This window comes from Bos indicus, chromosome 23 (assembly GCF_029378745.1).
Source record: "Bos indicus isolate NIAB-ARS_2022 breed Sahiwal x Tharparkar chromosome 23, NIAB-ARS_B.indTharparkar_mat_pri_1.0, whole genome shotgun sequence".
Taxonomy (NCBI): Eukaryota; Metazoa; Chordata; class Mammalia; order Artiodactyla; family Bovidae; genus Bos; species Bos indicus.
The window spans coordinates 52,899,162-53,039,965 of NC_091782.1; the positions used below are offsets into that span (position 1 = coordinate 52,899,162).

At 51.5% G+C, this 140,804-nt stretch overlaps 2 protein-coding genes and 3 long non-coding RNA genes across 11 annotated transcripts in view; 2 read left to right on the forward strand and 3 right to left on the reverse strand.

The window, feature by feature from the left end:
• Positions 1 to 1,313, reverse strand: part of WRNIP1 (WRN helicase interacting protein 1) — an 11,502-nt gene extending 10,189 nt beyond the window's left edge. Inside the window, exon 1 of the mRNA XM_070778492.1 lies at positions 447 to 1,313. Within this exon, the coding sequence (XP_070634593.1) occupies positions 447 to 1,187 (741 nt within the window). The 5' untranslated portion in view covers positions 1,188 to 1,313. The remainder of the gene's footprint in view (positions 1 to 446) is intronic.
• A 16,948-nt stretch (positions 1,314 to 18,261) lies between these two features.
• MYLK4 (myosin light chain kinase family member 4) lies at positions 18,262 to 92,282 on the forward strand. 4 transcript variants are annotated; one of them, XM_019986219.2, is made up of 13 exons: positions 18,262 to 18,906; positions 20,238 to 20,492; positions 65,787 to 65,871; positions 69,767 to 69,872; positions 73,708 to 73,801; positions 73,873 to 73,982; positions 75,064 to 75,205; positions 78,054 to 78,124; positions 78,947 to 79,075; positions 79,836 to 79,988; positions 81,809 to 81,887; positions 85,034 to 85,106; positions 88,160 to 92,282. In XM_019986219.2, the coding sequence occupies exons 2-12, from the start codon at positions 20,340 to 20,342 to the stop codon at positions 85,079 to 85,081; spliced, it is 1,170 nt and encodes a 389-aa protein (XP_019841778.2). In that variant the 5' UTR covers positions 18,262 to 18,906; positions 20,238 to 20,339; the 3' UTR covers positions 85,082 to 85,106; positions 88,160 to 92,282. The 4 variants fall into 4 exon arrangements, with proteins under 4 accessions (XP_019841778.2, XP_019841777.2, XP_019841779.1 ...); XM_019986218.2 differs by having other exon boundaries at positions 18,263 to 18,906; positions 20,282 to 20,492; XM_019986220.2 differs by lacking the exons at positions 18,262 to 18,906; positions 20,238 to 20,492 and adding an exon at positions 24,431 to 24,571.
• On the reverse strand, positions 21,840 to 24,372 carry LOC139179134 (uncharacterized). Its single transcript, XR_011563557.1, has 3 exons — positions 24,246 to 24,372; positions 23,733 to 23,855; positions 21,840 to 23,086 (listed from the first exon to the last, which is right to left on the reverse strand). It is a non-coding gene; the product is annotated as an uncharacterized lncRNA (long non-coding RNA).
• On the reverse strand, positions 28,201 to 32,617 carry LOC139179135 (uncharacterized). The gene is made up of 2 exons (XR_011563558.1): positions 32,500 to 32,617; positions 28,201 to 31,607 (listed from the first exon to the last, which is right to left on the reverse strand). It is a non-coding gene; the product is annotated as an uncharacterized lncRNA (long non-coding RNA).
• Positions 92,283 to 100,506: 8,224 nt separating the features above from the next.
• Positions 100,507 to 111,586, forward strand: LOC139179136 (uncharacterized). Of its 4 annotated transcripts, XR_011563562.1 has the most exons (5): positions 100,507 to 101,342; positions 101,837 to 101,914; positions 102,954 to 104,984; positions 108,655 to 108,838; positions 109,739 to 111,586. It is a non-coding gene; the product is annotated as an uncharacterized lncRNA (long non-coding RNA). The 4 variants fall into 4 exon arrangements; XR_011563561.1 differs by lacking the exon at positions 109,739 to 111,586 and having other exon boundaries at positions 100,516 to 101,342; positions 108,655 to 109,573; XR_011563563.1 differs by lacking the exons at positions 108,655 to 108,838; positions 109,739 to 111,586 and having other exon boundaries at positions 100,513 to 101,342; positions 101,840 to 101,914; positions 102,954 to 107,670.
• Positions 111,587 to 140,804: the final 29,218 nt, after the last annotated feature.

Here is a 140,804-nt window from a genome sequence, read left to right on the forward strand (position 1 = left end):
CACCTCTAGGCTTGTGCTAATTCCCAAGAAAGCACTGGACACCAAGACGCACCCAGTTTCTTCTTTAAAGGGCAAGGCATCATAAGAAGTTATGGAAAACAGTGGATGAAAGCGACTTGAAAAGGGAAGGAGTTCTCAGGTCAGCCCTGTTAAATAAGTACAGTTTCAAGGTTTGATGAAGAACTGTCTGCAAGAACAAAGCGAATGAACAAGAAACCCGATAGCTAAACAGAAGGAAGCACAACAGAAATTTAAAATTTTTTGCATTTTTTTTTCCCCAAAACTGAATGGACACACTCCTGAATGGGAAACTGCTCCAGGCCACCTGTCTTTTCCCAGAGAATCAGGCTACGAACAGCCAGCGGGTGAGGGCGGGGCGGGACGCCTCGGGGCCCTGATCGGAACCCCCCATCTCCCCCCGCAGAGGGCCGGGACGGCGCGCTGACCTTGCCGCAGCCCGGTGGCCCCCACAGGATGAGCGAAGGCACCTCGCTGGCCTCGAGCAGCGAGCGCAGCAGTGTCTCGGGCCCCACGGCGCGGCCCTGTCCCACGAAGTCCTGCAGCGCGTCGGGGCGCATGGTGTCGGCCAGCGGCTTCCCCTCCAGCAGCTGCCGCACCTCCTCGGCCGCAGGCGCGCGCGGGCGGCCCCCGGGGGCCCCGAATGCGGCGGCGCCCGCGTCCGCGTCCCAGCGGCCCGCGTCGTCCTCGCCGTCTGCGTCGCCCGCCGCCTCCTCCTCCTCCGGCGCCTCGGCCTCGCCCCAGCTCCGCGGGGACGCGCCGCCCGCCGCCGCCGCCGCCGCCGGCCGCGGCCCCGCGCCCTTGCCGCCCGGGCTGCCGGGCCGCGCGCCCGGGAAGTCGGGCAGCAGGCGCGCGCCGCTGGGCGTGGGCGGCGCGTCGTCGCTCTCGCGGTCCTCGCTCTCGCCGCCGTCGTCCGGCTCCTCCGCCTCGCCCTCGCTGCTCTCGGCCGCCGTCGGCGTGGCCGGCTGCTTGAGCGCCGAGCTCTCGGACGGCCGGCGCCGCTTGGCGCGGGGCTGCGCCGGCTCCGCCAGGCCCGCCGGGTGCAGCAGCAGGCAGCGGTCCAGGTGCGCGTTGATGTGCGCGGCGGGCATGGCCTGCTGGCACACGGGGCACTGCACCCGGTGCAGCTGCGCCAGCAGCGGGTCGTCCTCCGGCCCGCTCACCTCCATGGCGGCCGCCGCGCTAGGCCCCGCGCCGCGCGCCCCCGGCTCCGGGAGGCGGCAGGACGCGCGCGGCCCGGCGCAGAGCGCCGCTCAGGCCTCACGTCCGGGCCGCCCGCGTCGACCCGCCCTCTGCCCGCCGCCCCTCCGCCTCGCGCGGCGCGCCGGGAAGCGGAGTCCGCGGTAGCCCGCCCGGCCGCCGCCGCCGCCGGCTCGCACGGCCCGACGGGAAATGTAGTCCGCGACCGCTCGGCGGGCTGAGGAGCGCTCCTTTCCGGCCGGCGCGGGCAGCGGCTCGCACGGCCTGCCGGGAAACGTAGTCCGCGGCCTCTCGGCGGGTTTGCGGCGCGTCCCATTCCGGTGGGCGCCGCGGGAGGTCGGCAGGTTGCGCATGCGCAAACCCACCTGCGGGCCGGAGCGGTGGGGCACGCGCCGCGGCGGCGCAAGGGGCGTGGCTTTGCGCGCGGTAGGGGGCGGGGCGGGGGCGGAGTCGGAGGGCGGGGAAATGCGGGTTACGGTGGACGCGGGCGGGACGCTGGGCAGGGACTGTCTCAGGGAGTCCGAAGGGCCACACACAGCGGCGGCCGGAGACACACGTCTAGCACCGTTCTCCCCAGACTGTTGGCCTTTTACCCCAAACGCGTGGTGTCTCACGGCCGCTTCGTGGTTAAACGTTAGGAACGCGCGAGCATCTCCTGGCGCCGGCGGACGAGCGACGTCGGGTTGGAACCCGCTCGTCTCTGGCCTGCGGGCGAGGGGATGGCCTTCTCTGAGCCGCGTTCCTGCTCTTCTGAAACTAATTAAAAAACGTGTCACAAACCTGACTTTTTGGTATTTAGAGAAAGGAAACACAGGTGGCATGAAAACAAATTAAACATTTTTAGGGGAGAATTGACTTTCCTAAAAGCTGACAAGACTGGAATTTCTAATTCATCTGCATAAGAACTGCTTCAAACTTAACCGAAAGGCAACCACCTAAGGAACGTATGAGCCCCTTCTTGTGCAATGATTTTACGAAAAGGAATGGATCACAGAGAACTTGCTCTATCGCCCAGCCGTGTCCAGTGAGTCAGTTCTTTGCATCAGTTGGGCAAAGCGTTGGAGCTTCAGCATCAGTCCTTCCAATGAGTATTCAGGACAGATTTCCTTTTAGACTGATTAGTTGGATCTCCTTGCAGTCCAAGGAACTCTCAGGAGTCTTCTCCAGCACCACAGAGAACTAGCATTATATAAAAGATGGTATAAAAAAGAACAGCAAAGGAAATATTTTTTCAGTTGATACTGGATTTAAAGTATGTGTTGCAACCTCCCTGCAATTGTAAAGAGGACCGAAATCCGATTTTCTGATTAGAAGAGGTAAGCAAAAATGAGAAAGAATCTTTACCCTTTGGCCGTCATACAGTTTGAAATGTAGGATCGTGAACTTTTATATAACCTTTTAATTATTACCCAGAGCAAATAGCCCCTGAACTTCACAAAAGCAGGTGGTTTGAGAAGAGGTTTTCAGAGCCTAGAGAGAAATTTCCTCATTCCACCTTAGGTTTTATTAGCTGGGCCCTTCGAATTTAACCAACAGAAGGCAGATCAAAAAGAGAAAAACGGGCCTGTGAGCATGCACAGGTCTCATACACAGGGAGTACCTAGTGGTGACCGGGGGCTTGGGTGGGAGCTTAGCAGCAAACGCAGCACACCTGAAGGAAAGAGAGGACAAGGGAGAGGGCCTTGCGTTTCTAGGGAGCAGACAGCTAAGGCACATGTATGGGGACCCACGGGAGACACACTTAGTGTATTGAAAAGCAGGGACATCACTTTGCCAACACAGGTCCGTCTAGTCAAAGCTGTGGTTTTTCCAGTAGTCATATACGATTATGAAAATTGGACTATAAAGAAGGCTGAGCACTGGAGAATCGATCCTTTCTTCTGTGGTGTTGGAGAAGACTCTTCAGAGTCCCTTGGACTGCAAGGAGATCAAACCAGCCCATCCTAAAGTTAATCAACCCTGAATATTAACTGGAAGGACTGATGCTGAAACTGAAGCTCCAGTACTTTGGCCATCTAATATGAGTGGCCAGCCAAATCATTGGAAAAGACTCTGATGCTGGGAAGGATTGAGGGCAGGAAGAGAAGAGGGCAGTAGCGGATGAGATGGTTGGAGGGCATCACCGACTTAATGGACATGAGTCTGAGCAAACTCCGGGGATAGTGAAGGACAGGGAAGCCTGGCGTGCTGCAGTCCATGGGGTCATAGAGAGTCAGACACGACTGAGCACCTGAACAACAACAGATGGGAGACAAGAACCAGTTACGTACGTTATATAGCTTTCTCTGGTGCCGCCTCTGGGCCCATGAGGGCCCAGGGTTCCCTCCAGCGATTGTCCTGGTAGATGGGATGGGGGACACCTTTGCAAATTTATGTCCTGCTCTTAGGAAGTAAGGGGAGAGCGGAGAGCTTTTCTTGTATCAGCTTAATTACCTTCAGCTCAGTATAATCTGTGGACTTCCTGGTGGCCTGGTGGTAAAGAATATGCCTGATGATACAAAAGACTCGGGTTCAATCATTGGGTCAGGAAGATCCCCTGGAGAAGGAAACTGCAAACCACTCCAGTGTTCTTGCCTAGGAAATCCCATGGGCACAGGAGCCTGGTGGGCTGCAGTCCGTGGGGTCCCAGAAAGAGTCAGACAGGACTGAATGACTGAACAGTAACAGTGCAGTCCTCAGGCCAGAGTGACAGTTGGGTGTGGCATGTTCTGCTCCTGGTCAGGTTCTGGGGCTGCCCTCAAAATGAGTTTTGAAGGAACGTATTTCTAAATATGGAAACATAGTACACTACGATGATTTTAAACATTTGTAGAAATAAATGGACACATGGTCACCTTTAACACAAAATATTTTGAAATAGTAACAACAAACCAGGCAACATCTGTGAAGCTTCTTGAATCTTTTAATAAATGTAAAGCTTAAAACTTAATTTTTTTAAAACTAATACACACTTATTGTGAAAAATCTACTCATTCTCACTGTTAATATTTTAACACCCTCTTCCAGTCTTTTAAAATGCATTTGAAGACTCTGCTGTGTATATACATATAAATGTAATTCTGTATCTGCCTTTCTTGTTACCTAATATATATTTTCAAAAGTTTTTACTGTAATGGAAAGCATTTATTGTGTAATACTGAATAAAAGTTAGAAGATACAAAGCTATATAGTATAGTCCTATCTTATTACTATACAAGCGCTTTGTTCACATATTTGTATATATAAATATTTAAAAGAAAAAGAAAAAGAAAAAGTAGAGAAGACAAAACTCTCCGTATCTCCACGTGTACATGTAGTTTACTCCTGTGGTCTCATCCATGAATAAAATCGAGCCACTTGGATGGAATGCGAGGTGAAAATGCACGGACTTGCCCTTGAATCTGGGCTTGAGTGGGGCGTGGTGTGACCTTGGGCAAGCTGCTGCCCTTCGCAGGCTCAGCTTCCAGACCTGAGGGCGTTCGGCAACGCCTCGCAGGCCGTTGTGAGCGGTCAGCCATCCTAGGAATGTAAAGGTGTTTAGTACCTCGCTGGTCACCCGCTAAGCCCTCTGTGACTCTGTTTTCCTGAACCCTAGCTCATTCTGTCTGAAGTTCAAAGTTTTCTCCACTAGATGGTGGTACCAGAAAAATAAAATGAATAAACCATACCAGCTTCCCTATCCAGATTTAAACTTTCTTTTTTTTTTTTTTTTTGATCACTGATATTGTATAGAAGACATAATGTAAGAAGACATAATGTAGTTAATCAAAGCTGACTTCTTTATAGTAGAACTGGAAGAGACCTTATCCATGAAATTTCAATTTTAAAAATTATTATTTCAAGCCTGAGATAATAATTTTGAATAGTTTTTAAAGATGTAATACCTTAAGAGTAAGACTCAGATAACCCTAGTTATGCAAATGATAAACCATTGGTAGAAGAAAGACTCAAAGAGGAAGAAAAAAGACTTTTTGAGCTAGAACAAAGGGCCATTTAAGAATTCCATCTCATGGCCAACTGGCACATGAAAAGATGCTCAACATTGCTAATTAATAGAGAATGCAAATCAAAACCACAATAAGGCACGATCTCACACCATCAGAATGGCCGTACTACAGAAGTCTACAAACGACAAATGCTATAGAGGGTATAAAGAAAAAGGAACCCTCCTACACTGTTGGTGGTCATGCAAGTTGGTGCAGCAACTATGAAAAACAGTTAAGGAGGTTTCTCAAAAGCTAAAAATAGAGTTCCCATGTGATCCAGAAATCCTATTCCTAGGCATATATCCAGGCAAAACTATAATTCAAAAAGATACACATACCCCTATGTTCACAGCACGATTCACAATAGCCAAGACATGAAAACAATCTAAATGGTCAATGACAGGTGAATAAAGATATGGTGCACATATACAATGGAATATTACTCAGCCATAAAAAAGAATGAGATAATGTTATACAGCACCACAGATGGACCTGGAGATGATCATAGTAAGTAAGACAAAAGAGAAAGATAAATATCATGTGGTATCACTTATATGTGGAATCTAAAATATGACACAAGCGAATTTATACAAAATAGACTCACAGACATAAAGAACAGACTTGTGATTGACAAGGGGGAGGAGACCTGGGGAAGGCAGGGATTGGGAGTTTGAGATTAGCAGACACAAACTACTGTATGCTGCTGCTGCTGCTAAGTCACGTCAGTCGTGTCCGACTCTGTGCGACCCCATAGACGGCAGCCCACCAGGCTCCTCCGTCCCCGGGACTCTCCAGGCAAGAACACTGGAGTGGGTTGCCATTTCCTTCTCCAATGCATGAAAGTGAAAAGTGAAAGTGAAGTCGCTCGGTCGTGTCCGACTCTTAGCGGCACCATGGACTATAGCCTACCAGGCTCCTCCGTCCATGGGATTTCCCAGGCAAGAGTACTGGAGTGGAGTGCCATTGCCTTCACCAAATAAGTGTAAATCCTGTTATAAGACTGTAGTGAATGAGATCAACGTAGAGCAATAAACCCAGGGCTTGAACGTCCTCCGTCAGTTCCTCCCGCTGTTGTGTTTTCAGCGGCCTTGGCGTTCTCTCTCTGTCCTCCGGCCCCAGAACCACGGTGGGCCGACGGTCGTGTGCGTGGCTCAGCTCTCAGACCAGCCGTCTGTTCAGTGGCCACAAGGAAAGTCTCAATGTGGCTGCGAATGCTGCCGGGTAAGGAGCCGCCAGTACTGTCGAGCCTCGGGCATCATCTTGCCCCTCACATTCACACCCAAGGTACATTGGACATTCTGAGCTCGGTTAACCCCACTGTGACGCACATCCCCGCCGTCTTTAGTCTGCATCCTAAAAGTCAGCCCCAGGGTCGTCCGTTGTCCTTCCTGCTGCAGGGGTCCTCTCCCCTAAGCTAGCCTCATGCGCCTTTCTTGTCCTGACTTTCCCGTGTCCCCTTCACTCTGCACCGCATCTCTCATCAAGGTTATTCCAATAAACTGTACACTTCTTGCTGCTGCACTGAGACCGTCGAATTGTTCTATTACTGGTCTTACTGGTATAAAAGAAGGGCCTTGACTTTTATTATTTCGTATTTGGCTTTTATTAGTTTTAAGTGATTTTCAGTTGATACTTGTGATACAAAAAGAATATGTCTGAACTTTGAAATCAGTTTCTGGCACTGAGCTTCAAAAATCCTTGGAATTTCCTGAGTGACAGGAGAGCCAATGGGGTGACTCCTGGCGGGTCCCAGGAGAGCTTCAGGACGGGGGCTGGTCACCAGAAAGGCCAGCCACACAGTTCGAGGTTGGAACTGTGGGCCAGCCATCTCCGGGGAGGGCAGGGCCCTGAGCCTGGAGTCTGAAATGGGCCATTCTTGTGGGGCGCTCTGCCCTGACCCATGGGTTCTGATAAAGCACTGGTGTCAAGAGAATTGAACTGTAGGATGATGCCTACTTGGTGTCAGAACAATACCGTGCCTCTTTATTTCCAAAGCATTTATTCTTTTTCTTTCTGAATTGCACTGGTCAGTACTAGTTATTATTACATTGTTGGAGAAAGCAAATCACTTTACCCCATAAAGTGAAGGGTGAATTGACAGAGGCAAAAATCCTACTTCAATCCCTGATTTTTTAAAACTTCCAGTCAAACAGAGAACAGCTGTGTCTTGGTTCCTATTTACCCTCTGGTTCATTGATCGTCCTTGACCCCCCAGGCTGGTCTGGTGCCTTGCCGTCCCTTCTAGCAGACACCCCGTGGTGCTGTAACTGCCCCCTGCGTGTCCGTTTCCACTCCTGCCCTCGACTTCCGTGACACAGGCCCGTGCAGGCCCTGAGCCCGGCCTGTGGTGCGCTGGGTGTGTCTGAACAGAACCGTGAGTGAAAGCCATCAGGCAGGCATCAAGGGCAGGCTTGACCCTCTGCCCCGAGGTTCACATCAGGAGCACTGTTTCTTCCAGAAAGACCATCCAAGTGGGGCTTTTAGTCATGGAAAGATTAGAGGCAGACTTTCAGAGAACCCTTCCATGAAGAAAAAGGGCAGTGTTCGGAGGTGGGCATGAGATGGTCTCCTGGGAGCAGTGGAGAACTGCAGCTGGCAAGAAAGACTGGCTGGCTCTGGGGAGAGCTGGGTTTTTAACTGAAGGGAGAATAGAATGTGGAGGGTGAGCCGTGATGTCTGTTTCCTTCCTGTCTTTTGAACTGAATTTGAAACCCTACAGGAAGAAGACCAGGATGGTTCAGGAGATGATGGGTGTTCTGGCCACGAATCTGGGTTGGAGGACCAGCTGTACTGCGGTGGAAGGAGGCCTCCCCCCTCCCTGCTCTGCCTTGGCCCGGGGCGTGGTGGGCTCCCCATTTGGACCCTGGTGCTCCCACCATGGCCCTAGCAGCACTGCCAGCGCCCAGGGTTCTTCCAGGAGGGTCTTGACAGTGGCCTTCACCCAGCGGGGCAGGAGGGCTGCAGTCCACAGAGCAGCTGGCAGCACATTTCAGTGACCCTTGGAGGATTTCCAGAAATATTAATAAGTAGGGGGTTCACAGGGAGCTGCTAAGTGACTGGTTGGTAAAATGAGGCACGTGTAAAGGAGGATCTCAGAGACGTTGTTAAGAAGGCATTAAAATTACTATGAAGTTCAATAAATGATCCCATCAAAAGTGAGTAAATGACAGAGAAAAAAATGATCCCTGGCTTCTACTTCCACCGCAGGCAAAAATTAATTCAAGATGGACCACAGGCCCACATGTGAAAGCTAGAAGTATGAAGCTTCTACAGGGAAACATGGAAGAATATCCTCATGGCTTTGGGGTATGTGAAAGTTTGTTAGTGATGGCATAAACAGCACTGCTCATTAAAAAATATATATATGAGTGTATATATATATATATATATATATATGTATATATTGAACTTAATTAAATTTTAAAGCATCTGCTTTTCAAAAGACATCTGTGGGAAAATGAAAACATAAGCCATAGCCTGAGAGAAAATATTTGTAATACATATGTCTGCACTGGACTTATTTCCAGAGTATATAAAGAAAATTATTGTAACTCAACAATAAGACAAAATACCCGTTTTTAAATGCACGAAAGGTATAAAAGAATGCTTCACAAAAGAAGGTACATGGATAGAAAGCACGGGAAACATCCACAGTGAAAGGCAGGTTAAAGCTGCAGTGAAATGCTACAGGCCGTCTGCCGTGCCAAGTCGCTTCAGTACTTCTGACTCTGTGTGACCCCATGGACTGTGGCTCACCAGGCTCCTCTGTCAATGGGAGTCCCCAGGCAAGAACACTGGAGTGGGTTGCCATGCCCTCTGCAGGGGATCTTCCTGACCCAGGGATCAAACCACACTCTCTCTAGAATGACTGAAAACTGAAAAGATTGGCCACATTACATACTGTTGAAAACAAAACACAGTTGGAACTCAAGCGTTGCTTGTGCCAACATACAAGGGTAAAATCATTTTGGAAAATCACGTGGCAGGTCTCTTAAAAGGGCAAACATGCCCTTGCCACATAATCCAGTAATTCTGCTCCCAGAGGGTTTACCCAGGAGAGAAGAAAACATGCTCCTGATGTGTCCAGAAAACCGGCTGGACACAGACGGTTAGCACAGCCTCGGTCATAACCACCTCGGACTGGAGACACCGCAGAGGCCCGGCAACAGTGGGATGGAAAACACAGAGTGTGGTTTATTCACACAATGGAATTCTACTTAGTAAAAAAATAAACGTACCTGCATACACAGCAAGACGGACAAGTCTTAGAAACATTGTGCTGAGTAAAATAAGCCAGATGTGAAACAGCGTGTGTGTGTGTATATATAATGACTCCAATCATGTGAAAATGTAGACCAGGCAGAGCTCATCTGTGGTCTAGAAATTGCAGCAGTGTGTGAAGGGATGGGGCTTATCGGTGGCCAGGGCTCGCGGGGTCTCTTGGCTACCACGTTTCTTCACTAGCCAAAAACTGCCTCAGGCCCTGGCCTTTTGGGTAGTGATAGAAATGTGGTGGGCTTCCCTGGTTGCCCAGCTGGTAAAGAATCCACCTGCAATGCAGGAGACCCCAATTTGATTCCTGGGTCAGGAAGATCCCCCGGAGAAGGGATGGAGTACCCACTCCAGGATTCATGAGCTTCCCTGGTGGTTCAAATGGTTAAGAGTCTGTCTGCAATGCGGGAGTCCTGGGTTCGATCCCTGGGTTGGGAGGATCCCCTGCAGGAGGGAAAGGCTACCCACTCCAGTATTCTTGCTTGGCGGGCTACCGTCCGTGGGGCGGCAAAGTGTCAGACGCAACTGAGCGACTAAGGACAGCAGCACAGAGACGTGGAACATATTGACTGAGGAGATGTCGAAACTCACCAGGGCATCCCTGGTGGCTCAGTGGTAAAGAATCTGCCTGCCAATGCAGGAGACACGGGTCTGATGCCTGGTCTGGGAAGATGGCACTTGCCGCAGAGCAACTCAGCCCGTGCCCCACAGCTGCTGAGCCTGTGCTCTAGAGCCTGGGAGCTGCAACCACTGAGCCCACGAGCTGCACCCCCGGAAGCGCGCACGCCTAGAGCCCGTGCTCCGCAGCAAAGGAAGTCACTGCCTGCGCACCACGACTACAGAGTAGCCCCTGCTCGCTGTAACTAGAGAGCCCTTGTGCAGCAAGGAAGACCCAGCACAATCAAAAATAAAAATCCTCATCACCCTGTACCTTTAAAATGGGTGCAGATTGTTTATGTAATTTATATAAGGTTGATTAAACCCCCGCAAGATCCTGTTTCCTGCCCGTGAGGATGACTGCAGTTCACAGAGCCGTCAGTGCCACACGCTGGCAGGGACGCAGAGCAGCCACAACGCCCACAGGCTGCTGGCGGGACGCCGTGGGAAGCCTAAAATGGGCTCTTAGAAAAGCTTGCCGATTTCTTACAAAACCAAACGCGCGTCTGCTCTGCGACCCATCAGTTGCACTCTGAGGTATTTACTCCACGGAAAAGATAACATATGTGTAAAATGTCTTGTAGAAGAGTGTTTATACAAGCTTTATTTGCAATAGCGAAACAAACAAGTAAAGACCAGGATACACTGTAAATCCGCAGGTGATGGATAGACAGACCGTGGTCCTTCGTCCTGTGAAATGCTACAGTGAACTAGAAAAGGAGGGGCTGCAAAAGCACACGGGGTTCCCACAAACGCCATGCTGAGGGGACGAAACCAGCGCAGAGGGCACAGGCAGTGAGCCCCTCGCAAGTTCAAGAGCAGGCAAGTCTAGGGAAGCCGGGTGTTAGAAGTCAGTGTCGCTGAGACAGGAATTGACTGAAAGGGGCCAAACAGGAATGTTACGTGTGCGGGTTGGGATGTGGTCTAACCAGGAACCAAGCACTGTTAACAAATTTCTCCTCAATTAAAAAAAAAAATTCAAGGGGTTTCCATTTCCAGTAACGGCAGCTGGGAAATTCAGATAGACCAGTACAGGCAGCTGCTGAAAACAAGTAATAATGCTGAATACAATGGCTTACAAATCTTCTTAAAAGTACCAGAGACCTGATACAACAGGAGCTTGCTGTTTTAGTTGCTAAGTCGTGTCTGACTCTCTGCACCACCATGGACTGTGGCCCGCCAGGCTCCTGTGTCCATGGGATTCTCCAGGCAAGAATACTGGAGTGGGCTGCCATTTCCTCCCCCAGGGGATCTTCCCGACCCAGGGATTGAACCCACATCTCCTGCATTGGCCGGTGGATTCTTTACCACTGAGCCATCAGGGAAGCATGAAAATAGGAACTATCTGGGAACAATCCGAGGGAAATGCAAATCCAGACAGAGCAGAAGGACCTGAGCACAAGAGGTCCTTCTGCCCCGAGCGCTTTTACCAATTCTGCCAATTCTGAGAGCGTCCGTCATGCGCCCAGGGTCTACCCGAGTTGAGGGCTCACCCTCAAGCAGAGGGGTCTGATAGACCTTGCTCCCCCTTCATGACGCTGGCACCCAGAGGGCAGGAGCCCCGGCAATGCTGAGCAGGAGGCAAATCCAGCCCCACAACCACTGCCCCTAACTATCACACTCATTTTTTCTGGCACTGTTAAATATTCTTCTATGTGTGACTTAATAGAAACATAATGTTCTTTCTTGTGGAAGGACCATAGCTATTCAACCAGCTTGTACTTATGTTCTATCTCAGTGTTTTAAATGTAATAAATAATGTCATCATCGATAACTTCAAAGATATTATTTTGCAGTTCTATTTCCTTTGGGGCAAAAGTCTTAGAAGTGCAATTGTGGATCACAGAGCGTGGCAGAATGGCCTTCCCCCAAGAGGAGAGCAATTCCCACTCCGACCAGAAGTGCAGGGGTGTGCTGCTCTGCGCCCCCAGGCTTCGTGCGCGCTCAGAACGTTTCCCACATGACAGCTGGGACTTGTAACGCCCTTTTACCGTTCTAACAGCTGCCACGGTCCTCATGCACCAAGAAACGCCAATACTTTTGAATATGTGGGATAAAACCTAAAAACCTATTATGAACCATTACATAGTAGCCAGATTTATTTTCTCCCTAAAGATACAACTGTTACCCTTGATAAGAAATAACACACCCCTGAGCATGTGGGGCGTCTTCACCCAGCTCCCCGCCAGCCACCATCACCCTCTCGGCTGCAAAGTTCTCCCGTGGAAAGTTTCTCTCCTCAACCTTACCCTCGGGAAAAGCAGGCCAACGTTTGGTCAGAAGAGCATGGCTTGGGCTTTGCACTTCTGTAATTTCATGCCTCGTTCCTGTCATGAGCTCCTTCTAGCTCTTAAAATTCACTTCTAATTTAGAAGGTAGAAAAGCATCCTCAAGAATGGAAACATAAATATACCCTTCCTCAAATTCCAGCTGGAAAAGATGATGATTCGTGCTGTGCAACAGAGTCTCTAACATTTGGACCTGAACACTCTCACTTTTCCCAGTTGTTTAGAATGGACTCAACAGAAGCGTGAATGCTACCTCACAGCAAGTGTTTTATTTTGTTCTTTCCTTCTTAGGCTTAAAGAATCAACGGGAGGAGATGTTCTTGTGGAACGAGGCAGAACGAGGGGCATGAGGCAGAGAGAATCCTGCGGGGTTGGGTTGGGATTAGAGAACTATAAGGATGAACTCACAGCTCAAGAAAGTTATGCTTCCAGCTCCGTCCACGGAAAAGGACCGGACAGTCCAGTAGCTAAGAGCCCTCTTGCCTTGGTCTTGGTTTCTAAATGCCCTTCTTCCCTGAAACGAACCAGGGCTGCTCTGAGAAATGGCAGATTCTAGAAGAGCAGGAAAAGGACATGGGGAGCTTCGGCGTCTCTTTTTGCCAGAAAGTCAGGAAGTGCCCCCCTAGAACAGCAGGGGTATGTCAAAAGTATTTTGACCAAATCCGGGACAATTTGAGCATCAGAATGAATAGCACAGGGCATGTGTTTTATGTTCAGAAATGATCCTGAAAGGAAGTGTATCAGGATGGGGATGGAAAGCTTCTTAATGAAGAATATCAGTTAACAAGCGTAGAAAATGATGGAATTCAGAAATCACTTCACAGTCAGTGTGGTGATAGCCGATTCATGCAAGAAAGGATACTTAAGTCACAGAGTGATAGATTGTTGTGGAATGGGATACCCGTAAAATCTCACAAGTTGCCTATTAATTGCAAAAGGAAAAGGATAATTTTATTATGGAGAAATCTAGCAGACACTTCCTAAATCAGATCACCAAATTATATGATTACTCACGGTGCAAGCCTCATCACGTACCACCTGTCGAGACATTCTGAGAAAGACGTGCCATCAGTGACGTGGTTTTCATGCCCCGTGGTTTACCTGGTTCAAACTATGAGGAAAGATCCAGCAATTCAAATTGAGAGACATTTTACGAAGAAACTGGTCTAAAGTTAAAAATATAAAAAATATCAATGTCATGAAAGGTTAAAAAAAAACCTTGGTTTTTGTTCTCTGAAAAGATAAAAAGGAGACTGAAAAGACATGTCAACAAAATGTGCTGTGTGATTTTTGGTTGGATCCTGTCTCTTATCTCAGGAGACATATGATAATGTATTCGGGGTAAAGCTTCATGAGGTCTGTAACTCAGAAAAGAGAGAGATGGCAAACATTGAAAATAAAAACCTTGGTGAATCCACGTGCAGGGTGTATGGATATTCACTGTACTATTCACGCAAATCCTCTGTAGGTGGTAGGTTCTAAAAATATAAGTCGGAAGGAATGGAACATTTCTAACGAAAATTATACCAAAGTGCTATGAGCTTCAGAAACGTATTTTTGAATTATGAATGGTATTGAGCCATGTACTTGGCTCCTGTTGAATATCATATATGTTTTCTAAGCAGTAGATTAACTCCATGACTTGTATTTACATTTTACAAGAAAGTTAAAAAAAGATATAATTATGTGGACGAGTTGTACAACCTTTATAGAAGTAATGAACTGGAACATTATTTGGTACTTCTGAGGAGACCAATTTTTAAAGGGCCCTAGATGTATTTTTATCTAGTTTTTTTTCAATCCTCCTATTTTCATTTTTTATTACATGAAATTTAGCTACTTACTCACTGTCACCTGGACATTTTAAGGGTCTAATATCAGCAGGGTTGTAAACAAGTCCGAATGTTCCATCACATCACTGTCCTCCCGGCTCAAAGCGTCCTCTCCCCAAGTAGAAAGTAAGAGATACACATTAGCTTTAAATTTCTGTTAATTTTCTACTAATTATGCAACCCTACACCATGCGGCATTCCTTCCAGGAGAGAAGAGTGAGATCTTGGCTCTTTCCCACCCACCATTCGCTCTTCCTTTCTCTGGCCCGAGATGGCCTGGCAAGCGCAGGGTGTGATTTATGACTCCTCGGGTCCAGCCTAGGTCACCTGGAACAGCCGGCCACCAACTGTTGAGTGGCTCTTTTTTTCCTCTTAACAAGTTTCCCTTTCATTATTTATATTATTGGGTTTTCTACTTTCTAAATTACTTTTTTGAAGTATAATTTGCGCACCCTACATTTCACCCATCATCAGTGGACAATTGAACTACGTGTTAGGAAACACACTGAATTGTTCAAAATGTTTTTTGAACGTTTCCGTCACCTGAGTAGATTTTGCTTACAGTTCATCCTTGTTCCTACTCTCAGCCCGAGGCAACTCGAATCTGCTTCCTGTGTCTACAGATTTGCCTTTTCTGGACATTTCATACAAAAGGGAAGTTTCAGTCTGTCTTTCTGACTCTCTTCACTTAGCACAGTGTAGCCAGGGTTAGTGCTGCATTCACTTCTACTGTTGAGTAGTATTGCATTTGAATGGCTACATGGAGTACTTTTCTCCATTCACTGAATCCGCTGCTGGACACTGGACTGTTTCTAGTTTTTGGCTGCTGTGAATGACACTGCTGAACATTTGCACGCAAGGCTTTGTGTGTTCACGTGTTTTCATTTCTCTTGGGTAGATGCCTGGGAGAAGAATTGTTAGGTCAGATGGAGAATAACTTTAACAAACTGCCAACCTACTTCCTAAGACCTGAATCATTTTGCATTTCCTCCAACATGGGTGTTGAGAGCTCCAGTTATCCCACATCCTCACCAACGTCTTCCTGCATCTGTCTTTTTATTATAGCTCTACTAGTGGGTATGAAATGTTATTTCCTTGTGATTTTAATTTGCATCCCTCTAATGACAGATTTTTGAGCATTTGTGTGTGTGTATTAACTATTATATATTTTCTTTTATAAGATGTCCTTCAAATCTCTTGTCCATTTTTAGAATTGGGTTGTCTTCATATTGTTGATTTGTAAGAGCCTGTGTCAGGATATGAGTCTTTTATCAAATATATGGTTTCACAGTATTTTCTCCAAGTCTGGAGCTTGTTTTTCCATTTTCCAATGGTGTCTGTTGAGGAGCAAATTTTGAATTTTGGTGAGTACAGTGTATCAATTTTTGCTTTCCTGGATCATAGTCAATGATGCTTTTTGAAAGGAAAGTTTAATAGCTGTGTAGATCGCGGGGGGCCTTTCTTTGCATTTTGATATTTATGAAGATGGCTGCACTCCTGTGTGTACACATGCAAGAGCCTTGCTGTTCTGGGGCCTCAGGATGCCGAGCAGGTGCAGGAGCTACCAGCACTGCCCAGGCTGTCTTTGCACCAGCCAGCACACAGAGTCTCTGGCGATGCCTGCCTCGCCGGCTCCCATGACGGCACACTCTCTTGCTGGTCAATGTGCATTGAAAGCAATCGCAATTTCTATGGCTCTGTGGAATGACGTTTTCTAAGGTTGAAGAAAGTGAAAGTGTTAGCTGCTCAGTCGTGTCTGACTCTTTTGTGACCCCTTGGACTGTAGCCCGCCAGGCTCCTCTGTTCATGGAATTCTCCAGGCAAGAATACTGGAGTGGGTTTCCATTCCTTCTCCAGGGGATCTTCCCGACCCAGGGATTGAACCCAGATCTCCCGCGTTGCAGGAGGATTCTTTACCTTAGATTAGTATTTCTATAAAAGATTTGTGGCTCCAAAATAAGAGGCAAATCCAGGGGAAGTGTCTGGAGCTGTCTCTACCTCTCCTGTGAGGTTTTCCACTCGTGCCATCTGTACAGACGCTCGGCTCCTGGACTTTGGGGGGGTGAGGCGGGGAGGCCCCAGCGGGTGTGCCTGCTCTGCCTGTTTGTCTTGGTGGTCAGCATCGTGCCAGGCTGCTTGTGCTCGGCGCTGCTGCTGCTTAACTTCAGAAGACAAGCAGCCTGAGAGCAGTCCTTTCAGTTGACTTTTCCTTTAGGTCAGTTGCTGCTGCTGCTGCTAAGTCGCTTCAGTCATGTCCGACTCTGTGCAACCCCATAGATGGCAGCCCACTAGGCTCCTCTGTTCCTGGGATTCTTCAGGCAAGAACACTGGAGTGGGTTGCCATTTCCTTCTCCAATGCATGAAAGTGAAAAGTGAAAGTGAAGTCACTCAGTCGTGTCCGACTCTTCGAGACCCCATGGACTGCAGCCTACCAGGCTCCTCTGCCCATGGAATTTTCCAGGCAAGAGTACTGGAGTGCGGTGCCATTACTAGGACAGTGAGGCACAGTTAAAAACCTTCTCTCTAGTGAACTCTGGTATTTTGGTCACCTGATGTGAAGAGCTGACTCATTTGAAAAGATCCTGATGTTGGGAAAGATTGAGGGCAGGAGGAGAAGGGGACGACAGAGGATGAGATGGTTGGATGGCATCACTGACTCAATGGACATGAGTTAGAGTAGACTCCAGGAGTTGGTGATGGACAGGGAGGCCTGGTGTGCTGCGGTTCATGGGGTCGCAAAGAGCTGGACACAACTGAGCAACTGAACTGAACTGAACTAGTGATCAATCAACAGATGTGTATTGAATACATATTGTGCATGAAACTGTCTGCCTGTGATAACTTCATGTCTGCGACTGGGACCTCTCCCCTGAAGTCCAGGTTTCTGTCTCACAACTTATGCAATTCAGATATCTAACAGGCCTGTCAAACACGGAGGGCCTGACTCCCCCCAAAGTCACGTCTCCATCACCACCAACCTCAGCTCCCTCCTCCACATGCTCAGGAAAAAACGTGGAGAGTCATCCTTGCCTTCTGGCTTCCTTTCACTCCTCACATCCAATCCATCGTAAATCCCGGTGGATCTAAATGAGTATAAAGTCCTGGATGAGATTCCAACGTGGAAAAGGGACATCAGGGAGGAACTCATGAAGCCTGAATAAAGTATTTGTTTTTGCTGTTGTTTAGTCACTAAGTCATGTGCGACTCTTTGCAGCCTGCCAGGCTCTTCTGTCCGTGGGATCTCCAGGGCAAGAACACTGGAGTGGGTTGCCATGCCCTCCTCCAGGGGATCTTCCTGACGCAGGGATCAAACCTAGGTATCCTGCAATGCAGACAGATTCTTTACCATCTGAGCCACCAGGGAGAGAATGCCATCAAATTAGCCGAAGGCCACTCACCTGGCTTTCTCTGGGTGTGGGGATTTGTCACCTTATCCGTACTTCACAGTTTAATTACTCTGAGGAAACTGATAACCTCAAGTCAGTTCAGTCTTTTCTATTCTGTCACGTAATCTATCTTTCACAAACACAGAATATTGTGAAGTTACTCTGCCTGAAGAGCAAAGTTCTCTGGTCCTAGAGAAATATCCAAAGTTTGGCTTTTAAAAAGATTTTATATAATTTTTATATTCTATTCAAAATGAAAATGTATTCTTATTTAATATGGAAAACACGGATCTGAATTAAAGATAAGAACTTAAATCTTTGAAAAGCAAGAGGCCACTAGAGATGGGTTGGGGTGGAGAGAGGGGGGTCGGCAAAGGCTCTGAAAGACGAAAATGGAAGGACTGTAGGATCACCGGTATCAGTTTTATTTTTTGGGGAATCGAGGTTTTACGCAACTTCAGTAAGTCTAGGAATCCCCTGCTGTTGGGAGCAGGCAGGTGGTTTGTTGGCACTGGATTCCCTTTTCTTGGCTGAAGACGGGGAGAGGCAGAGTGTTGTTTGCAGGGAGAGTTTGTGAAACCTCACTCCTGTTCTTTGTAACTCCCCCGCACGCCTGTGCCTTTGAACTTTCCCTGGAGCTGTAAATAGCTGGAGATGTTGCAAATAATCTTAAGCACTGAGAAGCTTAAAACTGTCTGGTGCTTTTGCTGGCAGAAGCTCTCTCCTATTGTAGTGGGATGTGTTCAAAGTGTAAGGTGGGCCAAAAAGGTGGGCTTCCCACGCTTGAACCCTCCATCTGGGAACGTGCTCGAGATGCCAAGACCGAAAAGGGCGGCAGAGCGGGGCGTGAGATGGCAAAGACAAACGCAGCTCTGTCGTCCTGAGGCTGCTGCCACCGTGACGCGACAAGAAGGTGAAGGTGATATTTCATCCACCGTTGTGGTGCGTCCTCTCCTTACCTGACCTCTGAAATGGAGCCATCGGCTTTGAAAAGCCTGGTGTCTAAAATTAATATTCTTCCCCATCTGACTAAGAAGGCAACAGCTGAGCAACATGAGATCAAGGACCATCTGAGTTTAAACAGGGGCTCAAAGTGGCATTTGAGAGAGAGGCTACTTCCTCCCGGAGTGGACACTTGTCTTTTCAGAAGACTTACTCTGATCGCAAGGCAAGACCTTTACCAGGGGGTTGAGTAGTCTTTCTGAACTCTGCAAACTCCCCTTTATCTGCTGAAACTTGTGCTCGACGCTTGGAGTGGTCTGGACCCCAGCATGTCCTCTTATAAATGGTAATAACTCTATTTTCTTTCTTTCTATGTTGTCTTACATAGCAAGTTTTATCAAACTCCAGGCAGAACTTAATGTTTAATAGTTCTCTGCAAAATTTTTGTATCTTGGACCCAAGCTTTTGTTTTAATGTGCTAATTTTTATGTGGCTTCCTGAGCCAATTTGAGCACCTTCTACAATGATGTATTAGATTTTAGTTATAGTTTGTCTTAGACGTAGCTGTGAAATTCTTATTATAATAACAGATTTTTTCAGGGCAACTTGTAAGAACACTAATGATGGTCTGTAGTATATTTCACAGAGCTCTGGTTGATCCTGTTCACATTTTAGTGTGAATAAGTTTATGGTCTTTCTACGGTTCAGTAGAATTATGTAGAGCATTGGATTTTAAATAATTTAGAATTTCAAAGTATCATTTTATTATACTAAAGGAGTTGAGAAAATGAAAGATGAAGTTTTGTGGGGATAATTACAGAGGATTTCAAATTGAGAAAAAGCAGGAAGAAGCAATTTCCAGAAAATCTCCAACAGGGGGCCTCCGGAGGGAACCAGCCACAAATTTGCATCAGCTCCCCGAAATGGTCAGGAGATGCGTGGATACAGACACCCTTGTGGGGCTTTAGTATCGGAGCAGTAATGAGCCTATTACTTCGTTTGTAAGTAATAGTGTAAGTGTTACTAGTTGTAACACTTGTAAGTGTATCTAGTGTGTGAAATCTTCAGTGAAGTGTAAGTGTATGTAGGGTGTGAAATCTTCGGTGCTCAGCTGCTAATGACGCAGAGAAGAGTGTCTGGGAATCTCGCCTATGTGAGAGGACTGTTAGGAAGCCAAATTCTTTTAAAAATAAACATTTTAAGATGTAGGCAGCAAAAGGCTCTGAAAATGGCGCATTTGGTGAGACCACTCCCCCGAGGGGGCAGAATCCCCAGGGGAGGCCAGGGGGCCCATTCCTCACGCAGCATGCCCTTCCCATGTCCTTGTCCAGGGCCAGAGGGGCAAGGCCAGCAAGCCAGTTAAACCCGAAGAGACTGTCTCCTTAAACCGGACGCTTAGCCTAGATCTTCTCTGAGGCAGTGAGGGGGCCATCAGCCGCCCCGTGATGCTCAAGTTGCTTCTCACTATTTGCTTTTGTAGGAAAAAGAAGGGAGAGAAAGCTTTTTCCTTTCAAAGTTCCAACGTGTGAAACTCAAGTTAATATTTGCATTTCTCTTCCTCATTTGGGGCCCTTTCTCTAGTTAAGATAGAAGCAACCTCAAACTTCCCGCTGTACATTTTCCCAAAGAGTCAAACGTGTGTCTGGGTGATGGGAGCTCTGTCTCTCCCCCTTGCAGTGGAGAGAAGAGTCGTGATGACTGTGTCCTCATTCACAAATCAGAGACCGAGGGGGCAGAGACCACGCTCCAGACACGGACTTCCTTGGACTCACCACCAAGATGCTAACAGTGAAGAGGCTGGAAGGAATCAACGTGTGTTACTGCAGTGACCAGCTGGAGAAGATGGCCTTTTTCCAGTGCATGGAGGAGGTGGAGAAGTGCTTTCTGGAAGAAAGTTCTGGTGAACAAAATTCGAGATCTGGAAAGAACCAGGTAAGCCACGCCCGTCCCCATCTGTCGGACGGTTTTCAGATTCTGTGTGTCATCACTGGTGTAGAATTAAGGAAGCTCTAGGAACAGGCAAACCCGCGCTTCGTTCCCTGGAGGTGTGCCTCCAGGTGGGTGCGGTAGCCACTGGGAGGCCTTTGAATGTACAGCTCTCCCTGTGGGTGCCACCATGGTGGGTCACGAGGGTCGTGTGGAAGCGCAGTTTCTTAGGAGGGCTGGTTTGGGCATGCAATCTGGAGAAGCACGTGAAGGCCACAGCTGCTCTGCAGACGTTTCCAGTTCCCTCAGGACCCCGAGGTCCCCACGGAGTAGGGGTCAGGGCTGTCGACAGTGGCCGCTGGCGACAGACTGGCGGCAGGCCCCGTCCTGGCAGCCGGCTCTTCGGGAGGTCCCTCGCTGAGCATGGGGGCTGCCGCTCTGAGCAGTGGATGCCCTGTGTGCCAAGCACCCAGCACCGGCTCCGTCACGGTGAGGGGTGTCCTCGGGAGTGGACCGGCGGGCTCTGTCCCCTGCTCGGCCCCCTGGGTCCCCTCCCCCTCCCTCCTGCCTGGAGGGGGCCTCACCTGGAACTTGTTTGTCACCCTGCCCGCCACCCTCCTCAAGGTCGGGACCCCATGTCACCCACCTCGCCTGCTCTCCTGCTCATGGTACCAAACAGGCTCCGAGAACGTTTGCAGAACAAACAGGCCTGTTTAAGTGTGCCCTGCATTCCCCTGGGTCGGGAAGATCCCCTGGGGGAGGGCATGGCGACCCACTCCAGGGTTCTTGCCTGGAGAATATCGCTGACAGAGGAGCCTGGGAGGCTGCAGGCCAAGGGGTCGCAAAGAGTCAGACACGACTGAGCGACTTTACTTTCACTTTCCTCTTCGTCCAGCTTCTGTTCTGAAAAACCCTGTCCAGGTAGGAAGGGCATTTCTAATGGTACAACAGATGGTGGAGCACAGCTGTTAGGTATGAAGAGGGGAGGAGTCTTTTCTCTGTGAGTACAGAGAGATAGACCTTGCTGGCTAGGGGGAACGAGTCGGGCTGAGAGTGGTGTTTGGAGACTGCCCTTCCCCTGTGGGCTAACATCTTGTCCCGCATACACCAAGAAGACACTTCCTCGGCAAAACTGAAGTCAGATCCGAGGACTTCCTCATTCGGGCTGCTTGTGATGCAAATGAATAATCAGAAGGGTTTCCTTTTCTGTTCAGTAATTTCTGTGGAACAGGGGGACAAAGTATTCTTATAGGCTAACTTTGAAACAACCAATGATTTGTATAGTTTTTTTTTTTTTTCAAAGTTCTTTTTTTTTTTTAATTTTATTTTATTTTGATATTTGGCAAAACTAATACAATTATGTAAAGTTAAAAAAAAATGATTTGTATAGTTTTTATGAGTTTGATTAGGTTTCCAGGATGCTTTTTCGCCAAGTTCTGTGATACAAGTTTTGTAAGCAGGCAAGATGGTGCTAGGTGGAAACACGAAGATTTTCAGGGAGTTTTGGTGATGATCTGCTCCAGAGAAATCGAGTGAGTGGGAAGTGAAATGCTTTAGGACACTTCTGAGGGAACGCCTGAGGATGCTGGCCCTGCGGTCCTGACAGAAGGTCCTGTGTGATGGGTCTGATGTCTGGCGGCGCCTGCGCCCGGCGGTCACGGCCGCGAGGAAGGTGGGGAGGAACCGCCACGTGTCCCATTCAGTTTCTCGCCGAGTGGCTCAGGGCCCAGAGGTGTCGGCAGTAAATCTCCCTGTCTCTCCCTCGCCCTGCGGGGGACGGACGGGCCTGGACGGGAGGCACAGAGCCCTTCTCCTTGCCGTGTCTGCCAAGGCCACAGGCCCCGGGGCCCTCGCTGGCCCGGTGAGCGGGTGCCCGGGCGGCCAGCAGGCCTTGGCAGGGCTGGGAGGAGAGGGCCTTCCAGCGGCTCGGATGTCGTCAGGAATGCAGACGGAGCTGGGCTGACACGTCTCCATCTCCTGCTGGGGCCACAGGAAATCTTCACAATCCCGGGCCTTTCTCTCCAGGGACCATACAAACATGCCCACCATGACTCTCTCCACCTCTCCTCTGTCTCTTCATCCCTTCTCTCTTTAGGAAGATTAGCACAGCTAATCATAGTAGGAACCCTCACTGCGCTGCCCTGAGGAGAATTTACTCTGCATTGCAGGCGCTCTGGTGACAGGCACACTGCTTGGAAGGCCTGAAGCACAAGCTCTTTCTAGAAGAGTCTTTTCTCGCCTGAAGAGACAAACTGCGCGTTCCACAACTTACATCCTTCGACACAGTTCAGCGTAGCTCAGATTCTTTTCCTGCTCCTAACCAGGTTTCTCCGTCACTCATTTTTCCTCTTCTGGCTTTACTTTTGCCTCTCTTCCTCTCTTCCTCTGATTTTTTTGAATTGATAGGACACCACATTTTCTACTTTTGTGCTGTGTTTTGTTCCTTGTGCTTTCCAACCTCCCTTCTGATTGTTTTTGAAAGGCTTTTCTTATATTCTCTTATATTCTACATACTGTTCAAAATCGCCTAAGAAGTGTAGAATTCTAAAAGCTTGTGGCGGAAACACTGGGCTTCCCAGGCGGCACTGGTGGTAAAGAGCCTGCAGGAGACGAAGAGATGCGGGTTCAGGCTCTGGGTCGGGAGATTCCCTGGCGGAGGGCGCAGCTCTCCTGTGGGTGGCTGCAGCTCTGGAGTGGCTCCCTGAATGCACTCCAGTATTCTCGCCTGGAGAATTCCATGGACAGAGGAGGCTGGAGGGCCATGATCCATGGGGTCGCAGAGTTAGATGTGACTGAAGCGACTTAGCACAGAGCAGATAGACTACGATAAACCAGCTGGAAAACCACACAATACGGTGTTGAAACAAAGTGAAACTTAAATGAGGGACGTGGCACGTGTGAGTCATGGTCTAATAGCTACCGTGTGCGTCGTTGACTCGGAGTGGTAACGACTCTCATAACTGTGATTAGCGGAATTTCACACAGTCAGATCCAGCGTTTCCTCTTCTGTTGTTCTGTTACCCGTATAAATAACCACCATGCTGTATTTCCCTCAGATCTGACTTGCTGTCTGATACACGCAAACACACACACACGCACACACACATTCTTTTTTCCCAGTGGAAGACCAAGGAGCTCCTGTTCTCAGCAACCTGAGTCCGTTCTCCCCTGCGGTTTTCTGCCCCCTCTGCTGCCCCACTGGCTCTACGCACCCTGCTTTTTCTGCTCAGACTTGTGTGTGCTCACCTCCTGTCCTCTGGTCCTCAGCCCCTGCTCCCCCAACAGGCACGGTCCCCAGGGAGGAAGGGACCGTGCGGAGGTGGGGGGTGGGTCACAGCTCCCGGAATGCTGAACCACTGGGCACAAATGCTGCGAAGACCAAACAAAACAAAGTATTTATGATCAGGATGTGAGTAGGCAGAGCGGATTGGGACAAAGCCTGGGTCTCCCTGTTGCGATGGCAGTCGGCGCATTCAATAGCAGGCGGCCCTTCCTGCCTCACCGCGGTGAAATTGTACTATCAGCGGTGGTCACCGCGATTATAACTTGGATCTCAAAATAACGCAGCTGCGGGCGGAGGGTTTGTGATGTTTGAAGCCGTGCGCCCCCTCCCGCCCACCCCGTGCCCCTCGCCCGCGTGGCAGGAAAAAGCTCCCTGGCCGCGGCCCCGTTTCCCTGGTGCCTATCGTCCTTGAACGGGAGACTAGCGTGCTCTCCACAGTGTCACTCGCTGCCAGCCGGCCTCCCTCTACCCTGCACCTGTTTCCGATCTGTCACCCGGGCCATCATATTTTTCCTTTTAAAGAGGCAGATTAGCCGTTGATGGTGTAACTGGAACCGTCACCGCGGGGTCCCGCAGACCCCGCCGCTCAGCACCGCTTCCTGCCCGGAGCAGAGTTCTGCCTGGAAACGAGCTCGTGCAGGGTCAGGGGGGGAAGGGCAGGATGGACTTGTCACTCAGAAGAAAAGGCGTTTGGATTGCAGGTAGCCTGTGCCTTCTCTCGTCTCCCGTCCTCTGGCGTGTGCTCCGGTCCGTGATGACCCGCGGAGGTCACCGACAGGCGCCTGCTCTTGAGGACACCCAGGTAGTAACGTGGCTGCTGTCCTGGCTGAGTGTTTCTGGCCGGGGAACGGGCTCGCCCCGGCAGACGGAATGCATGTCCTGCCTTGTCCTCCCCCGGGAAGGCCGCCCTGCAGGGGTGGGATCAGGAGAGGTATGCAGCCCTTGTCAACATCTCCAAGTCTCCACCAACTTTCGGGGAACCTGGAGGCAGTCATTCCTGACGTGTATGAAAGCTGGCGTTCTATTTTTGTCTGTGAGAGCTAAAAATAATGTCAGCGTGTCCTCTTCTACTTCTTATGTAACTGAGGGAGATAAAGTGGCACCAAAGCACAGCGTCCTTTCCCCTTGCTAAGAAGTGTCTGCAGAAGAGTGGCCGCCTCTTCTGAGCAAGCTCCCGAGCACAGATGGCCTCCATGCCTTTTCCTTGGGACCTCTGCCCCTCCCTGCCTTTCCTGGGAGGCCACAGCTGCTCTCAGAATGGGCTTCAGTCAGGAAAACAGGAGAATTTTGAAGTAAGAGAAAGAATTCAGATTCTAAAGATTTTAGCGCTTCCCAAGAGAGAGTATTGTATCTGGGAAATCAATTCTTCCTACTTATTTAATTCTTTCATCAATTAGCATAGAATGAGTTATTTTTAGGATAAAGGAGGCAGTTTAGCAAATACTCTAGGAGGTGTTCTGAGTTGCTTTTCCTACCGGAAGTGGTTGTCAGCAGAGCTGCTTATCGCCATCTCCCCCACCGCAGGGACTTCTGGCTTTTTTCTGCTTAGTCAAGCCCCTTCCTTGAAATCATGCTGTCCCAGACGCACTCTATACCCGTGTGTGTATTGCAGGTGGTTCTATGCTTTGTGCACGGAAACAGTACGATTTTCTTCACTTCTCCCAAAGAAGTAATTTTTGCCTCTTTGGATTTGGCCCCCACTGAAAATGCGTGAATTTATGGTTAAAAGTCTCTCCCGGGGAGTTGGCTGACATGTGTCTATGCCGGCATGTAGATATCTGTCTTATTCAACAAGAAACCACCAGCTCTGCATCTGGGTGGTGCTCGGAGAGCCCGGAACTCGAGGAGCCAGGTCCCCGCGGGGCCCTGCGCCTCTCCGGGGAGCCGACAGGACGAGTGTTCCTGTCACTGCTGCCCAAGCCCGGATGTGTTCGGCTGTTGCACACACGCTCCGGGGGAGTTGGCTGATACGTGCCTGTGCCTGCAATAGACTTCTGTCTATAGGGGACGCACGGTAAAGAATGGCCCCTCCCCTGGCTCTGAGCGGTGGTCCCCAGGTGTGTCCCGAAGGAGGGGCCGGCAGGGAGCTGAGCTCATTAGGAGTGCTCTGGTGTGTGTCTTTTATAAAATGTCGTTGTAACTTTCTAACAGTAAGGAAAATGTCTCTTAAATTAGGTTTTACAATATACCCTCTTCTCTTTTCCATTGTGAATGGTTATTTGGAAATGCGGGCGACCTCTTGTCTTAAGAGTGTCTACAAGAGCAGTTTTAGGAACTCCCTTTCCAGGGTGTCAGAGAATGCCATCTGGACGTCAGTCTTCACTGAAGAGGTAAAACCGTGGAAGGCCTCCCGACACCCTGGGAGCACATCTCTGCTCGGGTGGGATTCTGAGACTCCCAGTCTATATCCGTGTCATTTGGGTTCTCAGAATCGTTGAAACTGTGATCGTTTTATGTCATTTGGTGGAATAGGGAAAAAAAAGTCTTATTTTCTCTCTCTAAAAGTTAAATCAAAGTAGTAAAATTTACAAACATTGCAAATCAAGCCTGTGATTCTGTTAGAAAATGATGAGCATATGGATAATGAAATTTCTAGATACAGTTGACCAAACTGTGTCCCGATCCACTTACCTAAGACATGACGACTGTAAAAAGCACGTTTGTCTATCGGGGTTTCCCAGACCAATTTTTCTCACACTCCCTTCATGATTTTTGCTACATCTACACATTACTTTTACTCCTGTTAGTTAATATAATATTTTCACACATCAAGTCGTTAAAAATATTTAGCAAAAGCAAGAACAGAGTGGAATCACAGTTTCGATGTGCTTATTCTAGATTTTCAAATACACAGTAACACACATAAATAAATTTGAAAATGGTTTCTAGTTTACAACCCCCACATCACCCCAAGCTTCTAGTAAAGAGGTGACTTCATGTCACCACTGGACACTGGCCTCGGGGTGCCGTGTCCAAGTCTTCCGCCTGGGCCGTTGGGCACTTTGGGCTTTATTTTGAAATTTCTGCTCAAAACATAGCAATGATAACAAAGACAGGGAGTGATAAGCAGACAGTGGTGGCAAGCGAAGAAGCCCAAAGTGTCCCCCTGAATGCAGATGCATAGGAAACTGCCAGGTCAGGTTCACCTGGCGCCCCTCGCTGGTTCTCCACCTGTCACTGAGGTCCCGGCAGACAGTGGGGCCGAGGTGGGCGTGCATGTGGGGTGCTGGGGGTGTCCTAGGGGTGCACTCAGGGATGGGGAGCGGGGACCCCTGATGGCTGCACCGCTGGGCAGGAGGGCCTCAGAGGGTGAGAAGGGGGCACGATCCTCTGCCTCCTGTCACACCAGGGCCTTCTGCAGGGTGATGCTGCTGCTAAGTCACTTCAGTCGTGTCCCACTCTGTGCCATCCCATAGACGGCCTCCTACCAGGCTCCCGCGTTCCTGGGATTCTCCAGGCAAGAACCCTGGAGTGGGTTGCCATTTCCTTCTCCGATGCCTGAAAGTGGAAAGTGAAGTTGCTCAGTCATGTCTGACTCTTAGCTACCCCATGGACTGCAGCCTACCAGGCTCCTCCGTCCATGGGGTTTTCCAGGCAAGAGTACTGCAGTGGGGTGCCATTGCCTTCTCCACTGCAGGGTGATAGACCCCCGGCATTTCCAGCTGTGTGTGGGTGACCTGCACCCTCAGTTACAGCTTTGGTCAGGGAGAGACACGGGCTGGTTAGTCCACTGACGGTGCAGAAGCGACAGACCCAGCCCAGGGCTGCCCTGTGAGCGTGGCTCTGGCTTCGTCCCCCCGGGGTCCCGGGGAGCACAGGTCACTGTGGCATTTCCATGATGGTTGCGGGGTCAGGGGGCCGGGAAGCACAGACCTTGGAGGTCAGCTGCTGCAGGTCTTTCTCTGAGGGCAGCCTTCTTCACAAGTGGCTGGGCAGCCCTTGGCAAGCTCGCTACCAAGTTCCCATGTGGATGCAGCCAGCAGCCGTGAGGCAGGCCCTGGGTCTCGCAGGCCCCTCACAGGGTGGCTGACCTGTCCTGGACCCCGGCCTCTGGCTTTGGTGCCACCTCTTCCTGACTCCCCTGTTCTTTAGGCTCCTGCACTGGAAATGACCCCCCAGGCCTCAAGCTGGGAGCTGGGAGTCTGAGCAACAAGGCTGGGGTCGTGACAGGCAGGCCGATGCTCCAGTCTGTGACCAGGTGTCAGGAAGTTCTAGAGAGAGGCAGAGAGCAGACTGGCAGTGAGGGGTGTGTGAGCCCAGTCTCCGGGTTGTCTAGTAGACCTTCAGCTTGTAGGCTTTGCCTTGCAAACGTGAGTGGAGAACACGGACGCCACCCTTCCTGTTACTGTGCTTTGTGCACCATTTAGGGCTTAGCTGATGAGATGGTCGGTACACGGCGAGTGCAGAGAAAAAAACCGAGCCAGGCAGTCAGGCAAGAAAAGGAAATTTATTAGAGGGAAACGAGAGGGTGACTGGCCCTTAAGGAGAACCTGTGTCCTCCCTTTCTGATGGGGTCTTTCTTATACCCCGCCAGTGAAAAATTCTCGGAAGGGATGGTCATGTAGTGGGAGGTCTGGAATCTGGTGGTCTCGCAGCTTTAGAAGGTAGGCGCCAATGAGAGAATGTCGTTTGGGCAATCTGTTCAGTCTCAAGGATCACTGTGGTTTTATTCTTCGTTTGCGAGGTCAACATCATGAGCCATCTTATCAGTGAGGCCCCACGTGGGCCCTATTAGGTGGATGGCGTCACCGACTCAATGGACATGAACTTGGGCAAGCTCCAGTAGACACTGAGGGGCAAGGAAGCCTGGTGTGCGGCAGTCCATCTGGTCACAAAGAGTCAGACGTGACGGAGCGACTGAACAAAACAGAACAGGGGGCTTAAAATTAAGGTGGGGCTAAGTATAGAGATTAACTATGAAGACAAGATTTTAATTCATGAATGTATTTTTTTTCTGCGTCCCAGAGAAATGGCTCTCCCTTCTGAACAGCGCAGAAGCTGTATGATGGCGCGTCCCCTTTCAGCCGTGCGATTCCAAGCCCAGCTCTGATCTGTTTGGCGCTGGCAGCGTGCAGGTGCGCCAGACAGTTGACTGTGGACACCTGACCGGCAGACAATGGGCACTGGCAGGGGCCGCTCCGCCCGGGCCTGGCCCAGGGCACCTGTCAGTTCCGGGGCCGCGTCCAGCCTGGGCGTCTTTGAGTCCAGCGTTTGTATGGTTTGCAGGACGGTTCCCCGATCTGAAAGGGGTTGGAGCTCCCTCGGGCACCAGGGGCAGGACGGAGGCAGCAGCAGGAGGTGTAAGCTCTCAGAGCCTGTGCAGGCCCAGACTCCCGAGTCTCTCAGGCCCCTTGGGTTCTCAGGAGAGGGCTCAGAAGATGCTCAACATGATGACCGTCCAGCCTCCACCCTAACGAGGGGTGTTCCCAAAGGGCCCAGAGAAGGGAAGGCTGGAACAGGCCAGGGAAACACGTGATGAGTCTACGCTGACCAGCTCCGTCTGTCCTGGGACCAAGCAGTTCTCACAACGAGGTCCCTGGCCCCCCTGGGGGACCCTAAGACTCTTTTGGAAGTCTGCATGGTCAAAACTGTTTTCTCTTCTGTTCTAAAATTTTTGCCTTTTCCGCTGCTTTGACTCTTGCACTGATGACATCAAGGCAGTGATGAGTAAGACTGCAGCACCTCTGCACAAAATCAGGCCTGGCACCAGCGTGTCCTAGCAACCGTGGCGTGTTTCCCCACCAGACACTCAGACACAACAGAAAGCTTTAGTTTCTGTTTTCTAAAGAGCCAGGTTCCTTAAGAATTTACTCGGTGAAGCAGGAATAAGAATGCATCTGATTACCTGTGTCAGAGCTGAAATATTCACTTAAATATTCACTTTGTGCCTGAATTCTATGCTTATTTGCTCAGTGAAGAATCTCCGAGCACCCACTGAGTGAAGAGGAGGCAGAGTTTGATGAAACGGGGTCGTTTATTTAAAGGGCTCACAGAGCCTGCAGCTCAGCATGCTTACACAGAGGGGCTTATGATGGGGTCTTCCTGTAGAACCCTCGAGGGCTTCTAGTTATTTCAAAATTTAAAAATGGATGATGACACGAGTAAGGTCTTGTTTCTTCCCAAGCTTCTAGGATGAGCATGATGAGTTGACAGGATAATAGAAGCAAGTTTCTGCACTTGTAAGGCTGTGTTTGTATTTTACTCACGGCTGCCTGATGTGAAAAGCCTGCTCACTGGAAAAGACCCTGATGCTGGGAGAGACTGAGGGCCGGAGGAGGAGGGGGCAGCGCAGGATGAGACGGCTGGACGGCATCACTGGCTCCGTGGACCTTGTGGGCACCACCGCCATCGGCTCTGACGGCCGTGATCTCCAGCATTTGTGCTGTTTCCTGTGTTCCGGGCTCCGTGCTCAGCTCTTCATCCCGGTCAATCCTTACAGTGGTCCTGTGAAGCTGTGTAGTTGCTGTTTTATAGATGAGTAAACCGAGGGTCAGTGAGGCCAGTCACCCAAAGTTACAGCTCTGTGCCACGATGCTCTGTCTGGATGGATTAGTTAGCCCCACACATGGAACGGGCAACGAGGTTCATTTGTAGGCCGTTTGGTGTTGCCGTTCAGTCGCTAAGTTGTGTCCAAACGCTTCACTGGAATTTAACTCGCAGACCATTTAACTGGATTTAGTTTTCAGAAATCAAGCATTAAGTATTTGAAAACCACCTCTGACGAATTTTCCAAGGACAGCTTATATCTTCTTCACGTTATCGGATGTGCTTCTCACCTTTGCTGTTTGGTCAGTTGCTCTCCTCCCTGATGCAAACACAGCCAGGCTGGGTAGACAGATTGAAAGAAAGGGCTTGTTTCTTTTTCTCAGCAAATTGAGGCTCTTTTCTGGAACTGATGTCACAGTGACCTCCTGTGGGAAGAAGCTGCAAAAGTTACCGCAGTCCTGCCGTGGGGTCAGAGCACTTTTGGCTTGTCCTTCCAACTGGGTTTTAAAAATTGTTTAAATAATTCATTAATTGAGGTATAGCTGATTTGCAATATTATATTGATTTCAGGAGTACAACACAGTGATTCAATATTTTCCTATTTCCGTTTAAAGTTGTTACAAAGTCGTGGCTTTATTCCCGTGCTGTGTGGTGCGTCCTCATTGCTGGTCCATTCTGTACACCGCGCTTCGCGTCTGTTAACCCCACACCCCTACGTGCAGCCCGCCCTTCTCTCTCCCGTTTCGTGGCCGCTGGTTTGCTTTCCATGTCTACGTCTGGGAGTCTCTTTCAGTTTGGCTTGTGCATTCGTTCATACAATGTTTTAGATCCTACATGTAAGTGGTATCATACAGTATTCCACTCAGCGAACGCTGTCTAGGTTTGCTCTTTTACATGATATTTACATGTTGTTTTACATGATATCATCTCATTCTTTTTTAAGGCTGAGTAATATTCCACTGCATAAACACACGCACACACACACACACACGGCATCTTTATCACACACACACACACACACACACGCGCGGCATCTTTATCACACACACACACACACACACACACACACACGGCATCTTTATCCATTGGTCTGTTAATGGGCTCTTCCCTTAGCTCCATACCCTGGCTGCTGGAAGCAGTGCTCCAGAGAAGGCTGGAGTGCGCGTGTCTTTCTGGGTTTGTGTTTTTGTTTTCTTTGGATATATATCCAGGAGTGGGATTGAAAGATTGTCTGGTGCTATATTTTTAGTTTTCTGAGAAACCTCCGTGCTCTTTCCCACAGTGGCTGCAGCTTCCAGTTGTCAAAACCAGTGTCTTGAGGCTGCCGTCCGCCTGTTCTCAGCCACTGATTCCTGGGCAGAGGAGAAGCCAGGAAACAAAACACTGGAACTAATGATTTTCTCAAACATATAATAAGGCTGTAAAATTATAAGCTAAATGCTGTGTGTCAGCGTACCTAAGATATTTAATTTCTTTGTTGTATAATACATAACAGTTTTTATAGTCTGTAGTTTATTAACTGTAGTCATAAGTCTGGACTCTTGAATGGATCTGACTTTCCACTACCTTTAGCTGGTGGACGATAGACAGGGAAGGTGGACGATCCAGGGACCAGCTTGTCCCGCTTTCACCGTGCTGCTCGGTATTTCCGCAGGCGCTTTACACACACTGTACTTAGTGAGAAAGTGCGAGGTGAGCCGTGGTTGCTGTGCGCACAGACTGGTGTGAGACCACAAGCGTGGATTTCACGTCCCCTGTGCTGCCTCTATGACACTGAGCGTATTGCCCAGCCTTTCACCTGCTTCCTCATCTGGGGTCAAGAGTACCGCCCCCAAAGGCTTGCTGTTGTCTAAAGCAGGCTACACAGAGCTTGCTGTGGAGAGAGGCTCACAGACCACACGTGGGTGGGCGTTGTCCGCGGAGCTGGCTTCCCCCCTGGGGTCTGACTGCTCTCCTGCCGAGAGCCCCACCGTCCGCCTTCCCGAGGGACTCTCCTCCTCTCCTCTCCTCTCTCTCCGCCCGGGAAGTCCTTCCCAGTCCCTGGGAACGGGCTTGGAGGCCTTGCACTGCATGTTGCCTCATTCTCTCTCCTCTCCTGGGCCCTTGCGGGTCCTTCTGTCCTTCAGGGCCAGATTCAAGCCCACCGCGGTTGGCTCTAATCCAGCCTCCCGCATCGCCCTTCCGGGGCGCTGTGTGCCCTGTGCCAAGTGTGCGGGCGGTTCTGATGCCCTTTCTGGTAATTACCTTGGGTTTGGCCTCTGCTCCTGAAAAACTGGGGCCTCTTCCCCGGGGGAGCCTGCTCTAGTCCGTCGTGCCTTTCACGGCACCTGCGTCACGCGGGTCCAATCTGTTTGTGTTCTAGTTATTCCTAACACGGTTTAGGGACTGTTTCGTACTTTAAACCTTAGACGTTAGGATAATTATTAATATACTTATTTCAACTCTTCAAACAAAGTCACGGGCAGGGCCAACCTCCAAAGAGCAGGATATCTGGAATAATATCGATGGGGGAATTTTCCCCAAGAGTCCCACGAGGATGTGCTTGAGTGTGTTTTACTCATCTTGATGCGGGCAGGGTGGCCTTGGGAGTCAGCGTGACCTGACACACAGATCAGAGCATCGCCCCGCTGACCTGCTGCCTCCTTCTCTCAAATAGAAATTTGTCTACCAGCCTGTATTCTGAAAATGCTCTCACAAAATCCAGGGAACATTGTTTACAGTCATGGCCAAGAGGCATTGTATAGATTCTGAAGTCTGTTTTGAGATTAATTTTCCAAGAAAGAATAAGTTTATTTGAACATGGTTTTTATTTGTTTCTCTGAGGTATTCTGATCTTTAACAGTCATCGTTTTCTGTGTGATGAAGATGGTCATTCACCACAGACCAGAACCTTGTTACTCAAAGGGTGGTCCATGGCTTGCCAGCGTCGCCTGTGAGCTGGTTAGAGGTGCAGACGGTCAGGTCCCTCCCAGACCTGCTGGGGAAGAATCTGCATTTTAACAAGGTCCATTGGTGACTCCTGTACTCATCGAAGGGTAAAAAGCAGTAGAATATTCACTGCCTCCTGCAGTTGACGGATGAAGGGTTCATTCACGTTTACTGTAAAAAACTTCCTGGCAGGAAAACAATCGCTACCACGGTTGTGAATACACGCTTGCGTGTTACAGGCATGTGAAAGCGTTAGTCGCTCAGTCACGTCTGTCTCTTTGCGACCCCATGGACTGTAGCCCGCCAGGCTCTGCTGTCCGTGGAATTCTCCAAGCAATAATACTGGAGGGGGTTGCCATTCCCTTCTCCAGGGGATCTTCCTGACCCAGGGGTCGAACCTGAGTCTTCCTCACTACAGGCAGACTCTTTATTGTCTGAGCCCCGAGGGATGGCCTTCATCACACACATGCGCACACACACACGCACAACACTTGTGTGCACGCGTGTACATGCATGTGTGCGTGTGGGCGTGTGTGTATTTAGTGTGTACATCTTTCCAGGGGGTTGTCAGGCTATTTCTTGGGAACCAGACAATATCCTTTCTTGAACATTTTAAGAACATATTTTCCTTGATAAAATAAATAGGTCTAAGAATAGTTCTTTCCATTAGATTTCTCAGGCAGACAAAACACAAAACTAGTACTAGGGCCAGTGAGATCAGCTGCGGGAGGGACATGCGAGGTGCTGGGCGTGGCCTGCCTCCCAGTTAGATCAGCTGCGGGAGGGGCATGCGAGGTGCTGGGCGTGGCCTGCCTCCCAGTTAGATCAGCTGCGGGAGGGGCATGCGAGGTGCTGGGCGTGGCCTGCCTCCCCGTGAGATAAGCTGCGGGAGGGACATGCGAGGTGCTGGGCGTGGCCTGCCTCCCAGTTAGATCAGCTGTGGGAGGGACATGTGAGGTGCTGGGCGTGGCCTGCCTCCCCGTGAGGTCACTGGTCCTCTCCAGATGGACCCCAAGTTCCTGGCCCTTTTGAAAGGCAGGGTCCCTGACGAGCTGCTGCGTTATGGAAATTCCTTGGTCAGCCCTTGTCCACAAGGCAGCAGGTGATCTAACTGAGAAAAGGGATCATCTGTGAGGCCCTTCTAGTGACGGAGGCCCTTCTAGCGTGTAGGCATAGCATCTTGTGGGAGGCGGCTGGATCCAGGGCGTCTATTCAGGGAGGCCCTGCTCCCGAAGCTCCCAGGGTTGGGGGGAAGGTCCCTGTGTCTGGAGCTCCGGAGTCCGCCTGGGTTCCGCCCCTCACATTGGACAAGTGACCTTGACTCTGAGCATGTGTGTGGCTCTCTGATATTTGCTCATCCAGGGCATGTGTGCTAAGTTGCTTAAGTCATGCTCGACTCTTTGTAACCCCATGGACTATAGCCCGCCAGACTCCTCTGTCCAAGCAATTCTCTGGGCAAGAAGATTGGAGTGGGTTGCTGCTTCCTCCTCTAGGGGATCTTCCTGACTCAGGGATTGAAGCTGCATCTCTTATATCTCCTGCACTGGCAGGTGGGCTCTTTATCACTAGCCCCTCCTGGGAAGTCCCAGGGCAGCATTTCCCAAACTCCTGCAGATGAGAATTGCCTGTACATGGTGGGTATTCCAACCCCAGGCCCCTGGAACCACAGCGCCAGACTCCCCATGAGGGACCTGTGCCTCTAACGCTCTCTGGGGCTCCTCAGGGACCCCATGTGCCCTAGGGACCCCACCTGATTCCAGTCCAGCTGACTCTCCTTCCCTCTCTGGGCTAGCTGGCACCAGAGGACACCCACTGCCAACTGAAAAGATAATGATGTGTCTCTGCTGGGGGTTGGTTAGGCCGTAGAACATATATGATACTTGAAATATTTGGTCTCTGTGTGTGATGTGCACTCATCATGCATCTCTTCTAATCAAGTTAGTCTTGTGACCCCTGACGTCTCCTTAATTAAGGCTGAGCACAGCACGCATGTCAGAGGGCTCTTGGTTCTGAGGAACAGGTGAGTGCTGGCTGCTGTCATCGAGTTTCTTGCCCTCCGCGTGCTCGCTGGGTCTCTGGGGATCGTGGTTGCGTGGGAGTCGTGGGATGCTGGCTTTGTGTGCGTCTCTCCACTGGGTCTCTGGGGATCGTGGTTGCGTGGGAGTCGTGGGACGCTGGCTTTGTGTACATATATCCACTGGGTCTCTGGGGATCGTGGTTGCGTGGGAGTCGTGGGACGCTGGCTTTGTGTGCATATCTCCACTGGGTCTCTGGGGATCGTGGTTGTGTGGGAGTCGTGGGACGCTGGCTTTGTGTGCATATCTCCACTGGGTCTCTGGGGATCGTGGTTGTGTGGGAGTCGTGGGACGCTGGCTTTGTGTGCATATCTCCACTGGGTCTCTGGGGATTGTGGTTGCGTGGGAGTCGTGGGACGTGGGAGTCGTGGGACGCCGGCTTTGTGTGCGTCTCTCCACTGGGTCTCTGGGGATCGTGGTTGCGTGGGAGGCGTGGGGACGCCGGCTTTGTGTGCGTCTCTCCACTGGGTCTCTGGGGATCGTGGTTGCGTGGGAGGCGTGGGGACGCCGGCTTTGTGTGCGTCTCTCCACTGGGTCTCTGGGGATCGTGGTTGCGTGGGAGGCGTGGGACGCCGGCTTTGGGTGCGTGTCTCCACTGGGTCTCTGGGGATCGTGGTTGCGTGGGAGTCGTGGGACGCCGGCTTTGGGTGCGTATCTCCACTGGGTCTCTGGGGATCGTGGCTGCGTGGGAGTCGTGGGACGTGGGAGTCGTGGGACGCCGGCTTTGGGTGCGTGTCTCCACTGGGTCTCTGGGGATCGTGGCTGCGTGGGAGGCGTGGGACGTGGGAGGCGTGGGATGCCAGCTTCGGGTGCGTGTCTCCACTGGGTCTCTGGGGATCGTGGCTGCGTGGGAGGCGTGGGACGTGGGAGGCGTGGGACGCCGGCTTCGGGTGCGTGTCTCCACTGGGTCTCTGGGGATCGTGGCTGCGTGGGAGGCGTGGGACGTGGGAGGCGTGGGATGCCGGCTTCGGGTGCGTGTCTCCACTGGGTCTCTGGGGATCGTGGCTGCGTGGGAGGCGTGGGACGTGGGAGGCGTGGGACGCCGGCTTCGGGTGCGTGTCTCCACTGGGTCTCTGGGGATCGTGGCTGCGTGGGAGGCGTGGGACGTGGGAGGCGTGGGACGCCGGCTTCGGGTGCGTGTCTCCACTGGGTCTCTGGGGATCGTGGTTGCGTGGGAGTCGTGGGACGTGGGAGTCGTGGGACGCCGGCTTTGGGTGCGTGTCTCCACTGGGTCTCTGGGGATCGTGGTTGCGTGGGACGCCGGCTTCGGGTGCGTGTCTCCACTGGGTCTCTGGGGATCGTGGTTGCGTGGGAGGCGTGGGACGTGGGAGGCGTGGGACGCCGGCTTCGGGTGCGTGTCTCCACTGGGTCTCTGGGGATCGTGGCTGCGTGGGAGGCGTGGGACGTGGGAGGCGTGGGACGCCGGCTTCGGGTGCGTGTCTCCACTGGGTCTCTGGGGATCGTGGCTGCGTGGGAGGCGTGGGACGTGGGAGGCGTGGGACGCCGGCTTCGGGTGCGTGTCTCCACTGGGTCTCTGGGGATCGTGGCTGCGTGGGAGGCGTGGGACGTGGGAGGCGTGGGACGCCGGCTTCGGGTGCGTGTCTCCACTGGGTCTCTGGGGATCGTGGCTGCGTGGGAGGCGTGGGACGTGGGAGGCGTGGGATGCCGGCTTCGGGTGCGTGTCTCCACTGGGTCTCTGGGGATCGTGGCTGCGTGGGAGGCGTGGGACGTGGGAGGCGTGGGACGCCGGCTTCGGGTGCGTGTCTCCACTGGGTCTCTGGGGATCGTGGTTGCGTGGGAGGCGTGGGACGTGGGAGGCGTGGGACGCCGGCTTCGGGTGCGTGTCTCCACTGGGTCTCTGGGGATCGTGGCTGCGTGGGAGGCGTGGGACGTGGGAGGCGTGGGGCGCCGGCTTCGGGTGCGTGTCTCCACTGGGTCTCTGGGGATCGTGGCTGCGTGGGAGGCGTGGGACGTGGGAGGCGTGGGATGCCGGCTTCGGGTGCGTGTCTCCACTGGGTCTCTGGGGATCGTGGTTGCGTGGGAGGCGTGGGACGTGGGAGGCATGGGACGCTGGCTTCGGGTGCGTGTCTCCACTGGGTCTCTGGGGATCGTGGTTGCGTGGGAGGCGTGGGACGTGGGAGGCGTGGGACGCCGGCTTTGGGTGCGTGTCTCCACTGGGTCTCTGGGGATCGTGGGACGTGGGAGGCGTGGGTCGCCGGCTTCGGGTGCGTGTCTCCACTGGGTCTCTGGGGATCGTGGGACGTGGGGGGCGTGGGGCGCCGGCTTCGGGTGCGTGTCTCCACTGGGTCTCTGGGGATCGTGGGACGTGGGGGGCGTGGGGCGCCGGCTTCGGGTGCGTGTCCCCACTGGGTCTCTGGGGATCGTGGGACGTGGGAGGCGTGGGGCGTGGTTGCGTGGGGCGCCGGCTTCGGGTGCGTGTCTCCACTGGGTCTCTGGGGATCGTGGGACGTGGGGGGCGTGGGGCGCCGGCTTCGGGTGCGTGTCCCCACTGGGTCTCTGGGGATCGTGGGGCGTGGGAGGCTTGGGGCGTGGTTGCGTGGGGCGCCGGCTTCGGGTGCGTGTCTCCACTGGGTCTCTGGGGATCGTGGGACGTGGGGGGCGTGGGGCGCCAGCTTCGGGTGCGTGTCCCCACTGGGTCTCTGGGGATCATGGGGCGTGGGAGGCGTGGGGCGTGGTTGCGTGGGGCGCCGGCTTCGGGTGCGTGTCTCCACTGGGTCTCTGGGGATCATGGGACGTGGGGGGCGTGGGGCGCCGGCTTCGGGTGCGTGTCTCCACTGGGTCTCTGGGGATCGTGGGACGTGGGGGGCGTGGGGCGCCGGCTTCGGGTGCGTGTCCCCACTGGGTCTCTGGGGATCGTGGGACGTGGGAGGCGTGGGGCGTGGTTGCGTGGGGCACCGGCTTCGGGTGCGTGTCTCCACTGGGTCTCTGGGGATCGTGGGACGTGGGGGGCGTGGGGCGCCGGCTTCGGGTGCGTGTCCCCACTGGGTCTCTGGGGATCGTGGGGCGTGGGAGGCGTGGGGCGTGGTTGCGTGGGGCGCCGGCTTCGGGTGCGTCTCCACTGGGTCTCTGGGGATCGTGGGACGTGGGGGGCGTGGGGCGCCGGCTTCGGGTGCGTGTCCCCACTGGGTCTCTGGGGATCGTGGGACGTGGGAGGCGTGGGGCGTGGTTGCGTGGGGCGCCGGCTTCGGGTGCGTGTCTCCACTGGGTCTCTGGGGATCGTGGGGCGTGGGGGGCGTGGGGCGTGGGGGGCGTGGGGCGCCGGCTTCGGGTGCGTGTCTCCACTGGGTCTCTGGGGATCGTGGGGCGTGGGGGGCGTGGGGCGTGGGGGGCGTGGGGCGCCGGCTTCGGGTGCGTGTCTCCACTGGGTCTCTGGGGATCGTGGCTGCGTGGGAGGCGTGGGGCGTGGGAGGCGTGGGGCGTGGGGGGCGTGGGGCGCCGGCTTCGGGTGCGTGTCCCCACCGCCACCACAGCTCCCTTACCTTTGTGTTAGTTGCTGACGTAAACATTTTGTGCCGTTAGTTGGGTAGCAAAAGAGGATTCATGATGATAAAATCAACAGATTAAGAATCTTTGCAGAAGGAAGATGTTACACAAGGTTTAAGGAAGAGCCAGCGGTCGGGTCACCCTGTGTCCAAGCAGGTGGACGGGCCTGTCTCTGTGGAGAATTACACTGAAGCGGATCTTCCATGAATCGACTTGAGAGACTGAATGAAATCCAACCTGAGCGCTCTGGGCCCTACACGTGTCCACAAATAGCTGGAGAGGGCACCCGTGGACAGCGGGTCAGGGGAGGTGGCGGCGGAGGAATGTTTGGGAGGAACATCGAAGACCAGGTGGAGAGAAGGCCTGGCTTCTGCAGCGTGAGGCCTCTGGAGCGGACATGAAGGCTGGGGCAGTCCCTGTGGCCATTCCTGCAAACCCTCCCCGTTTCCAGCTCTGGGGCCCGAGTGACAGCCTCTGCTTCCCTCCCAGAGTGCCGGTCCCACGCCAACCTGGACACCAGTGGCGTTTGGGCTTCCCTCAGCACGGCCCGCACAGAACAGCAGAACCTGCAGGCGGGGCGGGGGGTGCCCTTTGGAGCTGGTGGTGAACTCCGTCAAGGCCAGGACCCAGCTCAGACAGATGCTCTGGACGGGGTGGCCCAGCGGTCTGTGACCAGAAGTGCAGAGACTCACAGGCTCCACTCAGGCCGAGTGGAAGCCTTTGCTAAATGCCTCCCAAGAACCATTCCCGCTGGGCTCCAGCGAGGAGGACAAAGAAGTGCAGTTTGCAGAGCCCAGCGTGCTAGCTGTCAGCCACCCCGGCGCCCACATGCGCTGAGGGTGACCTGGGCGTTGGTGATGCTGCCCTCCTGGGGACTGGCGCGCAGGTGCGCCCAGTCTGCGCGGAAAGCGCTCAGCGCCGCAGATGCGTGACACTGCGGCTCCGTCTAAAAGATCATCGTTTAGCTGAGGTTGAAATGTCAGGCTGTCTGGATCAGGAGGAAAACCAGATGGGCAGTCCCAGCTTGGTTCCTGGGGCCGGAGGTTCTCCGTGCTCGGGCTGAGTGTCTGGGCCGTGCCTGCAGGCGGGCCCCTTTAGGGCTGTCTCAGGTCTCACTTGGGTGAGCAGAGCAGGGTCAGCCCAGGTGCAGGTGGGTGTCCACCAACCCCTCGCTGCAGCGAGGGGTGGGCCCCAGCCAGCCATTGCGACGGCCACTCAGTCTTTGCTGCTGCTTCTCTTCTTGGCCAGTCCCCTTAATGCTCAGTTCAGAGCCAAGTCTCCAGGTCCATTTGGAATAGAAGAGACACTGGGTCCGTGAAGCTGGACTCACGGAATCCGGCTTTTGCCCCGCTACTCTCTGAGCACGCAGCGGGAGTGCAGGGTGGGCGACATGTACGCCCGGCTCCCCTCTGCCCTCAGTCTTAGGGAGCAGGCCGGCGAGGAAGGGGCGTGGAGGGCTGAGAGCGGAGCGGGTGTAGGGGGGTTGCCTAGTCTGGGGGCACTGGGGAGGTCCCCCGGAGCAAGTGGCGTCTCGGCTCTCACCTGACATGCTGGCATTCAGGAGGCGCTCAATAATTAAGGCTCGGAGTGAAGAGGGAGGCAGGCGTCAGGAGAGGAGAAGACACCCTTGCTGACCGGCCCGGCCAGGCCGAGAGAGCGGGAACCTCAGGGCTGCCCGGAGCCTGATACCAAGGTGGGGGCACCTCCCCCAGCTCCGACTTCCTGCTCACAGCCCTGCCTGTGTTTTATCAGCCCTGAAAGTTAATTCTGGTGGTTCCAGGCCTCATTCCTGGGACTTCTTAGAAATGAAATACACTTGGTGCCACTTCCCCTCCTTCTGAAATTACTGTTGCTATATTTTTAGTACGTTTTAGGGGAGTAAAAAGCATTACTTACCTCTAGTTTTCCACATAACCACTTCTGATGACTACCCCTTTTAAATAGCTTTTTTTTTTTTTTCAGGCCATCCAGCCTGAATTAACTTTTCTGTGAGAAAAGGTCTTTCGTGGTTTATAAATTTTCATGCAGGATGCTAACTGCCAGGATATTCTTGGATCACAACCAGAGGCTTAACCAGCCTCCCTTAACGATGAGACGAGGCGGGCCTGAGCCGCACCTGGACACAGTGGCTCTTTCATGGTCCACGTTCAAAGTCATGGCACCTCCCGGCTCAACCTCAGGACGTCAGGAATTCTCTTTAAAAACCTGTTTCCTGGAAATGGGTCTTTGCTGTGCTAATGGATAATTTTTCACTTCATATTTTTTTAAGGTGCATAAATTCTATTTTTTCCCCTGGCAAATAGAGAAACCCCAGGGTATTGGGGTGTGTGGTAAGAGCCTCCTCTGTATTAAACAGGACAGAGCATCCCTGTCCTGGGTCTTTAAATATTTCATTAGCAACCGGGGGTTCTTACACTGACTCCTTCTTCCCTGTCCTCCCCAGACACTGGACTGATTATTTTGATTAAAAGTGCTGAGTAAGAGAATGTGGGCTGAGAATTAGCCTGGTAAGTAAATGCCCAAGGCTTTAACCACAGAGGGACCTGCTCTGGGGCTGTTTAGAGTTCTCTATTCGACGTGCCTTTAAGGGAAGCTGGGTTTTTGAGGCCTGACTTCCTCCTTTGTTTTCTCATCCTTTCTCCTCCTGCGCTGAGTGATCCTCCTGGGCTCGAGCGTCACTCCAAGCTGGCAAAGTTCCTTGGTGCAAAATTTTCAGAGCTGCTCCCTCTGGGCAGTAGATTTCCTTCCCTGTGCTTGGTGGCCTGACGTCCAGGCCAGCTGGTGACGCCTGTGGGAGAAGTCCCTTCCTCCATGGGCTCAGCCCCAGGGGCTCAACCACCGCTGACCCTCGATCCACCCGTCTCCTCCCTGGGCGGCTTTGTTCAGCCTGTGAACCACACACAGCGGACATCTTGCTGGAACGGCGAGTTTGCTGTCAGCCAACTATCCATTCGTTCCTCGGGAACCGCTGACAGCTTACTCCTAAGACTCCAAATAAAACAATGCGTTTGCGAAAGACCATGGTGGGTTTCCCGGGAGGACGGTGCCTGAGGAGGTGGATGGTTGCTGGCCGCGTCCCCACCTGGATGGGGCAGGGCTGCTTGGCCCAGGGGTCCTGCTGGGAGGACTGGCTCCAGTGACCCTTCTGGGTTATGTCAATGAAAAATCACAGAGGCCGTGGCTCCCAGTGTGGGTTTTAAGAGGCTCCTTTGTAGTTTGTCAAAAACTGCTTTCCCAGGGGTTTTGGTGTGTAAACACTGAGACATACCTCCGAGCGGGAACCTCCTAGAAGGAAACAAAATAAGGCCTTCAGCGTCTCCCCAGGAGGTTCAGAGTCACGACAGCACATCTGATGAGCTGAGCCCACCGTCTGGAAAGTGTCCCCAGAGGCCTAGGAGGGCGTCTGGCCCAGTGCTGCAGGCACGGGGCGGGCAGGGCTGCCAAGTAAAGTTCAGGAGCCCCTGCAACCTGAACTCCAGAGAAGCAGTGCATCCGCTTTAGCGTGCGTGTGTCCGTGTAGTATTTGGGGCATATTTATACCCCACAGTTCCTCATTGCTTCTCTGACTTGTTCAAATTCTGCAGGACCTCCTGTTTTCTCAGTCACACGGTAACAGGGCGCGGCCTGTGAGCACGCTGCACACGAGGTGCGTTGTGATCGTGGCCACGGGCTGACCCTGGAACCCAGAGGCCAGGTGTGGGCGCAGCTGGTGGGCTGGAACCAGGAGGGCGTGGGGACTCCCGTGGCCCACTGCAGGGGTGCTGATGTCCTTACAGTGTCGGGGGCTGTTACGGCCCAGTGGGGGAGAGGGACATGGCAGGGCTGCAGACAGGGAGGCCTGGGGCCACTGTGGGGGACAGAGAGATGCTGACGGGGAGGTAGGGCTTGATGGACTGGTGTGAGGTCAGAAAGCAGCAGGTGTGACTGTCCTGGGTCTCCACATGGGTGACGGCCGGATACACAGGACTTGTGGTCAGCATGGTAACCAGGGGGTAAGAGAAATGGCCCCACAGCCCCACTGGGTTCTGAAGCCCCAGCGTGACCTGGTAGTCAAGTCACAGGAGAAGAAGGGCCCCACGGGCGCTGGGTGAGATGGAGGTGGCAGGAGCCCAGGATGCAGGGGCAGGCTGGTCGAGGCCCCAGGCGCCGATGAAGGCGTGAATCTCCTGCAGCTGCAGTCACCAGATGCTCTTCTTGTTGACCCCCTTCTTCAAATGTTGCCTGACGGGCTGGGCTGTACTACAGACAAGTTAGTGGCCCCTCCTGAGTGGTGGGGGCACTTCTCATCCCTGCAGAGAGCAGGGAGGAATCGCTGACCCCCAAGCTCTACGTCTGAGAACAGTCTTCCCCCAAAACAAGGACAGACAGGCTGCCCGCCCAGGACCGCCGCCCAGGGCCGCCTGGCCCTTGTGGGGACCTTGGTCAAGCTGCGATACCCGCTGACCTTTAGAAACAGAGGCAGGCGCTGCTCCCTCCTGCCCAGTGCCCTTGGAGTCCTGAGGCACTTTCTGGGCCCTGGTTTGCCTGTGTGGAGGGGAGGCCACATGACCTCCTGGTGGGTTAAGCAGGGGCCACCGGGCTGTCTTGCGTCCTCAGACGGCTGTCGCTGCCAGTGGTGACGTAGTGGTGAGACGTGGGCCAGCCCCTCCAGACCAGAGCCTCAGATCTGAGCGAGTCCTGCTCAAGTGATTCTTAGGATTCTACAAGCTTGAAACACGTTTCTTGTGACAGAGCGTCTGTCCTCAGGGGTTTCCCAGCCCCTTTCCTGGTACTTCCCCATTTCCCTTCTCAGTTCCCGTTTTTATCCCCAGAACCTTGTGGGGCTCCCTAGGATCCCACTCCTTCCTTGTGACCAGAATTGTGGAGCAAGAGAATCCAAGGGCCTGTGTTTGAGTTCCTGGTGGATCGCTTTCATTTTCAAGTCTGATTCAGTTAAAGGAGCCAGTTCTTCAAGAGTCATGAAGATTGACCAGAGAGAGCAAATTCCTGAAGCTCTTGGGGTGCCACCCATCTGCCCACATCCATGTTCCCCGAAGCCCCACAGGGACTCGACGGGTACCCCACTTCAGAAAGCAGCGGCCTGTGACATAGTCACAGCTCAGAGCATCAGGGGATTGGTCTCTCCTGCCGGGAGGGAAGAAGCTGGCAGTAAGATGTGTACACAGAGGTCTGTTTTAGCCTGAAGGACCGTTCAGTTAATTACAGTTAATTACGTCATCAGGTCTGAGGCTCCTCGATCCCCCGTGTCTCCCGCCACGGCTTTTGTCTTCTCTGAGTCCGGCCACAGGGGACAGCATCACCGGGGGATTTCCTTAGGCGGACGCCTGACACTGGGATCTGGTTTCAGAAACCACTCACCTAGGGTCTCAAGATACTTGAGCCAGTTCCTGGCGAAAGGCGCCGGCGCTGTGTGCCCGACCCCCTTCCTCCCCGCCACCCACTCCGTCTGCTCTGCTGTTACGACGTCTGTCTGTAACCTGAGGCACCTTGCGTTTTCTGCAGGCCTGCAGCGACAGGGTCTCGGTACCATTTTTGGACGTCCACGGCCGTGTATGTCGGAGAGGCTGGCTGCTTCCTCGCTTCTTCAGAAACCAGCGCCCTTACCTCTGGGCTGACATGTGCAGCTGGCAGTGAGGGGAGCTCTGCTTGCTCCCCGGTGAGACAAGAGACTCTCGAAGACAAGAGGCGAGGGGCACTAACCCTGGTGGACCAGGAGGACCTTCCGGATACTGGGGTCTTTCCCTAGGGAGGCCTGGCCGAGCCGCGGGCTCGAACCTGGACCCACGTGTCAGGGTATCACAGAGGGAGCCGGGATGAGATGCGCTCAGGGCCACTGCCAACCGCGGGGTCTTTTGTTTTGCTTCAATATGGAGTCCTGGTGTTTGTTCCCTCGGTACATATGAGGTTAGCGACTGACCACAAACGTTTGAAGGATCGATTTCTGTGATATGAATATTTTATTAATGCTTGGCAAAAAAAGCCCTTTTTCCTTCCCCACAATTTTCCAGAAAGCTATCACTGACTCTTCACATTTTTGTTCCTCAGCTAGGGTAACAAACGGTGTCTAAATGTCTTCCTGCTTGAGTTAGGGCTTGAGTCAGCTGCATCAGAGTCAGAACACCTTTTTCAGAGCCCCATTGGACCCAGACCCTCTGGGATTCCTGTTGTTTTCCCCTAATATACCCCTGTCCAGAGCAAGCCCCCTCTGGACCCTCGGGGGCAGGAGCCCCAGGACGCAGGGTTTGGTGGTGATGTCTAGGCTACCGAAAAGCGCTTGTGAGTCCAGCCCACCCGTGCAGGTGCCGGGGGAGGAGCAGAAACGCCGTTCCTGGCCGCAGGGCGTCGAAGGGGGATGGCCATGTTCAGAATGGTCCACCAGAGAGCCAGGGAGATGGGGACAGAAACAGACAGAATCGCTTTGTGGAGAAGAGCCCAGAAACAGTGAGGCTCCCGCAAGTGCTAACAGCCTCAGGAAGGGCGTCTGTCTAGCCGGGGCTGCCTGGGGCTGGAAGCCCCCGCATCCCAACCGCTTCCCCGTGAGCTCTGACTGAAGATGCCAAAAGCCAAAACCGTGGCTTTATGAGGTGCTCCGGCTGGGCTGCGATGGAGAGGGAGCATGGAAAATAAGACAAAGAGCACACGCAGACTCTGGGGTGCCAGTGAGGGCGGGAGAGCCCAGGAGAGCCTGGGGTGAGCGTGGCCCTCAGCGTTTCTGAGCAACCTTTGCGTCTCCTGTTCTGCCGAATGTCCTTGCATCCTTCCGTCTGGGAAGCTGACTCGGGCAATTCCATATTCTCTCATTTCCGTTCTGGAACGCCTAGTATTTGAGTGCTGGGTCTCCTGGTCTCGGAATTTCTTACCTTTCTCGTCTGTTTTCCTTCTCTGCTCTGCTTTCAGGGAGTTTTCTTTATTGTGGGGGTTCCTTCAAGTTCTCTCGTCAACTATCGGAATCGATCGCAACAACTCTTTCCTATTCTCTGAGCACTTCTTTTACGTAAATCCTGTTCTAGTAACAGAGATTGAACACGTTTCATGGGCATATTGATGAGTTTTCTTTTAGTTTTTTTTTTTTTCTTGCATCACCTCTGCTGCCTCCAACTTGCTTTGCTTCATTGGTTTTAGCCTCTGGTTTTCATGCTAGGGCAGAAATGCCAACACTTGTGGGCATGTTAGAATTACCAGAAAATCCTTAAAAACTCAAGTGTCCAGACCACAGGCCAGTTGAATTATAATTGAATTATAATCTCTGGGACTAAGATGAAATACTTAGTACTTTTCAAAGCTCTCCAGGGTTCTGTGGATAAGCCCTGTTGCTTCTCCACGTCCCTCCTCTGCTGTCCTGAGACTCCACTCTCCTGTCTGGGTCATTTGCCCATCTGCCTCCCGTTTCTAGTGTTCTGTTGCCGCTGTGTCTCCTCATGTTATCTCTTGTTTCTGAGTGGGTGTCACCCGTTTATTGCTGTGGTGGTTTTAACAGGGTCTGAAGAAGGCGCAGAGCGTGGAGTAAGACAGGGAGGGAAGGAAGGGCTCTTAGAGGAGGTCAGTTCCAAACCAGGAGGAAGGGTCCTTCTAGTTCAGTTCTGGTGGATATGGACACAGGTGCAGCTGTATCAGCAGTGATTTTACTTTGCTTCATTTATTAAAAACGGGGCTATTCCCTGAAAATCCACCCAGATTTTCTTTGACTACGAGAGCGCTGACACCACCCTCGTCTACAGTTAAAACTTCACAAGGTCAGTGTTTACTCATTTATGGTTTAGTCACTAAGTCCTCTTTGTGACTCCACGGACTGTAGCCCGCCAGGCTCCTCTATCCATGGGGTTCCCCAGGCAAGAGTACTGCAGTGGGTTGCCATTTCCTTCTCCAGGGGCTCTTCCTGACCAAGGGATCAAACCCAGGTCTCCCGCATCATAGGCAGATTCTTTACCAACTGAGCTACGAGGGAATCCCTACTGATTTATAACTAGTGATAACAGACTTGGTGAGAGTTTGCTTTTCTCTATTTGTTCTGGTTAAAAAATTAGTGTAAACAATATTGCAAACTGGTAAACTGATTAAGAGAAAGATATTCAAGGATCTTACTAGAACTTAAATGCAGGAAGATGAACAAGTTGCTGTGATTACAGATGCTGCTGATCTGATCTGCTCTGCCCTGAACCACACTTCAGTAGCTATTAATCTGTGTCACTGAATTAACAGAACTGGAATAAAACTCTTCCTTCTTTTTAAACAGATTTCATAATTTTATTTTTTTACATACGTTTGGTCTGCCTGAACTTGGGACTGTGGCGTGTTTAATGAAAATAACAAGAAGACCAACTGTGAGGTGGAACATGTCATTTCTAGTTAATAAACCAGTAAACACAGGCAAGGAATCCCGGCTGTAAAGCACTGCGCCTTTCCACAGTCAATTAATGCAGAATTATTTGGCATGTTCAATTCTGTAGCTAGGTGGGAAGTTGGTGTATTTAATTGCGCTCAAGCTCACGCACTTACCTATGAAGCAGGGCTCTCTTTCCTGCTCTCAGGGCCGGTAACGGAACCCGGGGCAGCGGTGCCTCAGCCGCCCCGCCCCGGAAGCACGGTTGGTTTGTCTCCCCCACCGTGACCCCTGCCCTCTCCCCCTCTCTCTGTCTTTCCTTCTTCGCGGATGAACTTCCAGCGCTCTGGTCCCTGTGCCGGGGCCGACTGGTGCACTTTCTCCCATGTGTGGGTGGATGTGACTCAAGGATGTGAGCCCAGACCTAGCTACACATCCTGCCTTTTGAAGGGTGTGGGTGAGTGTGTGTGTGTATGTGAGTGTCAGTGGGTGTGTGTGTTTAAAGTGTGGCTTTCTCTCAGAAGCCTGGGAGTTTCGCTCACTCCTGGCTGGTCTGTCTACCACAGCAGTCCTGAGTGGGGCCAGTGGAGTGAAAGAGAAGGCAGGGAGCCGGCCTCGGAAAGTCACACGAAGGCTCCAGTGGGACTGGTGACATCCAGCCTTATGAGTGTGAAATTTACAGACTCCCAGTTTCCCCAGCAACACAGCTGCACCTCTTTTGTTTCCTGTTGAGAAAATAGATGACTAAGAGCTATTTTATCCATCAATTCTGTCAAATAGGCTTGACTTTTGCCAACCACACTGGTGTGACCGAACATGTGAACGACGGTCAGAGTCAGTGCGTGCCCGTGTTCAGTCAGCTGCCGCTTAGGGATGGTACGTGGCTTCTAGAAACAGAAGGGCTTCCCTGTGGCTCAGCTGGTAAAGAACCTGCCCGCTGTGGAGGAGACCCGGGTTCGATCCCTGGGTTGGGAAGATCCCTTGGAGAAGGCAATGGCAGCCCACTCCAGTGTTTTTGCCTGGAAAATCCCATGGACAGAGGAGACTGGTGGGCCACAGTCCATGGGGTCGCAAAGAGTAGGACACGACTGAGCGACTTCACTTTCTAGAACTCACACTCTAGTGAGTTGAGTACATGAAGGTTTAGACCCTGAGAGTCTAGAGGTCCACAGGTTTGGTTCACAGCCAAGCTCTCTGAAACGCTCTGGCTTCTCCCTCACGGCCCCAAGGAGGCTACTGGGGCTCCTGCCACGGACCTGCTTTCCCTGTAGCTTAAGGACTGGAAGGGCAAGAAGTTTTCCTTGAAAGCTTTTTACTCTCTGATGCTTATATCTCAATGGCCAATCCTTCTACAAAAGAGGCTGAAGAATGTAGTTTTTTAGCCGAACACATAATCCAGGTGTCTCTTAGAAGGGAAGACGGGGAAAGGACGTTAGACAGACTGCTCGTGACCTGTGACACGGTCTGTCCAGAGACCAGGCCGAGTGAGCGCATGGGTCCATGGGCAATGAGGGGCTTCTTCACACGTGGGCCAGAGACCCCAGCCCCGGTGTCCCCAGCACTCTGACTCCCCGAGACTGGGGTCTTGGGTGCTGGGTGTGAAGCATTTCCCAGAGGAGGCAGCTCATGGCAGTAAACGGAATGCTGAATACGGAGTGAGAGGAGGTGGGTGCACATCCTGAGTGATGCTCAAGCTGGACAAGCTGCTTGACTTCCTGGAGGCTCAGCTCTCCCCTGCCAGGAGGACACGCTCACCTTTACTCCCGGGAGGGCCGAGGCGAGCCGGGGTCTGCGGACGTGTCTTGGCTGGGAGCCTCGCACACGGTGCTGCTGACTCAGCGGCCTTTAACCTGAGGAGCCGGGGTCACAGGCCCACCCCGGACTGGGGGACCCCCGGCCTGGGGGACCCCCGGACCGGGCAGATGTGAGCTGCTGGACCTTCACCTGGAGTCCCACACGTGGGTGCTGGGGTCGACGGCCACAAGGTCATTCCCAATGCCAAATGGCGCCTTGTGAGCCGCTCGGCCCGGGGAGCAGGTGCGAATCGGATCTCGCGTGGCGCGGGCCGCTGCCGCCGCAGCCCACCCGCCCCCTGGGCTCTGCTTGCGAGTCTGCTTTGTGTTTCAGGAGTTCCGTTTTTATACTGGCTCGTTTACAGATGTTTGATCAGGTGTGAACTTCTACCAAGAAGACTATAAAAAAGCAATTTAACCAGGGAGTCTGAAATGCCATACGAAGGGTCGGCCTCTACACAAATTACGTGCTGGACTTTTAAAATGAACAAAGTTGCTCTTTCTTTTTCATTTCCTTGCGAAGCTCCTAGAAGGAAAGTTCAGGAGTTCACTTCGCCTGTTCGGGGCGGCTGTCCCAGCAGCCACACTGTCCTGTCTGACCTCAGTTCTTCTCTTTTCCTGACATGGCCTCTCCCTCCTGCTCACCAGGCAAACACCTGGGTATGTTTTCAGGCCTGGCTCAAGGGGCAACACCGCCTCAAAGCCTCCATAGCCAGGAGCCCCCGGAGGAAGCCCTCTTTCCCCTGGGCTGGGGTAACCCTGCATCTTTATCGTAAGAGCGTCAGGCGCTGATTGAGAGCTTACCACGTGCCAGCCGCTGGTCTAAGTGCTTCACATGTGTTCACTTCATGCTCATGAACGCTCTGTAAGGTCAGAACCCTTATCATCTTCAGCTTACAGATGAAAATTGAGGCACAGAAAGGTTAAGTAGCTTGTGCAAGATCACACAGCTAGAAAAAAAAAAGCCAAGGCAGGACATGCATCCAGTCTCTTAAGCAATTATAACCCATACAAGATAATTCTTTTAACAATGCACTTCTCAGTTTTTCTCACTTGATTATAAGAATTTTCCGTCAAGGGCTTTGTCTTATTCCTCTGAACATATTCAGCATTCTATCTTGAATGGATGAATGAATGAAGAGGTATACACATACCAGCATGGGGAAACAAATTCAAACAGTACAGGAAACTTGAAAGTGATGAGAAATTACACTATGGCTCCAACTCAAGTTTCTCTCCACAGTGCATGCTGTTGAATTTCCTGTGATTTCTTTTAGGAATGCCAGCATATATGTATGTGCTTTAAAGAATTCATCCAAGCAGGATCAAACTTGAACACATTCTGTTCATTCCTAGTACATACAGGGCTATTTTTAACTTAGCAAGACTGAAAAGCGTTTCCCATCCATCCACTGTCCATCCATCCGTCCATCAGCAGACGCTTGAGTCTCTTCCACGTTTGGCCGTTGTGGATGATGCTGCTGTGAACAGGGCTGCGCAGATACATTTCTGCATTCTTGATTTTAGATCTTTTGGGTGCACCTCAGCAGCGGGACTGCTGATCGTATGGTGGCTGTCTGGTTGAGTCTTTGGAGAATCCGCCTCACCCTTTTCCCTGCTGGCTGCGCCATTTTATGTTTCCACCATCAGTCCACAGGGTCCCGATTTCTTCACGACCTCACCAACACTTACTGGTTTTATGCTAGGCTCCCAGGCTCGATGGGTGTGGCGGGTATCTCGTGGTGGTTTGGGGCTTATGTTATTTTATTTCTCTGCCCATGTGGCATGTGGGATCTTAGTTCCCTGACCAGGGATTGAACCCATGGCCCCTGTAGTGGAAGCTCAGGGTCTTAACAGCTGGACCACCAGGGAAGTCCCCTGGCTTATATGACTCTTCATTCAAGAAAAATCATCCTTCACCCTGGGTTTGGGTGGGAGTGTTTTAAGGAGAAACAACAAAAGCAAAGCTCTCTGTGGGACGTGGCTCAGGGCGTGTTTGTCAGCCAGCGTCTGGGCCCAAATAAGGGATCCGACCTTTAAACTGGCTGGGAAGTGCTGCACCGCCCCGCCAGGCTGACCCCCAGCGACCTCCCTGGGGATTCCTGAGTGTTAAATTGTGCCCTGACTCTGGGTGGGAACGGCCTGCTCTAACAAAATGCTGGTGACTGCTTTGTGCTGGCGTTTATGGCAACGGGAGAGTGTTCTTCCAAGTGTCGGGGTCAGGCATGGATACGCCTCCCGGGAGGAGGTGGACTTGCCCCGGGCGGTGGAGTCTGTGCAGACAGCTGACCCGGCTGTTCTGGGGACCCTGCATCAAGCTGGTGTTTGTGATGCTTTTCTTTTTCCAAAAACACTTCCACATTCGTCACTGTATGTCAGCCCCTCAGTGATCTTTAAAACTAGGGGCGATAAGCCAGCGTCTCTAACGTGGAGCGCTGTCCGCAGGGGGTGCAGCTGGTTAGCAGAAACGCCCCTAGGATCCAGCCTCCTGACTGTGGGCCAGTGATCCATCTGACAGAGATGGTCCCCTCCCAGAGTTAGGATTTCATGCCTTTGAAGAGCCTGCTTTCTTCAGGACTTTTTCTGGCTTCAAGCAAAGTACCCTGTCGAGCAGTGGCAGAGGGCAGCTTGTATCTGGCCCTTTCTCTGTGGACCCTGGTGGTAAAGACCAGCTCTATGAGGATGGGCACAACCCTGGGGCCTCCCTAACCTTGGCAGGTGCCACCTAGTGCCCCTCACAAGCCTTCAAGACCAAGGCTGGTTAACTCTGCTCAGCTTAAGGCTAGAGACCTCTGCTGATGACTCTCATGATGGTTAAAACCAAAGTCTCCAAGCATGAATGCCATAGACTGAGGAATGCCCTGGGTCTTCTCTTGTTGCTCTGCGTAGCTTGAGTCAGAGATCACGGGAAGTTCTGTGTCATCAGAGAAGGTCTCTGAGTGACCGGTGGTTCCCAGCTGGACTTCGGGCGGCCTGAAGTAGGTACAGGTCTGAGTGGCCCTCCCCAGGCTACTTGCACAAACACAAACCCACGCATAACCAGTCTGTCTTCTGGAACTTGCTCTCCGTGAGCTGAGTGGCCGGGGCACCGGGGCTCATGGACACAGCAGGTGGACACCACTGATGGACAAAGGCGGCCAGCTGAGCGTGGTGGCGTCGCTCCACAGAGGTCATCCCCGGCTCAGGTGGCCCCTGCTGAGAGTGAGCCCCGGGGCATGATGAAGCTGTTGTTCCAGGGACAGCAGAGTCAGCGCCCGGGGGTTTCAGGTTTCGTGACTGTTAGTGGGAACAGGGTGAAGGTTTCCTCAAATAGACGGGCTCACAGCGTGTCCTTTTCTGCTTTAAAACAAAAGAGGAGAAAAACCCACCTCACATGCCACCTCTGACATGTTATATACTTACTTGCAAGATGTATGCCTTTGATTGATTATTTATATCTTTACAGAAGCACCTTCTTTGTCAAGGATACTACAAATGGAGGAAAGAGCTTTTGTTTCCAAGGAAAAACAGTCACCGGTCACTCTTAGGTCGTTCTTCAAAATGACTCCCCAGAGCCTACTTAAAAATTACAGACCCGAAATGTTGCCTTATGTCTTTTAAACCAGAGATACCCAACGCTAGCATTACTTAAAAATAGTTTTTAATTAGTGGATAATGTTACACATGAGATGCCCTTCCAAAGCATCTTAGCACTTTACAGCTTCTCAGATGATACCACCCTGTGAGAGTGTGTTCTTGAGCCCTGGGCTGACTCCCCACGCAGAAGCTCCTGAAGGGTAACCAGGTTTCCTCCTGTGTCATGCTCAAACACAGTTTGAAAATAAAAAGTCTTGCCCTCATTTCATTCCATCTTTACTGAGCCAGAGGTAAGAGAATTTCATGAGGAAGTTTGGAAGTAACTGGTGACTTGAGGATATTTAGAATATGGACCATCTGAGGGTGAAGACAAGGACTGCTAAAAAATACCTCCACAAATTTGTAAGTTGCATTCATCAAGGAAATGTTGTGCTAAACTCATTCTTTCTTCTCCTGAGTTATTAAACTGGCTGACGTGAGAGTGCCAAGACTTAGATAAATTTCCACAGCTCAGTTTCTTGCCGTGTCTTGTGGGAAGTGCAGAGGCATGTGAACTGGCCAGCAGCAGAGCGGTGATACTGTGGTTGGCTAGAGAACCATCCCCAGGACAGAGCCCGGGGCCGTGGTCCTCAGCGTCCTTCCTGCTGTGGCTCCGTCGGAGGCCCTCTGTTCCCGCCCTGACTCCTGTGCGTGGCTGTGTGCGGACCAGCTCCCTGGCACTCAAGAAAACACACCTCCAGACCAGTTAGGGTGAGAGAGATTATTATGAGAATAAATGCACCACTGCGATCTGGAAAACGGGCGGCCAGCAGATTTCAGTACCTGGGACACAATCAGTACCAAAGTGTTTGAGCATCTGTGAGGGACCCTAAGTAAAGCAGGCTGTGCTGTGACCTTGCCCTTCGTCTCAGCCTGCGCAGCATCTAAACTCCAGTGTTAAAGACACTGTAAGGTGCGCTTCCAGTCTCCCGGGGAGGCCCGGCTCCACAGCTGAGAGCAGCCTGCGTGAGAGAGGCGGCTTCACATCTCCAGGGGAGGCTTTCAGGACCGGAAAACCTACAGATGAGGGAAGCTTTAAGCCAGTACATACAAGTGGTTAATTTTTAAAAATGAAGCTTTGATGTCCCATCCAAAAGTTTTCAAAACAAGGCTTGATTTCTATAAGTTTTGCTCCAAATGGACTTCTCTGATAAACAGACATGTCAACATGATCAATTACTATTTGGGTAAATATTTTAAAGAACTATAAGAAATTATAAGAAATAATTTGTTATTCTGTCCTGCCTCTAGAGGGTAGTCCTTGGACGATGGTGACACCGTCTTGCTGGTTGTCTCTTCACCCTGGCTGTCTCAGGCACGTGCCATAGAGGCTTGGTGAATTAAACGCTAGTTCACAGACCTTGCAGAGGAGTCTTGGCTGTGACAGAACTCTCCGCTTAAGACAAAGTTTGCAAATTAGATGGCTAGGACCTGGACGAGCTAACCCCAGGGCAACTGTTCCCCACCCTTGACTGTGCGTTACTCACAGGAGCTGCCCAAGAAAATACACAGGGCGCCGCTTAGAATGGAATTTCAGAGAATGAACGATTTTTTTTGGTAAGGGACACACATTAATAATTATTTGTCATTCATCTGAATTTAAATTTAACTGGGCGTCCTGTGTGTTCCTTTGCTAAACCTCATAAGTCTAAGGCTTTAGAAAGGGTTGAAACGAGGTTCTCACTTTGGTGGTTTGGCCTGGGATGGGGCGCCAGGGCTGGGGTGCTTCAGAGGCTCTCCAGGTGACTATTCTGCAGGTGGGGTCGCGGGGCGCTGTCCTGTAGGGTACATTTCGACCTTAAACCTGTTCTCATGACCTCCAGTTGGAAGCATCTGCGCCTCCTTTCCGAGGTATCCTGGGCCTTAGGACCCCAGGGGCCAGTGGTGGGGGTCTGTGGCCCGCAGGCCTGGGGAGAAGCGGGAGCTGTGAAGTGGCCTTGACATCTCTGCCCTTCCTGAGACAGCAGAGCTTTACCCTGGGAACTTCTCCCTGTTAGAATTCTCCCGAAAAGAAGTGTCTGTGCCCAGGCGCTGGGCTCCTTGGCTCATCTTGCCATCACAGATGCTGCTCCCAGCTCTGCACGGTCCTCAGAGGTGATGCTCAGCCCCTGGGCACCCTGAGTTCTCAGGAGGCCTCCTACACCCGAGTTCCCACACCAGGGCACCCCACAACCCAGGGAGGCCTCAGACTAGGAGAAGGGCCAGGCTTTGCTGGCCCCTCCAAGTTTGATCGTGTATGAGAGCCGAGTCTAGGCCTTAAACCCTTCGGACTCCCCACTGGAGAATGCTGCTGCCTCCTGGGGCCCAAGCCCAGCATCGGGGCCTGTCAGCCAGGAGCAGGCCTTGCAGGGTTTGTCTTCCCAGCTGGAATCCACAGCGGTGTGTCTCTGGATTCCCGCTTGCTTTTCTCTGCTCACTTGGTGGTGCTGGTCACACGCCTGAACTGGGGAGCTTGGCACGGCCTTGGGTCTGAAGCGGGCGAGGCTCCTCTGAAGACAGTGCCCAGTGGGAGGAAGGGGACTCGAGCGTGAGGTTAGGCCTGGCCCTGGGTTTCTTTGAGCCGGACACCACGCCTCCCTGGCAGCTCCACAAATAAGACACAGCACTGTGGATGGAGACTGGAACCCCTGAGGGCAAGCCAATGCAAGTGTAAGATGGTGGGTTTCATTTTAGATTTGTACGGTTTGAAATCCTGATACCATTACAAAATGGTAAGATCTAGTAATCATTGGAATCATGGGATTAAACACAGAGTTCTGAGCTCATTTGTGTAGAGTTTAGTTGAAGGTGTCCGTGAGTCCTCCAAGGAGAAAAAACTGGGGCTCGGTGCTCACAGATGTCAAGCACACGGAGGAGAAGCTGGGAGCTGCGTGATGATGGCCAAGGCAGGAAGACGCGCCAAACAGCTGTCAGCTCCTGATCACATGTGGACCCTGAGGACCGCTGCTGCGATGAGGTCTAAGATGAAGGCACAGCATCGCCTGCGAGGATGGGATCGTCTGCCATCTGATAGGCGCGTGGCTGATGGAGGGAGGCTAAACCGTTAGATATTTTTACTAGTGACCTATCAGAGATGCTCATTTAGAAAGAAACCAGATAGCGTTTTCAAGGATGTGAGCTCTGTAGGAAAATTACTGAGGTGTCCTAGCCAGAAGACAAACCCGGTCTTAATAAAGACTTCTGCACTGAGGCAGCCGTGGAGGGAGGAGGCCAGAACTTTTAATTTGAGTTGGAGTACAAAGTAAGACGCCAAAAGATTAAGTGGAAGGAACATATAGTCCTGGATATAAACAAAACACAGCCCTGTGAGAAGCCCAGTGCTGGCAGAATCCTTGAGCCTATTAGCAGCTAATTAACTCCTGTGCTAGCTCGGGCTAATGAGACCGATGGCCTGGTCACAGCAAATCCGAGAGGGGACGATTCCTTCTGTCTTGTTAGTGGGGGGAATGGAAACGGGACACGTGGCTTTTTTCTTTTTCCGGGGCCGAAATTCACTACGACAAAGGCTACGCTGTATGGCAGATCTGTGAAGCTAAACTTTAAGATCAACTCCTTGGTATCCTCTGAAAAAAATGATTTGAAAAACGACTTGAAGAGAAGCTAACAAAATATAATGCTTAAAGGCAAATTTAAAAAAACAATTTTCATCAGAGAACGTGACTCATAAGCACACATTTTTGTTATTTCTAAGCGTAAGTACGTTTATAGATTCAGTCAGCTTTCCCAGCTTCAGCTTCGGAGCTGATGTTCTTTGGCTAGTACTTGAATTTAGTAAGGAAACTTACTTAGCATTATGAATTATTAAAGCATTGTTTAGAGGCAGTATATTTAGATATAAAGATGAGACTAATTCTATCAAAATTCTTATTTTTTAATTTTGATAATGATATTAGATTACCTGGGGGAAAAGGTTATGTATACTTTCAGACATGAATTTGGTTAAATCAGTATAGATGGGAGCAAGGTTTAGTAAAAATATGGATGATTATGAAATGCATATGAATAGTATGCTGTTTCATTAAATATATATACATATATATATATCCATGTTATAAAATAAACTAGTTTTAGTTATTTAATCACTTGAAAAGAATTCCTACATTCTAGAATTTTTGAGTTAAGGATTTTTTTGCAGCTGGAGTCCCTATTTTATAGAACATGGATTTTCATAGGAGTTGGAATCCTCATCTGGTTAATTTTCTTTAAAATTAAAAAAAAAAGCCCCACATTTGACTTCGACATTAATTGTTATTACTTTTAGGAGAGAAAAAAATTTGAGGTGCTACTAAGAGTAGAATCATAAAAAGGACTTAATATTTTTTATAACATTTACGCGAGAAACTGAGCTTATTTATTTTTAAATAACACTACTTCTGTGTTAAATAGGGAAAATTGTGCCGATATGAGTGGCTTTGTGGAGTGAGCAGAAAACGAGCAGCAGCCAAGTGCTAGCGGGTGAAGCAACGTCCAGGCTCAGACGTGGCCGACGCGGCCACGGCAAGTCACATATTTGTGTAAATGTACCCCAGCAATAATGAGGTCAGCTTGAAAAATATATTGCTTATAACTGAATTAAATCAAAATGAAAAATTTTATAGTGATTGTTAAACGCCAAATTGAACTGATCTCATTAAATGTGAAATTCAAGTATATTTAGACTTTTGCCTAAATTTTAATACATGAAAATAATGAGACATGACCAGAAGAGTTGGAAAAAGTTACTTCTAACTTTTTTTTATTTTAGCAGTCTCTCATTTCACAGCTTAGATGTATTTTCTGGAGTTGGATGAAGTAGCCTAGCGTGTGAGCCTCCAGCGCGCCGCGCGTCGCAGTGAACAGAGGACGGGCTGCCGGCGTCGGCCTGGAGGTGGAGCAGACGTGAGCGTTCTGCTCATGACCCGTCACCTAGTGCGGTTATCTTTCGTGTGAGTCAGGTTCACAGAGAAGAAAGAGCTCATTAAACTCGAGGAGGGGCTGCAGTGGCGTGGAGTGAGCGTAGACGAGGTTTATACGAGGTTGTAACTGAAAACAGACTTCAGTTCTGGGCTTGGGATACCCACAGCTGCAGCTTGCGTCCAGGCGGGTGCAGTGCCGCGTGGGCTGCGGCCAGCTGTCGCCTCCTCGTGGGCATTGATTTATCTCCTGCTCTTCCGGGGGCAGTCTGGCCAACAGTCTCCAGGAAGATGGATGAGCAGCTGTGTGCTGTGTTGCTTCCTGTGGAAACCCACGGAGAATTCCAGGTGGGCCCCCACAAGCCCAGGAAAGTAGGCCAGCCCCTCCTCGTTTTCAGACCCTGTCCAGCCCAAATCTACTCCATTTGGATACAAGTGCAGGCACTGATAGAGTTTCCTTAATCCCCACTATTAGGTCTTGAGAAGAAGTTTTCCCTCCAAACAAAAGTAGTCACTTTAAAGTTTACTGGACCTGTGTCCTTCTCACTCTGGCGACCCGATACCAAAAGACAGATTAATGCTTCTGTTTATACCGGTTCATAACATAAAACAATTCTGCAGTTGCCTGTTCTAAGCGTCTAGAGACCTGCTGTGTAGTAACGCAGCGGGCAAGGAGAGCTGCGTGCACATTTGGAAACGGTGCTGTGGTGGGCGGGTGTTTAGTGAGAGGAGAGGAGAGCACAGTCTGTGACGCATGAGTCCAGTTGGCACTTTAGGGAGGACGGTGTTGCGGGGGAAGTAGCCAGTACTCACAAGAACCATCGCTTTTAGCAGAAATGCTTCCGCTAATTGGGTGCTCTTTGGTAAAGAACCCTCCTGCCAATGCAAGACACGGAGATGAAAGAGACATGGGTTCAATCCCTGGATCGGGAAGATCCCCTGGAGGAGGGCGTGGCAACCCACTCCAGTACTGTTGCCTAGAGAATCCCGTTACAGAGGAGCCTGGTGGGCGACAGTCCATGGGGTCACAAAGAGTCAGACACGACTGAAGCAACTTAGCACACAAGATTAAAATCTCCTACAGTTGAGTGGAGCTGAAAAGACTCTCATTTCTCTTCTCTTCAGCTGAGCTGACTGGGCCTACGTGGTCTTCAAGGTCTCTTCAAGTTCTAGATCATTTTATGATTTAGTAAGTTTTCTATTTCTTGTTTTATTTTGAACGTTTAAAACACTGTGTTCCTTCACTGTGACTTGTGTGGCTGGGAACACAAAACGGTGAAGTATCCAACCCACCAGATCGGGAAGCAAAGTACTTTCATTATCTCAATTCCTTTAAAATGTCTGATTTAAGCCTGTGGTGTTTCATCTAAGGTGATTTCGTGGGTTTCTCCTTGCTCTGTCTTTGGTCATCGTGGAAAATAAAAAGCATTTTTTCCGTAATGAAAAATGCTACCTTTCCACATGTATTAGTTTTGTTCATGGACGAAGCGATCTTTTTGTGAACAAGAGATTGTTATTCTTATTGGAATCAGTGGATAGCGCTTTCTTTTTTAAAAAAATAAATGTATTTTTAATTGGAGGATAATTGCTTCACGATATTGTGCTGGTTTCTGCCAGACATCAGGGTGAATCAGCCATAGGCATCCATGTGTCCCCTCCCTCTTGCGCCTCCCCCACCTCCCAGCCCATCCCACCCCTCTAGGTTGTCACGGAGCACAGCACGGGCTCTTCCTCTTACACGTGGTGTGTATGTGTCTCCACGCCGCTCTCTCGATTCATCCCGGCCTCTCCTTCCCCCACGGTCCATGCGTCTGTTCTCTCCCACTGAAGCAAGGTGGACAGGCTCAATGCCAGTACTGCCCGAGACCAGGAATTCACAGAGGAGCTGAAGTGCGCATCTCAGGGGTCAGTCCCAGAGCCCCTGCCCCTGAGCAATGCTAGGGAAGGGGCCTCATCACACTCCATTCCCCTCAGACAGAGGGGAGATGTGAGTCTCCTGATAAAGGTCCCGAGAGATCACCCTCCTCCGTGTGGACAGGGCCCGAGGCAGAGGGGAGAAATCAGCTCTGTGGAAGCAAGTCCCTCACCAGCTGAGAAATGGAAAGAGAGTCATGTACAAACAAGCACACACGTTTCTGTGATCTGCCCTCAAGACACCTTCACACGGCATCTGGTACTAAATCATCATCACAGCAGAAGAGCGATTCCGAGGACGCAGGTGCCTGGAAAGGCCCCCCAGAAGCGGTTTCTCAACCAGCAAAGATTCGGAGAGTGCGTTTAACTCCGCCAGGCTTCAGTCCAGAGTCAGCGGCCTCGCAGACGCTGAGAGCCATGGGGGCGTTAGAGCGTGCGGGCCGTGTGTAGGCCGGCTCCTTGGTCCCAGGACAGGTGCAGGGAAGGGCTTCAGTGTCCGAAGCAAAGGCACTGACTGGGCACCTGTGTGGCGTCGAGCTCAGCGATGCACAAAGAAAGCTAATCAGATGTTTCAGAGGAAATCACTGTGGCTTGCTTTTGCCTCCTGGAAAATTAGGTTTCATGACCCTCATGAAGTAAAACGTGACCGTGCCAGCACCTGCCTCTAACCTCGTCTCCTCCCATCATCGCAAGTGCTCATTACGTCTGAAGCACGTAAGGCAAGTTGCACTCAAGGTCTGCGTGGTCTGCTTTGCTGACAAGGTCTCGGGGGAGCTGGACACAGACCTACTCTGAGTAGAAGGGACCAGCCAACTAAACCTCTGGGCAGAGTCATCACAGACAAGTGTATATCGACAGCATTCGCATAACATTCCAAGTTCAGAGACTTCTCAGAGACGCCTTTTAAAGCCACTTTGCTTTGTAATATGCTTGCAAAACTTGCTGCCCTGGGGAAGCTGCAGAAAGGCAAACCATGGCAGGTGCAGCATTTTGCTCAGTGATTCTAAGCTCGGATCTCTGAACTTCCCTTAAGCCCAGGGGCTACACAGCCCTCCCCCTGGAGAACGCTGGGCTCCCCAGAGAGCGCACCCACCCCCGTGAGCCAGCTTCCCAGGGGGCTGGGCTGGACCGCCCGCCGCTTCCTCGGGGCAGGACACAGGAGATGGAGCGATAAAAGCGAACATAAAATAAAAATTAAAGCGCGTACGGAGAACACCACGTGAAATGAATCCTTATAAAACTGTCTGCAGCGGAGAAAAATCAAAGGGTTTTATTAGGTGATGAAAAAACCCTGTAAACTTCATGTGGAAACATTCCAAGGTCGGGTCTTGTGTTGTATAAGAGAGTTATACTAAGTAAGACTCATTTTAATCAAATGCACATCAAGGAGCTCAAATCCCATTTGTACCTGAGTTTGAAATTGGTTATTAACACACACACCCCTGCCACCGGTGCCATTCCTCAGCAACTTTGCAGGTGCTATTCTGGGGACAGAGGCGGCCGCGACTGGGGGTTTCAGATTCACTTTTGTGTGAAGCATACAAACAACTCCATGCCCTGGGAGGCAGTGTTCCCCACTGCAGCCAGTCTCCTCTCTGCTCACCGGCATTTGCACGGACGAATTCAGTCCCTTGCGATGGCCACATTTTGACCAGGAAGCAAGGCGAGGATTTCAGGGGAGAACAAGGGGTGTGGGTGGGAATGTGGGCTTTTCCTTGGCTCCTCCCTCTCCAGATCCCTGCAAGATCATCTTGGAGAGGGGTCTGCGGTCTGCTGGGCAAGTGCCCCTAGACTCGTTCCTCGTGTGTCCCTGGTGGCCGGTGAGGAGGAGGCAGCAGTTTGCTAGATCATCCGTCCTGGGGAGGATCGAAGACCCTTGATGGTGGGAGGGAGACGGCAAGGCTGAGGAGCACAGCCTCCCCAGTGTCGCACTGTCGTTCATGCTGCGGTGGGGCTGCCTGGGTGGTGAGTAACCAAAAAGTCCTCCAGAAGCCAGAAGGGTGGGCCCCGAGTGGGCAGAGCCCCGGCTCCCAAACCTGGCAGCTCTTATAGTGCACAGGGCGTGGCTGGGGGTCAAAATGTCAGTCTCCAACCCACTCTTGGAATTTTATGAGGCTCTTGGGAGCACCCAGGCACTGATGGTTTTCAGCCCCCTGCCCAGGTGGTTGAGAAGCAGCAGGTCAGAGCAAAGGAGGATCTGCGCAGGTGAGAGGGTGGAGGGCTGCCGGAGGGCGGCTAGGCAGAGCCTCGTTGGCGGCTCCTGGGAAAGGCAGCAGTTAAGGGCAGAGGGCCCAGCGTTTTCTGCTTAGGAAAGACAGGAGAGGTGGTGGAGGGAAGGAAATAAGAAAGTATGAACCTCTTTAAGACGTCTGAGGTGTGTGTCCGTCAGCAGTAAGAGGGAAAGTAAAGTCTGTATGATCCACATGCCCGTGTGCCTGGATCTTAGGCTGTCGTTGCTTAGTCGCTCGGTCCTGTCTGACTCTTTGTGACCCCATGGACTGCAGTCCACCAGGCTTCTCTGTCCATGGGATTCTCCAGGCAAGAATACTGGAGTGGGTTTCCATTTCCTCTCCAGGGGATCTTCCAGACCAGGGATCGAACCCACATCTTCTGCATTGCAAGCAGATTCTTTACCACTCTGCCAGCCCAGATCTTTAGGAGAAGAGTCTTAATTTATTCCCGATTAGTTCTAACCAGTTCTTTTAAATCGACAAAGGCAGGCTGGAGAGGAGAGTGGAAGAGAGGGTGTATTTTCAACAGTCAGTGTCTCTAGTCCACAACCTGGTCCCCAAGGAGGAAGGGCAAACCAAGGGTTGGCCTCTCCCAAAACCTTGGGTCTTTTACACGCCTGTTCAGGACCTTCTTGTGGCCCACTTGGTCACTCAGCTATAGCAGGGGTTTTGGGGGATGAGACAACATGTGCATGCCCAGTGGCTTCAGTCGTGTCTAACTCTTTGAGATCCCATGGACTGTAGCCCGCCAGGCTCATGGGATTTCCCAGGCAAGAACACTGGAGTGGGTTGTCATTTCCTCCTCCCGGGGATCTTTCCAACCCAGAGACAGAACCGGAATCTCCTGCGGCTCCTGGGTTGGCAGGTGGACTCTTTACCACTTGAGCCACCTGGGAAGCCCAGACAAAGCTTGAAAGTGTGTGAAGTAAGTCAAGTCTGTTCTCCGTGAAGAGTGGGAGCGCGTCTGAGCAGGGCAGGCCCCACCCACCTTCTCTCGCCGTAGGGGCAGTGACCCGGCGCTGTGCTGCCTGTTTACAAAACTGCTGATTCATCTTGTAATCAAATGAGGGTAAAATCATCCAGGTCTCTGCCCTTGACACAGGCTCCCATTAGGCTTTCCTGAACCAGCACCGTTGATTCTGGCCTCTCTCTTGACACACACCTGGGAGCAGTCCTCTTTCCTTGGTGGACACAGCAAGAGGCTTTGGTCTTTCTGGCAGGGTCGTGTTCTCCTGTGACCGCTGACTGTCCCTGATGTTTTCTGCAGCCCAGGGGGTGTCCGCCCAGTAGCTCTGAGGTCCAGGTTGGCACTTCCCTCCCAGGTTTGGTCCTGCCCTGTCCTGCCAGGCCCGGCACGTTGCTCAGCAGGTTGTATCTGCCGGGGACTGTAGGAAGTTTTCTTCCTTAAGGTCCAGAGAGTTTGCATGTGCGCCAAAGATGAAGAGAACCAGATTTCTCTTACAGATGATCTCTACAGTTATCTTGCAGGAGCAGGTGAGGAGACCGAGTTTCAATATTTCTTGTGAAAATTCTTTCCTTTGTCTTGTTTGAGGCTCTGTTTTCCTCTCTCCCCTGTAAGGAGCCTAACCAAAGTTTAACAATTTAACATTACAGCTTTTGTAATTTTGCTTTTGTTTTTCTAAGGCATTGGTTAAAGTTACCCAGAGTGCTCGCTCACCTTGGCCCCTCAGTAGCAATAATACACCCTCAGCTCAGCGTACAGGCAGTTAGTTTGGTCGTGTCCCATTGGGATGTTAAGAAAACGGTTTTCTGAGGCAGCTATAATCCCTCCACACGGAGCCGCGGCGATCCCGTAAACCAGCTCAGGGATGCAGACTGTCAGCGGCGCCCGGGGAGCCCGTCTTCAGTGGCGCAGCCTGATGGGGCTTTCCTGCCCGACCATCAGCAGTCCGGAAAGCACGTTTTCCTTCTTGCGCATGGGTTCAGCAGGCCTGCCGTGCGGTGCCGCAGAGCGGAGTGCAGGGAAAGGTCTGTGCCCCGGGCGAGGATGGTGCCCGGGGTCAAAGCTTCACCCTGAAGTTTTTGTTCAAACAGCGAGGAGAACTACAGCTGCTGCCTGTTTGGAGTTCGTCGGGTCCAAGCTCCTCTAGATGTCAGTATGACACAGGGAAACAAGCTATGACAGGCTGTGGCAACGAGGGAAGACCTTCTTACATCATTCAAAGGGGAAGGCGTACCCGATACACAACAGAAGGGAAAAAAAACAGAGCCTCACTTGGAAGCTGGGCTCTCACCTCGCTTAGCGCCAATACTTCTCCTGTTGGTCAAATCAGACCGTGGCACCTAGCGCGTCCTGTGGGCACCCACCACCGATGTGGAGACGGCCCTGGAGGCAGCACCTGGGGTCAGCACGCCACGTTATCCATTCTGCGTCTTTTGATAGACTGAAATCCACCTACACACACCAGTTTTCTTTCCTGAGTCCCCTGTGCTTTTACCATCACATTCATGCCATCCAGTATAAATCCAGAAGAGCAACACCTGCCCACCAGGGATTTTCACTCCAGAAGAGAAGCATTGAAAGACAAAGCTATCAGACATCTGAATTTGTTAAACTACCTTATCTGACTCAAAATCTGAATGGAATTCTCTTTCTCTCCTTTCTTCCATATTAATTCCGATCTTCTGACTGATGAATATTTATTTCTTTTCTTATTTGTTTCCATCTGATGGCATCTTCTTGTAACCTTTTGTCTTCTCTCCTGTGGTGCTGGCTGTATGGTAGATATCCCATCAATATTAATGATATACCTCGCCTATAATCTTCTATTTCTTTTTTCGGAGTGACAGTACAGCTGCAGTTAAGAGTTAAAATCCTGGTTATGCCATTTCTGAATTATATAACCCTGTGAAATTATCCAACTGTGTTATAAAGTGGAGTTAGTAGTATATATCTCGAAGTGTTGCCATGAGGAACCAGAAATTACTGATGTAATGTACTCAGAAACGTGCCTGGTGTGTAGTCAGTACTTAGAATATACCAGCCACCATCATCACCATCACCAACATCAGTCCCTGAGTAAATGCCAGGGACTCAGAGACGAATCTGTCTTTTTGCCCGCTGGAGCCCTACATCTAGTGGGAAGTTGACGATAAAGACATTAGGAAAGCGTTGCGTGCTGTTTGGGGTGGGGATGTGCTGGCCGCTGTGCTTGAACGCAAAGGGAAGCTGAAGGCCATGGTCCTGGCTCTCACTAAAAAAGAGAAAGTTCCAAACTACCAGACTCTAATCTCTAATTTTGGTTTTCCGCAGATTTACTAAACATGCCTCTGTGTTTGAAGGTCCTTATCTGAAAAATGAAAACGCTCTGAACCCATTGGACTGCCTCTTGGGTTGTTTAAAAGCACTTATAATTTGTCTTGACATCTGTGACCTGCACTTACATAGTATTTCATGCTTGTAAGTCACACACAGGCAAATTTTGCTCTTTCCAAAGTGAAAAAAAAAAAAAAGACTGATTCTTTGAACATCCATAGAATTTCATTAATTTATAATGCATAACTTCAGAACTTGTGATAATCTGGGTGGATTGGGCTAATGTTTACCTTTTATGTAGTATTTAAAAAGGGTTTGGTAAACTAATTCAGAGAAAGTAGAACTGGGAGAAGAACGCTCATCTCCTTAGAAAGGGGCCATCTGTTCTAAGTGGCATAGAAGCCTCTTTTACGAATGCTTACTGTAGTCTTCTACTTTCTGATTTGCAAAACCTATTCACATAGAGCCTCTGATTTTTATGTGAACAATATCAAGACTGAATAAGCAGAGGTCAAGGGTAACATACACATTGTCAGTATCCTTTAATCTATCCAAGAAGATGGGCCTTCTTCTACAAACAATGCCAGAGTTTTATAAAACTTCTTTTAAAACATTCACTTTCAAATACTCTAGTTGCTACAGGGCTTCATCTATTCAGACTGTTCTGCCCTCTAAATTACTATTTATTTTTGGCGTTTTTGTCCGTGTTTGAATTGTGTAATGTAGTGGTTCTCAATCTGGGGTGAATTTGTCTACCAGACATTTAGCAATTTCTGGAGGCATGGTTTTTGGATATTTCACCTGGGGGTTCTGTGGACATCTGGTGGGCAGATGCCAGAGATGCTGCCAAACGTCCTGTAATTCTAGAGACATTCCCCACAATAGAAACTTCTCCAGCCCCAAGCGTCAGGAGTACTGTGGTCAACAGATCCTGCTGTGATGTGTAATTCACATTGCTGATTACTCCATCGTGTCCCCACAGGCTAAGGAGCAAGCGTGGTCACTCCCTGGCCTGAAGGACACAGCACCTGCCACCGCCACCGACGAAAGGACAGCGGCCCCTGCAGGTAACCTTTCTGTGAGATTAGATATTGATGAATGAAGAGGGCTCCGTCACGCAAGGCCTGTTGTAATTCTTATCCAGAGGAAGTTACACTTTCGTGAAGCCCTGTGTTGGGTCAAGAGCTGCTTGAATACCTTTATCTGATTGGCTTTGGGTCCTCCTAGCTGCAGACCAGAGGATCTCTGGGGGCCCGGCCCTCAGTCCATTGGCCACATGCTCTCCTACTTTGCTTTCCAAAGCGTGTATCTGCCGATAAAGAGAAGCCTGAATAGAGGTGCCATTCTGTGAAGCCAGAATGACACCGGTCACATGCGCCCTTCATTAAAATATTTTGTGTCCTATGGTGGCTTTTAGAGAGATCTTCCCAGAAGAACCTGCCCTCCTCTGAGGAAGAATCGTTTAACAAGCTCGACGAGAAGCAGGCTGAGAAGACCCCTGCATCTCTAGCTCAGAGAAATTCCGCCACATGTCAGACAGAAAGACCCCTCGATGAACCAGGAGATTCTGCCCTCAGAAATTCCACAGAGCCGAGAAAGAGTGAGGACGGAAGAGACATTTCATGCCCAGGGAGACTGAGCCGACAGGACGCTCACAGCTCTGGGGCTGAGCGAGGCTCTGCGGATAGAAATGAATGTCTGGTGTTCAAAGGGGAGGAAAAGGGGCTTTGTGCTAAGGGAGAGCCTGGCGACGGAGGAGCTAAAGAAGCTGGAGGATCAGAGATGCCGCATAGAACAGGGCCGGCCAGGAGTTCACATAAAGAGCAGTGTGTTGATAGAACAAACGGTGGTCAGCCCCACGGAAGGTAGGGTTTACAGCGGTCGCATCCCCAGCTGCCGCTTTCTGTAGATCTAAGAGCTGTTGCAGTTTAAGGCCATACTGAAGGATTACTGAAGGGACTCTTTAAAATGACGGTTTAGAAGCTGCTTCCCCAGTGGTGAATTTCTTGCCATTATTTTTTCTTCTTGCTGTGACATTTTCCAGCAATTTATCACTTTCTATGTCTCCTACCAACTGACAGACAGATATGGTGATTACCAGCAATCACATTTTGTATTTTCTAAACATCAGGTAAAAGTTTCTTATTTTTAGCAATATAGAGCACATTCTTCCTGAGATCAATAACCGAGCAATGATCAGATTGATCAGATGGTACCTTGGCTGCTTCCCAAGCACTATGAGGACTGAGTAGGTTATTTAATGCTTCATCCTCATCTTCGAAGTCTCACACAGAAATTCAGGCAATTATGCAGCCAATTAAAATGAATGAATCTATGTTGTGATCAACCAATTATCTACTTGAAACAAAGAGCTCCCAGATCCAAACATCTATGGTGTTTTTTAGGGATTGAAGATATAATTCTTATTTCCTTTTTGAATGATGTATTTTGGAAGCTATTTGTAGAGAAGTCTAATTTTTCAAGAGTTAAATGTAAACATTAATGCTTACGAAGGAAGTCCATCACTGAAGACATGGGTTTAGTAGCGTCTGGAGGTGTTGGAAAGTGGACATTAGGTCAATTCTTTCACCAGTAGAGGCTCCTCTCACTGCTGGTACTATTCAGAGACCATTGCTTTTTTTTTTTAAATTGCACTTTAATGCGGTGGTTTCCGTCTTCTTTAAGGAATAAAGTGGAAAATGAAGATCAAATTAGTTAGGGAGTCATAAAATGACTGCTGTTGTAAAGGGTCTGTGGACTTGCCATGAGGTCGTTAGGGAGCATCTCTAGGATGTGGGCTATCTCCAGCTGCTTGGGATGATGGGGGTGCACCCAGCTCCATCTCACCCCAAACCCTGACATCGCCAGCTCCCTGTCTTGAAGCTTACATCCCATCGGCAAAGCATCGTCGCGAGGAAGCTTTCCTGCTCAGAAATGTGACCATCTGAGAGTTTTCTCTTGGGAACGTTGAGAGCTGTGGCTGGATTCTATTTTCCAGGCGTGTCAGCTCCGTAAAAGCCACGCCCCCGTCACGAGCCGTGGGAAAGGCAGCGACAATACCCGTCTTGCAGAAAGCTGCTCCAACACAGGCCTCGGGAGGCGGGAAGAGGAGAGGCAGCGAGAAGAGCTGGGTCCGGGAGGAGAACAAGAAGAGCAAGACAGACGTGGCGGGTAAAGGGGCCGGGGCCCTCGGAGCACCGCAAGCAGCCGCGCTGGGGACTCCCTGCAAAAGGGGCCGGGGCCCTCGGAGCACGCCGCAAGCAGCCGTGCTGGGGACTCCCTGCAAAAGGAGCCGGGGCCCTCGGAGCACACCGCAAGCAGCCGCGCTGGGGACTCCCTGCAAGGCAGAGCCCCCGAGGCCTCTGGAGCAGAGGCCCCCAGGCAGCAAGCTCTGGAGACCCCCCTGGGTAGGAAACGACTTTGATTCCAGCCCTTTAAAGCATCTTACCTTTTCCAGCAAGCATTTCTGATTAATTTCACGTAGACTAATGTCCCGCAGGATGCCTTACAACATATCGACAGCATTTGTGTTCGTCACTCCACCACTGTTTTGGGTGGTGAGACAAGTACCACCATGAGGCATCTTTCCTAGCTGCTTCATTTTGCAGCACATTTATGGTGTGAGAGGAGAATGTCCTCATCAGATCAGATGCCCAGAGATTAATATCAGTATCTGAATCTTAAAAAAATATGAACTCTTGGCAGAGTGCCTAGCACAAGATAAGTGTTTAAGGATTACATTTTGAATAAATCGGCTCACTTCCCTCTGTAGCCTTTGGACACACGTATGAAGCTGCATGCAGTAGGTGATTAAATAATGAATAAATGGAGAAATGAATAGGTTCATGGCAAGAAAAGTTTTACAGTAACTCTGGAAAAGTGAAAAGTGTACTGGAAGAATATTAGTAAGTAACTATGTATTTTAGGGCCTTGCAAGCTGGCGGAGTGGTTAAGAACCTTCCAGTCAATGCAGGAGACACCAGTTTGACCCCTGGGTCAGGAAGATCCCTGGAGGAGGAAATAGCAACCCACCGCAGTATTGTTGCCTGGGAAACCCTACGGACAGAGGGCCTGGCAGTCTACAACCCACGGGGTCACAAAGAGTTGGGCATGACTTAGCGACTAAACAGCAGTGTATTTTAGAACAGATCCTGCTGTAGACTGGAGGTTAAACGCCTAGGCTGGGAGGTCGAAAGTGGGAGAAATTTGCGAGCTGGAGAACATGCACTTAGCCAATGTTACAGGTGTTTTGTTTCTAGTCAGGAAAAGTTCATCTTTGAGCTTTGTGTTTAGTCGCTCAGTCGTGTCCGACTCTCTGTGACCCCAGGACGGTAGCCCACCAGGCTCCTCTGTCCACGGGGATTCTCCAGCCAAAACACTGGAGTGGGTGGCCTTTCCGTTTTCCAGGTGATCTTCCCAACCCAGGGATCGAACCCAGGTCTCCTGCATTGCAGGTGGACTCTTTACCGACGGAGACACCAGGGCAGCCCCTTTAAGCTTTAAATGTGTCTTAAATAAAGGCTAAAATATTTTGGAAAGTCACGTTTAGTAATATCAAACCTTTCAATGATGGAATAAATTTTTCATTATTTCCCTCTCTACTTTAATTAAAATTGTAGACTTTACCAGTTGTGTGTTTTTTTTTAAATGGGTCAAACAGTGTCAGGGGTTTGAATGTAAATGACTGAGACTTGGAAGCATTACCTGTTTGGACGTTACGTGGAGATCTTTGATTGTTTTGTGGTTTCTGAAAGCCGTCCCGGGGAAGCTGGGGGCTGAGGTCCTGACAAGCTTTCTCACAAGTGTCGGGGTCGCCTTCATGACCCACAAATCATGATATGAAATGAAGGTCTGTGTTCCCTGGATCTTTAGAAACCCAGGGGGCTGCTCGCGTTTTGCTTCTAAACGAGCACGTTGGCACGTGGGCCGCTTCTCACCAGCACTTCTCCTCTCGCCTCCCAGCCGATGCCCCGGCACCGCCCGCGCCGTTCGACCACCGCATCGTGACGGCCAGGCAGGCCGCGGTCAACAGCTTCTACACTGTGAGCAGGACCGAGATCTTGGGAGGGTGAGTGCCGCTCCTCTTCTGCACCCTCTTGACAAGGAGGAAAGAGTGCTTGCAAAGACACAGGTCTTTTTTTAAATTCCTATGTGTTTCATCTTTCTATTTTTACTTTTCTTGGTTTTTGTACTGATTTTTCATATTTTTAAATTTATATTGGAGTATAGTTAATTTATAATGTGTTAGTTTTGGGTGTACAGAAAAGTGGTTCAATTACATCTCTATATATTTTTTTCAGATTCTTCTCCATTACAGGTTATTATAGAATACTGAGTAGAGTTCCATGTGCTATACAATAGGTCCTTGTTGGTTATCTGTTTTATATACAGTAATGTTTATATGTTAATCCCAAACTGCAGATTTAGAACCACGCCACCCACCTTTCCCCTTTGGTAGCTGTGAGTTTCTTTTCCAGGTGTGTGAGTTTTCCAGGTGTGTGAGTCTGCTTCTGTTTTGTAAATAAGTTAATTTGTATCGTATGTTTGGACCTCATATATAAGGGATATCATATGGCCTTTGTCTGTCTCAGTCTGACTTAGTTCACTTAGCACAATAATCTCTAGGTTTGTCTATGTTGCTGCAAATGGCATTATTTCCTTCTTTTTATGACTGAGTAATACATATAAGCTGGAATCAAGATTGCCGGGAGAAATATCAATGAGCTCAGATATGCAGATGACACCACCCTTATGGCAGAAAGTGAAGAGGAACTAAAAAGCCTCTTGATGAAAGTGAGAGACGAGAGTGAAAAAGTTGGCTTAAAACTCAACATTCAGAAAACGAAGATCATGGCATCTGGTCCCATCACTTCATGGGAAATAGATGGGCAAACAGTGGAAAGAGTGTCAGACTTTATTTTGGGGGGACTCCAAAATCACTTCAGATGGTGACTGCAGCCAGGAAATTAAAAGACGCTTGGTCCTTGGAAGAAAAGTTATGACCAACCTAGATAACATATTAAAAAGCAGAGACATTACTTTGCCAACAAAGGTCCATCTAGTCAAGGCTATGGTTTTCCCAGTAGTCATGTATGGATGTGAGAGTGGAATTATAAAGAAAGCTGAATGCCTAAGAATTGATGCTTTTGAACCGTGGTGTTGGAGAAGACTCTTGAGAGTCCCTTGGACTGCAAGGAGATCCAACCAGTCCATCCTAAAGGAAATCAATCCTGAATGTTCATTGAAAGGACTGACGTTGAAGCTGAAACTCCAATACTTTGGCCACCTGATGCGAAGAACTGACTCATTGGAAAAGACCCTGATGCTGGGAAAGATTGAAGGCAGGAGGAGAAGGGGACGACAGAGGATGAGATGGTTGGATGGCATCACCGACTCAATGGACATGAGTTTGAGTACACTCCAGGAGTTGGTGATGGACAGGGAGGCCTGGCGTGCTGCAGTCCATGGGGTCGCAGAGAGTCAGACACGACTGAACTGAATCTATATACCACACATTCCTCATCCCCCAGCTATTGGTAGACACTTAGGTGACTTTCACGCCTTGGCTGTTGTGGATAGTGCCGCTATAAACAGAGATGGATCTTAAGAATTTCATAAATGTTTGTCAGTCTCACCCAGAGAACCAGAAACATCATATACAGTTATTTTAAGTGATTTTAACCATTTCTGAAAACTGTCGCTGATGCCAGAAAGGCTGATGAGGTGACTACCCTTCACGTTTCATCTGCTTCACTTCCCGTGTTGTCCTGTCCGGAGTGAGAGGAAAGCAATGTGAGTCCCCAGGAGGTTTAGAAGCTTGAACGCTGAGGAGCAAAACGTAGAAATGTGTGAATGCTGTTTATCTCATGGCACATAGTAAATATTTTTTTTTAAATCATCGCTGGTTTTCCATTTGCACTGATACCATGTGAGTTACCGCCATTCATTTCGGTCGGTGACGTGCCCTGCAGAAGGACTTGCTGGCAGGACATCCACACAGATGCCCTCCCCGAAGAAGGAGGAGGCGAGTCCACCAGGGAGGAGGGACCTTCCTCTCCCGCTTCAGCCACGACCCCCCGAGAGGTCCTGTGACTCCCAGTGTTGATCCCAACAGCAGTCTGTGTAAAGTAAGAGGCGGAGAGCAGGAAAACTGTACATGTATTCAACACATAGACATTTACTCACAACACAGGGAGAGCACGTGTGGTTCATAGCGAGCCTGTGGTCAGGGGTGTGGCTGACTCTGCGAAGCCCCTCCTGGGTTTTCCAATCCCGTGGCTCCTTTGCCCTCTGTCACAGGAAACACTCGAACTTTCTCCTCCTCGGCCGGCTGATGGCAGAGAGGCCCCCGGCCTGTGAGGACGGTCGAGGGGGACGGGGCTTCCGGAGCAGGCAGCGCTGCCTGGGGCCCCCTACTCTCACAGCAAGCATTAGCTTATCAGGGTCTTGAGGAACGGGGGTGGCAAGCCAGCCACCGTTTCTCTAAAGGAGGAAAGTTATTTGCAGAAGCGGCTTTGGAGCAACCCCAGGGTTTGTGTGTGTTTCTGGTCGAGGTCTCTCTGTGACTCTCAGAGCCTCCGGGGCAGCGCGGGGTCTTCTCTGGCGGCTGCAGGCGGGACTACCCGCCCATCGCCCCATCCCAGGCTCAGTGAGGAGCTTAGAGGGGTGGTCAGCTGGGCATGCTGGCCTCGTCAGCGGGGACCTCCTCTCCGTCGGGGGCGAGTTGAGGCGCAGCCCCTTGTCCTACAGAGTCGGTGGGGCCAACCCCCCAGGGCCAGGATCCTGGGGTCCCCACGCCCCGGCAGGCCCCTCCATTTTCCTGGGGTTCCTTCCCCACCTGTGGCCTGTGGGGTGATTAGAGTTTCTGCTCATCATGGTCAGTTATTCCTAGCATGAGGTTATCAGCCTGGCGGGCCAGCAGGGACCCTTGAGGCCACCTCCCGCCCCAGGCCTCGCAGGGTGAAGCCTTCCAGAGGAACAGAAGGAGCTGAAGCTGAGCAGTGACGTGGCACCATGGCTGGGCCAGGCCAATCTGGGGGCCATTGCTAATTAAGGGAAAAAGACCTTTCTTAATGAGGAGCCACATCTGAAGCGCCCGGGGCTGTGTTCCTGGGCTCCAGGAGAGAGAGCACGTCTGGAACAGTGGGTGGGATTGATGTCACACTTGGCTGTGCTTACGGTAATGTCACTCCACCCCCACCCCAGGACGCATCTGCTTCTGTGCAAGGAGTGTGGCTAAGTGGGGTGGGCTGGGGTGACCTCCCCCCAGCTCCCCAGCCGTTTCACTAAGTCAGGAATCACACCAAGCAAGTCAAACAAGAAGACTGCTCATGAGTGTGTATTTGGGGAGGTGGTGACGTTTGTAAGAAGCTGCCTTACGAAGTGCATTTAAATTGATATCCAAGCTAAAGTGTGTACTGTATGCTTTGATTAAATGTGTCTATATGCAATTTTGTGATTACTTATTTATTTATATGCAGTTTCCAAAAATAATCTGACTTGCCTGACCAACAGCCTGTATCATTCTTATGCTTAGAGAACCTAGCTTGTTATATTCACATGCATTCAGAAAGATTCTATTTTCTCTACGATAGAAACCCTCAAATTTTAGGGTGCATGAGAACCACCCAAGGGATGTTGTGAAAATGCAGCTTCTGGGGTATTCCCCAGCCTTCCTGTTTCAGTAGGGCCGGGACATCACCCCCAGGTGACTCTGAGGCCTGTGGCTCGTATCAGAACTTGACCTGTTCTAGGGGATTTGGCAACAGCAGGGGCACGTCAGGCTTGCTCACTCAAGTCAGAAAGAGGGGTGCCGGAAAGCTTCAGTGTCCACCGGGCAGCGGCTGGACCGGGGCCCTGGCGGGGACAGAGCCTCACCTGGGCCACGACCTCTTCTCCCGCAGTGGGCGCTTCGGCCAAGTTCACAAGTGTGAGGAGAAGGCCACAGGCTTGAAGCTGGCGGCCAAGATCATCAAGACCAGGGGCGTGAAGGACAAGGTAAGGCCCACGCGGTGTGGACACGGTGGGCTGCCATCCGCCCAGTGCTAAACCAGCCCTCCCTCCCCCAGGACGACGTGAAGAATGAGATCAGCGTCATGAACCAGCTGGACCACGTGAACCTCATCCAGCTCTACGACGCCTTCGAGTCTAAGAATGACATCGTCCTGGTCATGGAGTAGTGCGTCCCCCATCCCCTCCCCATCCTACGCGCACATCCCCAGCACACCGCCCTGTCCTGCCTCCAGCTGGACCCTGCTGGACCTCGGGATTCTGACTTGCATGTGTCAGAACTGCATCCGCCGCGCGAAGGAAATTACTCAGGAAAGGGTCTCCACGTGAGGTTCTGTTGCTAAGCAGCAGGACGACCACACAGGTTTAGCTCCGTATGAGCTGTACTGTCGAGGCCCTGTCTTAACTCTTGCTCTGGGTACCCTGGAGGGGTGAGCCTTGAACTGTGTCCTACTTTTGACCTGATAGTGAAAACAAAGCTCATGTCAGACTCTTCTAAGTAGAGCTAAGAGGCTTCTGTTTAACATCACCTTTCTGGGGCCGTCCCTCATGGCCCAGTGGTTAAGACTTCACCTCACCATGCAAGGGCTGTGGGTTTGATCCCTGGTCTGGCAGCTACAGTCCCACATGCCTCGTGGCTAAAAAAACCCAAACATAAAACAGAAGCAGTGTTGTAACAAATTCATTAAAGACTTTAAAAGTGGTCCACATCAAAAAAATTATAAAAAGTAAAATAAAATCACCTTTATAAAAGCTTGAGTGTTTAGTTAGAAAGTGAGTCATTCTAACCAACACTGAATCCGTGTTTGCGACTCACTTCAGCTCCCCACCCCCAGCCCCCACTTCGGGTTTTGCTTGTCATTGTGCGATAGGAATTTCGGTTAATGAAACATTCAGCATGAGCTCCACACGAGCACTTAATCGCTGAAATCAGCCTGGCCCTCCAAGGAGTCTGGAATTCCCTCCACCCCTGCCTTCCTAGCGTCCTCCTGGGCCTCCGTGCTCCTTAGGAGATGGCAGAGGTGGGCCCACCCCAGAGCAGCAGCCCCTGCAAGGGAGGGGCTTTGAGACTTTCCATTTGAGCAAGTGGTGGGGCTCCAGTGACAGCCATCACCGTCAGAGGCATCTTATCCAGAAGGTAGAGAGACACAGCTGCAGACACATCCGGTGGGCGGGTCAGCGGCGCGCAGATGCGAGGAGCAGGTGCTCGTCGAGGGCGCTGACTCGGAATCGCCCCCTCTCCCCCGCAGCGTGGACGGAGGCGAGCTCTTCGATCGCATCATCGACGACAACTGCAACCTGACGGAGCTCGACACCATCCTGTTCATCAGGCAGATATGCGAGGGGATAAGACACATGCACCAGATGTACATCCTCCACCTGGACCTGAAGGTAGGGCGCGCTCGGCCTCAGGGGGACGCGAGCCCTTCCCCCAGGCGGGTCCGTGGTCCCTCGGGTACTGGACACCCGCTTGGGAGACGGAGCCCGTCGCTGGGTATGTATTCGGGAATTTGAAGACTCTGGACTCTTAGCCTCATCTCCCTATTCCCAATTTCTGTCACTCCCTGGTATGTGCTTGTCTCCATCCTTAGGGACTGCTGTTCAGAGTCTTATTGTAAGTTGCTTATGTTAAAGGAACTCATAGGGAGGTGGTTTCTACCATCACACCAGCCTCATCACCACCATCCTGGTTGCATCCTCTCATCATCTGAGTAGGTGGGAGGAATTTTAGCTGACTCAGAGTTCGCTGCTTGTGGTCAAACTTCCCAGCTCTCCAGAATCCCCAGCAGTCCTCTAAAACCCTCCAGGAGGCTCTGGACTTTAGGGATTATTTTTCTACAAGCATGCTAGAGCCGGAGGGAGGATGCTATGGCAGCATGGGATCCAGGGCAGCCGGGGGGAGGTGCTGAGAGGCTGAGGGGCAGAAGGGTGGTGGGTGGGGCTGGGCACCCCCCCGGGAGCGGTGCGAACCTGTTGTAAGTGGTGGGGAGCCCACCCTCTTTCTCCTCTTATTTTATGACCTTTCCCTCTCGCGCTCTCTCCCTTTATGAAGTCCCTGTAATTCGACAGTGCATCGTTACGACCAGTGAAATACGGGCCCAATAACTCCGAGCAGCTCTTATGTCCTCAAGGCATCTTCCTGTGTGGCTCGGTCGTTTCTCATTTCCCTGTTTGCACAGTGTGACACTGAGATAAAATACACATTCTGTAGAACATACCATCTACTGCAAGTCATCAGGGATCGCGGAGCTAAATCAATTCAGCTTCCTTGAATAGGTTTCCATGGGCCTCCGTTCCTGTAACTTGGCTCCTCTCACCGTCCTGATTTACGCGCTTGCCTCTCCCATCCACAGAGCAGGAGGAAGTGGTCGATGGGATGACAGAGCCAGAGGTTAAAAGTCATTAGCAGAGCCCATGGCTATGAACCGGTTTGATAATGCGCACTTTCACGGAGCATTTTCATTGAGTGTAGATACTCTCTGAATATCCCTAACGGGGTTTGATTGGCAGCTGAAGCAGGGACCTGACCCGTCGGAAGTCAGACAGCTCCATATGTGGCTTCAGAATGTTGACTGAGGACTTGCATGGGCAGTTCTAGTTGTGGCTCGTACGTAAAGATGCAATAAAGGCGACAGCTGGATGGGTCATCAAGGACCAGGCGCCCTTTCAGAAAGCTCCTTGGAAGGAGAGGGGCCCAAAATACCAAAGGCTTGTCTCTCTGTAGGGAGATTATAGGTGGCTTACAATGGTCTCCTTCCTGCATTTTTTGTGTTTTGTAAATCTTATTCAATGAATATGCTTTAATTTTATAATTAGAAAAAAATTAACTTTCTGAAGTGCCCTCAGAGCTGTTTTTTTTTTTTTTTTAATTCTGCAAACAATTCTTTTGTGTCGTGGTGCTTTTTGGCAGTTGGACAGCTTGATACATGATCAATCAGTTATGTAAGCACGAGGCCAAGTCTTCCTGTGCAGCACCCACTTCTCTATAAATTGCCTTTGCCTAGAGACATCTGTTTTAGAGATATTTTAGAGAAAAAGCTTCCAATGACATTATGCCCAACCAAATGGACAATTGAATGTTGACAAGCAGACACTCCTGGAGCAGGAAATGGGAACCCACTCCAGTTCTGTGGCCTGGGACAGAGGAGACCGGCCAGCCACAGTCCATGGGGTAACAGAGTTGGACACGACTTAGTGACTAAACCACCACCACCAAGCTGGTGCTAGCTCATCTCATAAAGTGTTGCTGTGTTTCTGACCTCACTCTACCCTCTCCTCCACCTGGACAGGCAGGGTAGGGGGGCAGCCATGACCCCATGTGAAGGGTGGGACGTGGAATCCTGGGGACTTGGCACCTCGGCTAATGCCCCCTCCTAGCGCTTAGGGAAGATTTGGGATGAGTTAGAGCTTGAGAGTTCAGGCGGTTCTTTGAAACCTTTATTTCTGTTTTTAGGATGAACTTGACTTTAAGTCAGATCCCCTATTTTTCCCATCCCTCAGGTCTTCTGTCCTAACGTAGGGAGGTGCACTTGTCAGATGTTCTATAAATACCGAGTTGCAGGGCTATCTACCCCTCTCCTCTGCACCCCGAGACCGTCCCATTGGCAGGGCCAAGTCTTTCCAGAGGCAAGCTCCAAGGGAACGCTTAGTCAAGGCTTTCAGGCACGGAGACCAAACTCAGCAACTCTCTGGAATCGCCGAGAATGAAGAATGAACGGGGGCGGGGGAGTCCTCCCCTTACAGATGACTTTCCCATAGACTGAGCTCAGGGAAAGCCTGGGGGTCAGGGCTGCTCGCATGTGGGTGCGTGCTCGGTGTGGCCGGTGGAATGAAGCAGGCCATTTCTCCTGGAACTCATAAATCCTCGGGAAAAATAGTCCTCCAAGAAGGGGAAATTCATACTTAATAATTTTAGGGGGGCGGATGTCAAGTCTGAGACGGCCTCCACCAGGCCATTTGGAAAGTCCTGAGGCAGGAGGCCTTGGCCTGAACTCAGGCATGGTCGTCAATGGCAGAGCTGGTGGGGGAGGGAAGGCAGGGTCATGCGAGCTTGGCAGGGGCCCACAACCTCATCCACCACATAATTAAAGGAGAAAACACCCACGCAGACAAGCCCGCCCCAAAGTGAAAGGCCTGATATGTTTTTCCTGAGCATCGTTGTATTTTTAGTTGTGGTTCAAGGACAATTTGAGTGAAGGATGGTTGTTTTCATTGCTAATGTGTCTCTTTCTCCTGGCAGCCTGAGAACATCCTGTGTGTGAATCGGGACACTAAACAAATAAAAATTATTGACTTTGGATTGGCCAGAAGGTATGTCAATTTGGACATAGGTGTATGAATTGAGTTAGAGAACATGATGGGTGATCTTTCTTTGCAAAGATAAATCTGATATACCCCTTGGTTTCATATCCCTGTTTAGAATTAACCAAAATTATGTTTCAGCTTTACTTTGCTGGCTTCAGAATTTGAACGTTTAGGAGTTTCTACAGTGCATGCAAGAAAAATATGGAATATTAAAACCTAGTACAGTGCAGTTATTAAATGTTAAGACATTAATCCATAATTTGTGAGAGTTTGTCTTAGTCTTTTGCATTTTGTCCATCTGTAAAGAGAAGACTTGCCTTAAAAAAGTAATTGTGTGAGCAGGATTGCTCACAGGGTTCAGGCAGAGATGAGCTCCTCAAGGGAACGGAGTTTACTCGGACCTCAGCGCGTGAGTGAGAGTGTTGGGCGGTCGTGAACGGCCGCGTCTTCTCTATTCATTAAACTAGGCTTGTTTGAGCTGTCGACAGGGCACAGTCTGTTCTCACGGCTCCTTCAGTCATGTTTCATAATTCATAATTCAGGTGTTCTAATTATTCCGAGTGGCTTTTCTCACAACCATTTCAGATTATTAAGGATCTCTAGGAGAAGCTTCATTACCGTTTCAGACTCTTCAGGCTCTCTGGTGGGAAGCTTCGTTACCAGTTTCGGACACTCTGTCTTTAATATACGATTTCCTTCAGTCTGTTTACATTAACTGTGCTGTGCAGCTGCAGTTATTTTGCTTACAGACTGCACCCTTTCTGTTTTCTCGAGTTCTGATTTTTGGCTGACCCTCTTCATTCCTCTGTGTTGTCTCCTAAATTTCAGGTACAAACCCAGAGAGAAGCTGAAGGTGAACTTTGGAACTCCTGAATTCCTCGCCCCTGAAGTTGTGAACTACGATTTTGTCTCCTTCCCCACTGACATGTGGAGTGTGGGCGTCATCACCTACATGCTGTAAGCAGGCTCCCAGCCCCTCGGACACTTGTTCTCAATCGCCGCGTAAATTCCATTTGCTATTTTGAATAAGGCCCTAAGTTAGATCTTTCAAAGATAAATAACTCTGCCCCATACTCAGGTACTTCCCATGTTCTGTTGAGTCTGGTGGATAAAGGAGTAAATTCTTTAATCATCAGAAAAAGTAATAGTCTCTCTTCTTCACTGATCACCCAGATTCCTAGACCACCATCCTATGCTCTAAAAGGAACTTAAAAAACACCCCCAACTGTGTCCTGATCCCCTGAGTGATGAAGCAGCCTCACTGTCCAGGGGTGACGTTCCTGGCGTCTGCCATCTGAGGACGTGATGGCACTCTGTGGCAAAACGCGTTAAAAGGGCATCTGTGTTATTCTGTGAGATTCGTGTTTGCGGGTAGCTGTGCCTTCACCACAACCACTGCTGATAAACAAAAAATCATGCTCGCGAGTCGCTCACTCGTGTCCAACTCTTTGCAACCCCATGGACTGTAGCCCACCAGGCTCCTCTGTCCATGGGTTTCTCCAGGCAAGAATACTGGAGTGGGTTGCCGTGCCCTCCTCCAGGGGATCTTCCCAACCCAGGGACTGAATTCACATCCTATGTTAACTCCGGCATTGCAGGCAGATTCTTTATCCCTGAGCCTTCTTTCCATTTTAAATGACAGAACCAAGAAGGCACCTGTCTCCACAGAGTCTGAGGGTGTTTAAAGGCTTCTCACCCTGGACGCCGTGTCTTACAGACTCAGCGGCTTGTCCCCCTTCCTGGGCGACGACGATGCCGAGACCCTGAACAACATTCTGGCCTGCAGGTGGGACCTGGAGGACCAAGAGTTCCAGGATGTCTCGGAGGAGGCCCGGGAGTTCATCTCCAAGCTTCTCATTAAGGAGAAGAGGTGACCGCATCCCCTCTGGGCTCAGGAGGAGGCAGGGCGAACAGAGGCGGGGCCCCGGGGCCGAGAGGACCGCAGTCAGGGAAGTAGCCACCAGCCCCGCGGCTGTCTCTCTGGTGCACCTGTGGGGCTGTAGACACAGTGACTCTGGTGCTCTCCACCCGGTCTCCTGAGGCCTGGAACTGCTGTGATCGCGGGGCTTGAGTGGGGCTAGGGGGCTCCACGCCGCTGAACAGTTGTTTCATGGGAGAGCCTGCTGTGGGCCAGGCCTGCTGCTGCTCTCCAGACATGTTCTCTTTACGCACTTCCCAGTTCCGTGGGAGGAGGGCATTATCAGTCATGTTCTTTGATGATACTCCAAGATCACATGGCCGGTTAAGTGACAGAACCAAGAATCAACACAAGGCCGAGCACGTGACTGTTATGTATGAATGGCCTGCTTTCTGTCTTGCTGATAATTCAGAATTCAGTGGATGAAGGGTACTGATACTGAAATACAGGGGATCACATTTTAGGATCATAGAGGGGGTGGAAGACTGTGATGAGCCAAACATACTTTTCAGGTGATCCTGTCTTAAATATATAATGACAAAAGATAAGACTAAATAACAAAAATTTTAAAAAAGACAGCTCCCAAAAACAGAAAAGAAAAATACAAAGAAAAAAGAAAACAAATTAAAAATAAATAAATAAAAATAATTTTTAAAAAAGTTTTAAACAAAAAATGGAAAACAAAAAACCTCCAAAATGGAAAAATAATGAGAGAAAATAGAAAAATAATAAAACACATAATGGTAGATGGCATTTAAGATGTTCATGGCCAACAATACTTGCTTTATTGTTTTATAGCTTTTAAGTTATATAACCACCACCATGAACCAATAGACAGGCGGTTCGGCGGGGTGGGGCCGGGGCTGACCCCAGAATAGACAGGCGGTTCGGCGGGGTGCGGTCGGTCCGGCGGGGTGGGGTCGGTTCGGTGGGGGTGGGGTCCGGGGCTGACCCCAGATGCTCCTTCCCCTGCACTTCACTGTCCCTGATCTTCCAGAAATTGTATCTGGGGCTTTGAGGGCAAATGTATAAAGCCCAGTTCCTGGCTTTAGGTAACTTGTGATGTAATAGAAGAGACAAGCAGTTTTTAGTTCAGTTCAGTTCAGTCGCTCAGTCATGTCCAGTTCTTTGTGACCCCATGGACTGCAGCACACCAGGCTTCCCTGTCCATCACCAACTCCCAGAGCTTACTCAAGCTCACATCCATTGAGTCGGTGATGCCATCCAACCATCTCATCCTCTGTCATCCCCTTCTCCTCCCACTTTCAATCTTTCCCAGCATCAGGGTCTTTTCAAATGAGTCAGCTCTTCACATCAGGTGGCCAAAGTATTGGAGTTTTAGCTTCAGCGTCAGTCCTTCCAAAGAACACTCAGTACTGATTTCCTTTATGGTGGACTCTTTTGATCTCCTTGCAGTCCAAGGGACTCTGAAGAGTCATCTCCAACACCACAGTTCAAAAGCATCAGTAGTAAAGAACCTGCCTGCTAAGCAGGAGACATAGGTTCAATCCCTGGGTTGGGAAGATAGAAGTTCAATTTATGAAGCTCAGACATCTCATCAAGAATGGTTATTTCTATTTGAAGGAAGATGTTCAGGTAGCATCAAGATTTCAGAATTGTCTTGCTTGTCTTACCAATAGTGTTACCCTGATGGGATTGGATGGTAACCTATCCCTGATACTAATGCCATGGGAGACAGAATTGCCTGGCAACTTGACACGAGGCCATCTGGTCTCCGCTGGGTCCCTAATAACCGCTGCCTTTCCCTTTAGCTGGAGAATCAGTGCTAGTGAGGCTCTCAAGCACCCTTGGCTGTCGGATCCCAAGCTCCACTCCAGGCTCAGCACGCAGGTAACCACGGCTGCTGTTCTCCCTCTTCTTTCTAGTCGGCTTCAACCTTCTGATGATCAGATGCTAGCGGCACCTCAGCCTTGAGTGAAGCTCTTTCTAATTAGTCTCTCACAGCCTTCTAATCTTGTGCTAGCGCTAAATTGCTTAAAATGCTTTTATTGAGCAATTTGTGCTTTTTAATGATGCTAACTACACTAGAGAATTATTTTCAGCAGAACTATGTATTAGGTTTATTATTTAATTACTGTATCCATTGCAAAGTGAATCGTTTCGTCACCGTAACCGCACCCACACTTACACATTTAGCCTCGGGCATAGGTCACATAAAGTTTTGGAGAATACATGTTAATGTACATTCAAGATATATCTCCTACATAGAACTCAAAATTCTAACTTCCCTGCTTGCCTGGTTTAGTGTGCTCTAAGCACCAAAAAAAAGTAAAAAGAAAGGTAATATTCAGCTTGGACAAGAGATTAATGTAAGTGCATGGGAAGGAGACTGAATGGTGGGGTGTACCTTGAGAGTGACCCGGCCTCCCCGTGTGGTCACTTCTTATGCAAACTCCTGACCGCCTCTCACTGCCCTAGCCAGCGCTTACATCTCACTTCCCTTGTCAGTACCTCCAGCACAGGTCTCTTTCCTAAGCTTTGGGCCCGAATACTCCCCTGTGAGCTGGCCATCTCTGCTTGGATTGTCTCCGCTCCCCCCTCCACCATCCTCACCACCCTCCCAGACCCCAACGCCTCTCTGTGCCCCCTCTCCCTCCCCCAGTCCCCTCAGCTCATCCATAATTTTCCTCCAACGTCTGCACTGATTATTCCTGGAATCTGTACAGTCCCCACCGTCAGGATGGTCATCTAGGCTGAGGCCACCTGTCACCTGAGTGACTACCATCGCCTCCTGCCGACGTCCACATCCAGATCACCGTGGATTATATAAACAGCACAGAGGCAGAGGGGTCGCATCTAAGCAGCTTTCCTGAATATTTAGTGTGGTCAGCGGGGCACGATCCCGGAGAGGCGGCGGGCAGGCCCTGCCGTCACTCGCTGTGGAGGCGGCTGGTCGGCCTCGTACACCCCCCTCCCCTCCATCTTTGCTCCTCCGGGGTTTGGAGTGCAGCTTTTCCACCGACCAAGCCCTGGGATGACTGTGCCCCTGGTACTCATTTTTTCCACATCCAGTTTTTATTGAAATTACTTCTAAATTCGGCATCAGTTGTAAGTTTTATTTGTGTCTGAATATACCTTTCCTTGATAATTGGTACTGATGTCAAGTAAAAATAGGCTGATTCCCTGGTAGGTACCTCACCCAGACGGCATAAACTGCTTATTAGGGTTACCAACCTATTCTGGGCCAATTTTCCACCCATGTATTTTTATCCAAGCTTATTGGTATCCAAATACACTTTGACGTGGTGGACAATATGGAAACCACAACAGATAATTAATGACATTATACAGTGTAGAAGTGTTTAAAAATATTTTTTAGATCATACAACAATAACAAAAATCACCTTTTTGTTATTTTATCCAACTGCTGGTACCTAAGGTGAATAGATATTTCAGGGATGGTGAGGATTAAACAAAAAAAATTCCGTTGTATAAATCCTGTTAGTTACCGTGAAAGTTATAATTGTACAGCACTGCGCCAAGCACTGTTCTGATGGCTTCAGGGAAATGAACTCATTTGGTCCTCAGGTCGATGCTCTGATTCAGACATGCCATCATTCCCTTTATGTGAAAGGGCCGCTGAGGACAGGGGTATAGACCCACCCATGATCCCACCACAGGCAGCAGACCCTGGAGTCGGGTGAGGCTCCCCACTCTGCTGTCCCGCTGGAGGCAGGCTGCTGGGCCAAGGGGGCCTGTGACATTTCCAGGACCACCCTGTATGACATCTTTCATGTTACTGAAGGATAGCACTCAAGCTTAATATATTTTATTTTTTGGTGAAGTATTGAGAATAATTTTTTCTAGGTGATTCACTTCTGGGAGAATCTTGTTTCTATGTCCTGTAGAACCAGAATTCAACTTTATGTTGACAATTCAACTCTTACTCAAACTATTTAAATCTAAATTCTGATATTTCAAAGTTTTCATAATAAACTTTTATTTGTCTCTTTTCATTGTTTCATGCTTAAAAGCACTTCCTGTTTCCCAGCCACTGAGCATGTCCGTGATCTGTGAACTTGGAAGGATTCTCCCTCTTAGACACCGAGGCCTGCGGTCTCCACCTCCTGAGCTGGGCTCATAGGGCCAAGCCCACCACCCGCACGGGACTCACTGCGTCAGGCACAGCCTGCAGCAGGGCCTCCCGGAGGGCAAACCCGTGCGCCCTTGGCCAGCACCTGTGCAGACACAGTTGCTGCTTTGGGGCTGGGGGCGGGGAAGCAAGCAGGTGGGGCCGATGCTCTCCTGCCACGGCTCATGACCATCCAGCTCTCCTCCCCGTCTCCTGGGCGCCGGTCTCATTCTCTGCTCCTGTCTACCGAGCTAATGACGATGGACGTGCTCAGAGCCTGCGTGCGCCCACGCTCTTCCCTGTCACCAAATCATCCCTTCCTTAATTATAGCTCTGACCGTATTATCCCCTGATGAGAGAATCTCCCAGTCTTCCCCTCCTTGCACCCTGAACCCCCATGCCCAGCAGTTCAGGCCCCCATGGGTGCCAGTGTTGGGGCCCAAGTCCTGGGCAGTGTCCGAGGCCCACTCCCAGTGCCCTTTCTCCAGGACGGTCTCCTCAGCGCCAACCAGAGGGACTTCCTCTGTCCTCCGGAGCTTCTCCCGGGGCCCTTAGTTCTTGTCTGCTGGCTTGAGAACATCTGCAAGCAGCCATGTCTGTGTCTGGCTCATCCCTGTGGTCAGTCTATCTTGACTCTCGTGCTCCGTCTGCCTGAGTCTTGGCTAAACACACACGTGTCACAACAAGGGTCATGGAGCGCGAGTCTCTCTGCCCATGACTCCGAGGGGAGGAGCGGTGAGTGACGACAGGGGCGTGGAGGGGAGCACGGACGCCCTCGAGCCGGACTCTGCGTCCGTAAGCCACTCAGGGTCCAGGGACGTCTCTGCAGGAACCCCTGCCTCTTTGGGTATCGTCAGACCGCGTCAGTCTGACCCTTCTCGAAATGTCTTCTTGGTTTTCCTAGAAAAGGAAGAATTGCTGCTCTGATGCCCGGGACCTGGCGACCAAATAGTGTCCGGAAAGTGCCCTCTTGAAAGGTTGGTCTAAAGGGGCCTCTGAGCCTAGAGAGAGGGTGGGGAGAGTGTGGCTGGCTGACCGCGAATGCAGCGGGGTGCGTTCCCTCCGGGGGAGGCCCCGAGGCCAGGAGGCTGTGTTTGGGTCTGCTCTGCTGTTTCCTAGCAGAGGATCCTCCGTCTTGTGATTTGTGGACTGGGGACAGTCTCATTTCCCATGTTTGTTGAGTGGCTCCACTGAGACCATCCAAGCAAAGCCAGAGACCAGGGCTCGGCACACAGTAGGTACTCAGGAGGGCTCCTGGGAGTCCTTGCAACAGTTGTACATAGTAGGAGTAGCAGGGGAGGGAGCGCTGTCTGTAGAGTCGGGGAGTCTGAGGACCTGCCCAGGGGCATCCCCGGAGCACGGTGGAGCCTGACCCTCTGGGGAGTCAGGACCTGCCCAGGGGCACCCCTGGAGCACGGTGGAGCCTGACGCTCTGGGGAGTCTGCTCACTCTTCTCCTTCCGAGCTGTTGCCAGGCCCAGACCCCATCTTGGACCCCAAGGAACTGCCTCTTCATACAAAGCCTCTGCCTTGCTTAGAATTTTGTCAGAATTATTCAGAGAAGGAGTGTTACACACGAGCATGTGCTGTTACATCAATAAATGGTCCAATTTATGGCCTAAAAGGGGCTTCCCAGGTGGCGCCAGTGGTAAAGAACCCGTTTGCCAGTGCAGGAGACATCAGAGACATGGGTTTGATCCGTGGCTCGGGAAGACCCCATGAAGGAGGGCAGGGAAATCCACTCCAGTATTTTTGCCCAGAGATTCCCATTGATGGAGGAGCCTGGTGGGCTACAGCCCATAGGATTGCAGAGAATTGGTCATGACTGAGAGACTGTGCACACACACACACACACACACTCACACACACACGGCCCAAAGGAGAGGCCGAGGGTGTGCACTACCCCAGAGGGCTTCGAGAAGCCCCAGGACCCCCGCTGGCCCCGGCCAGCCGCCCCGTCGTCTGGGCTGCGAGTCCTCGGCCTGCCGGGCAGCTCGGCTTCAGCGGCCCTGCTGGACTCGAGCCTCGTGAGGCGACATTCTGCTGCCTGCCTGTCCAAACTCTCACCCTGACTTGTATCTACTCTGGCCCCGAGGTTTTCTTGGTCTGTTGCCTGTGTGCGCTCTTGCAAGCTGCCTCGAATCTGTTGAGGAGTAAGATGGGGTAGAAATAAATCACCAAATCATCATACAAGTCACGAACCAGCGTCGGCGAACACCCTGGCTTTGGCACGAGGTTCCCTTACGGGGGACCCTTTCGCTTGTTTGGAGATTGATGTGACGTCAACGGGAAAGCTTTTGCTTTCTACATACAAAGACCATTCTTGTTTGTACAGACTAGCGGGGAGTTGGCGTTGGGAACAGCAGGGGGTAGCCTCACGTCTGGTGCCACGGTGGAGAAGGAGGGCCATCTGCACCCCCTGAAGTGGGCATCCCGGCTTTGCTGGGAGCCGTGAGCCCGAGGTCTGAGGGCAGCGCGCCCCGGCGGTCCTTCTCTCCCCCAGCCCCGCCCAGAGGCAGCTCTGTTCCCAGCGACCACAAACCCTGAGGGTTTGCCGCAAACCACCTTCCCACCATAAGCCCTGGGCAGGCTCTGGGGGCTGGTGGGAGCGAGGTCACTGGGTGCCAGGAGGTGCCCAGGCAGGAGGCCTGGCGCCAGGGGCTGGTGGGAAGGATGAGGCGAAAAGGCAGTGGGTGACGGTTCAAGGAGGTTTGCTCTTGAACCCAAGGTGATGGAAGGTGGTGGCGGCCAGAAGGACAAGGACAAAGGGTTGTGGGTTTTTCCCCCCAAACTTCAAGCTTTTTGTTTTGTATTGGAGTATAGCCAGTTAAAACCGTCGTGGCAGCTTCAGGTGAGTGGTCAGGGGACTCAGCATGCGTGTGGGTGTACACGCATCCATTCTCCCCAGATGCCCCTCCCATCCAGGCCGGCACATGACGCCGAGCAGAGCTCCCTGTGCTGGGCCGTAGGTCCCTGTTGGTTATCCTCTTTAAAGTGTGTACGTGACTTTCCCAAATGACAAAGCGCTTTGAGCCGGTTGCCCTGGCAACACAGCATCTTTGTTGCAGATGCTCAGCGAGACCACTCCAGACCTGGCCTGGTCCACTCCGAGACGGCCACTCGGGCTGGCCAGCTTCCCTTCCTGGGTCCCCCCCACCCCTCCAGGGGCCACAGAAACCCACCTCGGTCCCACCGCATGTCCATGCGATGCAGGTGCTTCCTGGTTTGCTTTCTCACTTTTTTTTTCTTTCTCAAACTAAAATGTAAGGTTAAGAAATTAATACTGGGGGCAGCCTTCCTTGAGAAGGATGCTGTGCTAAAAGCAGTAGACCGTGCTTCACAATCTCTCCTGCCAGGAGGAGCTTGGAGTTTGGCAAGACATAACATGAGTAAAACCAATTTTGAGATAATATTGATTTTTAAAATCTGGTGGTTGGAGATGATTCCTGTGGAAAAAGAGCCTTATGAATAAGGCATAACCCGCAACGCAAATTGAGGACAGAAATCTCCTGCAATTTGTCAGAGGTTTTTTGATGGGCTGAGGAAGTGCTCTAAAAACAAACCAGGTGGCGTTTCGTTTCTCCTTCCTGCTGCTCCGTGGCCAGCCCGGGAGACGCGCGCCGGGGCCAAGCCCTCGGGTCTACAGGGAGGACATGGGTCATACGTGGCTGAGACAGATGCAGAGAGTCCCACGCGCGTCCCCGGCTGCGCTTTGATGCCGACGGAGCTGGCGGGACGCAGGGTGGCAGCGGGTGGGAGCCGGCTGCGCTTCAGGCGAAACAAAGAGGCCTTGTCCTTCGATCCTGCGCGTGGTACCAAAATATCTTGCATAAACTGAGCACACACACACACACACACACCCCACCCAGCTCTGGTAAGCAGTGGATCCTTCAAGGAGTTCCTTTTTTTTCTCACAGACACACATACATTATAAAAAGTCATCTGTGGTTTTCCTAAGGGGCGCAACCAACTAATTACAATTTTAAAAGCCTTGCTGAATTAACAAGAGTCATATTTTGTTTGCTTTGCAGGAAAACTGCTGTGGTTGCTGCTGCCTTGAGAAGATTTTTGGAAAAATCAGCAATTCTGATGCCTTGACCCCTACGGAGACTGGTGGCTCTGGGCGGTGGGGAGGGGAGGGTGCCACTCTGAACTCTGAGCACCTCTGCCAGGCTTGGGGGCGGGGGGTGCTGAGAGTTGAAGCCCTGGAGGCAGGCAAGCCTGCGCCCACCCCAGCCCCTGCCATACCCTGCGGCCGGGAGCACCCAAGAATATGGTTCCCTGCCATCCTGAACTTAAAGCTTTCTGTCTTTGTTGCTGGGGCCCAGCAGGCCTCGTCTCTGCTATGTCTCAGATCACTAGAGTGGTCATACTGGAGACTGAGCTGAGGGTTTAAAATGTGTTGGAAGCAACAGCAAACTATTATCTATAGGATGGATAAACAGCAAGGTGCCACTGCACAGCCCGGGGGACTGTACTCAGCATCTCAGGATAGACCGCTGTGTGTGTTCACGCTCGGTCGCTCAGTCCTGTCTGACTCTTTGTGACCCCACGGACTGTAGCCCACTAGGCTCCCCTGTCCATGAGATTCTCCAGGTAAGAATACTGGAGTGGGTTGCCATTTCAGGCCATAATGGAAAAGACTATGAAAAAGAATGTATCGCTGTTCGGTCGCTCAGTTGTGTCCGACTCTTTGCGACCCTGTGGACTACAGCACGCCAGGCCTCCCTGTCCTTCAGTATCTCCCAGAGTTTGCTCAGACTCACTTCCATCAAGTTGATGATGCCATCCAACCATCTCATCCTCTGTCGCTTTGCTCCCTTCTCTTCTTGCCCTCAGTCTTTCCCAGCAACAGGGTCTTTTCCAATGAGTCAGCTCATTATAATGGAAAAGAATATGAGAAAGAATGTGGATATATGTTAAAAAAAAAGTTGGATACATTTAGAGAGAGAATTTCCTTTCAAAGGGGTGAGTATGTTGCCAGAAAAAGTTCTAAGTCCGGTGAACCCTTGACCGCTTTGTTTCTCGGACTTTATTATTTTGATTTGACTGAAATCCGGTGAATCCAACTGATGAGTAATTTGCTTTCTGGAATATACGCTTTCTTTGAATTCTGAGCAACAGGATCAGAAAGCCTATCTTCCGTTTGTTTTGCCATCTCCTCCAAGAGCAGCAGTCTTCCAAGCAGCTGGTCTACTTTCAACCGTCATCCACGTGAAACACGGGCCTCGAGAGGCAGTGCATGGTTAGTCTGTCCATTCATGGCCTTGAGAGTAACGTTAACTGTCCCGAGAGCTTCCCTCAACGCAGCTGGAATGAGAAGGACTCTGGTGAGTCCTTCAGGGGACAGTGCTGGGCTTCCTGTCGAGCGACCTGGGTAGAGAGGACCAGTGGCCACGCCACGTGGCGGCCCTTTGGCTCAGCCCGGCACAGGGCACCCCCACTCGGACGTGACCCTGATTTCCAGCTGGAAGAGCTTCCACTCCCAAGCTCTAGTGCCGTTTCTTCACATGTAACAGGGGACCCGAGCCCTGCTGCAGAAACAGGAGTTGCTTCTCCAGGAAGCTGAGACGGTGGATGCCACGCCCATCACTTACTTCTTAAGCCTCTCTCACATTTTCCACTTCCAAATACCTGTTGTGTTGAGACCAGCTATAATAATGTCTTTATTTTTAGCTTTAGTCGCTCTAGGCTCCAGTTGTCTCGATAGTGATGAAACCAACTGAGAACAGCTCCGGGGGCCCCTGGGTGAGGGGGTTCTGACAGGCGCTGACAGTTCACCGTCCTCTCTGATCCCACCCGGGCGTCCTCCTCACCCGCCCACGTGTTTCGGGGGCGGGGGAGGCGGAGACAGAAGACACGCGTAATTAGTTCAGGCCTCTCTCCAGCTCACCGGTAGTGCAGTGCGAAGCGTCTTTCTCCTTTGGGCCTGCGCGCTCATCCAAGGCTGGCTTCTCCTCTTCCTGTTCTGTGATTCTGCTTCGTGTTTAATTTAGTTTCCTTAAAACACACATGCGCACACAAGGCCCTGTGACTGGCGTGTTATGTCACCACTCTGTCCTTAGCTGCTGGTGTTCATCGGGTCTGGAAAAACACGAGGTGGTCCAGGTTTCATGCTCAGCCCACAGAGAGCTGCATCCTCTCAACTGCTGAACGGGACACAGGGGTCTGATCGGAAGCCCCTCGTGGAGGGTGTGTTCTGGCCCGGGTGTGGGCTCCCCCCGGCCCACATGGAGGACCTTCCGCTGGGCTTGGGGTCTCCTCAGTCCTGGTCACCTTACCCGGTCCCACTGCATGCGGAGGACCCAGCTGGGGCCAAGTGAACGAGTGCTTGCTTGCCAGATTCACCCACTGACGACCCTGCAGTCAGTGGGCGTGGGCTTTAGGGTTTAGAAAGGAGACTCTGCTTTGAAAGCGGCTCTCCTTAGGCTGCATAGTTAGATTTGCACGCTTGGCTGGGGAGTGCCAGGGCGGGGTCCAGGGGGCTTTCTGAGGGCGCTAAGGACAGTGTGCTGAAGAGCTGATGATTGCCCTCCAGTTACACGAGATGGGGGGTTCCCGTCTCCTGCTCAGTGGTCCCCTCCGTCCACACCCTCGTGTCGCTGCGGGATGCGATGATTCTTACGGGAAATGGGGTTTGCACATCATAGGAATCAAACCATAGGAGCGTGTGGACCCAGAAGCAGAGTCTGGCCGGACCGGGGTCCTCGTGACCCCTTTTCTCCAGAAGTCACCAGGGCCGAGAGGCTGTGCTGGGCTTCCGCCTCCTCTCCGTGGACGTGGTGGCCTTGCTCACTCCTTTAGGCTATCGCTGTTTCTCCAGCAAATGGAGGAACTCAAGTGACAGGGGGGTGGGGCACGTCCCCCAGGCTGGGGAGAAGGAAGCCGACAGGGACCCAGAGTCTGCTGCTGCTTACAAACCAGGGAGAAAAGGACCATGCTGTTCACGACATAAACCCCCCGGCATGGACTCCCGCCTGGATTAACCGTGGAAACCACTTCCGGGTTGAGGTTGGCTGACTAGCGTCTTTGGGCGCTGTAGAGTTGCCTGGAGTCACTTTCTGTCTGACTTGACATTTTTTTGCTTTCTTTCCTCAAAGATGCAAATAGGCGTGATTTGTCATGCGAGGCCGACTCTGATATGATGTAGTCTCAGATCTGTGAGAACTAACGTTTTCACCATTTTTATGGAAATTAGTACAGCAGCATTTTGACCTTGTTTTGGAACCAAATATGGATTTTTATACGAGGGAAACGAGCAAGACTCTCCTTTCATTCGTTTTTTGTCCTTCTGTTCCCACGACCCCGACTCCAGCCTCTGGGTTGTGGGAGGGCCAGTATTAGACTTGAGCCTGTTGGGTCTGGACTCCAGGCCAGTTGAGGGGCCTCCCTTGGAAACTGGTCTGTGAGCTCGTAACTAGGGGCAGGCGGGGTCGAGCTCAGCTCTCTCCCCTGGAGACTCCGTCCTGGGTTCAGGCCGTTCCTCTGTGCCCACGCCCTTCTCAAACTGGCCACGGTGCCCTCCTCTGCTTTTGCTCCACCTTTTAAAATATTCTACTTCTTTCTCTTTTTCTTACATTGGAATCAAAGTCCGGCTTCTTATGTATCACCATGTTCCCCTAGAGCCTCTCTGAGATGAAAATTATGTTTGCAAAATGCGAGTTGCTTTCTGTCCTAAAGGACTGAGATGCTGCACTTGGTGGGCGGGACTTCCTGAACCAGAACGACTTCTGGGCCTTGTGTGAAGCTCACAGCTTCTCACCCCAGAGGGTCGGTGTATTTCTCCTCCCAGCTCCGATTCAGGCAGGCGCGTCGTCCCTGGCGGTCCCTCTGTGGGCGGTCTCACCGTGCGTGAAGGCTTCTCACTCCCCTGCTGCCCACTCGAAGGGGCGGAAGAGCCCTGCGGCGTGTGTGCCGTGTGGAGCCCCGCACGCTCTGCAGTCATCCCGGCGCATAGGTGCCGGTGAGCCCTCTGGACGACGTTTTTCCACGCAGACAAGAAATAAACACGGAGCCCCGAAGCCGTGACTACGCTTACCGTGTGCATTTTCTATTTCTGGTGTAGTTCCGTTCATCTGTACTCCTTTTCCTTATAAAGATGTGTAACAGTCATATGTACGTGTCGTATTGAAGAATAAACTCGGACCTTGTTTATCCTTTGGTTAATGAGCTGATCTGTGGATGTGGCAAACGTGATGCAAGTGCTCTCCTTTGGATGAGGATGGCGTGTGGCGTCTGCTGATAGCAAGAACCCAGGCTACATGCACAGGGGCCCGAGACCATGCACAGGAGCCCGGGGAAAGCTACTCCCCCAGCTCGGAAGCAAGGAGCCGACGCAAGCTGCAGGGGCCCGAGACCATGCACAGGAGCCCGGGGAAAACTACTCCCCCAGCTCGGACGCAAGGAGCTGACGCAAGCTGCAGGGGCCCGAGACCATGCACAGGAGCCCGGGGAAAGCTACTCCCCCAGCTCGGACGCAAGGAGCCGACACAAGCTGCAGGTTTCCCCCAATTTTAGCTCAAAGACACAGACTGACACACACAGAGCCCCGGTGCCGGCACCGCGGGAGAAGTCACGCAGGCCGCTGGCAGCTCACCTTTCCTGCAGCTCTGGGCGACTCCTTAGACCCAGAGCGGTGTGCGTCGCCCCAGAGGACCTACCGCTGAGGGACTCAGGAGGAGACGGCTGCCCAGCCCGGGGCCACCAGTCGCCTTCCCGGCTGGAACGCTGCTGTGAGGGCTGCCCGCCTAGCCGTTGTCTGAGGGTGACGTGGGGCAGGCCAACATCACTAGTCTAGCCCCCCAGGGGTGGCTGCCCACCCATACTGGCTGGCACGGTCCTGCTGGGAGCATTGGACCCTGTGTTCACAGAGACACCCTGCTACTCACTCGAGACTCAGGCTTCCCCACCCGGCGTCAGGCCAGGCCCTCTGACCTCTTTCCCGGAGGAGGAGCCCTCCTGGGCCTCTGTGATGTCGTGACACAAACCACAGCTCTGTGTCTGACCCGGGTCCCAGGTCCTGGCCTGGGAGCTCCTAGAAGCCCCGGGATTTCCTGAGCGTCCACAGCTGAGTTGTTGCCCTCAGGTGATTCTGGGCGGATGAGGCTGGTGGTCTGAGGACCCAACCACAGGATTGGGGGGGGGCTGGCACACTCACCTGGCCCCCACCGCCTCCGCCCCCAGGGAGGGGGAAGGAGCTGGGACAGAGCTAGCACCAGTGGCCGTCACCCTTGGGTACTGAAACCTTTATTAAAAACCCTGAACATAGGGACCTGGAGAGGTTCTGGGTTAATGAACATGCTGGAGGGGGCGCACCCCAACTCCATGGGGTCAGAGCCTCCTGCTCTCAGGACCCGCCCAGGCCTCACCCTTCTGGCCGCTTGTCTGTGTCCTCCACTATGTCCTTTGTAGCACCCCGGGAGTAGGAGGTGAAGGGAGCCCCTGGGTTCTGTGAACCAAGCATTAACTCAGGTGATGGAAGCTCAGGGAGGCATCTTGGGAAGCCGTGATCTGTAGTCGAGTTGGACAGAAGCCTGTCCAGGGGTGGGGGGGGTCTGAGGGACTGAGCCCGGAACCGGGGTCTGCGCTGACTCCAGGCGAGTGTCACGACGGTTGTGTGCGGAAGCCCTACACACTTGCCGTCAGAAGTGTTTCAAGGAGAGACGCAGTGTTCTTCTGCCTCCAATATGAGCACAAGCAGGTCAGGGTCCAGTTCTGCCCTTTCCCAGGAGGGTTCCCCCGCTGGGGCCGGGGGCTCTGGCTGCTCCCTGTCCTCCTGTGGGGAGGGGACGGGGCGGTCTCCCTCACCTGCGTCCCAGGGGAGGTCCCATGGTCACCTCCCCAGTCCCCTCTAACAGGCGACCCCACCCCACCTTGGATCCAGACCCATCAGGGGTTGAGAGGGTTTGGAAGCCCCCCTTCAGTAACTCTCTGCTCTTGCTCCCAACACGGGCATCCCCAAGAGCTTGTCTGTGTCCCCAGATGTTGCCGGGGACAAATCGTTTCTCAACAAAGATGCTTACCGGTGCACGGGGCCTCGCCTGCAGAGCTTGGCACCCTCAAATCTCACTCGTTGTTAAGTGATTGATGGCAAAAGTACGGAATATTATGAATAAGCAAGATTTTCTTTGTCATGTGTCCTCATGATTTTAAAATTATTTCCCCTGTGCATATGCTCAACTTGAAAGAAAACAACCCAACGAGGATATTCATAATTCCTGCTAATTAATGTCTGAACTCCTTCCCCCTCAATGACATCACACACCTGTTCACAGTAAATTTCCCAGAAACTTTTTATACTATATTAATGTTGTCCAGAACTTGGACACACACCTGAGGTTTTTCTGAATTTTAATTATTCTCAAGTCAATTTTAATATTCTGAATAATTTCAGACTTGCCCATATGTTTAATAAAATTGAACTCTAAAACATTATGAAGTTTTCCTAGGGTTTTTTTCAAAAGATAATGTACAGTCAGCCTTTATAAATGCTTTAAAAATTGTTTTTAGAAACTGCTTTCACTGAAAATTTTCCGATTTGTCTCAAATCTTGCTGCACAATTCAGTTAGTGGCTTTTCTTGTGAGCTCACAGCTTTCCAAGGGGACAGGAGTTTTGCTACTCTGTCAAGACCGCCTTCTGCTGACTTCTCGGGTGTCGGACGCTGTGGTTTTGATCGCTTTTCCTGCAGCAGTTTTCACGTTGCTTCTGCCTCACCCAGGAGCTATTCAGTCCCAGCTGTGCTACCTTAGAAATTTGTCCGACATCCACCTGTTTCTTAAAACATGTTTGGTTAAGGAATTTCAACACACAGGATATTACTTTGTTGTTATCGTTTAGCCATTAAGTTGTGTCTGACTCTTTTTTGACCTCAGAGACTGCTGCCACCGGGCTCCTCTGTCCATGGGATTCTCCAGGCAAGAACACTGGGGTGGGTTGCCATTGCCTTCTCCTGGGATCTTCCTGACCCAGGGGCTGAACTCAAGTCTCCTGCGTTGGAAGACAGTTTTTTTGTTTGTTTGTTTTTTTTAACTGCTGAGCCACCGCAAATCGGGTAAAGATGGTTCCTGTTGTGACAATCTACTGGGACTTGAAATTTCAGAATAATACTCTTTAAAATAGAAGAGGAGGCCTTGTCCGTATCAGCAAAGTAAGGTTTCCATTTTGTCACAGTAAGCAGCAAACAGCGTTTACTGTTTAGCCTTCATACGGGAGTTTTATTGCACAGTAACTTCAAAGTCTGGCTTCCCTGGTGGCCTGGTGGTAAAGACTCGTCTGCCATTTCAGGAGGCGTGGATTTGATCGGAAAAATTCCCTGGAGAAGAAAATGGTAACCCACTCTAGTATTCTTGCCTGGGCAATCCTGCGGACAGAGAAGCCTGGCAGGCTACAGCCCATGAAATTACGAAAGAGTCAGACACGACTTAGTGGCTAAAGAACAACAACAAACTTAACGGCCGCTTTATTAGTTACTGGTAGTTACTATGTGGTAACATTAAAGAGGCAGCTAGCAACAAAAATTAGACTTAGGTGGGCATATGGGGCTTCCCTGCTGGTTCAGCTGGTAAAGAATCCGCCTGTGAAGCAGGAGACCTGGGTTCAATTCTGGGTGAGGAAGATCCCCTGGAGAAGGAAACGGCAACCCACTCCAGTATTCTTGCCTGGGAAATCCCATGGACAGAGGAGCCTGGGGCACTGCAGTCCATGGGGTCGCAAAGAGGCAGACTCGACTGAGCAACTAACACTTCACACTTCAGAAAGGTACAGACGGTTACGGACTTTCTGACGCTAAAAATAGCCTTTCTGTATGTTCACCTGTTGGTCATTCGGGTTACATCCAAATTTTAGCTTTTACAAATAAAGTTGCTGTGAACATTCCTGAGCGGGTCTCCGCATGAACGTCTCTTGCTGATGAATCTGGTTTGAAGTTTATCCATTTTATTGATCATCTCAAATAACGAACCCTTTCCCCCCATCGGTCTTCTCTATTAATTCTCTCTTTTCTGTTTAATTGCTTTCTATCCTTATCGTTTATATTCCCTTTCTTTTCTTTACTTTGAGTTCAGTTTGGTCTTTTTAAAAAATTTTTTGAGGAGGAAACATAGGCTGTGTATTTGAAATATTTCTTCTTTTGTAATGCGGGCACTCAGTGTGAATGATTTCCCTGTCAGCCCGAGGAAGCCTGTGATACAAGGGGGAGGCCATCCAGGTGGGATCATAAAGCGGAGTACCCAGCTGTCTCCTGATAGCACTGCCTGTGGGGTCCTCTCAACGCGTGTCCTTGCAGACAAAACCAGGAACCCCTTCATGACTACACTCCCTGGAGGCAGCCCATGGAAGAGCCATGTCGCTGTGTCATTAAAAGTGAGGTTCTAACATGCTTCAACAAAAGGCTGGCACTTGCCATCTGCCTCTACAAGGATTAATTCACAAACTGCCATGACCACTGACCTTCAACACCCTCTGAAATGAGTTCAGGGTGGAGATCAGGAATGAGGCGCTCTGTGCTCTGGGAAAAACTGCCAGAACACGTCTTTAGATAGTTAGAGATTTCCAGGAGAAGATTTTATGAGCTCAATTCTTGCATCTCTTCGTGTCTAGAAAAGCACTAAAATCTTCCATGGTGACGTCTGCTCCTCGGGACCAGCAGTGACCTTCACAAGCCGGGCAGAAACTGTCTGCAAAAACGTGTTTGACTGCGTGAACTGCCCTCAGCACGACCGCGTGTACACGGACCTCCCGCCTGTGCAGAGCCGCCTCTCAGAGTCATCTGACACGCCGCCTCCCGCCTACAGTCTGCATTTTGCCCCAGATGAAACTTAACTCTCACTGCGCTTTTTTCTCTCAGTCAACATAAGCATTGGTGTTGACCTGCCTGAAAAGTCAGCCCTCTGGTGTACCACGTGCATGCTCATCCCCGTTAACTAAGCAGATGTTTCGTACAGGATCCTGGGTGTAAGATTTGCCCTCACTCTCTAACTTCATCTCCACGGTAACCTGTGTGAGGTGTTGGCCCTACGATAATGCCATTTTTCACACCAGGAAGCTTCGTCCTCCACAGCAAGGCTGAAGGTCATTCTCTGTGAGCGTGGACATGGGTTTATCCTAAGGTCTTTCTGATCCCAAATCACAAAGCAACCCTTTCCCTCTTGACTGCGTCCACAGCCTGTGCACAGATGGGCAGGTGATCCCTGACGAGCAATGGCCTGGTGAGGTGACCCCCAGTCACGGGGCAGGGAAGAAGCCGGGTGAGAGCTACAAATCCGAGAAACTGCGATTCTCCCCCTTGTGAGAAACGCGTCTTCTCCCGAGGGCTTCCTGGGAGAAGCTGCCTCAGCTTGTGAGATGGCCCTGCGGTGGCTGTGGGCACACGGTCAGCCCGCACCCACGGGCACCAACAGGCAAAGTGAAGCTCTCCTTATGCCTGTATTGTGTCCTATTGTTTGTGAACACACACACACACACACACACACACACACACACGATTTCACCCTCAAGCAAACCTTTAACAAAGGTTAAGTTAAATGATCATGAGTTCATACATCAAACATCGGAGCACAGTTGGGTTAAGGGTGGAAAATTGTTTAAATGCACACAGACACACATGGGTGCTCACAGGTGGAGCTCCCTGAGCACTCCCTTGTAGCATCTGTCCTGAAGTGGAAGACGAGGATGTGTCTGGTGGGGGGGTCACCGGATGCCCCCACCTTCTGCGCGGCCAGGTGAGTGCTCACCAGGTAATCATTTCCGGGAAACGTGTTTCCGGGCTGCACGTGTTAGAAGCTCTGACCCATCATCTGTTTGAGGATCCATCTGTTCATTCGATGAGGAAGCAGTGCGTTACATCTTCACTCTACCTGCTAGTCTGAAGCTTTGTTCATGTCCGTCGGCCACCCTGCAGCGGCTGAAATCAGCGCAGGTTTTTGTTTTTTATTAAATTTTGACTCTGCTCTGGGCGAGGCCGGCCTCACCATCACCCAGAGTGCTCAGCAGGCCCTGGGAGTCCCGGTGCAGAGGAGCACTGCTGTTAGTAAAGCTGGCCGTGGCTCAGGGCTTATCTGTGCTCCATCCCCTCACCTCTGGGCCCCTCTGCACTGCTCGGGGCTCCGGTTCTTCTCTGTCGGGAGGACAAGGGTTTTGTTCCAGGACGCGAGCTCCGTGGAGACTCAGAGACGCCTCTCCAGCACTCTGGGCTGGAGGGGCCTCTGCAAAGCAGGCCGGGAGCATCCAGCTGAGGTTTCAAACATGGCAGAAACCAGCTGGTCGTCCCCTGTCTCCAGAGAGGAGTTCAAAAAGCCCAGGTGACGCACAGGCCTTCGGCAGGCGTCCGGCCGCCCGGCGCTCCTGTTACACTCGTGCACGTCCGGTCCACCAGCCCCCGGAATGAGGCTGGGGTGTGGGTTCTCCCTGTGAACCTTGGGTTCCAGTAGACGTGGGGCCCTTGTGGTCCCGGGCAGGAAGTGCGCCCCTGGCCTGGAGGAACTGGACACGGTTAGACCTTCTCTCACGTCTGTGCAACAATTCGGCTTAAGTCTAGGGATGAGAGGTGCAAGGTAACAGCCTCACAGCTCTGATTCTTCCTGCCTCAGGGAGACCCTCACTGGGACAGGGACCTGGGACCAGAGGGTGACAATGTGGGAAGTCCTTGCGTTCACCCTCCTGCCTTGGAGCAGCACGGACGGGCTCCCCAAGTGCCCCTGGGTGGTCCCTGCCCTTGTAGCATCTCAGAGGGTGATGGATTTGTGTTCTCTTTGGCCAGAAAGACTTTCCCTGCTGGTGTCCACGCTTGGACTCTACCTGCAGCTGAAGCCGCACCCTCAAGCCACCTGGGTTCACGGTGGCTGCAAGGGCGCCAGCCCTCCCCTGGCTTTCAACGTGCAGGACCCCTTCCTGAGCCACAGGAAGTAACCTCGTCCAGGTGGGCACAGCCCTGGAGCAAAACCCCAGGGACCCTCAACCCAGGGGAGCTGGACCAGAGAGAGACGCCTGCTTCAGCCCGGAGAGGAGCAGGGGCACACTCCCCACCCCGCGCCCACAGCTGGTTCCCAGCAACAAGGGCTCCACGGACTCCTCTGCCTCTGGCTCTCCCACACCCGACCCCTCACTCCTTCGTGGGATGACTCTCCCCGTAAACGAACCGTGTCCAGGCTCACGTCTCAGGATCTGCTTTCAAGATCCCTCAGATGAAAACAGACACCACGGTGAAGCCACACGCCAGCAGGATCACCGCCTGCGCAGGGCACTCCCGCTCACGCTCACGTGCGCCCACGGACGCGGGGAGGAGGAGGTCGAGTGACTCGGTTTCCTCGCAGCCTGTCCCTGCGGCTCTGCTCGGAGCTCCCGGGTGCTGCGTGCCTTCCCTCTGCGGTGGTCTCCCGCCCGACGGGCATCTGCCTTAGGTTTTCAAGACACCCTCAGTGCTCCTCACGTGTATCAAGGTCGGGGACCACTCACTGCAGAAGGAACAGGGTCCAAGCAGAAGCTGCTAGACCGTGAAATCCGAGGAAATATTCTCACGGTAGGAAGGATGAAGACGTGGGTTTTTCACTGGGAAACAGGACTCAGCTGATCCCCCGGGTGGTCCCACTGAGTCTACCCTTACGGTTTTTAGCTGGGGAAGCTCTGCCCACCTTTGCAATTCCATTCCTTCCCTACGAGGATAGTCCCCACTACTGTGGGGTCCTTGGTTCCCCAGTGTCCCCACTTACCACCCTTTAAAATGGGCCCATAACCGAGGGTTGTTCATCTTTCTGACTCTTTGCAGAGAGCATTAGACTTTTCAGTAGGAGACTGAGGGACTGAGATGAGTGCTGAGATGTGAAAATAGAGATGTTCCCTCCAGATTATTTTTATCATGTCTTAAACACTCAAACACCGAGACAGGCAGACCAATTAAGCTTTCCTGGGAAGCTGTGCATGTCTTCCAACCACAGCAAGTCTGGGGTTATAATTCCCGGCTCCCTACAATAAAATCGTTTCAAGGGTAAATAAAAGGCCAGTGAGAACAATGGCTGGTTGAGAACAACTGTCTCACAGTGACCACTTCGTACACCAACTGTGCGTGAGCAGATCCTGCCGGGCACAAACCGGTTCCACTGGGGCGACCGTCCGTGGCGCTCACTCCCAGGCCTGGTGGAGCCACACCGCCTCCCCCCGGGTCATTTGTGTCTCGGTCTCATTCCTTTATAATCTGCACAGTTCCCCCAGCCTGGCGGCCACTGGCCTTCAAGGCTGATGTGCGTGGGGTGCAGGGGCTTTGCAAGGCCGCAGAAGGTCCAGCCTGGCCGCTGCTGACCTCTGGATGCCACCCGGGCATTAGTCACACGGCCCCCAGGGTCCCCAAGTCCTGGGGGACGTCCCCCCTCCTCCAGCTCCCAAGGTCCTTTGTGGGGGGCGGGAGGAGCAGAAGAAACAGGCCCGTCACAAGGCCACGCAGAGGAAACCTGACCGCCACGTCCAGTACAGCACGTCCTCCTCCGAGACACTGCGAGAAGATCACCCTGCACAAAGCTCCCAGGCAGGGCGTGTGAGGGTCTCCCTGATCAGAGGAAGGCACTGTGTCAGCTCAAACCCGTCAGAGCCTCCGTCAAAGAAACAGAGAAGCGACGCTGGCAGGAAAGCGGAGCCGGGGTGCCCTGCTGGCCCCTGTGCCCTGTTGGTGGGGGTGCGGCATGGGCAGCTGTGAGGGAAACAGCACAGCTGTTCCTGAAACCTTAGACGTGGAGTTACTCCATGACCAGCAATTTCATTCTGCGTGTGTGCCGAAAGAGGGAGAAGCAGGACGCAAAGCAGGCGCCCCGCTCACGGCAGCAGCACCCACAGCATTCACAGCAGCTGAAAGGGGGAGCACCCACCTGTCGGTGGACGATGGGTAAACAAGACGTGGTCCATCCACACAGTGGATCACGGTCCAGTCTCAGAAAGGAAGGAGGTTCCGACACGTGCTGCAGCATGGAGGAACGCTGAGAACATCCTCAGTGAAATAAGCCAGCCACAGAAGAAAAAGCTCTGCATGATTCCACTTGTACGAGCTCCCTAGAGCAGATTCATAGAGACAGAAAGTGGTTTCCAGGGGCTAAGGGAGAAGGTGGAGTGAATGTTTAATGGCAGAGAGTCTCAGTTTTGCAAGAAGAGCTCTGGAGACGGTGGTGATGGCTGTACCACTACGTGACTGGTCTTAGCACCACTGACCTGTGCGTGTTAAATGCTTAAGATGGTAAGTTTTCTGTTGTTGTGTTAGTCGCTCAGTGTCTGACTCTGTGACCTCATGGACTATAGCCCTCTGTCCGTGGGATTCTCCAGGCGAGAACACTGAGTGGGTTGCCATGCCCTCCTCCAGGGGATCTTCCTGACCCAGGGATTGAAGCCGGGTCTCCTGCATTGGCAGGCGGACCGGTTACCATCTGAGCCAGCAGGGAAGCAGAAGAAGAAAGCAGCTCTCCACCCGGGCACGAGGCAGCCTCGAGGTGGAGAAGCTGGTTTCCACCCCCGAACGTGCTCACGCCGCCCTGCGCCCACGGCGGCTGCTCGTCCTCTGTACAGGGGGCTCTGGCCAGTTTCTCGCGGATTCGAGGAGGGGCGAGCACTCGGTTCCCGCCGTTCGGGCCTTTGCCTATTACTCCCGTTTGTTTGGGTTTTACTTTTCCTGACCGTGACACTTCTGGCTCTGTTGGAAAATGTCACGTGGTTCACACCAACGTTTCTATTCAGCAGGTGTGTAAGCAGCAGAGAATGCACGTGCAAGGCCACTTCCACGTCTCCCTGGAGTTCACACCCATTGCTTTTAAGGTGGGTTTGATCCATAATGTTTAGAGCACGTCCTCTTTGGAACCATCATACCTAAGTGTCAGTCGGGTTTTTTTCTCCTTTACTGGTTACTTTTACGAGGCTGTTCCCTTGAAAGAAGCTCAAAGAGCTTTATAAAAATCCATTGTATGAATCTTTCTCACACAGCAATGCGGTAGAGCGGGAAGTGGTAAGGCTCTTCCAGTTATGAAGAAACAGTCGAGGGAGTGGAAAATTCCAGAAGGAGCACGCCTCCTTGAGCTGCCATACCCCACCCTGATTTCCAGATATGCCACGGCTTTTTCCTCAGTCTAGACTGGAGACACTTACAGCGAGAGGCTGGAACTTTAATGAAACGCTCTGTTAGAGGCAGACTTCTTCAAGCTTGGCTTACACATCCAGGGTCACGCATGCCTTTCTCACGGATGTGTGGATGGGGGCAGAAGCCAGGTTTCTGGCTCAGAAAGAACCTGAGTTCTGAGTTTAGACAGGAAGTCCTCAGTCTGAATAATTAAACTTAAAACCCGGCATTTTTACGTAACACAAAGGAAGCACAAGCTTTCATTCCTTTTCGAGTTTCATAAGCATTTTTGGTCGTTCTTGTTAACAGAGATAGCAGCGTCTTAAATATTTTGCTTATGAAAAGCAACATTATAAAATGCCCTAAAGAAGTCTATTCTTTAGTGAGCTCTCACTAAAAAGAGCTACTCAGAAATTCAGCTTACTATATGGGGACCAAAGAAATAAATAAATTCAAAGTCTTAAAAAATGAGATTTTTATCCTATGCTTCTTCCCAGCTTGAAGGCTTCCGGGGGAACTCTTTGGATTGCGGGGTTATGTTTTCTCTGGGATTGTGGTGGTAACACTGGTTCGCATGCATCCTGGGGCGCTAGCTCAGCTCAGCCACCAGGTGGCACTGTGGTCATTCACCAGCGCCCGCGGCGCCCCGGCCGGCGAGGTCGCCCAGGCATGTGCAGCCTCCGGTGCTCAGCCTGCGCTCCGTTATTATTTTTTGATTTATAAAGCGCCATTCCTCCGCAGATTCCCTGGCCGCAGCTGCTTTGGAGAAGGCTCGCAGAAGCATTACCCAGCAAGGGGAGCGACCCTGGCAAGGCGTAAGGTGGTCTGACGGACGCGCGCAGGTGGACACCTGGAAAGAAATCTGCTGACCCAAAGGGCCCAGCGGCCAAGGCCCCGGCCAGCAGAGGAGGGGTCAGCCCCGGGGCCACCCGTGTCCCAGCTAGCACGGAAGGCAGTCCCTCCAGTGGGCACACGCGCAAATCTGTTCCCGTAAAAGATAGAGGCAAGAGTTCTTTCGGTGGTGAGCAATCGAAACATTGCAGCTGGGACCTGCTGGGCCCGGTTCAGCCTTTGTGTTCCATCCAGAGTTGGGCTGGCTCCAGGCGCTCGGTTCAGTCTGCAGGGAGCCAAACACGCTCCTCATGGTTTAGGGAACTGCTGCAGTCGAGACCCTGAGCGGGCCGGGGAGCTGGGGACACCAGGGACCCTGCCTCTGGGGACAGTGCTCTGAACAGGGCGGTCATTACAGGTGGAGCTTTGTAACAGCAGCCGAAAACTTATAAATCCAGTTCTAAGTCATGACTGTGCGAGCCAGAGGGGAGCACGTTGATGGGATGCAAACGAAAATACAGAAGCTTGATGAAAACAGCACGACTGTGGGAGGCCAAGTGGAACCGTGGGCTGCGAGCTGGCGGTCCGACGACACGGGTCGGGGGGGTGACCTCCAGTGGTGCGGGCACCCACATGCCCTGAGGCCCCGCCCATCAGACCCCGTGCTCTAAGCCCCGCCCCCCATCAGACCCCGTGCTCTAAGCCCCGCCCCCCATCAGACCGCGTGCCCTGAGTTGTGCTAAGCAGTTCTGCCAGCAGTCTAGCGTAACAGCCGTTGTCATCACTGCTTTACAGAGGAGGACCCTGAAGGCCCGATGGTCAAGATTACGTGGCCAACGAGACACGTCTGGGAGCTAGAGCGAAGGCCCCTCGGCTCCCAGGTCCCTTAGGGGCACCGTGCTGCTTCCTGAACAAAGCGGAGACGCGGGCGGGCATGGCCGCACAGAACCTCCGAAGGGTTCGCCTGCATCCCGCAGGCCTTCCCGCTGGCCGAGAGGAGGAGCGTCCAGAGCTCGGGGCCTGTCTGCCCTCCTCCCCAGCTCCAGGCGGGAGCGGGGCTACTGTGAAGACCCGGGCCCAGGGGTCTCCTGCGGTCTATTCTCTGCTGGTAGCCACTCGCGGAGCGCGGGAGAGAGGAGGAGACCCTGCTGGTCACTCCTGGGGAGCCTGTCCGACAAGCGGTGGAGAGTGGCCGAGCGCGGTACCCACGGCCATGGCCTGTGCACATTTGATTGGGGGATGATAAACTGCGCACAGGAAACTTGCTTCTTTCATCAACTCAAACAGGGAGGGAAAGCTTGAGCTCCCGGGAGGAGGAGGTGGGAAGACGGGGAGGCTGGAGCCCGGGCTGCCCTGACTGAGTGGAGGAGCGAGGGGAGCCGGGAGGACATGGACGGATTTGCTGAGGACGTTATTGATGAGCAGAGTGCGGATCCCTGGCCCTCATGGGACGTCTAACCTGACGATGGGAAAGACGGAAGAGCTGGTGAGGACCTGCCAACTTCTGGAAAGAGACGGACGGCTGCAAGCGGAAGGTGCGGGGCCAGGGGAGGAGGAAGCAGAGAGCAAACGTGGACGGTGCCCGTGGTGAGGCACAGGGGCCTCTCTGACCCACCGTGTCTAAGGAGCCCCGCAGAGAGGAGCTGGGTGCTGGGTTCCAGTGGAGACAGGCTGGAGCCAGGCCGCTCGGCGTGGGGCGGGTGGGCTAGGGTGGGCTCGCACTGGCGGGGGCTGCACAGTCGCTGCGGCTTCACACGCCCGCTCTGGGCTGCTCGTCAGTGTGGCCGAGAGAGCCACACCCAGACGGAGATGCGACACCGCCTTCTGGGGTCCACAGCTAAGTCTTCCCACCTCCCCCGACCCCTGGTGACATGGAGGCCGTGGAGGAGAAGCAGAAGGAACACGGCCTTCTCCGACTTTGCTGGGGCTGATCAGTGTCCAGTAAGTACCTTCTTTGAAAAATGACTTTCCCCAGCAGGTTGTTTTGGAAGTGGAAGTGACTCAGTTGTGTCCTACTCTTTGCGACCCCATGGGTTGTAGCCCGCCAGGCTCCTCTGTCCATGGGATTCTCCAGGCAAGAATACTGGAGTGGGTAGCGTTTCCCTTCTCTAGGGGATCTTCCCAATCCAGAGATTGAACCTGAGTCTCCTGCGTTGCAGGCGGATTCTTTATCAGCTGAACCACAGGGAAGCCCGGTTGTTGGGAGTGTTAGAATTTTTTAAAAAATTGACTCTTCACCGAGTCCTATTCTAGCTGTGTGGCTGTAAGTTATGCACGTGAAGCGTCAGACCTTCCCAGGAGGTAAACACTGCCATCTCCGTGCTGAGATGTGGACACGAGGCCCCTGGAGACACGGGGTCACTTGGGGCCTTGGCTGCTGGTGGCAGAGCTGGCATTGGACATTGGGTCTAGACTCAAAACTTGGGGCACTTCCTCTTTATTTCCGTAAATACAAAATAAGAAGAAATAAGAAAACATATCTCATTTGTTTTGTGCACACAACATTATTGCTTTTATAAAATATAGTCTGAAAAATCATCTGAAATGTCATCAGCCATCAGCAACCAGGAACATTTCAGTGATTCTCCATGAAGACTGCATTCATTTGCTGCATTCAATTCACTGCTGCATTCATTTCAAGATGAACTTGTCAATACACAGGTTTCTCCTTCTTGAAAACCGATTGCAACATATCTCATCGACCAGAAGTGTCTGGCTCTTTGGTCTTCAGGTTTGCCCAGTGGGGTGGGCTTGGGGTTTCCATAGGGGGAAGGGCCTCCCTGGCTGCAGGAAGCCTCACTCCCGTGTCTGCCCCCCCCCACCCCGCCCACTGGGGCAAGGCTGCTGGGAGCTTCTGTGGGCTCTGACCGGCTTCCGAGAGGGGGTGTGATCTGCCTCTCGGGACAGGATTCTGGGGACGGGTCCTGGAAAATGAGAACCACGTCCACCCTCATCTGCCTTGACTGTGGGGATTTCCCTCCAGCCAGGCCCTCCAGGAAGCACTTTCAATATTCCCTAGAAATGCCACGAGGTGACATGATGGTCCATTTTCTGTCGCTTGGGTGGGCGCACAGCTGAGAAGGGCTAGGGTCTGCCCCCAGGCCTCTGTAACTTGGAGCCTGTGCTCGGCGTCCCTTCAGTGTGTCCCTGAGTCAAGTCACCATCGCTAGCGGAGGCTTGTGTGGGAGAGGTCTACAGGAAGGTGCGGTTTGGGGGTAGGAGGAGTTAGACTCAGCAGACACACACACAGGTGTGCACACACCTCGCACCAGCACGGGGCCTCCCTCTCAGAGGAGCCTATGAGCGAGCAGCCTGTGCTGGCTGGGACTCAGAGCCCAGCGCCCGCCCGCGTTCGGGAGCCAGCACCAGCTGTGAAGGCGCCTTTGTTTTCCTTATTGTGCAAAAGGTGTTCTGATTACAATGTGTTTTTCTGAGTCAGACGAGGGAGGTAAAATGTTGGCTATGAGATGGTATTTGTGAAATCCCAGTGGAAGAGATCATAAAGTGACTTTAGTGCTTGTTTACGAATGGTTTCGTGATCTGAAGGAGAACAGACTGAGCCGTAGTCACTTAAAGAATTTCTCTGGCAGGTTTGTAAATGCTGATGTTCAAGGAGGTCAGAAGAATGAATAATGAGACAGCTGCATTGGGGACTTGTATCAGTCAGGAAAATGGGTCCTGCTGCATAACAAACAAGCCCCTGGGTCTCCTAATGCAACAAAAGCCGATCTCTTATCCAAGTGCAGGCTGGCCGGCTCACAGGGCAGCTCTCCTCCCAAGGATGAGTGGGGATCCTGGCCGTTTCCCCTGCGGCCCTGCCAGGGAGCGATAAGGTTTCAAGGCTGCCACACTGAAGAAATGAGGGCCCGAGGGCGGGTGGGGTGGTTTGAAGACCATATTCCGATGCCAAAATCAGAGGTTTGCAACCACTTCAAGAAGGACAAGCTCTAACTTTCACATTTGATGAAGGCACCTTGAAGAAATGTGAAGGTTAGCTCTTCTCTCACGAGTTTAGGAACATATTTGGGAATAACAGGCCCAGAACTGTGGAAGTGGAATGGAAGTCGGTGATGAAAAGGAGCTGTCGTCAGACCTGGAGCTCACCTGAATCCAGGGCGATCTCGCCTGGGATCGCTGCTTGGTTACCTCTGCACAGACTCTTCCCAAACGATGCCTCCGTCATGGACTCCTTGTGGACGCATGTTGGGAGGAACCAGGATCCTACCTACGACGACCACCGTCTGCAAAGAGCAGACATCTTGTCCCTCATGCTGCAGACATTTTTTATGAAACAACCAAGTTTCACCAAGGAAACTGGAATCCTTGGGTTCCTTCTGGACCCCACTTCTTCTCCACATCCCTGCCGCCCCGCCCCTCCCTCCTTAGAGGACACAGCTCTGACTAACTCGCCGCGGTCCCTTGTGGGACACTGGTTTAGAGACTCATTGCACCGCTGTTTTCCGTAATAAAGGCATAGGGTTGATTTATGTATTTTCAAAATTTATACAAGTGACGTCCTGTTGTGTGCATTGTTAGGACCACTTTGTATATTCAACATTTGGTTTTCAAGAGCTGTTCAAGGCATAAACTTAATTGTTCCTTTTAATAAATATTTTGTATTCCGTTATATTGGCTCTTGATGTTGGAAATTTAGACTGTCTTCAAATTCTCTTCTTACAAACTAGTTAGTGAATGATTATCAGGGTTCATCAGAGAAATGGAACCAATAGTGTGTGTGTGTGTGTGTGTGTGTAAGTAATTATGTACATATATATATATACATATAGATATAGAACCCACTTATACTTAATATATATAAACACATATTTTTATATGAAATGGTTGTAATATATACAACAATTCTCAGAATGCTCAGCTCAACTTTGAAGCCTCAATTCAACAAGGATCGTTTACATTTTATAGGCTCAAACCCCCAAAAGCAAGTCCTCTGGCTTAAAAAATCCATTCGCAGGAACTCTTCCGGTCCCAGGCCCCCGAGTAGTCACCGAGGTCCTCTGTGGCCCCGCCTGCAGCATCCGTCTCCTCTGTCGTCCTTGCACCTCAGCTCTGGTTTCCCACCTCAGCGCTGCTGACGCAGGGGCTGAGGAGTCCACACCTGGGGGGCTCCTGGTTTTGGAGGCTGTTAAGCAGCCTCCCTGGCATCTGCCTGCTCGATTCTCACACTCCCCCAGTTGTGAAAATCACAGCTGTTTCCATTCCCTGCCAAATGTCCCACGAGGGCAAAACTGCCCCAAACTGAGAACCAGTGACTTAATTAAAACCCCTCGGTAACGTCCCCATGGCAGATGCTCTCAGAGAAAACGCCAGCCTACCCACTCTGCCCGCAGGTACTGGGTGGAAAGGGGAGAAGGATGTGCAACCTGATTGACCCTCCAAGGTTGCCCTTGAGGTCTAGGTTCTGAGTTTATTTCTCTGCTGGCTACACTTAGGAGGGATAATTTCGTGAGTAAAAACGATATGGTCAAGACAAATTGAGAGCAAATAAAGAAAGAATCTCTTTTTTTTCTATGGCAGGAAATGATAGGAACCTGAAAGGGAGTTTGCTTAAATTTTTGTCTCCCTAATTTAATTTTCTCTGTTGTTTTCCCAGTGGGGACCAGGCTTCCAGATGTTACCGCTGCCTTTTGATGTTAAGGGGGCTCCGGACAACGAAGAGCCGCAAGCATGAGCCCCCTTCTCCACAGGCCAGACGCGCGTCAGTCACCACCACCTAAGACGCAGGGAAGAATCTGGAAGAAGCAGAAATGTTTTCCAAAGAAAACGCACGTCGTGAGGTCCGTTCACAGGCTATTTTGACCCTAACTCAAGGGAAAGTTTTCCCCACGGCCGGACTCTCAGTTAAGCACATTTTAGAGAGTCTGACCGCTGACTTTTCCTGCAGTAGACTAGGAAAGAGTGGGCGTCATAGAAAAGTGTCCTGAAAGCAGAGAAAATGGTTGTTACCCCCTGATGGGAGAAGACAGAATAACAGAAACGGGAGCAATAAAAACCATCTCACGACCCCAAAACCTCAGGGGCCCGAGGTCAGCTAACATGTAGCATAAACTGCACAAACACTTCATTTGTCCCCTCTCCCTCCATGAGTAATGTTACAGCGCTCACAGCGCTGGAGGTTTATGGGCGATGCTGAGTCTTTATCAAAGCAAGTTTCTCTTATGTTCACGATAGTCCTGCGGGCAAGGGTGATGGTCTCACACGAGTGTGAATGTGTGTGACCACCACTGAACTGCACGCATAACCCTGATGAGACTGGTGAACATTATGCTGCGTGTGTCACTGTTATGTAAAAAATCAGGTCTTAGGAGGACTGAGAAGTGTGTAATGTATTTTGGAAAAAAATAACCAAAACATATATGATTCAAAATAAAACTGTGCTGCCTAGGATAAGCAGACTCTCCTCGTGAGACACTCAGGAACAGTGTCTCCTTTATCACAGAAACTTGATGGTCACGATGTCTCTGGAATTTGCTCAAAATCAGCAAGCGAAAAAAAAAAAAAAAAAAAAACAACACAGCAAGGAATCAGGTCCTAATAGAAAGAATCGGATGTCATGATTTGGGGACTGGCTTTTTTTAAAAAAAAAACTCTGACAATGAAATACGACTACAAATCTTGTGGTTTGATAATAGAACTTAAAAAAAACCCATGTTGGATGCCTGGGTCCATTTCTGCAGCTCCTCTGAGAGTGTGAGCTTCAGGATTCCACCGTTACGCATCAGGATGAAGGATGAATAGGTGGACTGTCTGCCTTGACGACGGCGAGCAGATTCCTGGCGGCCAGCACCGAACACAGCGACCCCCGCGGGCCCCGGGGAGCCGCGGCTTCTACTCAGAGATCCGACCACTTGCTGTCATTTGTCACCCTGTTGACTGCGGCAGTAAGGACTCACTCACGCTGCTATCATGGTGCCAGGACCACGCCAGGGACTTTCCGAGGAGCTTTGTCCTGTCACATGAGAAGGTCGGATTGGGCGCTGCCTGCTTCCTGCTGTCTGGTCCTGCTGTGTGTTTCGCTCGATGTTTCTGCTCGTCCACATTAAAAGGGGAGAAGTCCTGAAAGCACAGACTATTGACCAAGGTGGGGCAGGCTCTGGAGACTCAGCTGACTTGGATTGACCACTGGCCCTCTCATAATTGTCTTTTTAAGGCTGCTGCTGCTGCTGCTGCTAAATCGCTTCAGTCGTGTCCGACCCTGTGCGACCCCATAGACGGCAGCCCACCAGGCTCCCCTGTCCCTGGGATTCTCCAGGCAAGAACACTGGAGTGGGTTGCCATTTCCTTCTCCAATGCATGAAAGTGAAAAGCGAAAGTGAAGTCACTCAGTCATGTCCGACTCTTAGCGACCCCATGAACTACAGCCCACCAGGCTCCTCCACCCATGGGATTTTCCAGGCGAGAGTACTGGAGTGGGGTGCCATTGCCTTCTCCATCTTTTTAAGGCAGGGAGCTTCAAACCTTTTTTTTTTTTTTCTGGAGAAAATTAGATCTCAAGTTTGGGGGTTCGAACTCTAATTTTGTTTTTGTTTTGCTTAGTGAGAAATTTGATGTTCTGTAAGTGACTTTTAAAGTTATTTCTTTTTTGTGGCTGCGCTGGGTCTTCGTTGCTTTTCTCTAGTCGCGGCGAGTGAGAGCTGCTCCCGTTGAGGTGCACGGGTTTCTCCCTGCGGTGGCCTCTCTCGTTGCGGAGCATGGGCTCTAGGCACTTGGGGTTCAGTAGTTGTGAGATGGGGGCTTAGTTGCTCTGCAGCCTGTGGGATCTTCCCAGACCAGCGATCAGTGCATCACCCCGTACTGGCAGGCGGATTCTTATCCACTGTGCCGCCAGGGGGTCCCTGCAAATGACTCTTAAGTAAGCACTATTTGATGGGGGCGAGTAGATTCATCCAACTCTTCCTTCCCATCACATGTGGCTCTCAAAGTCTGGTCCTCACTTAGGACCAGGGGAGGAACTGGCACAGCTGGAGGCATCCTCTGCTCAGCAGAGAAACAGAATTAGCCCACAAGTCTGAAAAACTCAGCCGTTGGTCTGCGTGGGGGCTCTGGGCAGCCAGCGGGGATGGAATTCTCTGAGGAAAGAAAGGGTTTTTCTGAATCATTTCCTCAGAAGGGAAATAACCACCCAATTTTAGCCTCAAGCTTTCAAGTTATTTCTCCAAATCTCTGGAGGTTTTTCAGATCCAGTTCTGAAGGTTTTTATAAAAGCGAAATGGCCCTGAGATCTCCTGTCCAAGTGCAGAGCCCCTTGCTGAATGGATGGGGTGTGATGCGGTTTTCTGAGAGCTTGTTTGGATTTCAGGAAGTGAACGAGATAAGCTGAATGGCCTTTTCCTGCTCTGACTCTTAAAAAAAGAGTCTTGCCCAAAAACGCTTGAAAGAAACCACTGACATTTCCTAACTTCAAAAGAACAAAACTCTAACAGGGGAGGAAAGAAAATCACAATTAGAGGCCCAGGATGCAGCAGACACAGCCAGTGGTACCGCCAGTGGGGACAGATTTAGAATAAACACTTGGTGCCCCAGAGGCTGCGTGTGCATCTCGTTTTGTTTTGTATGAACGTCCCTGCCAAGAGCGTGACGCAGAAACACACCTGTCTGGTCTGAAATGTTTCCCTGGCCACCCTCCTCCTTGCTTCTTGCTTTGCATTTCACTGTCAGGGGAGGTAATCTTGGCGTGTGTGTGTGTGTGTGCGTGCGCGCGCGCGCGCTAGAGGCTGTTTCAGGGAAGTTCTGTGTTGGTAAACGAGGTGGTTTAGGGCTGAACGTCATTTCTGTTATTTTTGTGGAGAGATGGAAAGTCAGTGTGATGCCCTGATCGCCGCATGACATCCTTCAACATGGGCAGAATTTCCAGGGAAGCCCACCCCAGCCACCCCTGAGCAGCTCCGGGCTGGACTTTTCACCCTGAGAAAATGTGGTTATTTCAGACACCCCTCATCACCCAGTCCTGAGACGCTTGGCAAGAGCAGGGGAGCAGCACCCAGCCTCTATTTGAGGGCAGGAGAGGAGAGCCAACCTCTGCCAGGCCTGGGCCGAGACCCGGGGCTTCCCAGAGCCCTCGCCCGCAAGCTCCAGGGCAGCCTGTGAGACGACAGGTGACCCGTCCCCCCTTCCCTGCGTGGAAGGGCGTGACTCCGGTGCAGGTGTGGCCTTATTCTCGGAGTCAGGGTTCACAGGCCATGTGAAGAGATGCAACGCTCCCTGCCATGGCTGCATCAATCCTTGAAAACTCAAGGAGGCTCAGCTCCGGGACCTAAGAGCTAAGGTCCAGAAGATCAGGGAGTAAAAGCCAGTTCCTTCATGGCCTCGCCGACTCGACGGACATGAGTTTGAGTAGACTCTGGGAGACGGTGGAGGACAGGGGAGCCTGGCATGCTGCAGGGGTCGACCCTCAGGGTCTCAAGGGGTCAGACGCGACTGAGTGACTGAATTACGACCACAACATGCTCCGTGGCACGTTCAGGATAGGAGAGTAGACGTGAGAAAGTAGCGAGGTGGTGGGCATCCACAGTCACTCCAGAAACAGTCCCTTCCCCTGGGGGCAGGTGGGGGGCCTGTTAGTCTCCTCAGCAGGAAAGCGCCTCACAGCTGCTCTGCCCGGAAGAGCCCTCAGCCTGCTCCTGGCCCCACTCGAGCCCGGCCCCATCGCCGTCTCTCTCCTCCATCTCCCCAGGCATTTGCTGTCAGGCTTGGAGCATTTTCCTCCTTCCCCCATGACCCCACGCCCTCAGAAACCAACTCTGGCCAAGTTACTCCTTGGCCTGTGAGAAGCCTGGAGACCCTCTTCAATCCAAAGGACATTAGAAATGGCATTTTCTGACCCTCCCTGGACCGGGCTCAAGGGAGTGACGTCTTTGCTTCCCGGTCCCCTCGATGAGCTCCTTGGAGATGCTAGTCCCGGTGAGTCACGCCTGCTCAGCACTGTCGGGGCTGCCTCCTGGGGGGGCTCCTCCTGCCTAAGCAGGGGGCCAGCCTTGGCAGCCCCTCCACCCCACCTCACACCACCCGAGGGGCAGGGAGGGGGCTGGGAAGGGACAGGACCCTGCCTCTCCTGGCACCAAGTACTTCTCTCATCCCTGGAAGCGCTTTCCTGCTGAACTTCAGAACGCAGTTATTTTGAAGTCAAGCCAGGAAAAGCTCTGGAAACAGTGATGGGAGCTTGTGCTGGAAGCCGAGGACACAAGCTCCATGCTGACTCTCCAGGCCTTATTTATTTCATGATCTGGACTAATTTCTCAGCTGTAATCGACACCACCCACCACCTATGAACTTCCCAGAAACGTCCGGCAAGGGAGGGGCGGGACGAGCAGGAATGCCCGTGGCCGCCAGGCTCCAGGTCCAATCTGTCACGGCCGGCTCCATAATTCATGTAGACGGCCTCCTCAAATAAGCGGAACTATTGGCAGTGAACGGTCGGAGCAAACGTCCCAGTTTTATTACAGGACGGAGTCTGTTACACGATCGGGTTGCAGAGTGAGTTGACGTGTGAAGACCCAGCTAGCCTTTACATTTCGATATTTTGCTCATCCTGGATTTCTTTGGTATTAATTTTGATCTTTGAAAAAAAAGTATTGTACTAGGAAACTTAAATGCGTATTAGTAAATGAGAGAAGCCAATCTGAAAAGGCTTGTGCTGTGATTCCAACTCAATGACATCCCAGAAAAGGCAAAACCATAGACACAGTGATGAGATCAGGGGCTCCCAGGATTGGGGGGCAGGGAGGGAGGGAGGGGGCACAGGCGGGGCACAGAGGGGCCTGGGCGGGCCATTAGACTCCTCCGTAGGACGCCGCAGTGATGAATACATGCCATTAAGCATTTGTCCAAACCCTTGGAATGTATAACACGAGGCATGAACCCTGATGTAAACAGCGGGCCCTGGGCGCTGACCGTGTGCCAGTGTAGGGTCATCGATCATAGCGACTGTACCCCAGTGGGGGTGCCGATAATGTGGGAACAAGGCATGGGGGGGTAGGGGGCAGGCAGGAGATTTCTGCACCTTTCTCTCAAATTTGCTGTGAACCTAAGACTTCTCTAAAAAATAGAGTTTGATACAAACATTGCATTAATATGCTATTATCTGGGACATTACTGTACGATGGGGACAGAGTTTCACGAGACGGAAAGAGTCCCGGGGAGGCTGAGATGGGACGGGGCAGCGTGACTGTAAAGCCGCTGAACCTGAAAGTGGTTAGAGGCGCATTCTGTGTTGTGTGTGTTTGATCAGAACTTCGACACGCCATTTATCTTAGTGACGGAGTTTTTCGCCCTCCCCCCCTTCGCCTTGAGTTGGGTCCTTCTGGTCTCACCCTCGTCCTGGCCCCACTTGCCCACCTCTGAGAATCTGAGCGCTGCGGATGTCAGGGGTGTGAACCACCACACCGCAGGGGCAGACTGCCTACGCCTGATGCAGACAGCAACCTATTTTATTTTGTTTTTCTTATGCCTGCTGCTGCTGCTAAGTTGCTCCAGTTGTGTCCGACTCTGTGCAACCTCACAGACGGCAGCCCACCAGGCTCCCCCATCCCTGGGATTCTCCAGGCAAGAACACTGGAGTGGGTTGCCATTTCCTTCTCCAGTGCATGAAAGCGAAAAGTGAAAGTGAAGTCGCTCAGTCGTGTCCTACTCTTCGCGACCCCATGGACTGCAGCCCACCAGGCTCGTCCGTCATGGGATTTTCCAGGCAAGAGTACTGGAGTGGGGTGCCATTTCCTCCTTCAGGAGATCTTCCTGACCCAGGGATAGAACCTGCGTCTCCAGGGCCTTTTCTTTAAGAGGAGGCTCTCTGATGTAAAATCATTCTTCTCAGTCTGGCTTACCTTGTATTTAATGTGCATCAGAAATAGAGGATGAGAGTGAGTGAAAACAATGAAGATAACCGTGGAAGGGCGCATAGGGGCTTCTTTGGCGGCTCAGATGGGAAGAACCTGCCTGCAATGCAGGAGACCCGGGTTTGCTTCCTGGTCAGGAAGCTCCCCTGGAGAAGGGAATGGCCACCCACGCTAGTATACTTGCCTGGAGAATCCCATGGACAGAGGAGCCTGGGGTCGGGGTGTGCGTGGCTAAGTTCCTGGGGTCACAAAGAGTTGGCCATGACTGAGCAACTGACACTTTGGAAGGAGGCTGTATGCATTTCCCACTGTGGAATCATGAACAGCACAAACAGTGCTGAAAGCTACGGTTTGTCATCTCGATGTTACTGATGTCTCTGTGGATCAGACGTCCAGTGCGGTCTGGCGGCCTTCACGTCTGGAGTTTCCAAGCTTATGCTCCTCGTTGGCAGGATCCAGTTCCCTACGGTTGCAGGACTGGGGTCCTTTTCCTGCCGGTGTCAGCGGAGACTTGCTCTGAGTTTGCGGGGGTCACCTCCTCACCACGGGCCCTTCCCCTCTCAGTTAGCAAGGGCATGTCAGGTCCCTCTCCTGCTTGAATCTCTGAGCCCACTGGGTCACCTCCCCGGGGTAAGGTCAGCTGACTTGGGAGCGTACTGACATCCGTAAAGCCCTTCACAGCAGTGCTCAGGTTCACCTTTAACCGAATGGCTGGGAGGTGTGCACACACCGCGGATGGAGGTCTTGGAGCCTGTGTCCTGGACTTTGAGGGGAACAGTTTTGGGGTCTTCAAGTCCTGTGCTGGCTCCAGCCTCGCAGACAGCGTGCCTTTACTCTTCATTAACCACGGAGGGCCTCGGCACTGAAAGAGTCATTCCTCCAGGGACAAGAGAGAGCGGTGTGATGCTTGCTTTGTTCCAGGTCGGTTTGAGCCTGGGACAGGACCACCCACGCAGGTGATAATTGTGACGATTTTCGCGGCGATCAGATTACTGGTTGACCCCGTCCCCTCCTGTCACACCAGGCCCCCAAACCCTCCTCAGATGGAAATCATTTTCAGAACTTGACCGTGCTTCAGAGGCAAAGCCCTCGCTAGCCACTTACAAACACCATTTGGCGTCCACCCTCGTGTTCTCTGAGAGCGCAGTATCTGACTGACGTCTGCACGATTACTGCGGGGTGATACGCCTCATGGGTGCCTATCTTTCTAACGGAAGTGGTGCAAAGACAAAGAGAAGCATGTAGATTACCAACTTAGCAATTGGGGTTGGGAGCACTGACTGAAGTTTATTTTTGTTCTCTCCAAGCAGAAAGGCTGTGTTCATAGGGCAACTGTGGCAGAACGCCCTGCCTACTTATAGCCTCAGAATACTCCGAACAACTGAAAACCCCTTCTGGGTGGTGCGTGCTACATGATGAACCTTCACTTGTTTTAAATTAAGTTTCTAAAGCTCCCTATCTGCTCAGGTACCGAGAGGAGAGCGTCTCCTGCCAGAGTCCTGAGATGTGAACTTTGGATACAGCTGGCTGCTGTCATCCAGGAAAAGGATGAGGAAAGCGTTCCTTTCCAAAAGCTCGGTCTCAGGTTTCAGGGGGGTTCGCGACCCTGCCCTCCTCCCCTCGCCCCGAGACCCTCGCTGCCTCGCGAGTCCCTGTTACAAAGGCGGGGCCCTGTGGGGGCCTATTTGCCACCTGCTGGCTGCTGTGAGCGGCACCTGGCCCCGCCAGCCGGTCAGCACAGGGGCTCATGCCTGCTGCTCGCCTCCCAGGTGGGCTTTCCCGCAGCCCAAGCTCTGCAGTCCCAGCCCGTTCCTCACGGCTCCCTGTGGACCCCTGGCCTTAGCACCCCAGAAAAAGGAGGGCCTTTTCGGCCTGGGCCTTCCTTCAGACTATCTCGCGTACAAGTATTTGCCAGAATTCCTCCAGCTGCTCCCCATGGACACTGGCTGTTGCCGGCATCATCTTCTTCATCCTTCGCTTCCTCTTTCTCCCCCACCCTCTCCCACCGCCTCCTCCAGGGAGCCCTCGGAGCATCTGTCCATCCTGAAATGAGGCCCACTGTGACAGGCACTCTGCCTCTCCCACAGCCCTGTGACTCCACTGGTTTTGCCCTCCATGGATTTTTGACAGCCTGAGTTTATCTTGGCTCATCTTCCTTCAGTTCAGTTCAGTCGCTCAGTCGTGTCCGACTCTTTGCGACCCCATGAAGCACAGCACGCCAGGCCTCCCTGTCCATCACCAACTCCCAGAGTTCGCTCAGACTCACGTCCATCGAGTCAGTGATGCCATCCAGCCATCTCATCCTCTGTCATCCCCTTCTCCTCCTGCCCCCAATCCCTCCCAGCATCAGAGTCTTTTCCAATGAGTCAACTCTTCACATGAGGTGGCCAAAGTACTGGAGTTTCAGCCTTAGCATCAGTCCTTCCAAAGAAATTCCAGGACTGATCTCCTTCAGAATGGACTGGTTGGACCTCCTTGCAGTCCAAGGGATTTGCAAGAGTCTTCTCCAACACCACAGTTCAAAGGCATCAATTCTTTGGCACTCAGCTTTCTTCACAGTCCAACTCTCACATCCATACATGACCACTGGAAAAACCATAGCCTTGACTAGACGGGCCTTTGTTGGCAAAGTAATGTCTCTGCTTTTGAATATGCTATCTAGGTTGGTCATAACTTTCCTTCCAAGGAGTAAGCGTCTTTTAATTTCATGGCTGCAGTCACCATCTTCCTTCTGTGACCCTGAATTCAGTGACACTTCTGGCAGATAACTGTCCGAGTCTCTTCAGACTTGCTGGAGGCAGCCCCAGGCCAGAAAGAAAAATGGTCTAGGAGCCCCTCTGGCTTCTGTGCGCCCAAAATGTAAGTCATTAGAGGAGAAGAGGTTTAGGATGCTGCCAGATGTGCTTGCCAAAGCAGGAGGCACAGCCAGAAGAGAGACTCCTGCAGCAGGGGACAGGGTGGGGAGGGGCTGCTGGAGAGGTGGCAGGCCTCGCCGAGGAGCGGTGCCCACGGCCTGGGAGACCCTGGCTGCACCCAGGTCTCTGGGCCGTGTCTCGGAGGGAAGAACCGGATCAGCCCCAAAGGTCCCCGGTGGGACCCACCTGTCCCTTCCTGGTGGCTTTTATAGGATGGGTGTTTGCTGTAGTATTTAAGAGCTTAGTAAGAAATACCGTTAGCCTACGTCTAATGACTTCTTTTGCTTGAAAGTAATATTTCTTTTTTTTTTCTGAATATAACAGAATTTTCATGGGTTTAAGCCACGCTTCCTGTTGATTAGCAGGAAACAATGCTTTTTGCTCTAGTTTTCTAGCAACATGTTATACACCCTACGGGTTTTGACGAATGTTTGATGTAATAGGGTGTTCCAGGTGGTGCTAGCAGTAAAGAACTTGCCTGCCAATGCAGGAGACTTAAGAGATACCAGTTTGATCCCTGAGAGGGGAAGATCCCTGGAGGAGGGCATAGCACTCCAGTATTCTTGCCTGGAAAGAATCCCATGGACAGAAGAGCCTGGTGGGCTACAGTCCATGGGGTCACAAAGAGTTGGACGTGACCGAATTGACTAACACTATGATGTCATATGTCCCCATGACAGAGTGATTTTGCCAGATGTCATATGTCCCCATGACAGAGTGATTTTCATATAGAGTGATTTTGCCCCTAGAAATGCCCTGCGTGCCACTGTTTTTCCCTCCCTCGTCCACCCTCCAACCCGACAATCATTGCTCTTCCCACTGTGGTCTTTTTACATGGTTCTGCCTTTTCCAGAGTGTCACATCCCTGGGATCGTACAGCACATAGCCTTTACAGATTGGCTTCTTCCACTTAGCAATACGCTTTTAAGGTTTGGAGGCAGAATTTTTATGCAGCAACAGATAACCCAAACACTTGACATATAACATGTGTGTCAATTAGGAGACCAAATGCGATCCACACACACGATTCTGTTGACCAAAGGCCAACTGACTGCAACCTCTAAGAAGAGGAATGTTTCCATGACATCTCAGTAGCATGGGTTATGAGATGATACTCAGGGCAAGGCACGTTTATCTGGAGACAGTTCAAGCCAGCAACTTGCTCCAAAGTAGAGAAGTTCAGCCGAATGACCACTGTTACAAGTTAATACCAATTTGATGCCATCATTACACTCTTACGTGATCAAACCAGTAAATTATAAAGGAACTCAGTCCTGAATATTCATTGGAAGGACTGATGCCGAAGCTGAAGCTCCAATACTTTGGCTACCTGACGGGAAGAGCCAACTCATTGGAAGAGACTCATGCTGCGAAAGATTGAAGGCAGGAGGAGAAGGGGATGACAGAGGAGAAGATAGGTGGATGGCATCACCGACTCAATGGACGTGAGCTTGAGCAAGTTCCGGGAGTTGGTGAGGGACAGGGTGGCCTGGTGGGCTGCAGTCCATGGGGTCACAAAGAGTCGGACACGACTGAGCGATGGAACTGAACGGAACTGAACTGAGTGCCATCATCACACTGTTACCTGGGATGAGGTTTTACTACCACTTTTCCCCAGCTACACACGTGGGAGTGCTAAGAGGCTCGGTTGTGTCCGACTCTGTGACCCCATGGACTGTAGCCTGCCAAGCTCCTCTGTATGTGGAATTCTCCAGGCAAGAATACTGGAGTGGTTTGCCATGCCCTCCTCCGCAGGATCTTCCCAACCCAGTGATGAAGCCCACGTCTCTCATGTCTCCTGCATTGGCAGGCGGGCTCTTTACGACTAGCACCACCTGGGGAGCCCCTCCTGATAACACGCACACACACACACACACAGTGTTATTTTCCCTACAGAAGCAGGAAGTCCAGCTGTTTTGAGACAGAAATATTTAACTTTTAAAACAAAGAGTTTCCGCCGCCCCAGATCAGAACCCAGGAAGGCCTGTTGGGCGTCCCTGGCCCCGGGCTGGCTGTGGCTCTGCGCTCACCAGTGGGCGGCCCCGGCCTGTCACCTGGCTCTGCACCCCAGCTACTCCGTTCAGCAAACGGTGAGGTTACAGCAAGCGACCAGCAAGATCTCTTCCAGTTCCTGACCTGAAAGGCAAATTCAGCAAACTTACTGACCTACATATAAAAATCTCATGAGAATCAGTTGCTTTCCTGATTTGTAGAGAAAATTGTCTACATTACAACCTTTTACCAAACTCACCTGGGGTCTCTCAGAGTAAAGCCAATCCCCATGCCCATGGGGGCCCAGACTCCAGACGGAAACCTCAGAGTGGGCAAACCCCCACAGCGCTCCGTGAAGGCCTGGCTCGTGAGTGCAGGGTGAGCAGCTGGCCATGGGTTCCCATTTTTTCTTTAGCACAAATTTTCTTTAAATATGAATTGACAAATGGGGAGTTATATGAAGTACATGCAAGCCAGGAAATGATTCTGGCTTTTAGAGAAGATTTTGAACAAGAGTAGATGGACTATAATAGTGATTATAAGGTTTATGGTCATCTGTTCATTCTTCCTTCAAAAAACCAAACACACACAAAAATATACTCAAGCCCATCATCCCTTCCCATGGTCATCTCACATCTCCAGTTCCCACTTTTCACAAAATAGAGCTTTTCTTAGAAAAGCTATTCCTGCACCAGCTCAAGAAAACCCTCCTCAGTAAACTGCCCTATAGCGCACCGGAAGTATTTTGGTTTACGATGGCTCCGCACTTCTCTCTCTCTCGCCTCTCGTGTGAGTTTGGGGTGCCTCGTGTCTGTTCCAATGACTGTTGGAGCTTCTTGAGGCCAGGAATTAGATGGTCTGTGTTGTTCCCCACGTTCGAATGCTGGGCGGTGTGCAAACAACCAAACCAAACGTAACGTTGACAGTGTGGGGGCACACGGCCTGCCCGCTCACACCTGTGCCCCCAGGCAGCCCAGAGGGCACGCCTGGCCCCTACATGGCCAATAAAGGAGTTTCCAGAAATGTGGTCACCACGTGAGCAAAAACAGAGGCTGGAGTGAATGGTTGTGCAGTGGGTTTTGAGCTCTGAGCTGATCTGCTCATGATTCCAAAACAGCCATCCTGTTCAATAAAAAGATTCGCTAAGTAAATAAAGCAGCCCTGAGCTGAATAAATATCCATGAGCCCACGCTGATATAAACAAATGATTGGATAAATAAACAAATGGCGGAAGAGAGACAAGTCTTCTCTGCAGAAAATTCCAAATGATTTATGGAGACGTTCTGTCCTCAAGGAGACAAAGCAGAGCCCCAACCCCTAAGTGTGTGCTGTGCACAGAGGCTTCCTTCCAAGGAGGACAGTGTGTGTGTGTGTGTGTGTGTGTGTGTGGCGGGGCTAGGGGGCTAAAGCAGCTTCGCAGCGGAGAAGCCTGGGGCTGGAGCAGCTTCGCAGCGGAGAAGCCTAGGAGTGGAGCAGCTTCGCAGCGGAGAAGCCTGGGGCTGGAGCAGCTTTGCAGCGGAGAAGCCTGGGGGTGGAGCAGCTTTGCAGCGGAGAAGCCTGGGAGAAACAAGCTCAGCCCAGGCTCAAGGTCAGTATTGACAGTGACCAGTCATCGTAACTGTATGTACCCCTGACAGGAGGTGATGAGAGTGGCATATTGCCTGTGGTCTTCCTCCCCAAACCATAATCCCAGCTTATCATGAGGAAAAAACCCTGGACATTCCACAAAATTCCCAATCAGCTCTCCTCAAGGTTGTCCAAGTCATCAAAAACCAGAAAAGTCTGAGAAACTGTCACAGCCCCGAGGAGCCTAAGGAAATGGGATGGCTACATGCAATCAGGTGCCTTGGAGGGGATCCTGGGACAGAAAGAAGATATCAGTTAAAAAGTAAGGAAATCTGAATAAAGTATCAGTTCAGTTCAGTTCAGTCACTCAGTCGTGTCTGACTCTTTGTGACCCCATGAATTGCAGCACACCAGGCCTCCCTGTCCATCACCAGCTCCCAGAGTTCACTCAGACTCATGTCCATCGAGTCCGTGATGCCATCCAGCCATCTCATCCTCTGTCGTCCCCTTCTCCTCCTGCCCCCAATCCCTCCCAGCATCAGAGTCTTTTCCAATGAGTCAACTCTTTGCATGAGGTAGCCAAAGTACTGGAGTTTCAGCTTTAGCGTCAGTCCTTCCAATGAACACCCAGGACTGACCTCCTTTAGAATGGACTGGTTGGATCTCCTTGCAGTCCAAGGGACTCTCAAGAGTCTTCTCCAACACCACAGTTCAAAAGCATCAATTCTTCGACGCTTAGCTTTCTTCACAGTCCAACTCTCACATCCATACATGACCACTGGAAAAATCATAGCCTTGACTAGACGGACCTTTGTTGGCAAAGTAATATCTCTGCTTTTCAATATGCTGTCTAGGTTGGTCATAACTTTCCTTCCGAGGAGTAAGCGTCTTTTAATTTCATGGCTGCAGTCACCATCTGCAGTGATTTTGGAGCCCCCAAAAATAAAGTCTGACACTGTTTCCACTGTTTCCCCATCTATCTGCCATGAAGTGATGGGACCAGATGCCATGATCTTCATTTTCTGAATGTTGAGCTTTAAGCCAACTTTTTCACTCTCCTCTTTCATCAAGAGGCTTTTTTGTTCCTCTTCACTTTCTGCTATAAGGGTGTTGTCATCTGCATATCTGAGGTTATTGATATTTCTCCCGGCAATTCTTGATTCCAGCTTGTGCTTCTTCCAGCCCAGTGTTTCTCATGATGTACTCTGCATATAAGTTAAATAAGCAGGGTGACAATATACAGCCTTGACATACTCCTTTTCCTATTTGGAACCAGTCTGTTGTTCTATGTCCAGTTCTAACCGTTGCTTCCTGACCTGCATATAGGTTTCTCAAGAGGCAGGTCAGGTGGTCTGATATTCCCATCACTTTCAGAATTTTCCAGTTTATTGTGATCCACACAGTCAAAGGCTTTGGCATAGTCAATAAAGCAGAAATAGATGTTTTTCTCTCTTGCTTTTCCAATGATGCAGCGGATGTTGGCAATTTGATCTCTGGTTCCTCTGCCTTTTCTAAAAGCAGCTTGAACATCTGGAAGTTCATGGTTCATGTATTGCTGAAGCCTGGCTTGGAGAATTTTGAGCATTACTTTGCTAGCGTGTGAGATGAGTGCAATTGTGCGGTAGTTTGAGCATTCTTTGGCATTGCCTTTCTTTGGGATTGGAATGAAAACTGACCTTTTCCAGTCCTGTGGCCACTGCTGAGTTTTCCAAATTTGCTGGCATATTGAGTGCAGCACTTTCACAGCATCATCTTTCAGGATTTGAAATAGCTCAACTGGAATTCCATCACCTCCACTAGCTTTGTTCGTAGTGATGCTTTCTAAGGCCCACTTGACTTCACGTTCCAGGATGTCTGGCTGTAGGTGAGTGATGACACCATCGTGATTATCTTGGTCGTGAAGATCTGTTTTGTACAGTTCTGTGTATTCTTGCCACTTCTTGTTAATATCTTCTGCTTCTGTAAGGTCCATACCATTTCTGTCCTTTATCGAGCCCATCTTTGCATGGAATGTTCCCTTGGTATCTCTAATTTTCTTGAAGAGATCTCTAGTCTTTCCCATTCTGTTGTTTTCCTCTATTTGTTTGCATTGATCACTGAGGAAGGCTTTCTTATCTCTCCTGGCTATTCTTTGGAACTCTGCATTCAGATGTTTATATCTTTCCTTTTCTCCTTTGCTTTTCACTTCTCTTCTTTTCACAGCTATTTGTAAGGCCTTCCCAGACAGCCATTTTGCTTTTTTGCATTTCTTTTCCATGGGGATGGTCTTGATCCCTGGCTCCTGTACAATGTCGCGAACCTCCGTTCAGTTAATAATGACGCTATCTATTTTGTTTCATTAATGTAACTAATGTACCAGATTCAGTTCAGTCCAGTTCAGTAGCTCAGTCTTGTCTGAGTCTTTGTGACCCCATGGACTGCTGCACGCCAGGCCTCCCTGTCCATCACCATCTCCGGGAGTTGCTCAAACTCATGTCCATCAAGACGGTGATGCCATCCAACCATCTTAACTTCTGTCATTCCCTTCTCCTCCTGCCTTCAGTCTTTCCCAGCATCAGGGTCTTTTCCAATGTGTAAGGTTAATAATAGGGGAAAATGGGTGTGGGGCATACAGGAACACTCTGTATTATCTTTGCAATTTTTCTGTAAATCCAAAACATCCTATTAAAAAGTATTTTCTTTCAAAAATATCCAGCTGAACATCTAGGGTCAAAATCTGTTTTGAGTTTGTTGAGTTGACCAGACATTCCCATGTCTCGATTGCATTGTGATCATAGCAACTTTTTAAATTTCAGAGCTAACAAAAGATACAAATATGACCCAGACCCAGTTTTCAAGAAGGCACAGCCTCACTCGACAGGCGGAAAGGGAGCCGGGCGTCTGTGGCACCGGCATTGCTGAGGCATTTGTGGGGCTGCTCCGTGGTCACTGCTGGGCGATGATGGACAGCGGCCGAAAGCCCCCGGATCAGGTCTCCTAACAGCTCTGGTCGCTTCACTGGGCTCAGGCATATTCTCTTGCTCCTCAAAGGAATTCACCTTTTTTGTCTTAAAAAAATGTGAGATAAGAAGGCAAGCTGGGGAAAGAGCTACTCTCCCCAGAGTCAAGTTCTCAGCTTGGGTCGGGCGTCCAGGACAGAGGCTGAAGGACTGGAGTCCTGCCTGCCCTGGACGTCCGCTGGTTTATGTCTTTCGTTTTCACAATACTCACCCAAGTGTGGCTGGCTCCGCTGAAACAAATTCCCCGAATGTCTCGTGAAGCTCTGCGTGATTGTAGAGACAGAGCCACGGTATAGGGCCTACTTTATTTCTTCTCTTGGCCAAAAAATTTTCCAACTACTTACTTATTTCTTTGAATATATATGATGGTCACATGGTACAGAGGGCGTGCGCTCAGTTTCTGGGACTGCTGTGACAAAGTGCTCCAGTCGGTGGCTCAGAACAACAGAGATTTATTGTCTCACATCCTGGAAGCAGGAGTCAAAATCAAGGTGATGGCTGGGCTGTTCCTTCCAAGGTCCAAAAGGAGCCTCTGTTGCAGGCCCCTTCCTGATTTCTGAGGGCGTGCTGGTAATCTTTGGGGTTCCTTGGCTTGTCGAAGTGTCCTCCAAATCGTGCACGCTCAGTTGCTTCAGCCGTGTCTCTCTGCCACCCCACGGACTGAAGCCCACCAGGCTCCTCTGTCCATGGAATTCTCCAGGCAAGAATTCTGAAGTGGGTTGCCATGCTCCCCTCAAGGGAATCTTCCTGACACAGGTCTCTTACATCTCCTGCACTGGCAAGTGGATTCCTTATAACTAGCTCCACCTGGGAAACCCTAGTTGTCAAGATTCAGTTACCTGGTCTGCACCCTTGGACCGGGTTATTGAAAGATTAGGAAAACCTCCTGTGGACTTGGAAAGATCACAGATGTGGGAGATAGATTTTGCTTCCCCGGCCCGTTATTTCCTCTCTGTTTGCTGCTCCTGACCACTGAGTCCCTGGTTCACATTAAACCACATAAAGAGGGATGTTCTGATATTCGGTGCCCATCCCTACCCCATTCTGGGCCGGGCAGACGTTTTCTTAAAGGGTCAGAGTGTGATTTTTCCAGGCTCTGTGGGGCCAGATGGCCTCTGCCACAACCACTCAACTCTGCCATTTGAAAGTAGCCACAGACAATCCTCAGACATGTGGGCGTGGCTGCGTTCAAATAAAACTTTATTTGTAGGATGAGGCTGGATTTGGCCCCTGGGTCACGGTTGCTGGCCCCTGTCTCTGTGAAAACTCCTGGACCTCACATTCTGTGGGACAGCAGCTGACACCGGCCGCCATGGTCTCGTGGAGTCCTGGGTCCTCCCCAGCAAAGTGCGAGGCGAGGAAACTCTGCTGGGGCCCCCAGGAGCCAGCATCTGGCCTCTGCCTCCTCCGCATAGCAGACCGCTCCAGAAACAGCGCTGTCTTTTCAGTTATTTGCAGTAACCAAGCCACCGCATTTGTTAGGAAACACCAAATACATCTTTCCGCCTCCCCCACCTCCAGTGTTGCCCGAGGTAATGAATATCCAGCTTGGAAAGGAGAGAATGTGGGCCATCTCCCCCAGCTGTCAAGGGCCAAGACAATTAGGCGAAATTCTTTCTCTCGCCTCCAAGTAAAATCTTGGACAAGATGGCAGCTGCCTCAAGAGGGCACCCCCCCCCCGGCCCCCGCCTCCCCGCCAAAGCCATTTAGATTTGCCAGTGTTCCATGTGTGGGGCTGATTTGTAGGTTAAAAATATGCAGTGTTCGAAAGAGGGAGTCATTTATTTCTTGACTGACCTTGGGCCTTGATTTATCTCAAAACAGAATTTTCCTCTTGGTAAAGCAGGGCTCATTCTTTCGGTGAGTCCTTGAAAGCTCATGCCATCAAAAACAATCCATATGCTGAATGCACAGAAACACTCTGAATGTCAGGAAGGTGGCGGGGGAGAGGCTGGAGGCGAGGAGACGGGCGATGGGAAGAGGCTGGGAGATCTGGGGGAGGATGCTCGCTAATGACGCTCATTTCAGGGAGGGGAAGAGCCTGCGCGGGGGAAGGATGAAGGTGGTCCCTGCCACCGTGGCGGCGCACCCTCCTGGGTCCGCTCCTGGCCGACCTCCCCCTGACTCTGGGGAGGGCGGAGAGGCAGCCTGTGTCCTCGCGGGCAGGGCCTTCCTGTGACCCGCCAGGGACCCCGCGGCCCTTTCCCACAGCCCTCCCCTCGAGCCCTGCTGCAGCTCTCCGTTTATTTTTTCAGGTGAGTAAACTCCGTATCAAATGCTGGTTTCTCAGTTGCTTTTAATTAGGCTTCTGGGCTCCACTCTTTCATCTCGGTGAAGTCTGCGCCACTTTTCCCCAGCTATTTTTGGTCCTAAAGCCCGGGGTTTGCTTTCATTCAGCTAATTGAAGGCACACAGGAAAGAAGAGAGGGGATAATCCTGATCAGTCGATGTTTCTGAAGGCTGTGATAAACCACACGTTTGTTCAGCAGCAGAAAATCACTTTCAAAATGTTAGCTCTGCAGCCCCTTCCCTGAGGGGCCGGGATGCGACCCACCAAGGTGAAGGTCACAGGTCAGGTGGGGTCCCAGGAGCCCTGAACTCCTGGGGAGGCTGGCAGGCGGGTGAGATGCCCCCCTGTGGCCAGATAGCCCCTCCACGATGTTCCCCTTGGTGAAGGTTCAGGCAGACAGCCATTAACGTCAGCAAACAGAGCAGACAGTGACACCCTTGAGATGAACAGCCAGCCAGCCATCAGGTGCTTCTTAAATCTCAGAAAGGAATATATATATATGTCTACAGACCCTTGAAAGCCCCTTGGACTGCAAGGAGATCAAACCAGTCAATCCTAAAGGAAATCAATTCAATATTCATTGGAAGGACTGATGCTGAAGCTGAAGCTCCAATACTTTGGCCACCTGATGGGAAGAGTCAACTCGTTGGAAAAGACCCTGATGCTGAGAAAGATTGAGGGCAAGAGGAGAAGGGGGCAGCAGAGGATGGGATGGTTGGATGGCATCACCAACTCGATGGACATGAGTTTGAGCAAACTCTAAAAGATAGTCAAGGACAAAGAGTCGAACACGACAGCATCTGAACAAAAATATATATATGTGTGTGTGTGTGTGTGTGCATACATATTAGTAAAATTTTATCAAGTCTTAATAAAATTAAAACATGATAAAAATTAAAAGGTACTTTTTTGGCCCTTTGGAGCAAAACATTCTCTGAAACTATATTCATGAAGTATGTACACTTTTTTTTTTTTTGGCTGTCCAACTCTGCGACACTTTGCAGGGTGTAGCCTGCCAGGCTCCTCTGTCCACGGGATTTTGCAGGCGTGAATACTGGAGCAGGTTGCCATTGTCTTCTCCAGGGCATCTTCCTGACCCAGGGATTGAACCCTCATCTCCTGCACTGCAGGTGGATTCTACCCACTGAGCCATCTGGGAACCTTCTCATTTATTTATTTTTTTTTAACCAAGCTATTTAGTAAATTTTAGATCTTGTCAGAGTAATACAAATAGGTTTATGTAGGGCAAATATTCAGTTTTATTGCTGTTATTCTATCTTTATAATTGATAGATACAATTATGGATATTCCATAATGTTTCTACAAAGTGAAAAAAAACCCTCAGTTTTTTTTACTAAAAAAATAAATCATATTTATGCTTGTATCTTAATATACTGTTGTGCCCCAAGTCCACTCCCAGAGACAAAACAGTACAACCAACCAACTGCTAGAGTTGGATTTATGAGAGACTTTATATCTTTTTTTTTGTTTAACTACTTCTGACTTAAGAAATAAAATACTTACATGGATCCAAGACAATCAATTGACAATAAATTCAAGATTCGTGTTAAAGTAGGCTTCATAAGACAACAAATGGAAAAAATATTTGCAAGTCATGCAGGCAAAGGGGATATAACTAATACCTAAATCGTTCCCACAAGTCCATGAGAAAAAAACCCAGTGACCCAGTAGAAAATGCTTAAAAGAACACTTTACAGACATTTAAATATATGAGCAGAAAAGATGCTCAAGCTCACCCACGAGTAAAATGCAAATTAAGCTAGACTGAGATTTCATTACCCAATTCCTAGTTTGTTTTTTTAAAAAAAGGATAATGTGCTGAAGCTGCAGAGGAAGAAAAAGTCACTCATGAAAAGCTGATGGAAACATGTTGTTTCCAACTTCTATGGGGAATTTGGCAACAGATATTAAAATTATGAATGTATATGCTCTTTGGCCTGAAGTAAGTTATATTTATTTTATAAATATATTAATTCAAGGGAGAAATAAAATATGTACAAGGTTATTCATTGGTATTGGCTGCAATAGCAAAAGCTTAGAAACAACCCACTTTTCATCAGTAAGGGACTTGTTAAATAATTTTGTTATAACCCTACAATAGAATATTATACAGCTGTAAAAAATGAAGGGTCTCTATCAAATAGTCTCCACTACATATTATTAACTGAAAAAAAAAATCTAGCGTTTGTAATTTGTTAAAAGAAAGTGAAAGTAAAGCATTAGTTGCTCAGTCGTGTCTGACCGTTTGTGACCCCATGGACTGTAGCCCACCAGGCTCCTCGTGGAATTCTCCAGGCAAGAATACTAGAGAGGTAGCCATTCCCTTCTACAGGGGATCTTTCCAACCCAAGGATTGAACCCAGGTCTCCTGCATCGCAGACAGATACTTTACCATAGGAGCCTGTAGGGAAGCCCATGTAATACCTAATGGCTTGCTAATAATAGGAGATAAAGATAGATATATTACTAGATGATAATGACAAGGAACGAAGGCAGAAATAACCAGTGTCTGGGTTTGCGCTTGTTTGTAACAATATAAAGCAGCTCCGGAAGGACGTGGAAGAAATACGTGCCTCTACAAGGGCTAGGGAAGGTGCAGAACCAGAGTGGAACGGTTTTCACCACACGTGTTATTATAGGTTAGATTGTGTCCCTAAAGATATGCTGAAATGTTAACCGATGAATGGAACCTTCTTTGGAAATAGGGTCTCACACTGAAGACGCAATCACATTAAAACAAAATCATTCTGGATTGGGTGGCCCGAATCCAATGTGACGGTTGACCATACTGGAAGGGAAAGGGCACACACGCATACATGGAGACAGTCAAGCGAAAACGAAGGCCGACCCGGGAGGACACGGCTGAGCGGCTGCACGAGCGCTCACTGTCTCCACTTTCCCTACATCTGCACCTGTCTTCACGGAGGCACGTGGCTGGACGGCAGGACGACAAGGACACAGACGGGACCCCCCACCCGGCCTGGTGTCCCAGGACGAGCTCTCCGTGTCACCACGGGGCCGGGGGCATCTGAACGCACCGCCAAAGTGTGTGGCCGGTGGTGAACGCTGACCCGAGGTGGCCTCGTCCTGCGTAAACACGGCGCTCGGTTCCCGGAAGAGCCCAGCCTGCCCTGCGAGAATCGCCGTCATGACCCTCCTGCCATCGGCAAGCACGGACTGGCCTTCTCCCCACCGTTGAGGCAGAGAATGAAAGCTGAAGGGACCTTCTCAGAACTGGGGCAAGCTGAGGTTCCCCTGCTGTTCATGCAGAATTAAATGCCTCTGAGCCTGACGGATAACTGGCCCCGCGGTGGACATTTTGATCCCCTCTAATTCCCTAATGTGTTTCTCAGAATATTTTGGATTTTGGTTTATTTTCTTAAGCCAGTGAAGGACCTCCTTATGTTTCCATTCACTTTAACAACGTTTTTGGGTTTTTTTAATGATTTTTTTTCCCCTCCTGGAGCCGCTGCTCTGCGAAGGAGGTGCAGTGAGGCCTTGGGGGGATCCGTGTGCTTGTGGCCCATTTTCTCTGACTTGGAGACAGTTTCGAATGAGACCCACTGCCCGGCCCGGCGTCCGGCGAGCAGGTACAGTGCCGCCACAGGCACTCTGGCTCTGTGGTCACCTGGCGGCGCATCCAGGCCTCGGGCTCTGCCGGGGTCTGGGGGCTCACCCCTGCTCTCCACCAGCCGGGCACTCTCCACCTCCGCTGGCACAGCTCTGACCCGGGACCCCCAGCACTCAGCAAAGTCATCACCCCAGCTGCCCCCAGGGGTCTGGGCGTCCCCCCTTCCCCGTCACCCAGTGGCCCGAGACGCGGACGCAGGCCTCTCAGGTCTGCATCTTGGTGACCAGGCCCTTCTTCGGGCAGCGCGCCTGAAGGGCCCGCCAGGAAGCGGGCCACGAGGGCCCTGCGTGTGTCCTGGGACCCCCCAACTCCGCGCCGTCTCTGGCTTACGGGGACGCCCGAGTCTCGCTCTAGTCTGGGCCCATCGCTCTTGCCTCAGTGTCACCGAGACCACGGTCGTCTCCATGGTCTGCAGGACAGGCCTCTGACTGCCCCTCCAGCCCTGACGCCGTCGCTGAGGGTGAAGCGCTGTCTCCTGGGCTTTGCCCCACAGTCCCTAGGGAGCCTGGGTCTGTGCCACCCGCCTCGGGGTTGGCCCTGCCTGCTGAGGAGAGCTGCCCTGCACCCTCCCTGGTGCTGTCCTGGGGGAGGCCCCTGTTCTGCCCTGCAGGCTGCGGCCGGCTGGGCACCTTCTGGCCTTACGTGCCGGGTGGAGCTGCTCTGGCAGACCGGGGTCCTGGGCTCTCAGCCTCCCTGGGTCCAGGGCTGGGACAGACTGGGCTCTGCTGCTTCACGGTCGCTTCAGTCATGTCCGACTCTTCACGACACCATGAACTGTGGCCCACCAGGCTCCTCTGTCCATGAGGAGTCTTCAGGCAAGAATACTGGAGTGGGTTGCCATGCCCTTCTCCAGGGGATCTTCCCCACCCAGGGATGGAACTCAGGTCTCCCGCATTGCAGGCAAATTCTTTACCATCTGAACCATCAGGGAAGACTTAATATATAATTAATATAATATTCTTGTATTGATGAATAACATTCTTATATTATTGTGCTAAATATGTCCCAATATTGATAAGGTCCACCTGGGGTCTCATTGATAAGATGGTTCATGATGTTGACCTCGCAAACAAAGAATAAAACCACAGTGACCCTTGAGACTGACCAAATTGCCCAAATGACGTTCTGTTTTCTCACTGGCGCCTACCTTCCCAAAGCTACAAGACCACCAGATTCCAGACCTCTGCTTCGTGACCACAGGGCTCAGCTACAAGCTAAAAATTAACCACCCCTTCCGAGACCTCTTCACTGGTGGAATATAAGAAAGACCCCGTCAGAAAGGGAGGACACAGGCTCTCCTTAGGGGCCAGTCACCGTCTCGTTTCCTTCTAATATATTTCATTTTCTTGCCTGACTGCCCGGCTTGCTTTTTTGTCTGTACTCGCCGTACAAATATGGAATATCCCACTGGCTTTTCTTAATATGCACTTAATGATTAAGACGTCTTCAGGGTCTTGGGATCAAGGATATGCTGAGTGGGAGGTGGAGAGGCTGCAACTGCCTTCAGCCCTGGCACAGTCAAAAGGAGCTTCAGAAACCATCTCCAGTCTCCATGAAGCTGGGGCCTGGATTCTGGCAGGAAGACATCTGGTTTCTTGCCCTCGGGCTCGGCTTCTGCCAGGCAGGCAGCGAGAACACACTTGTGCACATTTTCAAACGCCCTTGTTGGCTCCGACCTTGGCAGCCCAGGGCTGGGTCACAGCAGCAAATGTCTGGCAAGTTACCAAGAGTGTGTCCTGAGACACTGGTCACTGTAAGGGCCGGAGGCAAATTCTGACCCAATGGGCTCTCGGCGCTGGTGGGAGGGGAGCAGGGCATCTGAGAGGCCTCGCCGTCCGCCTCTGCGAGGAGCCGTGTGTGTGTGTGTGTGTGTGTGTGTGTGTGTGTGTATGTGTGTATGTGTGTGTGTGTGTAGGGCATTAGATTCTTGCTTGAGCTGCTCTAATTTGGGGTGTTTTGCAGGTCTGCTGTCTCAGTGAGACGTTCTTAGGTGGACTGTAAGGCTGGCCTCTGTCCCCCGTGCTCTCTGGCTGAGAGAGGGAGAGAGAGACCCCAGAGCGAGCCCCAAACTGGCGTCAGACCAAAAGCAGACGACGGTGCTTCTGGCCACCAGGACTCGACTCTTCAACCTCGGGCTTCGTTCTCCAGGACGAGAGAAAGGCTCCACCTTTAGTTCCACGGGTCTCACCTGTGTCTAACGTAAGCAGAAGCGTTGACTGCTGACCCGGGGACACAGGCCCGGGGTATTTAGAGCCTCTCCACCGGCACACTTTCCCCCAGGGTGACTACAGCACCCATCTCCTTCTGATGTTGGTGCTCGGCCGGGGGACCAGGCAGTGGCCCTGGCTGTGACCGAGTTCTCACTGTGGTGACGCAAACATGACTCCGAATTCTGGCATCTGTAAAGAGAGGCCTGCCCTGGACAACCACTTCTATTTCTTTATTTCTGCGGTTAACTGACTCAGCCTACCTGGAAATCTGTATCGATTGCACAGACCAGAATGCAAACAGGCCCACCGGTGTCCCGCAGTAACCCCAATCTGTGTAGCACCGAAAGGAAAACACTGAGGTTAGCTAAGGAGCAAGTGCCACGTTAGAGAGGCTGATCGCCCCGAGCTCTTGGTTTCCTTTTGTTTTGTGGTTGGTTGCCTTTTGGTGGAAGCAATTCTCTCCCTTGAAGGATCCATTTCTTCTGCTGGTCCGGTCAAGGTCAGAATCGTTGGTGTTTACACCCCAGACCCTTCATGCCTCTCTCCCCAACCCCTGGCCCGGTGGCTAAAGATGCTGCCTGAAGACGAGGATCCAGGGTGCTCCTGGTCCCAGGTGGGAGGTAGGAGCGGGTGGGGCTGTGACTAGCTTCAGAGCAGACTCTGCGGAGGAGAATGGGGCAATTCTGCAGCCACTCCTAGATTCCACACAATGGTGCGCTTCAGAGACAGGAAAACAAATGAATAAATCTGGAGAGATAAAATCAGTGCCCTGGAGCTGGCTGAAGCAACAACAGTGTGAGTCGGAACTCTGCCTCTCGGGGAGTCCCGGCCTGGAAACCAGGGTGGGTTGGAGGCTGTGACTTGCCTCTTCTCTCTGCGTGGAGGTGAGACGTGATAAAGGACTGAATGGTTCCCGTTGCTGTCTTCAGTTGCCTTCTGTTGCTTTTTCCTTCCATGCTACCTGGAGTTCAGTTCTGCCTCATGAGAAATAGTGTTGGAAGTAAGAGTCTGAGGTGGGAAAGCCGCACGGCCATCGCCAGGGCTGCGGTTTGGGATCCTTTCTGCCTCTCTCCTCTCTCCACCTTTCTTTTAGTTCCCTGAGATGCTGACTCTAGAAGCTGCCACTTCCCGGTCAGCTGTTCTTCTCCTGTGTTTATAAATCGCCCGATGTTGTCCTATCCTTCCTCCGGGGGACACTTGAAACAGCCGCGCTCCTTGTGGGTTCCCTTGCTGCCCCTCCCGGTTGGCAGCCTGGCCTCCCCACTCAGGGCCCACCTCCCATCATTACAGATGACGGGGCCCCAGGCCCCCACCCCCAACACAGGCAGAAGGGGAACTTGCGCGTCTACCGTCTGCTCAGCCAGCACTAGCACGGCAATGTCCTGTGTGTGTGTGCATGTGTGTGCATGTGTGCATGTGTGAGCGTGTGTGACTCAGGAGCAGAACATACTACAAAGACCGCATCGCTTCCCCTTTGGAGAGCTTCCAAGTTAGTAGGGTCGACAGGATGACCACGTGAAACAGTGAGCAAACGGGGAAGGGCGGAAGCGGGAGGATGAGGAAAGGGCAGCCGCGGCAGCCGCGTTGGTGGGCTGGCGGTTACTCAACGCTGAGCACGCCGAGGGCAGCGTCCAGTCGGGTTCTCTCCGCACCCCTGCGAGTAAGGCACGTCGTGTCTCATTTTACACGCGAGTCAGCGAAGGCCCTGGTAGTGCTACCACTGAGCGCTGCTGAGAATGCCGGCAAACTGGCTCACACGTGCGACTGCTGGGAATATAAAGCAGGCCGGACGCTCTGGAAAGCAATGTGGCAGTTCTTTAGGAGACTGGACGTGCAGCTACCATGCGACCCTGAAATCGCACGCTTGGGCATTTATCCCAGAGGGAAAAATTATATTTACACACAAAAACTGTACATAAACTTTTTATGTATAATAACCCCCAAAGTAGTTGGACACAACTGAGTGACTAAGCGCGCACACAGACACACACACACACCCCAAACTGGACACAACTTCCAGGTCCTTGAACGGCACAAACACACCACGAAATTATTGTTGTTTAGTCACCAAATTGTGTCCAACTTTTTTCAACTCCAAGGACTGCAGCATGTCAGGCTCTTCTGACCTCCATTGTCTCTGGGAGTTTTCTCTAAGTCATGCCCATTGAGTTGGTGGTGCCATTCAGCCATCTCATCCCCTGCTGCCCCCTTCTCCTCCTGCCCTCAGCTTCAGCATCAGTCCTTCCAATGAAATCCAGGGTTGATTTCCTTTAGGATGGACTGGTTGGATCTCCTTGCAGTCCAAGGGACTCTCAAGAGTCTTCTCCAACACCACAGTTCAAAAGCATCAATTCTTCCGCACTCAGCCTTCTTTATGGTCCAACTCTCACATCCATACATGACTACTGGCAAAATCATAGCTTTGACTAGACGGACCTTTGTCGGCAAAGTAATGTCTCTGCTTTTTAATACTCTGTCTAGGTTTGTCACAGCTTCCTTTCTAAGGAGAAAGCGTCTTTTAATTTCATGGCTGTAGTTACCATCCACAGTGATTTTGGAGCCCAGGAAAAGTAAAATTTGTCACAGCTTCCACTTTTCCCAGGGTCTCCTGCATTGTAGGCAGATTCTTTACCGTCTGAGCCACCAGGGAACCCCGCCAAAGATGATACACAGATGGAAAGTAAGCATACAACAACATGCTCAGAACCTCTTGTCGTTAGGGAAACGCAAATTAAAACAGCAATGACATACCATTTTGTACTACAAGGATGAACTAAAATCCAAAATTAACCGTAGTGATTGCTGGTGAGGACGCAGAGGAAAACAAACTCTCGGGCGTTGACGGCGGGCATGGTCTAACCTGTCCGCAAGACAGTTTGGTAGTTTCTTACAACACTGAAAGCAGAGGAAAGTAGAGCAACTTTGCAGGAGAGAAACCTGGAGCCAGCATCATAGTGATGGGCCATGCTGATGGCGTGTGCCCTGCACACGGTGTGCAAGAAAGGCACATTCCTCCCGTCTTCCTCCCAGGTACCCGGTCTAATCAAGAGAAAACTGCCAGACAGATTCCAGTCCAAAGGACCGTCTTGAAAATACAAAGGGAGCACCTGGCCAGTACGCCTCGGAACAGAGAGTCGCCCGAGACGAGAAGTGAACGCTGTCACCGTCAGGAAGAGCTGCGGAGACTTTACGCCTCAGTGTGAGGTGCTATCTGGATGGGATCCTGGAACAGAAAGGAGACATTAAGTAAAAACTCAGGAAATCCAAGTAACTACAGACTCCAGTGAATAATGCTGCATCAGTGTCAGCTTCTTAATTGTGACAAATGTACCACAGTAATGTGAACTCAACATCAGGAAACTGGAAGCGGATTTATGGGTGCTCTCTGCACCATCCTCAGAAGTTTCTGTATACCACGTCTATTCCATAATAAAAACGTATTCAAAATTTTAAAAAAATGAATAAGCTATCATTTTCTGAAAAGGCAAAAAATTATACTAAAGCTGAACCAATAAAAGATAGCTTTAAATGACAGAAAATTATAAAGCTAATCCTGAAGACATCTTTTTATGCAATTAAATTATCTATCTATCTATGTATCTTTTAACTTCTAATTTGAACTTGACCCCAAGTTCAGGGACTATGGACACAAAAGTAAGAAAGAAATGATCCCTGCCCACAAGAACTGCAGATCTCCTTGACCTTGGGCCTGAATGTCTACAACTCTGGTTGTCCAGGTGGGGTTAAAATGGTGCTTGCCCTTCTGCTTTGCAAGGCCAGGGGCACACAGCATTCTGAGCCTGCCATTCTTTGGAATTTTTGTTTTTAAAATATTGGTTGGAATTCCAAAATCTTTGAACCTATGTGGTGAGAGAGCAGAAACCTTAGTGGTGTCAAATCACACTGGTGTTGGCCTTCAACTCTTGAGGAACTTCCTGAGGCACAGAAGGATGAGCGGTAAAGAATCTGCCTGCCGATGCAGGAGATGGGGGTTCGATCCTGGGTCGGGAAGATCCCCTGAAGAAGGAAATGGAAAACTACTCCAGTATTCTCGTCTGGACAATCCCATGGGCAGAAGCGCCTAGTGAGCTACAGTCCATGGGGTTGCAAAGAGTCGGGCACGACCGAGCACTGGGCAGCCGCTGCCAAGTGCTTTTTGCTGACCTGGTGTCATGTTTACATTTCTCTCAGGGTTCTGTTATTTCCTACGTCATTAGGAAGCTCCAGATTCAGGGTAGCAAGCCTGGTCCATGCCTATCACGTTTTCCCATTATGTAGTAGAAGGTTTAAAATCCCCTCCTGGGTCAGAGCTCCTCAGGGGAAGGCTTCGGTTTATCGGTCACTGGAGTCAGAGTTTGTTTGAAAGCCCTCTAGTGTTTCACGATGGGAAGGGAACGAAAGTTCTTGGAGTCTGTGTGGCGTCTCTGCCACCTCTGGGCTCAGGGATGCTACATGGTGGCTTGAAATGGACCAGGTGGGAGACATACACCATGGAAACCAGCAGATCCTACCAACCGGGTCTCTACCAGCCGCGGGCACCCCTGAGGACAGCTTCGCGCCAGGGCCAAGGAGCCACAGCCTGCTGCACCGGGAGAGGCTGCCAGGCGTTGCCCAGCCGTGCTCCCCATATTCTAGCTGGATGAACTTTGCGGGGAAGGATACAGGACCTGTCGTTTACTTGCATAAAACGCTTTTCTTTGCTCTTGGGAGAGAGACCTTAACACGACCTTTGAGGCCCTGAATGGTTTGGCCCCGTCCATCAGTCTCACCGGATCTTGTCTGGGGTGGGGAGCTGCCCGCATCTCCCAGCGAGGCTGGCCTCCTCCCCAGTCCTCAAAGCTCCGGCTTCCAGCTGCAGTGGGGTCTACGCACCACACCCCCTTTCAGGGACGGTCCCTGTTTTGCCCGGAAAGTGCCCATCCTCGGGGCTCCCCAGGTTAACCCCACTCGCGTGGAAATGCCCTTCCTCCCCCTGTTTCTCCAGCTGCTCTTGGTCAACGCAAAGACGTCTCCCCTGAGCCCCTCGCCTTTGCCCATTTCCTCGCCCAGACCTCCACCATGGAGTCAACTCCTCCGTTAGCTCAGAGGACAGGGCAGGCTGTGGATTCAACTGCAGACTCCCCCTTGTCACTGTCTGATTCGTGTCTGTCCCTTCCACACAGCAGGCAGCTGTGTGCCACGCCCCTCATTCCCAGTCCAGAGCCCAGCAGCCAACAGGTGCCCAAATAATTATTGATTAAATCAATGAATGAAAGAACTCCCCCCCAGGGATCTTTCCACATTGTGACAACACCCCGCAGATTGGAATACAGCCCTGCTTAACGGTGGGAGTGGGGAGAACAGAGAAGATGGCTCTCGTCGGGTAAAAGAGCAGAGAAACAGAGCTTCAGATTTTTTTAAAGGTCTGCAAGAGGGTCAGGCATGTGTCAAAAACAGATTCCTGGCCTCTTTACAAGATCGTGCCTATAGTAAGCCCCGATCATGACAGGAGCGGCCCGCACAGTTCAGGATGTCATCAATTGGCCGCTGCATCTTGACACCCACTCATATGCTTTCCTTTGGGGCAGGCTGCACTCCTATTTGAGGCTTATTGTGTAAAGTTTGATCCACCACAGTATAATTGAAGTAGAAAAGCATCTCATTATAGAACCGCAAGCCCGTATGGAAGCGCATCCTCCTTTACGCAGAGGGGTGAGAGAGCAAGGGTCCCATCAAACCGCTCGGGGCCCCGGCCGCGTGTTCACACCCCCAGAGACCCAGGCAGGCCTTTGGATAGGGTGGCCCCGTGCACGTGATCTGCGCACTGACAATTGACTAAGTGGCGTGCAGATGGGAGCAGGGCGCCCTCTCTGTTTGGGGCTCCTGTCTTCACTCATCTCCCAAGCCCCCCGATTAGGCAATGCTCATGGGCAGGAAGTGCTTTGGCTTTAAGGAGTTCGTTAAAAATCAAAAGGCTCATTTTGCTCACTGCAAGGAAATGCGTGCCCCCCGCCCCTCCCTGACCCCAGCAATCTCATCGCTCTGCCGGAGTCAGGAGGGGGATGCCAACTGGCAGGCCCGGGGCTGCGTGTTTAACTCACGGGGGAGCGAAGCAAGGAAAACATTTTTGTAAGGCTCTTTGAAAGTTATTTGCTAGGGAAACAATTAAAAAAATGTGTGGCCGTTTTCTTGCCATTGAAGAAATGCTACACGCAGTTTCCAGCTCCGGCCAGCCAGTTCTCTCCTGCAGGATTTATGTGGCCGGTGCTGCCAGGCAGACAGAAATCCACCCAGGAACATGTTTCATGGTAAGAGAACTTTCATAAGAATAATGCCCGAAATACCCAGACAGTTGTATAGCGCGCTGGTCCTGGAGCCCCACTTTCTCCTAGGAGCTTGGATGATAAACACGCCTATGATCATCCCACCAGGAGCCTCCTGGTGACTGCTGTCGGGCCGGCCCTGGCTGGGCCCTCAATCTTCCAGACTTAGCTGGGAATCTGCGTCTCCACAAGCACACACGTGTCACACCTCTCGGCGGATCCTTAGGTTTCTAGGCCGAACCCCCCCCAACTCCTCGCTTGGTGAATCTGAAGTTTATGAACAATCCCGTCTCTACCTCCCGACAGGCCACAGCGCATGTTCAGCCTTAAAGAGCTGTGTGGGGGCTTCATTCTGCCAGTTCCCACAAACTCAGACTGGGGGTCCGTGCGGACATCAGTGTTCCGACGCGCGGCTGTCTCTGCCTTTTCCTCTTGGCCTTCTTCCGTTTCAGGAGCCAGCCTGGGGCTCGCAGGGCACACAAATCGGGGTCACGGACAGGCCGTCTGCGGCTCGCCGTGGGGCCCAGGAGGCGGGCGCCAGGCTATGTCTGTACTCCATGTTGGTTCACGCGGGGCCCGCACTGGCTCAGGGCTGGCATTCCTGTGCCACTTGTGCCTCCTCTACCCGCGGCATCCAGGACCACCAGCCCATCACAATCTCGGAGACCAGACACAGCCTCGGAGTCTTTCTCAACAACAACCCCCAGCCCAGAAAATGAGCCTGGCGTTGAAAACGACCCGCCACCCATGGTCTGTACATTTAGACTCTTCCCCAAAATTATTTTTGGTCGTATGAGGGGCACACGGACCCTTAGTTCCCCAGCCAGGGACTGACCACACGCCCTGTGCATTGGGAGTGCAGAGTCTTAGCTGCTGAACTGCCAGACAAGTCCCTACATTTAGACTCTTAAACAAAGTAAACTCCTCCCTAAGTTAACTGGCATTTGAGGGGAAGAACTTTGTGTGAGCCATTATTTAAAACAAACACAGTCACTCACTCTGGTGCATCCCCACCACGTCTGTGTGTTCCCACCATACTGAATTGGCGTTGTTACTGTCACTGATACCATCTTGTCAAAGTGTCTGCCTTTTCTGCCAGGCAAGTCCCTTGAATCCGGGGCACCAGGCTCCCTTGCTCACTCCTAGGGCAATGGAATGTTATTGATGCTGAATAGACGCTCACTCGTTGACTTGAACTGAGAGCCTTTAGGTGATTTATCCAACCACAGCCCGGTGTTTCTGGATGGGAAGGGCCTAAACGCCCCTGGGGAGCTGGGAAGCGCTTGTGTCCAAGGAGACCGAGATCTCCCGGGAGGCTGACTGCAGGGCGGGGCCGGGCTTGCAAGCACTTCCTCTGCAGTCACAACTGAGAGCCGGCGTCTCAAAGTGCAATTGCTAATTCAAGGTTGAGCCAAACCCGGGGAATGCTCTGGTCAGCAAAACTGGACCCAAAACCGTCTCCTGAGAACAAGCCGTCTCACAAGATTTCCGTTACCTGCTGCTTTCCGCCGACTGAAAATACCCCGGGCCGCCTTTCCAGCGGTGGTTTTGGCACCTCTTCCCCCAGATGGAGCCACAAGGCCAGGAGTGCACGGAACTCAAATGTCCTGGGAGGAGAGTTGATTAAATGTTTTCAAACCTCAAAAAAGGGGGGAAAATGAGAAAATCAGTTCAGGTAGAGTTCACGTTTGGGGGTCAAGCTCCAGGGACCCCTGGGGCTCTTTTGTAAGGAGGCCATTAACTTACTCCTTGAAATCGCACCCTGGAGAGCTCGGGGGCAGCGGTCAGCTCACAGCCCTGCCCTCCGTTGTTCTGTGTGGTCTGCGTGTCACAGCGTGACCCAGAACCACGCCGCGCTCTGTCGCAAGGGGAGAACGTGCAGCGAGGCGCAGAGCAGGCCGCCTCCACCCAGAGGCCGAGGCCGACCCTCTGCTCCGCTCTGCTCTGCTTTCCTCTTGAAATCAGAGCTTCAGCCTGCTGACCCTG

Bases quoted from the DNA above. Each gene is read 5' to 3' on its own strand.
- MYLK4 (XM_019986219.2), top strand. From the start codon at position 20,340: ATGCTAACAGTGAAGAGGCTGGAAGGAATCAACGTGTGTTACTGCAGT. The intron at 20,493-65,786 runs GTAAGCCACGCC...GTGTCCCCACAG, and splicing joins CGAGATCTGGAAAGAACCAG to GCTAAGGAGCAAGCGTGGTC. The intron at 69,873-73,707 runs GTGAGTGCCGCT...CTTCTCCCGCAG, and splicing joins AGGACCGAGATCTTGGGAGG to TGGGCGCTTCGGCCAAGTTC.